A 144,179-nucleotide genomic window follows, 5' to 3' on the forward strand; every position below is an offset into this window, starting at 1 on the left:
CAGACAGACAGACAGACAGACAGACAGACAGACAGACAGAAACATGGGGACGTAGACAAAATGCCTTTCACAGGCTTGACGAGGGTCTATGCCCCTGTGATGTGTGGTGCGCGACACGGTGCAGTGGTGCGCGACGGTGATATTTGTAGTGTGCGACAAGGTGCGGTGGTTGGAGACAAGGAGCAGACGACAAGGAGAGCGCGCGCCGCTCTACCGCGCCGCGCCGAAAACGACGACGCCGAAGACCGTCCGGCTCGTGAACACGCGGCGCAAGAAAAGAAATGAAAAGAAAAAAAGCCAATCCAATCACAGAGGGACACGGAGCCTCGAGCAGCCAATGAGAAGTTGACGAATGGACCAGGGCAGCAGAAAAAGGAGCCGCGCTGGCAGTAGGGGGAGGAGTTCCAGAAGCGACACCAGGACAAGGTTGGCCATCGGATCGGGAGCTGAAGACGGCCGTCGGGTTCCGGACCCGAGCCACCAGGACTTCACCCGGCCGGGGCCTCCTGCCAACCCGTTCCTGGGAGTCGCCACTCTTACCGATCGTGAACAGCTGTCCGAGGCCGGCAAGCGACTGTGCCCGCGGGCAGGACTAGAGCTGTCGGGCTACGGGCCCGAGCTCCACGACCAGCTACCCGGCCAGGACGCCGCCGCCGTCAACCCCTGCTGCCAAGCCGCCTGCCTTCCCGGGCATCGCCACCCTGCCCGATTGTCAACTGCTGCTGCCCGAGGCCGGTGAGCGTCTGCGCCCGTGGGCAGAACGAGAGCTGTCGGGCTACGGGCCCGAGCTCTACGACCAGCTGCCCGGCCAGGACGCCGCCGCCGTCAACCCGTGCTGCCGAGCCGCCTGTCTTCTTCCACCGAGCCAGAGCTGCCACGCTCTGGTAGCTTGTACTACGGTCCGACACAACGACGTTTGGTGAGACCAACAACGCTTTTCTCGTCGTCTCGTCTCCGCTTCGCCGCATCGAGACTATAGCACGCGCACACGCCCGCTTCCTGCCCGAACTTCCCCGATATCATTAAGCGTTCTAGCCACATGTGTGTTCTATTATGAGTTCTTTTTCAGTGTTTATTTTATGGTTTTTTCTCGTTCTTGTTACATTAAACGTTTTGTGTGTGCGTTCCACAAACGGCTTTGTCCTCGATTGGGTTCTGGGAGGCTTCGCCTCATAGAACCGTCAAATATTAGACAAAAGAACCTGCTCATCACAAATTGGCGTCCGCTGGACAGGACAAAGCCGTTTGTTTTCTTTTTTGTTGTTGTTAGTTTAAGAGCGTAACACCATGGCTAGCCCACGAGAGTTATTGGCTTTAGCGGAGCGCATGGGGCTTGAAGGGGCGGAGTTAAAAGCGTGGTACGACGAGCAGGAGGCGCGAGCGCGAGAAGAGCGGGCTGCAGAACGCGAAGCGAAAAAGCAGCAGACTGAATTGGAAGAGAGAACTCTGCAGTTGCGGCTGAAAGTTGCGGAAGCTGAGGGCAATCGCGGAGAGGCAAGTCAGCGGCAGTTGGAAGCGGAAGAAAGAATGCTTCAGTTGCGCCTTAGAATGGCTGAAACGGATGCGGCCAGAGAGACAAGGACGGTGGACCAAGGGCCTGGATGGAGTCCACCATTGAGCATAAATCCTCACAGTTTAATACCAGGATTCAACGAAACCCGGGACGACTTGGATGCCTATTTAAAGAGGTTCGAGAGTGTCGCCACCGGACAAGAATGGCCTAGAGAGAAGTGGGCCACGGCTTTAAGTTTATGCTTGAGCGGAGAAGCCCTAAAGGTTTTTGGACGTCTGTCGCCCGAAGATTCCCTCAACTATGATAAAGCCAAGTTGGCGCTGCTCCAGCGTTTTCGTTTTACGGCGGAAGGCTACCGGGAAAAGTTCCGACAGAGTAAGCCCCAAGATGGCGAAACTGGGAAGCAGTACGCGACTAGGCTATTGAGCTTCTTTGATCGATGGGTTGAAATGTCCAAGACCGAAAAAGAGTATTTGGCAGTTCACAACCTACTGGTGGCGGAGCAGTTTTTAAATAACTGTCATCACCGATTAGCGCTTTTCTTGCGTGAGAAGAGCTATAGTAAGCTCGATGACATGGCGGAGGCTGCCGACAATTTCTTAGAGGCTCAAAGACAGCCCAACTTGCTTTTGTTCCGTGAGAGAACAGAAAGCATTAACCCTCCGGAGAAAAGCGGAAGTTCATCCGAGAGAGCTTCAATAAGATGTTTCGTATGTGGCAAATTGGGTCATAGGCCATCAGAATGCCGATCTAAGCCTAGGCAACCTTATTGTGGGTATTGCCGTAGGCCCGGCCATGATATAAAAGCCTGCACAAAGAAAGATGGCCCAGTGAACAAGACGTCTTGCTTGTTGTCGCCGAAGGGGCACCCGGCTGAAGGTGCTAACAAGCCGGGCGATAAAGAAGAGGAGGACGTTGCTGGCTCGGTGAGAACTCACCCAAAGGCCGGAAAGCACAGGATGCCAGTGCTACAGGGCATAATTTTCGGCCAGAATGCTTCAGTCCTGCGAGATACAGGGAGCAATACCCTGGTAGTACGTCGTTCCCTCGTACCGGACGAAGCTCTTACAGGTACCACTGCTACGCTGTTCTTAGCAGATGGCAGCAACATCACGGTTCCCGAGGCAAAGGTCGAAATTCATTCTCCTTATTTTTCGGGTACATCGATCGTCAAATGTATGACAGCGCCGCTGTATGACATTATCGTCGGAAATGTACCAGGAGCTCGGGAAGTTCATGACCCAGATGAAACGTGGAAGGAGAGGTTGATGGGAAAGTCCACCGATCACTGTATAGCCGGTGGAAAACGAACCAAGGGAGTAGACGATTCCCCGGGTTCTCTGCTGGTCGGCATCAGGAGCCAAGAACAACGGCCAAACTTATTCAAAATCGATATCAGCACCTTGAGGATGAATCGAAAGGATCTCGGCACAGCCCAAAAGGAGGACAAGACCTTAGAGTCTTGCTGGAACAAAGTAGGTCAACCCTTCCACGGGAAAAGGTCGACTTCCTACTCATTCGAAGTTGAAAAGGGAGTGCTATATCGTTATTACCGGCCGCCCTCAGGCAAAGTCACCCAACAGGTGGTAGTGCCGCAAAGACTACGTAGCCAAGTGCTCACTTTAGCGCACGAGAGTATCATGTCGGGGCACCAAGGAATGAAGAGAACGACCGATCGCGTTCTAGAATCATTCTATTGGCCGGGAGTCCAAGAGGCCGTCAGAAGATACGTACGCTCCTGCGACACATGCCAGCGGACGTACCCTAAGAGCAAGGTGGGCAAGGCACCTCTTGGGCGGATGCCTTTAATCGACACACCATTTGAAAGAGTAGCCGTGGACATTATCGGACCCTTAAAGCCCGTATCAACGAAGGGTAACCGATATATACTGACTCTGGTGGATTTCGCCACCCGTTATCCAGACGCAATACCTCTGCCGTCGATCGATTCAGCTACGGTGGCCGAGGGATTGATAGAGATGTTTTCTCGCATTGGGTTTCCGCACCAGATACTGTGCGATCAGGCCTCGTGCTTCACATCAGATTTAATGAAGGAGGTGAATGACTTGCTGGCTATCAAACATCTTAGTTAGACGCCTTACCACCCCATCTGTAACGGGCTTGTGGAGAGGTTTAATGGCACACTGAAACAAATGTTACGCAAACTAAGCCAAGAGGAACCAAAATCATGGGATCGGTTACTAGCACCCCTCCTATTTGCGTATCGGGAAGTGCCTCAAGCCAGCATGGGATTTTCTCCTTTCGAGTTGATATACGGTCGACACGTCCGAGGCCCGCTCAGTCTACTTAAGGAGTTGTGGACCGGAGACCACCTTTGCGAAGAGGTCAAGACAACATATGGGTATGTCTTGGACCTTAGAGATCGCCTGGAAAAGACATTACGGTTGGCGCAAGAGAACCTGTCGCGAGCTAAAACGAGCCAAAAGAAATACTACGACCGGGGGAGCAGGACTCGTCATCTGAAAGTTGGAGACCATGCCCTTATCCTGCTTCCCACGACGGATAACAAACTACTGATGCATTGGAAGGGGCCTTTCCTGGTCACAGGAAAGAAAGGCAACTTTGACTACTGGCTGGACATGGGACATACCACCAAGCTGTTCCACATCAACATGCTCAAACGCTATGAAGAGCGCCAACCAGAAATGTCCCCACAGTCCGCATCATTTGTCGTAGTGGAGGAGGAGGAGGAGACGGACACGCCTGTACCCGTCTTCAAAGCCAATGAAGGCTGTGGTACAGAAGCGATAAAGGTGGGCGATGAGCTCATGGAAAGCCACCGTGAGGAGCTACGCGGACTTCTAGCCCACCACAAAGACGTCTTTTCCGAAATGCCCGGAAAAACTAACTTATTGGAGTGTCGTCTTCAATTAACAACCTCTGAACCTATCAACACTCCGCAATATCCACTACCCTTCGCAATGAAGGAAGTGGTCGAGAAGGAAGTGCAAGATATGCTGCAGCTCGGGGTGATTGAACGGTCCGACTCACCGTATAACTCGCCCTTGGTGCTGATAAAGAAACCCGACGCCTCTTGATCTTGCAGTTACTCAAGCAAGTTAGTATCATCGCAGTACCATGCTATTAGTCTTTAATGTCACATTTTTTTTGTTGTGCTTTGTCTGAATCAGTGTTATTATTTTTTCCTTTATGTGTAAATGTGTTTGCTACGTGAACTATGCCATAAATAGTGCAAACTCGTGAACGGACAATAACTGTGGTGTTCCGAGCATACGGGAAATGTGTCCCGCACTAAGCGGCAGTTTTCCCTCAGAAAACTTTATAAAAAAGGGGCTTATGTGATGTGTGGTGCGCGACACGGTGCAGTGGTGCGCGACGGTGGTGCGCGACGGTGATATTTGTAGTGTGCGACAAGGTGCGGTGGTTGGAGACAAGGAGCAGACGACAAGGAGAGCGCGCGCCGCTCTACCGCGCCGCGCCGAAAACGACGACGCCGAAGACCGTCCGGCTCGTGAACACGCGGCGCAAGAAAAGAAATGAAAAGAAAAAAAGCCAATCCAATCACAGAGGGACACGGAGCCTCGAGCAGCCAATGAGAAGTTGACGAATGGACCAGGGCAGCAGAAAAAGGAGCTGCGCTGGCAGTAGGGGGAGGAGTTCCAGAAGCGACACCAGGACAAGGTTGGCCATCGGATCGGGAGCTGAAGACGGCCGTCGGGTTCCAGACCCGAGCCACCAGGACTTCACCCGGCCGGGGCCTCCTGCCAACCCGTTCCTGGGAGTCGCCACTCTTACCGATCGTGAACAGCTGTCCGAGGCCGGCAAGCGACTGTGCCCGTGGGCAGGACGAGAGCTGTCGGGCTACGGGCCCGAGCTCCACGACCAGCTGCCCGGCCAGGACGCCGCCGCCGTCAACCCCTGCTGCCAAGCCGCCTGCCTTCTCGGGCATCGCCACCCTGCCCGATTGTCAACTGCTGCTGCCCGAGGCCGGTGAGCGTCTGCGCCCGTGGGCAGAACGGGAGCTGTCGGGCTACGAGCCCGAGTGCCACGACCAGCTGCCCAGCCAGAACGCCACCGCCGTCTTCCCGTGCTGCCGAGCCGCCTGCCTTCTCCCTCCGAGCCAGAGCTGCCACGCTCTGACAGCCTGTACTACGGTCCGACACAACGACGTTTGGTGAGACCAACAACGCTTTTCTCGTCGTCTCGTCTCCGCTTCGCCGCATCGAGACTATAGCACGCGCACACGCCCGCTTCCTGCCCGAACTTCCCCGATATCATTAAGCGTTCTAGCCACATGTGTGTTCTATTATGAGTTCTTTTTCAGTGTTTATTTTATGGTTTTTTCTCGTTCTTGTTACATTAAACGTTTTGTGTGTGCGTTCCACAAACGGCTTTGTCCTCGATTGGGTTCTGGGAGGCTTCGCCTCATAGAACCGTCAAATATTAGACAAAAGAACCTGCTCATCACAGCCCCCTACAAAAAACTTGACGTATACGAACATACGTATAGCCACAAAGTGGCAATTCATACAGCAGCAGCAGCAACAAAGAACAAACATTAAAAAAAAGCTTCTTACAACTTGTTCTCTAAGGTTGATTGTACATGCAAAAGCAAACAAAAATCACTCTCCTATAGGGCAAAGTCATCGCACGAGTTTAATAGAGAGGGTAGTCCATAACAATTCATTTTCGACCATAATTCGCACGTATTTTTGGTATAAACCAATCTCCAGCTGCTCGCGAGTCTTATGGGTACGTTTTATGTTTTAACTTGGATAGCTTAAAAAGAAAGGCATTTTGCTTAATCCTAAATTTATATCTTTCATGCAGCACCTTATTGTAAAATTCTGTTAATTACGTTAAGTGGTTCAAAAATAGGTTTGGAGGCAGACTCGAACGCAGCATTTAAATAATGCGTACAACAACTTTTTGGATTGTGCATAGTGTTTTAGTGTACGAAAAAGAAGTCGTGCGCCCTACCAGAAAACAATAGCTAATGACAGAGTAAAACAATGAATAACATAATAGTTTTTTGAAACACTGAGGAAATAAACTTCGGAATTTTGAGAGGATCCCTACCGTTCTTGAAATTTTTACTACAACAGAATCAACACGATCATTCCACTGTAGGTGTTCCTCAATGAGAACACCTGTTAACTCGGGGTACAGTTTCGATAAAGTCAGATCATACTTTATGAACACTAGTATGAGATTCAATAACCTTATTCCGCCGTCTAAAGATCACAGATATTGTTTTATTAGTAACGATAGGGAGCGAATTACCAAGGAACCATTGGTATAACAAGCGTAAACAATAATCAGCTTGGTTTCGAATGTGCGACATGCATGTTCCTCTAAAAAAATAGGCTAGTATCTTGTGCATATACAGGGTGTCCCAGCTAAAGGTAACCAATGTTTAGAAACGACGGAGTGTGCTAGCAGGCTCAAACCAGCGCATTGGTCTGAGTCTGCGGTATTTTTTACATTTTCCAAACTCAACTAATTGGTATAAATTGGTTAGGTTTTAAATACTCGCTTTACCAAGAACGCATCACTACGAAAGTTGTAGATCACATTTAAAAATGGCTGACTGAAGTGTTTGCAACTAATACCATTGATGGAGCTTCTTAATTGCCTTTAAAGAAAGCCCGCGAAATAGAAAAACAAGCGCGTGATAGCGCCACCATAGAGAAATACATTCAACAAGAGGGGGCCCTCGGCGAAAACTGGAAACAGGAAGTACGTCACGCTAGTATTAATGCCGCCCGTTAGCTGCCGCGAGTCATCGGAATGAAATTAACAGACATTGTTTTTTTTTATTCTTTGCCGCGAAAACTTAAAAGGTTTGCGTACAAATGAACTTATACTTTGCGACTTATTTTTCTTGCGTCGCCTAGCGACAGGCCATGACGCTTCAGATGCATGCGTCATGCGCCAGACACACCACCGAAGCGAGCGAGGATGGCTGCGCGTGTGAGCGCTCGGCTGGCTGTTCGGCGACCCGTTTCTCTCCTTTTCTTTAATGTAGCCTGGTTTCTTGGGCTCCCGGCCTATTCTTGCGTTCCTTCTGCACCTCGACATGGCACCACTGCACTATTGGACTACAGCAAGGTGAGAAATTTTGTTTCAGTTTCCGACGCAACTTGGCTTACGGCATGGGACCGAGACTTCTCTCGCAGCGAAAAACTACTCGGCCGTCCTGACGCAGTTAATTTGAGTTAATGAATCGCACTGGAACATGGTTCCGACGCTTTCTATGGGCCCCAACATTATTTATTTATTTCACCCTCAGGGCCAAGTGGCATTACAGAGGGGAGTGGGTTGTTATACAAAAAATAGTTGAACAAAAAGCAGTCAGTACAGTTAATTCATACAAATGAAGCTCGTAATTATACAATGTTAGCTAATGCATCATGGAACATGTGATTATCATTAATAGTAACAATGTCAACGGGAAGTCCGTTCCACTCCTTTGAGTTCAAGGTCTTAGTGTTTGTTAAGTTTGTTCTTTGTCCTTGAAGTCAATGAAAGTCTCTTCAAGGTGATTATCGACATTGATGAAGCAGGAGGCAGGTAGGAGGTAACAAAACTTCAAGATATATTGCAACGAAAATATTTACACAGTCAAATGCAGAGTTAGCAAAAGAGCACTGATGCAAAACGCACAACTAAACAGCGCCTTACTCTTCTACTTTTTTTAAGTTAGAGCCTAGGACAACTGCCACTACATACGACCAACCGAGTCTCACTGTTCTACCACCGAGTGGTTACGGCCCAGACTAGCGTTGCATCGTACGAAGTCTTACTGATCTATCAGGTTTAGTGATTACAGCCTAGACTGAGGAACAAGCACCTCGTCTCGATTGTTATAGGTGAAAGAGACAAAGAATCCACAGAATCACAAACCATGGAAATCACCATACTGGTTCCTGCCTCGCGCCTCTCTTAAGCGACCTCATTCTCCCTCATTACGATATAGGGATTCTGCGCACTCGCTTGGAATAAGGATCAGTGGTTGCGAAAGTATTTAGGTATGCAGATGATTATTAGGTGTTTTTACAAGGTGACAATGAATACTCGGTTTCTGCCACGTCTGCGGTTTGCTCGGTTTTCCGCTAGTGCCTCCAACCTCTTACTTTGACAAGTGAAGAGCCTATAAACGGACCCATTAGGTTTTTAGACCTCACGCTTCGTTTCTTAAAGAGTCATGTGTTTGGTGCTACGAGCCGTGAGGAAAGAAGGTCATTCTACCATTGTAATCAGTGCAGTCTATAATGGTTAAGTAAGGCAACGTTAACCTTTTTTTTAAAGGCGCTCTTCTAAAATCCTCCCATCACTTTGAGCACAGAAGCTTCAAAAACCGAGTTTTGTGCCTATCCACCGCTGGCTATCCCTTGCAACTGCTGACGGCTTCGGCTGACAGCATGTTAAGAAAACTCGATCATTGTCCGGATTGGGCTGCCCAACCGATCAGAGGCAAAATAGTGGTTTTCATTCCGTAATTTCCCCAAGCTCGCTACAATCCGAAGAAAATTGGGAAACGTCTTGGGCGTTGACGTCGTTTTCTCCGCCCCTCTGAAACTGCCTGATTTGTGCGCGAAAGTAAAAAATTTGCACAGAAGCGCAATGAATGCAATAAAGAACACCGACAACAGTTTGCTTCATGCATAGGAAGATTGGCTGACCGTATGCCTTTATCCTGCGAGAAGTAATACATTGGACTGACGGGCAGATGCCTCAATGATCGCTTACGGAAGCATTGTAACAATGCTGGACATCTGGCAACGACCGGTCAACTAGCCGCACACTGCATGTATGCGCTGTGGCTGTCAACTCTTGAATGGTTGCTTGCTGGGAGGAGGAGGAAAGAAAGAGAAGGCAGGGATGTTAACCAGAAATGCGTCTGGTTGGCTACCCTACTCTGGCGGACAGGAAAGAGGGAATAGACAGATGAGATAGAGAGAGGAGGGGATGGGGAGGAAAGACACGGTGAGGTCGCGCACGCACGTGGAGGGCCTGATCAATTCAAAGGCGTTCACATAGGCCAGTCGTCCTCAAGAAAGACAGCAGTGTCTTCACAGCTTTGTGGGCCGACGAGTGATGGGGATCGTCTTCAAGGAGCACCTGCACGGACAACGGTCGATATTCAACTTGTCGCAATGCGTTCGATAATGTTTGTCTTTCCGACTGAAATCTATCCCAGTGACACAATAAATGCTTGCTGGGCATTGCAACTTATGTAACCGTGTAAAAAGAATTAAGGAAGGGACGACGATAGAGACATAGTGAAAAGAGCGGTGTTTTCATTCGGTCTCTATCGTCGTCCCTTCCTAATTTTTTTGGCGCTGTTACATAACTTGTAAACTATTGATTGATAGGTCAGATGTGATATCCAGAAACACGGATGAAGTGATTACGGAGATTGTCGAGGCAATCTAAATGATTAGAAGCAATAATTCTGTAAACTGCGCGTCTGTTTCACTGTCGAAAAAAGAAATTGTGTTCCTGTCATGGATGATTATGCCGAAAAGTAATGTATGTTGCGACGGTAGCTGTGTTCCCCTGTTTATTTTCCTGTGATACTATGGTATATATATACTAACCGTGCGCAATAAATAATCACTTGTTAGTATGTATCACTGTGTCTCCATTTCCTTCTGTCGTCCTGTATGATTTTTGACGTTTTACCTCGAGTTACTCAGAACTTTGTTTCCGTGGCGCTTCACTTACCATGGTCACAATATATTTAAGGCCGCAGTCAGTGTATCTAAATGCGGAACGATGTTTTCTTCTGCTGGCCTCCCTGTCTGCGCGCTTTGGTTCCTCACATCTTCGCGGTGCCCAGCTGCCCGAAACTTGTTGAATAAAGCAAAAGCATACATCAAGCCACCACCAGCATACGATTTTGTTATCATTAACTGCAGCTGGGATGGCCATAGGTCGATGTGTCGTGATGTGCGTAAAAGGCTGCTGGTCATCGCCTGTGCTTACTTACAATGCAGTGAGAACGCACAAAGTTATCTTCAGAAAAGCCAGAAAAATTAGCGCGGACCGGCTTCGAGGTCTAATTTGCGGAGTTCCTTATGAACTCATTTCAACGCCAGAGCATAATACTCGGGAGACATGCCTTTGACAACGGCATCGCGATGGTACACCGCGATTGGATCCGTTGGCCGGATCACTACGGCGCTGTGATGTGTGGTGCGCGACGGTGATATTTGTGGTGTGCGACAAGGTGCGGTGCATTCAAACAAGAAGCAGGCGACAAGTAGTGCGCGCGCCGAGGCGAATTCCATGCTGATGGAAAACGACGACGCCGAAGACAGTCCGGCGCGTGAACATGCGGCGCAAGAAACAAAACAAAGAAAAAGGCATCCAATCGCAAAAGACCACGGAGCTTCAAGCAGCCAGTGAATGAATGACAAATCGGCCAGAGCGGCAGAAAGCGAGCCGCGCTGGCAGTAGGAGGGAAGAGTTCCAGAAGCGGCACCAGGACAAGGTCGGCCACCGGATCGGGGTTGAAGACGGCCGTCGGGTTCCGGACCCGAGCCACCAGGACTTCACCCGGCCGGGGCCTCCTGCCAACCCATTCCTGGGCGTTGCTACTCCATCCGTTCGGGAACTGCTGCCCGAGGCCAGCGAGCGTCTACGCCCGTGGGCAGAACGAGAGCTGTCGGGCTACGGTCCCGAGCTCCACGACCAGCTGCCCGGCCAGAACGCCACCGCCGTCTGCCCGTGCTGCCGAGCCGCCTGTCTTCTCCCTCCGAGCCAGAGCTGCCACGCTCTGGCAGCCTGTACGACGGTCCGATACAGCGACCTTTTGGTGAGACCAACACCGCTTCTCTCGTCGTCTCGTCTCCGCTGCTCCGCGTCGAGACTATAGTGCGCACACACACCTGCTTCCTGCCCGAACTTGCTGCCCGAACGTTTTGTGCCGTGATAGTCGTTTTAGGTGTTTGTTTTTATGGGTTAATTTTCGTTTTAGTTTTATTAAAAGTTTGTGTGTTTTTCAACAAACGGCTTTGTCCTCGATTGGGTTCTGGGAGGCTCCGCCTCAGAGAATCGCCAGAAAATATTAGACAAAAGAACCTGCTCATCACAGGCGCACGCACGGCCCCGCAGCCCGGCGTGTTTGTGCGCTGAAGTCGAGAAATGTAAACAAGAGAGAAGAATCTGCCCTAACAAGATGGCGGAGTAATGCCAACTTCCGGCGTAACGAACGCTTCACAAAGAGCGACGTCGGGGCCTCTCCTCAGTTTTTTCCTTCCTCTATGAACGGTTATAATCTGTGGCTAACCGTCATCCTCGCCGTTGTTACCCTATACCATCTCTGCAATGCTCATTTGTGATGTCTGTACCGATCCGGCAGAAAAAGGTGGGTGAAGTGAAAAGGTGCAAATACTTAAACTCGGTACTAGAAAGGAGATACCTTTCGAGTGGAATTGTAGGTTTCACTTTCCGGAGTGTGATATAGATATATAAAATTTCTCCATGCATCCGTGAACATCTGGCAATGTACCCTTTTCTGTTGCTGTCTGTGATGCAGCGCCAAGTTCTTGGTGGGCTTCACGACAACGTTTAATACGAGACAAAGTTCGGTTTCACGATATTAAGAATAAATAATCGAAGTGGCCTATAAACTATGTTCAATAAAGTCTTGTAGGGATACGGAAACGCTAACGAAGCCAACACTTAGGTTCCGCCGTTTCATCCTTTCTTTTAAATTTAAAACAAATCAATGAATGATGATAATAGTGAGAGGGAGAAGCCCCATTGATTACAATGCTTAGCAGTATATTTCAAGCCCTTGAGGCTGATTGGGTTTTATATGCTGTGGCCCTCTATCGCCTTCATTTCTCTATAACCCATGCCCATACAAGGTAGCCAGCCGGTTTTACAGTATCTAAACACCCTGTCTTTCCCGCTATTTTTCCCCTCCGCCTCCGTGCGCATCTTTTCCAGTCATCTTCATTAATGCAATGAGGACCGCAGCTAAGCCTCGTATCAATTAAAGTCTACCTTGTGCCAGTTCTAAAACTATCCATCACTGTATGCCCCGACTTGTGCGCGCTCATTGTTGCGCACTCCTTAGACGGATGACAGGCCATATACCCTTTTATTGCTTCTACAAGTGCGCGAGTTATACTGCAGTCGTTTTCATAATGACGTTTTCATTTGGAAAAACCCACGCAGTACAGAAACGGTGCGCTTAAAAAAAAGTTGTAAAAAATGCCACAGGAAGCAAGCACCCGACTTTTTTTCCCCCTCTATGCACTCGGGCGCAAAGGCGCATTGTAAGAACGCTCATTGCTTCGTCTTAAGCAGCTGTTTTGGGCCACAGTTCCCGCGGAACAAAAAGGACGTCTCTCTACAAGCAATTAACGGGGGAAGCTCGTTAGTTCCGAGGTGCATAATACGCTTGCACGGTAGCTATCCTCTTTCGCGTTCTCTCCGACGCTCGCAAGAGCTTCCCTCACCAAGATCCGTATTTAGGTCGGCCAATTAAGGTCCGGCTTTTTTGACAAGAAAGCTCCACAAAGGCTGTGCTTTCCCGCCGGTTGCGTTCAAACCTTGCGAAAGTCTTCAGAAGAGCGGCGACGACCGCAGCCAAGAAATAAGAATAAAACAAAACCGTGCGTCTCTCAGTCGGCGAGCTCAAACAGTGTCTCTCGTTTCACGGACGCAACGTCGAGCTGAAAGACGCCACCCACGCCTTCGGGACGTGAGTGGAGAAGCGACGTCGTATCGGGCGTTCGCTCGTCCTTAGCGCCATTAATTAAGCGTGATTCACTCCAGGCACGTATAGGTAAGCTCGCGCTCGAACAAACGACGGCCGCCGCCACGCGGTGCCACGGCGCGCGTCACTTCGGCCCACGCAAGACGGTGGTGTGCAGTAGGAAGCGAGCATAACGTCTTTTCACTCTTAGAGCTCGCCTTTCTGTGTCACTCGGTAAGAAATACCTGCGTATCTGTGCCGCTAAAACTAATATAGGTGAAGTGATTCTCAAAATTAAGGATCGAAAGCAACTGCCAGCGGCAATTTGGTCTTTCTTGGACCATCAACCCTTCCGGAGTGCTATTCTCTCGAAAATTGAGCTGTGCTGTAGATACCATTTTAATTCTTCCGCCGAGCATGTTGCTGAGTATTTTCACATCTGTTAGGCACTTCTTTGTATTACACGTGTCAATAATCCCTCACCACAACAAAGGCTGCCGCTATCGGAATTGTCGAACACGGCTAGGATCTCGGACTGATTTATTTATTCATGGGTTTCAACACTCGAAAGCCACACTGGGCTTTAGAGACGTTGTAGAGGAGTTTTCTCGGTTAATTTTTGGTCACGTCGTTTCCTTAACGTACATATTAATGTAGGTACACAAGCATATTTCATTTCACCCCCATTGAAATGTGGCCACCTCTGGCAGGAATTTAACCCGCCGACCTGGAACTCAGCATCAAAACACTATATAGCCGCTGAGCTACCGCGGTGGGTGACCGCAGACTCGGCTATGCGTTTCCGCGTTAGCGCAGCCTTCTGCGTTTCCCCGCGAACATTCCTGAAACGTCAGTGCTAGTAATGCGCGCGAACGTACAGTACGCGAGGTGCCGGGATTCACAACGTGCCTTACCACCAAAACCCTCCCCCTCGCCATCCGCATCCCTGCGTCCGCAGTTCTTGTCTTGGCGCGTTGTTGATTGGTGTCTGAAGTGGGGTCGCCCCGTGCCAAGGCTGTGCCGACCTTGTTCCGCCTTTTTTACTGCCCAGACTGAGCGTGCTTCGGAGTTGGTGCTCTCTGGTTGTCCGGCCGTGCACAGGCTGCATGAAGGAGGCGCATAGTCTTGTCGGCTACTGCGGGGCACGTCAGCTCGCGTGTCGGCGGTATTACACGACACCCGAAGGCCAAGTGGTGTCCGTACGCAAGAAGCATCCTTACCGTGGCCTTGTGCGTGAGGGCATCGGAAAGACGACAAGAACACTGTGGTCTGAGCATTTGTTTTAGCAAACAATAAGTCCTGAACCTCGTCAAATTTGTTTGTTAAGCTTCTAGTGTTCATGTGAAGCATTGAAAGGAGTGTTTGCAAAAACTGCAACTATGAACAAATTCCGGAAATATCGCCAGGGCGATCTAATTTGTATACATATTCATATTAAAACAAAGGTTTGACATGCGTTACGAACGAATCAAGGAAAATATGTGATCCTGGTGATGTCATCACCCGTCTCAATTCTCACTGCGTGGGCACCGCTATACTTGGGCACAAGAAGCTTGCCTTCACTGGACAACACAAATGTATGGCTCAGTTCCTTAGCCTTAGTTGTTCACTGCCACATCAGCTTTTTGTCAAATTTTCATAAAACATCCGTAAGATTGTTTCTGCCTCAGCACGGTTTTCCTTTTACAGCCAAGTGTTCCTTGCGCGTGAAACGAAACGTACAAGAATGAGTAGTATCTTCCCATCTCTTGCAGGCAACCGGTGAATAGCTCCAATATCGCCTTCAGATAGTTTAGGCAAGTCAATTTCTTCAGCAAAAGCGTTAATCTTGCGAAGCAGTTCTTCATTCTTGGTACAAAGAATGCCATAAATTCCGAGATTTTAACAGCGTCCGCGTTGTTCCAACTCATAAATATTTATCTGCAGGTTCTTTACTAGGCCGATTAACTTTGGTGCCTTAATCTCATCAATCCACTTCCTTAACGACACCAGTTCTTGTCGTGAAGGAAACGCTGAGTGATATCACTGAATAATGAGTCATATGAGCTTCGACTACAGCTTCTGGATGGTGGAGCAAATTTGAAAGTCCATGATTTATTTAAATATTACTACAAATAACACAACGCGTCGGAAGAGCAATGATGCATTCATAACCAAATCTGTTAAAAGTTAGAATAAGTAATACTATTCGGAGATAATTTGTCACTGAAACGTTCAAGTCACCCAAAATTATGACATTTTTGTTTACTTTTGCTAATGTACCCGGTACATCATGAAGCGCAGAACCAAATTCCGGTACTGGTGGTGAAGGCCAGCGATAAATGCAACCAAATATAATATTTATCGGTGTTGAAAGAGGAAGAATCAACTCGGTGCACCAAGTTTCGCAGTTGGACACTTTCAATTCAAGGTCACGTCTACGTGCGCACGCAATATTAGACAGAACAAAAGCAACGACACCACCATAAATACCAGACAGTCTCTGCGACTATTCCGAAAGGAAATAGGAAAGACATTAAAGTTTTTGTCATCCTCATAAAACTATGTTTACGATACACTAATGATAGAAACAGGTTCGTTACCTGTTCAGAACAGATTTTCAAAGTCACCTTGGTGTTTGCGCAAACTTTGTGAGTTAAAATGAATGATCGACAGGTAGAAACTAGATAATAAACTATTTAGTAGACTGGCTGGTATGTAGGAACACATCTTTAATAATGCAGTACGAGCGATTAATTCATTTTTAAGAGATCTGCCACTCTCCTGGTGACATGACTGTCGGTAAATTTTCTTACTTTAATTTGTCAATTGTTTGTAAATACAAACACCCATTTCTTTCCTTTTTTGAGTACCAGCGAATTCAGAACAGGGCTTTGTTGTCCTAATGAGATGGTCATTTGCAAACACCTTGGTGTTACGTGCAGCACCTCAATCATTTAGCTCAACCTTTGCCTTTCTCGCTTTGGCCGCAAATTCTGCTTTTTTCTGCGAGTAAAATCATTCTACAAGAGCCTTCTGGTCGTTTGACTGAGTAGGAACAACATCCACATCTGCGGGCACTATCGGGCAACTGATTGCCTTTCATGCATCATTGTCTCATATAGTCTTCTTCTTGGATACACAGAATACCCTTGATCTTGATGTTGTTAATTCCACCGTACTGCTCGAGCTCTGCTGCCACTTTACTAGTTAGCTTGTTGTTCCGTGAATACAGAGCGCTGTTCACTGGCACCAGTGCAGTGTTCTCTCTACGAAATGTCTAGGGGAGATTATTAGGAAAGTCAACACTGGGCAAAGAACTGTCCATTTGCTTTTTCATGTTAATGACATCAACACCTGAAGCATGTACTATCAACATAAATTTACGCAAGATGTCATCAGTGATTGGATCTGATATTTTGAGCACTTTCGTTTCAAATTTTTTTCTCAAAAATTTCAGCATTCGTCGGCATGGTACACAGGCATGATTAAGGCACTGTTAACAAATTAAAACCAAGATTTGCATACAACACTCTATGGCAGTCATTGCGGCAAGGGAAACGAGAACAGCTTTAGTGTTGTAGAAAATAACTTATCTACAAATACAGGATTAAGCGTCGATCAGAGAGGGTTTTTCCGCCGCAACCGCTGTCACTAAGTGATGCCGATGCTGCGATGGTTCTTGTTTAAATCCGCCTTTTGGGCAATTAGCGCAGGGGCAGTAGAAGTAGAACTGCAATCGCCCATCAGTACACGTGTTATGCAAAAGCACATGGTGACTCTGCCTAAATGCAGAAGCATCTATTCAGCGGTAGCTTGACATGCCGATGAAAACGAAGTCAAGAAGCGACGGCCAACACTGATCTGCAAATACAGGAAGCGTCGATCAGAGAGGGTCTTTGCAGCCACACCCACTGCCAGAACGTGAGCCCAACTATTTTTAAAGAACTCATTAGGTCTTGTCTTGGAAGGTAGGGACGCCCAAGAGAAATACATGCAGTGCTGCTTTCGTCGAAAACAGCATACACCGAGAATATGAAGCTATCCATCAGCAGCCCCGCCAAATTGAAAGAGCGACAAAAGTGTTTCGAATGCCGCAGAGGCGTTTGGCAAAACCAGCGGGGCCTATACTTAAAGTGATAAAAGCCTGTAGGAAATTTCTCTACTGTCAAAAAATAATGAAAGCTAAAGAAAATAATGCAGCGGTGAGCACAATTCTCATCTTATCTCCCTACAAGTCCACTTTGTTTGCAGAAGCCTGACAGAAATCTCGCTCACCTGGAAATGTAGAAATGAAACACTAAACAAAACAAAGTTCAAAGCACCCATTAGGTGCATAAGCTTAGTAAAATTGTTATGCCATCCATACAGGATCGCACCAAAGGGTGCGACGTGTATGCATGCGACGTGTATGCGACGTGTGCTTGGTATGCATGTTGTGGGGGCGCTGTATGAATTCAGTGAGAAGCTGCAGTGAGTGTGCCCATGAGCCTGCTTGGGGCTCCACGTGGACTTAGGTGCATCATTTGTGACGCAGTAAATTGTGGTATCTTTAGGAGTGGTCTCCATTCGCCCACTCGTGTTATTACGTCCGGGCAAAATGAAGGTCGCCGCAAAACAAGACTTCATTGGCTTCTGAAAAATAATTTTTATTTAATACTTACACCAACTGCAGCGGCATAATTTTTGCTCACAAAGAAGATAAGCACCGAAGAAAAAAAGCCTGATTTACTTTTATTTATGAGAACTAACATAAACAAAATTTAGCATCAATTAAAAAATGTCTGTCTCATTCTACCCCGCATTACCCTAATATAGTCAGTGTCGACAAAATGATGTATGCATACAGTGTGTTTGTGTGCGTGATTTTTTTTTGTTTATTTACTGCGAGCAATTCCTTACGATCCTGCAAAATGAACTGGGATTACGTTACTGAGATAAATTACCTAGCTGGACGGGTATAATTTGCTGAGAAAACTAGAGCAATTAAAGAACTAATTAAACCTAATAAATATTCAATTTAATTAAGACGGAAGTGCAAACTGCGTCACAACACAGAGATAAACAAGCGCAGAGGCTCCACTATTACATCAATTAACTTCTTAAGTATAAGTTTACAGCACACGTTTATATTTGAATGTTGAAGGAAGTTGGCATAAAATTTCTCTCTAAATTAGCCATAAATCACTCGTTCAATTCACCACGTTAGGCACGCGGGATCACGATGGAGGCGCGTCTCACGGTCCAGCCCTCTCTTGAGGTAGAAGGGTGGCCTAAGTAGAAGCTGCCCTCGCGCTTGCTTCTTTCGGCGAGGTGAATCCGATTGTCGTGTAGCTGAGCACGATGTGCCTGTCTCGACTTCTGGCCGCGACGTCCTTATTCCGATGGGGTCGCAACGCGATTGCACGCGTGTGGCGGTCTTTCTGTGTACATTAAGAAATCCCCAGGTGGCCAGAATTAGATGCCACTACAGCGTCCCTTTACCTCCCGTGTTACTTTAGGACGTTAATGTTTATCGAAAAAAAATCAGCTTTCGCAAAACATCAAAATTTATACCTTTTAAAGCGTCTGTAACCTATTGCGTTCGCTTTGATTGTACTCGACTGAGATTTCGTTGTTGACAGATTGGTTGTTGACGTTGTTGTCATCGCCGTCGTCTTTGTTGTTGTCCGCTGAACTCGTGGGTCATGGAGAGTAGTTCTGTTCGATGTACATTTGTCGTGTTTTCTTTTGTACCATTTGTTCTTGTGATTTCAGCTGATTTGTTGGATAAGTGTAGCTATATGGGCTCGTTAGCAGGTCATGTTCAAATTTGTTGTAGTGAGGGTGCAAGGACATTGACATAGAATGCAGACGAGACAACGCAGAAGGCCACCGTCACCAACGTTGTTGGATGTTGGCACAGTGTGTTGACGCGTGTGCCTTCTATATGCCCGCGTCGTTGTGCCTGCGCTACAACAAACTAGAAAATAATTTCGTGGGACTATTTTTCGGTGTATTTCTCAAAACAATAAACACGTGTAATTGCGACCTCGTACTCGACGTTTTTGTTGTATGCGTGTATTTTTACTTGTGTATCTGCGAGTGTGTGTGCCCCTTAATATTTTTTCCAGGCTTACCTCAATAACACCTACATTTACGTCATTTCAATATGCTGACTCAAGAAGGCTAATAGGAGTGCACATGGGACATTCTAATACTCCGCAATACGCCAGTTCGCGTCATATGCGCTTTCACTCTCGAAATGTAACTATATAGTGGGCGCGAGGTCAACAGGGAATGCTACATCCATAGATTGTTAGAGGGAAGGGCAAAGCTTACTTACTGCACTCGCTTCCATTTACTTTGTATTGTGCTACGTGTAATATATTGTAACTCATTCACGTATGTACGGTCGTACTCGTATGAGTTACAGCGCGCGACTTCTTTGCCACATGCTCGCGCACTGCAGATCATACAGAACGCAATATTAATTACGAACTTGCTAAACTTTCTAATGGTAACTGTAGCACTTGAATTGCACTGTTGGTAGTATGAATAAACAAATAACTAACTAAATAAAGAAATATCTATACATTTATTGTGGTTTTAAAGTCTCGAAACTGCAGAGTGAGTTATGAAAAACGACACAGTGGTCTCCGCACTCATTTTTCCCATCTGACGTTCGTTGACATCCATCGCACACACAGAATTCGACCATGTTTTGAAATCTGTTTCTATTGGAAGGTGGCCGCTGCGGCCGGAATTTGGCCTCGAATGAATGAGCTACAGGCACGACGTCAGGTCAGCCGAAGATTCCTAAATAGGCAACTCAAGACTTTTTATACGGTGAATATTATAAAACGTGTGATCATTTATTCGCTCCTAAATGAATTTTGTGAGCATCCCTTTCCGAATGGTTGTTGAGTCGTGCCAGCAAGCACGTTTGCTTTTCTGTTGCGTTTATATTGCACCCATTTCAATATCATTGATTTGTCCTAATAACCATCGATTCTAAAATAAGTGCATTGCTTTCATGAAACGATGCATTACCTCACGGGTGGCCCTTACCGGAGTGTCAGCTGTTTAGCTATTTTTTACTATTATTCACCGCAAATTTATTTACATTTCTTCGGTCATTTCTAAAGCCACAGGGTTCGGACAGGCTAACACCGCCATAATGTGCCACTGGGTGAATCGTGTGACTAGCTAACCAAAGGCGCTCAATTGTCACTGCGCTATTTGCACACGCTGTGTATGAATAATCACGGGACAGTGTTCTACAGTTCTCCTTCTCTGAGATTCTGATCTGGCTTGGAATAGCACTTATAACGACTTTCTCTACGCGAAATGTTCACTAGTAATGTAAAAGCTAAAATTACGTACGTTGCAAACGTTCTGGCCTATTTTCATACAGTTAAGCTCAACGTCCACTCTATTCAATTCCTATCGGTTTTCTCTCATATACTGAAGGTGTTGTAACCAAATACTGTAATCGGAAGACCAAATGGTTTTACATGAAAGGTACGTGCGACGAATATAGGTAGCTTTTTGGAGTTTTCGACGTAAGTGTGCTTGCAAGAGCTCTAAAATGAGATAACTGCAGCCATCGTGTATATATTCAACGTGGAATATGCTAAAATCGCGTTCATTTCACGTTTTCTGGCATCGCGTTCTGAAAACGTGAAATAGAGCTGAAATATTGTTCCAGGTGCAATACACTAAATTTCTTGAAAGCACTAGCGTCCATGCTACCAAAGCAATAGAAAATTGGGAAGGTGGTTCCAATTTCGAAATCCGATGACAGAAGTTCACCCCTTCATTACCCACCCGTTTTTCTTACGTGTACTCATAGCAAACTATTACAACATGTTATAACCTCTAAGAAAAAAACGGCGAAAATGGGGTATGGAAGTTGGTTCTTATCGGGAGTAACTGACCTGGCACAAGCATTCGTCGTTTTGGGGTGTAACTTCGAGGGGATTAGCTGTTATTCCCCATGCGTTTACTCCTTCAAGGACCAACTTTGCTCTTTTTCGATGCTCCTCAGAGAAGCAACGTTCATATTTTTCGATGTTCATCAAAGCAACAATTAACGACAATAGCCAGTTATACGATCGTAAAAATGATCGAGATTAAATAGAAAAAAATGTCCCCTAGAGTTGGAGGATTCGAACTCACGTCTTCACGGTTGTGAGTCAGGAACTCTCACCACTACGCCACGGCAAATCTTTATTTTTAATTCGTTGTATTTATTACAGTAACATGTAAGACCATAAATTATTCACCAGTTGTGTATACAGTCAAAGAATGGCTGGCACAATGACAGTCACACACAGAAGAGGCACACTCACATCCACTGTTCATGCTTCAGGTGGAAATGCAGGTTCCACTTAAGAAGGGTGGTAAGGATAAGCACTTCATCAAAACCGAGCACCAGTCCAGTTGACTATCACATTCATCATAAACATGTTTTAGGTGCACAGCCATCTGAGTGAAATGCAGCAATGTGGATATAATTGTTTTGGCGTTGCGGTCCATCATTCGTGCTTTCCACAAACTGTGCATTCCCACGGGAAAAAACATTTCAAAGGGCCCATTATCATCACAGGTCGGCAGCAGGTATCCCATCGTATTATGGTTGATTTTGCAGTCTTTCGTTAGAGTTCGTTGGAGGACATCCCAATATACGATGGCATCTTTGCAACTAATGAAACAGCTGTCTCTGGCGCATCGAAAAAGACAATGTTTAACTAAACACATAAATATACACTTTTGCTGAAGCTGTGCTTTCACCGGTAAGGTTTCACGTTGAAGTTTATAAGATAATGATTTGCAGCAAGGGGATATGTCCATTTGGCGAACTTGCTTGAGTACATCGTACTCTGGCCTGCCAATGTATGTTGATCGGTAAAAAGAAGCCGGAAATGGCATGAACAGTAAATCTTGTGATAACGTTGTAAACGACACGGAGTACATGTAGTCCGTGGAAAACTGAACTGTCAGGAAATGAACCGCACTGTAAACTTCATGCAAGAACCCCCCCGCGCCAACTATAAACGCGAAGTAAAATTTCAAGAAAGTAAATCAGGCACAGCATTAAAAAGTGTGACCTGCATGAACGACTAGATTGTAGCTTGCGAAGTATCGCAAAAAAAGAAGCAACGAGACACTATTTGCCGCGCCTAAGGATGCACTAAACCAGAGCCGCCTACACTAAGTGGCTTAGAAATATTGTCGCGCCTCATGGGTTCAAAAGTCAAAGACCATACGAAAGTTGACAAAAATTTGGTGTAAACGTTGGATGTAATGCTTGGAACAATGAATAACTTGCAATACGTAGTAAATTTTTGTCGCCAAAAGCTTATTGCAGGCTTCATCTCTTTGAAAATACAGAGTTGGTGGGGAATAAATGTCTGAGCGTTGCTTTACGGGGCCTATGTTTTACTGGAGAGCAATATAAACGGGTTGGGAGAGATGGCAATTAATAACTAAGCGAGTAGAACAACGGTTGTACGAAAGCCTAACGCCTTTCTGCGCAATGGAGCCTAAATTGGTGTGTTCCAGAAGAGAAAATAAATAGGAATGAGTGGCACGATCAAAAGCTTTAGCAAGGTCTGCCTGTATGCTCACTGGAACCATAACAGTATTGAAGAAGCGTACGGCCGATGTGTATGCTTGTTTGAATGGATCTTTACCGAATGCCGCACGTCTGATGGGAACCAATGAGAACTGACATCGCAAATCGGGATCTATTAGATAAAGCTTTCTCTAAAATTTCATAATCAACGTTTGACAATGTGATTTGTCTAAAGCTTCTAAAGAACAGAGTTTTTTCTAGTCAGAACGTTTCTGTAATCAGAACTATGCGTAAAACGATTGCAGAAGGGCATCCACCTCTAAACTTATAATCCACATATCCGATAATATCGGACGCATAATTCCTTTATTAGCTTGTAAAGCTCACTTCAAAGTCCATCAAGGCCGGGTGTTGTCAATAAGGGCCGCTGATCAATCTTAAATCGTAAGGGTCCTACTGATGAATGTGCACTGATCATCCTGCAAAGGTTTTACAAAAGAAACAAAACTATCGAAGACTTCAGCATGGTGGCCGTCGGGGGATGGGGGGCACTAAACAACACATTGTAGCAACTTTGAAACTGTGAGGTTGAGTTTACTCGCGTCTGTTGTGGACCGATTAAAGTTGTTTCCCTCACTCACTCACTCACTGTGAGATTATGTCATTTGTATTTTTTACAAGGCCACCATTGGAGCATATTTGTGGAATTACTTTGGAAATAGCCTGACGTGATTCATAAAGTAAAGTTTGACGTGTCGGTTGCCGAACACGCCTGTTTCGAGATTGAACTCACGCACCTCTGTAGCAAACTGCATGATACTTTAGTAACTCACGTTTTATATTTTTATGTCATTGATGTAAGTTGACATTTCGCATTACATCTCGTAAAGACTACATAGGCTCTTAAGAAGTGTATTTTCTTCATTCTTTCTATAAAATCATTTTACCATTCCAATTTCATTCGCCAGTAAGCGAACATCTTGCTTAAAGAGCTCTCAAGCACCAAGTCAAGGCAAATCTCCAGAAAAATGATATGTTGGGGCCTTACGCACGCAAATATTAAATTACGAATTATTTACGAGCTTTTCGTTGTTTCCAGAGTGCCCACTGCAGTCGTAAATTAGTTACCGATTTCTCATCAATCTTTACGATAACCATACAATGGTCAGGGAACGAAAATGCTACGCCACGATAGCTCGGCTGAAGGGATACTATACAGGTCGAATGTTAGGCAGCTCAACGGAGCTGCACAAATACAAAAGAAAGACTCGGCACTTTCTGAATGCTATGATGGGACAGCCTGGCATTGCGTGTGCTTGCAACCAACTGCAAGAACAAACCTGCCCGATTATTCTTAAGATGGTTTAACTTGACACACATATTACGTGATGTATGTGTTGCGCGAACGGGCAATAGAACGGGAGAATAACTTCTGTTTAATCTGGGAGCGGAAGCAACTTATCTACCATTGACAGAGAACTTCTGCCAGTCCATCAATAACTTTCGTGTTTAATGTGTATCATTCACTTAGAGTGTCCCCAGGGAGTGTATGGCTAAGTCAAAGTTCACTTTTTAATTTTCACTTAATTTTCTCACGAAGAAGCAAAGTGCTGTTTTGCATGTAGATCAATAGACAGAGCCAAAATTTCAAATTATTTACCTTTTATGGATTCATACAGCCAAAACCGTTTCCGCCAATTAACTCAACAATATGGGGTAAACAGCGAAGTGCATGGCGAGTAATTCTGGCCGTTAATCCTCCCGTTGCTCTATTTCTGACCCCGCACTAAACACTAACCCACCTTAATTTGTACACGGCAGGCACACTCCTGCAGTTAGTCTCTTGTGAGACGAAAGCGCCCTTTTTAGTACTAACTGTCCAGTTACTCTCGTTCTCACTGCCAGTTTTCTTAAGTGCGCATTCACAAATCTGGTTACATTTTCAGAGTCCAACTCCTCTTTCCTTTGGCACAGCGCGAATTTCTAAAAACCTGCTAAACTCAACTTCACTGATAAGTTGCATCCACTCGCGGCGGAACTGCCCGATTCCGATACCATTAACCTACACGTCCATCCCATAACACTATCGCTTGTCACGAAGAACACCACCACCACCACCGCATAACGCCCTCAGGCGAGAGGAAGCCGTGAGGTGGTGGAAACTACAAACACATATCCACACTTGAGTCTGTAGCTCGCAATACACCCTACACTCTATTCTTAAAATTCCCACACACCAATGAATGTTCAGCCGTCTACCACATGGTATGGGTATGCGCAAGCACACTGGAGTTTGCACTCGTAACGCACCCTGTTATGCGCTGCCAGCTGCCACTCCGATTTGAGCGCTGCGAGCTCCGACTCGACGAACTAGCTTGAACTGGTCAACCGAGCGATGAGGGCAGCTAAGGCCACTGCACTCCTGGACTGAAGGCACAACCCACTGCACAGCGGAAGAGTTACCTACGCTTGCTTCGCTCGCGGGCTGCTCTGCATAAATTTATGCTCTCTCTCTTTCTTTCTCTCAGTTGACTCAATTTCTAGACCAATCATCCTGCGCTGACTGTGATTTATTGGATTTTAGTAAATCATTTGACAAGGTATGCGACGAATTACTTCTTTGTAAAGTAAGCTTGCAAAATGTCAACCCTAACGTTTTGAAATGTTGAACAGTTCCTTACCAATCTCTTCCACTTCGTTCTCTTTAACGGTCATAACTCTCGACTGAAAGAAGTTCAATGAGATGTACCAGAATGATTTGTTCTAGAAGCCCTTGTTGTTTCTCATTTATAATAAGAAGCCTACTTCTGCCATATATCCTCTAACAAACCAATGCTCTCAGAAGATTAGGTTATCTTCCAAGAATATGTTTCTTGGAACCTATTTTTCCAGGATCTATTCTTCCAGTACCTATTCTTCCAAGAATAGGTACTGCAGGGCCACCGCTGTGTCGTCTGCACCGAAGCAGTTAGGGACCTACAGGAAGTTTTGCTTCACACGCTCTGGAACCCAAAAGTGCAGCACTGGCATCACCGCTCAGGTGTTCGCGCCAATTTCTTCGCTCACGCAATAAAACCAGCAGCAGAACGCCGAGACTTGCATGCAATAACAGAACAACTCGTGGTGGCCATGACGTACGAGGTGGTATCTAAAAGTTTTGAGACTGGCTCTGCAAGACGACAATGCATCCTGTCACACATCACTTCCCACACGCGAGTTCCTCGCCGGAAACATCGTGGTTTCCACCCTGTACTCAAGAGATTTGGCTGTCACTTATTTTGCAACTTTCACAAAATAAAACACAAATCAAATGTTGCCATTTTGCCACGATGTCCTTAGTAAAGGTTGAATCGCAGAAGGGTGCTCGACTCCTACAGGAAATAAGACGTCCAAATTATAGGAAATAAGACATTCGCAAATTCACAGTATAAACGATGGGAACGCAGTATTGCTGCTCCAGGGGACTGTTTCCAAGATCCGAGCGTTCTAATGCACATAAATAAATTACTTTCTTTAAAACAGAGCAAGTCCGGAAACTTTTTGATACCAATTCGTATTTTCAGTTCCTACAATCGATTGCTGTGCTTCCAGCACAGAAAAGCATGGACTTAAATATTGGCTTCTGTTACTCAGAGGAAGCCGGTTACGCGGCACGACGATTTGATTTCTTCACCAGCTAATGTTGCTAGACTGCTTTATGGTTCAACTGCGATATAAAAAAATGGAGTACAAACTTTCTACCGCATTGAATGCACACAAACTTTGCAAAATTTATGTTAGGCGCGAACGGGGGTTTTACATACAATGCAGAGTTCAGGGTCTAAAAAATGGTGTCGGGACCCTTTTAAAATTAATGCTCTGAAAGACACTCATGCGCTCCTAAGCTTCAATATGCATCGGCAATATGGGATCCTAATCACATTAACCTAATTACCTCATTATCTCCCTTGAACTGGTACAAAATAATTCTGTTCATTACATTCTTTCAAGCTAATATCAAACCGCGAGTAAACTCACATTAAAAGCTCATCGAGTATTGACCCCACTAACGATCTGTCGCAAACTTGCCCACATTTAGCTGTGTCATAAAATTTCTCATAATACCGCACATCATGCCCACTTCATACTGCGGCCGAAGTACATTACAAGCCGCGATAATCAGCGAAATAAGATAGGAAATTACTCAAGTTACACAAAGGGTTTATCTCCTTCGTCCCCAGCGCTAACCAGGAAGAGAACTCACTTCTCCCAAGTGCCTAAGAGATAACCAATAACAAGCAATGTATCAGGTTACTATGTACAGTCAGGAGTATTATGTGTGTACCACAACTGCCTATATAGTTTCTATTTTGCTTTTTATGGCATAGCTTTGTAAGCACTCCGGTCCTTCATTTTGTGTGTATCTTTCGCAAAGTAAGTAAATTGAAACAATGAATTATATTGAAATTAAATATCACCCTGAGGGTATTTCAAGTAAATAAATAAATAAATAAATAAACATATTAGGCGCTATGGTGTACTTTCTCAAGTTTGCGGCATTCAGTTAGCCGATGTGGTAAAGTGTATGTGATACGTTACAGCATAAGGTCTGCGGCCATTTAATGCTTACTTTTCGTTCAAGTAAAGGGTATACGGCTTCATAATTTGTTCAAATTACCAGTCTAGATTAAAAGGCTGTTTTATACCAATGAATTACTAGAAAATAAGGTGGATTGCTGCACGCCAAATTTATAGTATTTTTTTTTTCACTCCTGGCATGCACTCAGAACGAGGTCAAAACCTACGTCAGAACCGTGCTGCGGAAAACATGTTACTGCTTTCAGCTGTAACACCTCGATAGGATAATCGCAGGTTTCACTTTCTCACTCCCATCCATGCGTACAACGCATCAAAGCTGGTCGTCGTGCCTCCCTCGGGCAATTTGCGTACTTAGCCACCCTCCTGGGACACAACTCGCACAGCGGGTTGCCGAAACAGTCTGACCTTTCGATCCGGAAGAGAGCCTTCTCAGAAGCTGGCGCGACGACCAAGGCGCCTACGCAGAGTATATACGCACCTTAGCGTTCGACTTTCGGCGAAACTCGTACCACCAACGGAGCTAAAGGGGCAACGCTTGCAAAGCTAGCTATCCGGTATAATGTTGACCCCTCCCCACCGCTTCGCTTTCGTGACGGGCGTCATCATTCACCCCGGACGCGCATTGTGAAACCGCTATCTGTCCAAGATTCTCCACCTCTGGCATACGTAAGCAGCAGGATTCATCCGGGGCATAAACAACGGACTTTGACGTAGCGGCAAGGCGCATAACGAAGCGAGTGTTCTGTGGCAGTGCTGAATGAGAGAAAAAAAAAAAACTCGCTTCGGCGGTGGTCCTAGTAACGGATGCGGGCGCGGCCTCCCGTTGCGCCCACGGCGTTGACGTGATGACCTGCCTCCACGCGTGCGTGAGGCGACCAGTGCCATTCGGCGATCGCGGTGAACGACGCAAGCTGCGGATGCGAAGCCCGATTCTGCGCGATCCCTCGCTAGCGAGCGTATACGTCTACGTGTCGCAATGCCTTCGTCAGCCACCGGGATCTCAGGAGCGAGGAGTGTCTTTCCATCCAATTAAGTTGCCATCACGACGGGATCGCCAACTGAAGCAAACAACGGCAGATAGCATCGCCGGTTCGGCGCGTGGGAGTGTTTGCGCTGACGAGAGAAAAAAAAAACGGTGCAACGGCGGGGCAAGCGAAATGGCAGCAGTGACCCAGCGGATGATCTTCCGTTCCCCACTTCGCCCGTCTCACACGAAACAGGCCTGTTAGTGGCGGGAAAGAGACTAGCGGAGAATGCGGTACAGCACGGTTTCACGAGATCTGGTGACTTTGAAATAGCAGCAATACGAAATAGTGTAGCAGCGTCAGCAGGTGACTTTGTTCTGCCAGAATTATTTTCCCATGGTGAATGTCCGTTGCGGCAGTAGTTAAAGACCCTTACAGTTTCTATCCACTTACATCACTTGTCTGAACGCGTGTTATGGTATGTCGCGATAGTTTTCGCGTGTATCCCAATATTTCTGTGCGCTGTAAGGGTTCGTAATCGTGAATGGTACGACTACTCCAGTGTAGGTACGGCAAACAAAGAGCACGTCGCTTGTATACCTGCACGTTAGACAGACGCAGACTCCAACATACAGCGCCCAACTAAAACACGGTAATAAAATAGATTATCAGCTTTGATGCAGCATCCCCGGCATCTTCCGTTACCGATTCGTAGTAATGCGTACAGGTGCCACCGCGGTCGCAACACTCAAGGCGTTTATTACACTCGCGTCGATGATACCCTTTCTTCACGACACTTTGCAAGGAATCAAATATTTCAGTTTGACTAATGTTATTGTACGTTAGAAATTTGATAACGCATGGCTATTTCAGAGCTATTCCGACACATTCGTGGCTGCCAGACGACTGCAACTGCTACGCAAGCGAAAGCTCTGTGCAATGAGAGCAACGTTGAATACGAATAAAATGGCACATCGTCAAAAACATTTATCTAGCTACCGCTGGGCGTTTACAGGCCAAAAACCGCCGTCAACATTCACCTACCGCTCCGCCAATGCCTTCAATCTCTTTCCTGTTGCGTTTTATAAAAATATAAATACGCGAAAACCTTACATAGGTTTTCGCATATTTTCCTTGATCACATGCAGCTACGAAGAAACTAGCCCAAATATGACCGTAATCGCTCATGTATAGGGCTCTATATGGTACATGAAGCAATTTTCTGGCTGCTCAGCATTAACATTTTGGTAAAACAGCAATTTCATGCTTCTGTATTATTGACGAGACGCGGTTCAATGTCAGAGCATAAAAATTGAGTGAGAGAGGCCAGGTGGATGAGTTGGTAATTGCGGGGTGTAGTCGGGGTGTGCGCATCCAGTATTAACAAGAAGTTTTTGTCCACTTCACAAACTTCTCTTATTGCATGCGGTGGGCTCAGTACATGTACTGCAGTGCACAGGTCATCATCATCAACCTATATTTATGTCCACTACAGGTAGAAGGCCTCTCCCTGCGATCTCCAATTACCCCTGTCTTGTGCTAGCTGATTCCAGCTTGCGCCTGCAAATTTCCTAACTTCATCACCCCACCTAGTTTTCTGCCGCCCTCGACTGCGCTTCCCTTCTCTTGGTATCCATTCTGTAAATCTACTGGTCCATCAGCTATCCATCCTACACATTACATGGCCTGTCCAGCTCCATTATTTCCTTTTAATGTCAATTAGAATATCGGCTGTCCCCGTTTGCTCTCTGATCAACACTGCTTTCTTACTGTCTCTTAACGTTAGGCCTAACATTTTGTACAGTGTACAGGTAAGTCGCTCTAAAGGGACAATCTAGCGAAGTTAATTCTTGATTGAATTGCTGCCAGGATTGGTTGTCTATACGAATCGCAATTTATCAAGTACTTTATTTTGAGAAATTATTGCGAGTTTAACAACAATTCGTAATCTTGCATATGAACCTAAACGGTTACACCATTTTATTCTAAGTGTCAACTGGCATTCTTCAACAGATTGTGCAATTTGACGGAAGTAGTGCGCCCCTTAATCTATTCCTAACTTAGAAACTTTCTGTGCACGGTCATCAAATTGCCCATGAATCGAAAGTAGCAGTACTTGCTTTTCACAAACATCTCACCTGCTGACATAATTTTACTGCTTTCAGGGGAGGTCGTGATTGAATTTGCCCTCACAATTGACTTCTGCATAAGTACTTTTTTTTCTATCGGCTATGTTTTTGTCTAACGCTTTGCGGGTAATTTTTGTTGTGGTTAGCCGCAGAACGTTTTATTTGAGCAGTTAAGTGCATAATTCGCATTCACACTGAATTACTACCACTGCGTAATCTTCAACGCCACAAGAAAACAACATTTCTATGTACACGCGTGGCAGAGTCCAAGTGATTTTTCTCTGACTTGGGAATGCGAGTCGTCATCGTTAGGGCCGTCCTGTGCTCAACCAGCTTCGCAGGGGTTCGGCACGGAGTTACGGTGGCGAACACCGGGAACCATTAACAGTAATACACATTTTAATAACATGTCCGCATCGCGAAATGCTTAACAAAAATACTTCCGAGTATTGTATAAGTAAAACACTCCAATTCACCCGATGTTGCTGTTAGAGATGGTGCGCTGGTATCTCTGACTGACGTGACAAGTTTCCTTGACGAAACAGGCTTTTTAAGCAAGCTCTAATTACTACAGTGTATGCTCCATTTACGAAGGAAATTTTATCACCCTGTGTCTGGCGCAGCATAGCCGTAGCCGCTTTTGCGCCAATAAAGCCAATTTATTACTAGTTAACTACAAGCCAACAATAAAGCCAACTAGTTAACTAACAAATGATGGATACTGTACGATCGCACGCACCGTGGTTGCTCAGTGGCTATGGTGTTCGGCTGCTGAGCAGGAGGTAGCGGGATTGAATCCCGACCACGGCGGCTGCATTTCGATGGCGCGAAATGCGAAAACACCCGTGTACTTAGATTAGGTGCACGTTAAAAAACCCCAGGAAGTCCAAATTTCCGGAGTCCCCCACTACGGCGTGCCTCACAATCAGATCGTGGTTTTGGCACGTAAAACCCCATAATTTAATTTTTTGATTAACTGTACGATCGCGTTTTTCAACATATATGCTAGACAACTTTATCGTCTTTTTTTTCGTTTCTCTGTTTCAGAAACCATAGAATTAAAGAAATTAGAAGGTAAAAATATCGTAGTTGTTGCCAAAAGTGTTGCCAAAATGTACGACGAAAAGTGACCTTGAATAAAATCTTTGTCAATGAGGTGGTAGTTTGTGCGAGCTGGTGCTGCATTTTGAATGCAGTTGCGTCAACGCGATACAGAAAGGGACACGGCCACATGCAATGAACTTCCAACTAATGTTTAATACACGTGCGCGCACAATAGTATACTACAAAGATGTGGGTGAAAAAAAAACACATACGCAGATCCAATGCAGTGTTGGAATCTAAATGAGGCGAAAGTCGTTGAAGTTAGTGAGGCAGCAGCAGTAGCGGATGACATGAGTGAGGGGTCGTCACCTTTAGCTGTTATTTGCGTCACAAAGACGAAGGCAGTGTTCGATACTCATCGAGGCAAGAACGTTCGTGAGAGGTGAACGCACAGAAAAGTGCGACATAAGTCTAAAAAAACGTAAGGCTTCCTACCTACTGCTGTAGTGGCATGTGCATTCTGGGGGATTCAGCAAGAATGGGTCCACGTAACTAGTGGCTCACACCCAGTTGCACATACAAAGTGCCGATGTTATCTCCTCGGGAACATACGCAGTGGTGCACATGCGCAATGCCCCAATTTGTTTATCCTGCCAAGTAGTTGCCAACAGCAACTTTTCTATTAGTGTACCAGTGGTTTTACTAGTGGTGCTACTTCTCTGCTCGGCAAGATGGCAGCTATCGCAGTGACCCAAGTTGTTTATATTTATTAATATATCTCCGCAAGTATATTAAGCCAAGAAACAACGACAAACGCCAAACCGTAAAGAAGAAGCAAAGAAAGTACTACTTTGGAAATAATCTCCCCTTGGGATTTCACTTGGAGTGAAGAGCAAGGACCACAAAACAGAGGAGTTTAACTAAAACACAAGAGTGCAGGATGCTGCATGCACAATCGAACAAGTCGAAGAAGCTCAAAGTAAGTGCAAGAAAAGAAAAAAAAAGGAACAGAAAAGAGGCAAATGGAACGCCAATGCACTTCTCCGCAAATTTCGGAAATTAATATGCCGAAACTGGCATCATATTCAGAATTCGTTCCAAGTGGATCCGCATTGCGATCTCCCCGACTAGAATTTGTAAATTTTGATATGGGCCGTAAGGCAATTAGTTAAAACCTTAATAAGCGAGTTTTATTAATTAGTCAATTATGCATTTCAATTTTTTGTTCACGTAATGGCTGCCTCTTCGAGTAGACCACATTATGAATTGTAATTGTGCTATAGTCCACGGGCAACCTTTAAAAATTTTTTACAGTGTTCGCTGAACCACCATGTATATATTGTAAAGGAGAGAACAGAGACAACACCTGTTGTGGTTGTTGTTGTTGTTGTTGCCTCAAAACATGGCTCGTACCCACGAGGGGGATTGGCCACACTGGATAAAATAAAACACCTGTTCACTGGACCGACTGTTCTATTCTCTGCCTCGTCGTCTTCCCTCTCTGCCCGCGCGCGCTGTCCGAGCGCGCATGGCCCAGTGCGTCTTTCCCTTCCTTACACTCGGCCACGCTGCGGAAGATAGCTCCGGTGGTTGTGAAGGCGCGCTGGTGATGGAAATCCATAATCGACAAGACTTCGGAATGGGATTCGTCATCGTTAGGGCCGTCCTGTGCTCAACCAGCTTCTTTGGGGGTCGGCACTGATTTACGGTAGCCTGAGTGTTGCGCTCGGGTCGCATGTCTGGCCGATGATTATCTAGTCGAATTTGGTAAAACATGGCAGGTGGTCTCGGACACTGAAAAGCCGCCTGTCTCGCTAAACGGGGACGGCTGCCCTGGTCGCGGTCACTTGTAGTGCGTCGGGTTGGTGTACCAGCTGTCGGAGGCAATGACAGGGCGACTTTCCATGCCGGTGCGCGACGCGACTTGCGCTTGCGCAGGGTTGCGGCTGCCGGTCGAAGGCACTCCGAGGTGCTCGACCTGGCAAGTCTCGGCAGAAAGTCGCGTGCAACCGAACTGTCCTTGTCAGAAGCCGTGCCATCGGAAGGACATACCTGGCCTGCGATGTGCGTCGCAAAAGTAGGAGTTGCGCGTCGTTTAAGGCTCAAAACAGTTGTCTCTGCACCGAAAACGGTGGTATCTTGCGCGTCTGGTCTCTTGTGAGTCTCTTGCTGTTTCTCTTGGTATCCGAATTCAGCCAATGGCTGTTTTGAAGTCATGAGATGTGGTTCTTTTGTGGAGCTTGGAGATTGTGTCGCCAGCTGCACTGTATGGGATGTCATCTAAGGCTCTGGTAGTGCTGGTGCGGCGCAGAATGCCGAAGCAGAGCCCACGACCCATGGCGAGAAAAGTAGCTCGCAACCGGGGTATATAAACAGCGGGGCAGGTCGCGAGCCTGCTGGCCAAAACGTTGGGTGCAGCTGCAGCGGCAAGATGGTGCTGTTCCCGAGCTTCGTGGGGCACCTCGGCTGGTGTAGACGGTCATGCCAAAGGAGAAGCGGTGGTCGCCATGGGCTTCCCACCGTTTCCCACCGCCCGGCGGCGACACCCGGTGAGGCGGTGTTCACGGTGGGGCAGCTTGCGCACCTCTCTGTCCAGGCGTTGCTGGGCACCACTGCCGTGTCAAGGTGGTGTTCCTCGGGAGCTCCGGCCGCAGAGTAGTGCTGACCGGAGTCGTTGCAGGCCTGAGTAAGCCGGCCGAAAGCATCTATGAGAGCTGCGCTCCATGCAGGCCAGGACCGCTGCTTGATGCCTTCGTAGTTGTCCCGTGCCTTCGCGGCCCTGCAAAGTCGTTTCACTGCAGCCAGCCATATTTTGCGGTCTGGCCAGGCATGACGGTGACCCACGGCATTGATATTGCGAACCCAAAGAATGGCGCCGTCTCGAAAGCCGCGAAACGCCGGTATTTCCACGACAGCCGGCTGCTGGAAGTCGCAGCGCTTCATCTCCGCCAGGCTGCCTGTCCAGCTGCCCGAGGAACCAGGGGTGGTGTCAACGGACAGTGCGGTCGTTGTGGTAGTCACGGCAGGCAATTCTACTACCAAAGAAACATCGACGGCATACCTTGGTGGCTTGGAGGTTGAAGTAGCACTTGGGTGGATATACTCGCCGAGGGAAGCGTGGAAGGTGTTCCCAGGCAAACGTGGCCAACCACTTTTGATTCGATCCACTTGAAAGCGGCGACTCGAAAAGTGCGGCCAGCAAGAGCTAACTAAATATGCGTATACACACCCCAACCAGTAGTACGAACCACTCGTCGAGGGCGCTTTGGGTATGAAGCATATTCCGGAGCAGGACACAAAGCGAAGTAAAAGTCGGCGCGGCATCAGGCTTGAGACGTAGTCTTGGTGGAAGATCATCAGGCTGCTCTAAGCTCAGCGCGCCTCGAAATGAAGCGAGCAAATCTGGCTGCTCTTCTAAGTTCGATCCAAATGGTCGCGAAGCTTGGGGCGAAAAGCGGTTCAGAACGAAATGTCACCGACATCAGCAAGGGTGGTTATGGGAGCAGCCATTGAAGCGCGACTATGTTTGGAGGGAACAAACATCGCGAAAGAAAAAAAGCGCTTTTTAATTAAAGCGACTACACAGTTAAATTCATTCAACGAAAATAAAATCCCTGATCAATTTTATATACGCATGGCGAGAGAATCACAACTTAATTTTACTTGATCATTAGCAATAAATACCTTTTTTCAGCGGCCGCCGTAAGAGCATCCACCGAATAGCGGCGGGCATTGACGCCGCTATCACTTGCAATGCAATGCAGCTCTTGAATTTGCCAGAAAGGGGCACTCGTAAAGTTCACCTTTTACAATACGCCCCCCTCACATGTTGTGTTGCTTTGCATGTAGACGTTTGTCTGAATTTGGTGACGCGTGCCGTTTCATTGTTAATTAACTCATTGTTCATAGCTCATTGTTCATTAACATTGTTCATTAGTAGCTAGAAACGCCCATCACGTCGAATGGCGGGCATTTGAATATACAGCTGTAACGACAGGACCCCGAAAACAAATTTCGCGCCTTTGAGAACAAAACGATGTCACTTATGTTTTTAACGGATATGGCGTCACATTATTATTTTTTCCGCCGGAAGTGTTTCCTCCTCACACAGATGGCGCTAAGCTCCATGAACTGCCGGTGAACCGCCATGCATGTTTTGAACGTATGGGCTTCTATGGAAGCTTCGCTACCAGGTGTACTTACCTTGGCTCTTCAACGGGGTCCATTCTAAGCATCCAGTAGCGCACACGAACTGGGACCACTTCTGCCGCATATCGACGCCGATGGTAGCGAACGAGCATGCCTATTGGGAGCAGCATGTAGACTCCCTAAGCATGCCTGGCGAGCTGTCGATCGCTGGAAACGGTATAGGTCTATCTCGCTGGCCGTCGGATCCGGGGCCGACGGCCCTTGATGCGTCCGCAGCTCGTAATAAAGCACCTATATTAGTCAACATAATTGCGTCTGCACATTTGCGACGCTCACAACTGACAGTTAGTTTCGGCGTTGGTAGCGATAAGAAAACACATTAGCAAGGTGACCCGCTTCGTAGAGACGATTGCTGCGGTGGCTGTGCTGACCGCTTGCGGAGCCAAAATCGCGCCAACGATTTACTATATCGCACAACGTTTTATAATATGTTCACTTTCGAGGTCACTTTACTCTAAGAGTTATCTCGTGTCAGAAACAAATCAAGTCGATTTTTGTGCAGCCGTCAGTGGCGAAAGAGGCCAGTGTCTCGACCAGGTAGGAAAAAAAAAAGCAGCGGGACGATCAGAGGGGCCAGAAACTTGCTTGCCCGCCCCACCCTGACGGCAGCGCACACTCGTGACGTAGCGTTTTCTCGTTTGTTTACAATCCCAGTTTGGTGTCAATGTCGCGAAGTGCTGCGCTTTGCGGTTGGTTGCGCGCACGTACTTTCATATTGATTTTAAATATGCTCTAAGCTATATTCGCCGCTGATATATTGTAGACGATGTGTGCGTGTCCATCGAAATCGATATCGCAAGTTATCACGACTTCAAATTTTTGTGTCAGTACTCCTTTAAAGCGAAGCTTTCTTATTCCTTCGAGTTTTGCGCTGCTGCTGCTGCTTACTTGCACTCGTGGAGTGGGTTGGAGGCAGGAGCGTGGGAGAGAGGGTAGCGACCAGATAAACTCGTTTGCACCTTTGCACCGTGTCCAATGTGCACAATGCCCTCTTGAGCACCCCTGGGCGTCGTCACAATACCCTCTTGACGGCTGTCATTATCCGTGAACCCCCTCAGACGCATTGCAAAAACTGCAGCGCTTAACTTTCTACTAACGTACGACCGTCCAGAGGAGAGGTACATGGAATGGTAGAGAAGAGCGGGGGGGGGGGGGGGGGGGCGCAGAGAATGGGTAGAACCAACACAGCCACGAAACACGTGGCACTCTTCGCTCGCATACATGGGGTGAGGGCGGGAGATGGAAAACGCGACGTGAAAAGGCGGGGAAACGCTACTACTAGCGTGCCTCGATGCGCGCGCCGCGAGGCACCCTACTACACGACAGCGGCTGCAGACGAACTGAATACGTTTAAGTTCAAGGCACAGTACCGGTACGTTTCTGCTATTTCTGAAAAATAAACACTATGCAAATTTGTCAAGCGGACAACTGATGCATGGTGTGCAGACTCAAAGCCGCATTAAAGCACCGGCTAAATACAAAAAAGCTCGTGTACATAGGTTTTGGTGCTCGTCAAAGAATAAGAGGAGGTAAAAATTAATCCATAGTCTGACACTACGGCGTTCCTCATAATCCGATTGTGGTTTTGGCACATGCAGTCCCATAATTCAAGTAAACTTTAACGCTTCTGCCCCGCTGCGATGTGCCTTGTGAAGGAATTGCAGTAGTAACCTTCTGGGAGGTTATGAACAATGGCGCACAGCAACGCCTCAAGCAAACACGCTTCGTAGTGTGTTCTGTGTACTATGAAGAAAAACAGCAGTGGTGCACGCAAGGTAACATTCACCATCAACTCACCACTCTCGTATTGCATTGAACGCTGAAAAAATGAAACATTCGTTGGAGGACAGCATTGCCGCTAATTATCGTCAATCGGAGCAAACAACAGAGAAAGCTTCGCTTACGTCGATTCGATCCACATAATTTATTCCTCTACAGAACAATACCAAAGCAAGGCGCAGGGGTAAATAGGCTCCATTGCACGCTTTCGAAGACGAGAATCGCGGAACAAGAGCGAAGTCACAGCATGCGACACACTTAAAGAAAATCTCTCAATGCCCAGTGGGGCGTTGCGCTGCTAAGTTCGAGGTGATCATTTTAATCCAGGCTGTGATAGCCACATTTCAATTCGGGCGAAATGGAAGAGCGCTCGCATAATATGTATTTGGTGCATGTTAGCGAAACCAAGGTGGTCAAAGTTATTCTCCATGCCGGGGCAACGGTCTTGCCGTTGGTTCATTAGCTTAATTATTATTTAATTCTGGACTTTCTTAGTCTCACAGGCAACACTCGGACTAATTCCACGGGGGGGGGGGGGGGGAAGGCTCAGAACGATTTTGACCACCTTGGGTTTATAAAGTGCACCTGCAGCATTCTGCAGGAGAGCATTTGCATTTCCACTTGGCGATGATGTTGCAGTTGCGAATGTGAATTGAAACCACGGCTTCGTGCTTGGGGTTGATTAACTTTTTTTGCGCACCAATGGGCGCAGGAGAAGAAAGTGCAATCGCTCAGAAGTTCATAAATTCGTTGCCGACTAGCCCGAGGCGCTACTTGTTTAGTAGTACTTTTTCTAAAAAAAAAAAAAAAAGTTGTGGTCTATTGCAAGACATTGAAGAGCGAAAAATGGAGAAAACTGTTCGCTTGTCAAGATTATATTGTAATTCCCATGCCCCTTTCCCCCACCTCCCTCCTACTCTCCCCGGATGGATGGCATATTTCACGACTCTTCAATCAATTTTCTCCACCTTGCACTGAAGTTGTTTATCTATTCTACAACATAAAGTGGAAGAAACTTCAATGAAATGGTGCAAAGCTTAATCCGCTAGGTGCGGTGCACATCTGCCCATCTAAGATAGGCGCGTACGCACTGGAAGTTGCGAGCTGTGCGCCGACATATAAACTTCCGGCACGGGGGCTGAAACTAGTTGGTTTTAGCTTTGAGAGTGTGTACGTACAACTCTTTTGTGTTTACCAATTAGAAAACAATGTAGTATCTTTAAAATTGATAAATGAAATACAAAGAAGTAAGATAATGAAAGTCGTAATACACATTCCTCAAACTGAAATGGTTACGCAGAGGGTGATCTAGCAGCAACGTGCTACGAGCAATGAATGGCCCACTTCGTGCGCCGTTTCGAGTCGCGTTTCCTTTCGTCACCCGTGTACGCACTCAGAGCCCCGTAAGCTGACGTGCACGCGTAACTAGACGCCCATCCCGTACTTCGTGTGGCCAGGCCTTTATACCACAGTGACACGTTCGCTTACAAGGACTATTGAAATCCTCGAGCTCGTGCGACGGAACCAATTACGCAAACACATTGCCAATAGTCTTTGGTTTCCATGATCGTTGAAAGCGAGCGCGTCACTGCGATATTATTCAATCATTATCGTGTGTCGGTAACTCCGCGTTCCCAGTCGTAGTTAGCATGCACCTAGCAAGTCACAAAATTAAATACGCAGCAGAATATTTGCGAAAATATTGCTAAACGAGTCCAGGTGGACACGCGCGTACAAGCTCTTGTACAAGCGGTGGTTGTAAGCAGCACAGATCCGAACATGAACAAGGGCAGCCTCGTTCACACGGTTTGTCTCAAGCTATCAACGTGGCTCGTTCGCCCACTTCCCGCGCCATATGCGCCATACGCCGGTGGCTCCCCTGGGGCGCCTTGGCCTGCCAAAAATAAACATGATTACTCTCTGCCTATGTTTCGCATATATAATGCGGAGACAGCCTGTGAAACAAGGAAGATTATAGAAAATTGTAAAAAAAAAGGCAAAGAGGTCCGCGTGGCATACAGTGCTACAATGACCTGACACACGCTGAGAGTGACACACTTAAAAAAAAAAACGCAGGACAATAACGCGCAATGGAGAATCCTCGAACAAGCTCGGAAAGGATCACTAGGCCGAAGGCAACTAGCGTGGACACGCTTGCAAGAAATACCGAGTGTCGCTCGTGAGCGGGGTCACTGCCCGGTGGGAACAATAGGTGATGTGGGGACCATTCTATAGGGGTGTTTCGGATGTCTGTAACACGAAGTATAGATGATGGCACGCGCCATGCGTATAACCACGAACGAAACCGGAATCTGAGAGTACGCCCCCAACTGCAATGACGTAAAGCACAATTGCCAGGCCACATTCCGGAACCGCGTTTACGTACGAGTCCAGCGTGGGAGTCCTTGCGGAAACTGCACTGACCAAGGCGCGCGTTACTGTGCTCGTCGCAAGAGACTCTTCCGGTGCTCAGACGAGGTTCGGGAGACGCGAGTTGGCCTTATTGTCTCCGTATTGTCGGCCTGAGATCTCAAGTACCCTTCCCCCACCCCGAGAACTGTTATTTGCCATCCCACGTCGATCTCTGCCACCTGATCTGTCTGCGCTCCCCCTCCCCCGCCCCCTCTCTCGCTTCTCTTTACCCCAAACGCACCGCGACCTCTGAATGGGGTTCATGCATGCTTACAGAGTGACTTCGAGACCCTTGATATCCCAGGTATATAGCCTCTTAGGGTAACGAGCGCTGAGGAGACATGATGGTTTGCTGGAAAGGGGAAGAGAAAAATATGTTCACTGGTGACGTTAGGTAGAATGTGCCCACTGCAATTTGAGCAAGAGTGAGGAGTAAGAGTCCTGTTTTTGTTTCTTCTGAGGACGCAAATTACAAATACAATAGCGTTTTTGAATATAGTGAACTCAAATTAAGGGGATACTATTGGCCGGGTCAACAAAAGAACGAAAACAGAGGGTAGGGTTCCGCGTACAGACAACAGTTCCAGTACCGCATTTCTAAAACATACTGTTCTTATAAAGCAAAGAAAGTCGCCACAAGGGTTAGGAGCAGTATATAGAAAATAATACGATACTAGGTGTCCGCATAAGTCCTTGGCGCGAAACAATGTACATGTATGCCTTGAAACAATGAACTGTGTAAGAATTGCGTTGGGTGAGAAATATTAAGGCCATCGTGATCAACTTAATTTGCTCAGATTCGTTGAGTGAAGAGGAACACTCCCAGAGATCTCGATTTTATCATTTCCTGCGTGAGCTGGCTGCAAGCTACGCCCAAAAAAATTTACTCTTCACGCAGTCATTCACAAACGGCAACTGTGTTTCTTTTCCCTTGATTCTCTTTCTGTTACTCTGATGGAGCAGCGATCGTTTGATTGCGCTATTATGTGGCCTGCTGAACTGCACTTCATTTTACAGCGAGGATTTTAGCCTCCAGTTTGTCGGTCTATTTCATGGCGTGCTTACCCCCCCCCCCCCCCCCCAAAAAAAAAAAAAAGAACGGCAGGTGGAAAGGAGGTTTGTGTTTGAGTTTCCGCGTAACAGAATAATGGTTTTTTTTTTCGCATATGCGAATTACAATCCGCTGCCAGCATGTCGGTAGGTTGTGTGTAGGTCGTACTCTACGTATTTTATGACGCAGTTTACTTTTAAACATTAACTTAGTTGAATAACGCACTTGGGCTGGGCAGACGGCCTAGAAAAATGAGGATGCGTGCGGCAATTTCCCTACACGCGCATGCGTGCGTGACGTACGTGGCTTGCGGTGGTAGTGATTCCGTAGCGTGGTCTCACGTGAGCTGGGGCGGCGGTACTTGTCTAACATCCGCAACAGCTTTGCTGTACATCGACTTTCACTCTGTGGAATGGAGGCAGATTTTCTTTTTTCAACTTCAGTTTACTCTGGCACGTATACAACATGATAGCGAGATGTACCGAAAGGAGGCGAGCGCCGTATGCCTCCTGACAAAGGTCAACATTCCGTCTAGTGCATTGGACTGTTCGCGGTTAAACAACAAAGGAATATAAAAAAAACGCTGCTTTAGTATATACAGGAGGTTACTATTTCAAATAAATACTAAAACTAGGCAATAAATCTATAACAGAAAAAGAGTTAAATGATTAGCAGAAATTAGTTGAGGTGATCAGACTTCAGACGAGTAAGATATATTGTTTATCTTTTTTTAATTTCCCTCCGCGCAAAATACATAGAATTTGGTTTGTAGAATCCATAATTGTAATTTTCAGCGCTCTGCAAGACATTCACAGTACTGCGCTGTATGCAGTACTGTATGGAGTAATGCGCTGTACATAGTACTACGTTCTGTATAGATGGTGGCTCAGGACGCATTATAAGTCGGCCGGGTGGCGGCCTGGGCGGCCAACTTCATAAATAATTCAATTAATACACTAAAAAAAACTGCGAGCATTTATAAAAAAGAGCGCGTTGTTCTCCACAGTAGACGCAATAGTCAGCTGTCCCTTTTTTAATTGCTATTCTTGTTTGTCCTATTAGCCCCAGACGTTCACTCTCCTATATATTTTGAAGGAACAAACTGAATTGGCATTTTTTTCTAGATACCTTAAATACCCGGTACAATTCTGCAGTGTCCACAGTAAGGAAATATTATTGTGGACAGCCTCTGCGAAGTGGCAACGCCATTCTAGGTAAAATTCGCATTATTTTTTTAAACTAGCACAGCCTGCCTGCAGCGATCAAAAGTAATGTTTTGTTATACTTCTTGTGCGCATTTGCGCATACAGCGCAATGAGACATCACTAAGACAGAAAGTGCGCCTATTCTTCGGTGGCTTCCCTGCACAACAAGGCATCGAACTTTACCCAGCCTTCCATTGTCCGGATGCTCAACTCACTGGCGACGTCGCAGGCTATGAACGTAGCGCGTACCTTTTACGTAACGTCGAATGGAAGTCCACGTTCGCCCTTCACGGACAGATCATCGCGCACGGGAAAGAAAACGTCCGAAGCGAACCACCCAAAACTACAAAAAGAAGGCTCGCCGCAACGCCTAAACACCAGCACCCTCCATGCCGCTTGTCGGATATGCAAGTTGAGGCGATAGAAAAGCAAAACAAACAACTTATAAGAGGAAAACATCACAGAGACAAGAACGAGTCGCGCGCAGAACGAGTGCAACGTCGGCCGCTGAAACAGGGAGGAATAAGAAGAGGAGGTCGAGTGGCCTTGCCCCCTTCCCTCACTTTCCTCCCCGCCGATCTCGTCTTCCTCTCTCACGACGGTAGTTCTCCGTTACAGCGACCTCCCTCGCTTTTCCCCCGCACCTTCCGAAGCCGCCGTCGTCTTCGCGTATCGCCCCGCGCAGCGCGCCATTCAAAGCCTGGCCGGCGGGCATCGCCGACGCGTCTTCTGTAAACGCGCCCCTCCGACGCTTCTCCTACCTTTACCCGCCCAAAACCAGAACCAGCAGAGTGGCGTTGCTCGACGTATCGGCCAGAAGGGCAGTACACGCTCACGCATAGCGCAGTCTCGTCCTCCGTTCTTCGTAAAGAGTAGTCACCTTCGTTCCGCATACCACGCAGCGCACTCCGTCGAAGAAGGCATCGCAGTCACCGGCAGTCGCCTTATTCGATTCGACCCCAACCCCGTGACCCGGAAAAGCCCGATTCAAGAAGAAGACATCGAAACTTCTTTCTTTCTTCGGCAAGGTGGACGTACAATTAGGTTGCCGTGGATAGCGCGGGAAATATCGGAGGGCTACGTCGACTCGGCATCGGCGGACGACGCTGCCGCAACATTTGCATAAGTGCAGCGCGGTGCCATAAGTGCTCGTGGAGGGAGTGAGGTGTGTACTGCAAGACCCCATCACCGACTTGGTCACTCACGTCGAGGTTCTTCTTCGAACTCCTACCAGCCTGATATAGACACTTTGCCACGGGTGCTCAGTAAGATCCACGAACAGGCATCCTTTTAACAGGTGAGAAAGAAATGACGTCTTGTATAGGATTTAGCTTCTAGCTAGCTACGTTTGCGCGGCGCCTGTAGAATCTTTGTATATATTTTAATTTTTTTTTGTCATTGAAGCTGTGCGATAGCTCTTAGCACCGCTGTGGGGATCTAGTTGAGAGATCTAGAAGTTGTCTACATGTTGTTGCTGTACATAACACTACCTTTCCGTTTCTATGTAGCGTTGTTGAGTTTTCCAATATAATGCCGAAAATCGCAGCATTGAGCAAGGAACCGATCGTAAAAATGGAACGTTAAGCAATATGTCTGCTTAATTAAGGTCATTAAATTAAGGTCATTTTCGTGTCTTGGTGCCGCATATATTTGCTTTTTGACATAAAAATCCACATATCTGGTCAGCATTATTTACCAATAGTTAACAACATGCCTAGAGAGGTGTAATACAGTACTGTAATAGGAAAGTATGAGAAAACTTTACGTCAGTGGGTTCTGTCCCGAATCCCTGAAGTGAAACCAAAACTGGACTATGTAATGTATATGTGTATATGGTACACTTACAAGGCTATTCCAAGGTGCTAGAGAAGAGGTGCAGCCACTGCAGTGCGCCAGAGAGCAGCAGTTCGCAGAAACATTAGTCTTCCCGTTGCATCTAAACTGGAATCACAAGTTTTTAGCATATTTAATTCCGTAATTGGGCTTGTAGACATTGACAGGAATAACACGAACCCCACAAAATTCTGCAGAGGAGCGCCGAGTTGCACTGTGTTAAACACGGGATTTGAAAAGAATGGCGCCGATCGACGTAATGTCAGTTAATTCAAAAGTTATACATTCAGGAGATTTTCGTGTTCATACCGGAATCTGATCACGAGGCATGCCGTAGTGCACGGCTCCGGACTAATTGTGACTACGTGTAGCTAATTAACGTACACCAAATGCACGGTACACGAGCGTTTCTGCATTCCGCCCCCATCGAAATGCGGCCACCGCCGCCAAGATTGAACCCGAGAGCTCGAGCATAGCGACCCAACGCCCTGTAGTCACTGGGCTTCGGCGGCTGGTCAAGGTCTCGGTCGTATGACCATGTTTTCAATTGTTATTGGTGCTCTACTTTATCCGCTTTCAACCAACCGTGGTGACTTGTGGGGTTGTACTGCCGAGCCCGAGAATGCTGATTTGACTCACGGCTGCAGGGGCCGCAATCCAATGGAGGCAGAACACTCGAAGCACCAAGTATGACCAGCGTTGACTGCATGCTCAAGAACTGCACGATCCGAAATGAAGCCCTAACTTGATATTAAGGAACGCATTTCTAGATGGTTGATACCGCTCAATAAAAATCATTTTCCACGTCCTGCTATACAGGTGGCTCGCGTGTAGAGAAGAGCATTTAGATGCGAAACCTTCACTGGCTGTTAGCGGGGCCGTTGGTTTGCAGAGTAATTAAAGAAAAAAAATGGACACAAAAGCATGACTTCTGAGAAAAAGCATCGAACAAGACAGGTACCAACAAAGAGCTAGTCACAAGAACCGCTGCTGTCTGTGTCTCCGAATCATTGCCAGCGTTAGTCGTGTTCAGCGCTCTTTTGTAGAGTAACGCTGTGCTAACTTTCCTAGGCCTTGAGATAAATAAAACTCAGTTTCCCTCTTTGCAAATCTTTGCGAAGAGGATTAGCACTGACTTACGTGAGGTGTAGCTCAAATGGGCCACGCATGACCACAGATAAGACAAAGAGACGGCGCCGTGCCTTCGTCTGATCTGGCCTCTTACGTGCGATACCTTACCATAACGTGCGCCGCTCTTTATGGTGCAATGTACCCTTGACACGGCGTCTACTGTCGCGCGGCGCCCAACAGTACGTGGGCAGTGCTTCCCCTTTGTTGTGACGCTTGGCTGGGATGTTCGTGCCGAGAATACTTCCTCCTGCGTCAACTGTGCACTTCGGGCGGGATTAGTGCATTTATGTGTCCCAATTGCGACATTAATGTGACCCTAATGCCGTTCAGGGGCCGAATGCACAAATCATTTCATTCGTAAGAGCTGCTTTACAGCGAAACTGTATGTGGCTAGCCGACTCATCCGTCTGTCGCCTGTACGCCGAGAACTATCATCATCAGCAATGGCTCGAGCGTCGTCGTCTTCTTGCGCAGCTGGCTCCGTTGCCGCTAATCATTTCACTTCCCTTCTGTCGTCGTAATGCGGAGGCCATGTTTACGGGGGTATGAGCCATTGCTTAAGGGGGTCTGAGCCATTCATTGTCTTACGTGAAGGACAGATTTATTTTGAAGCATTTTTATTTTGATGAATACCAAGCGGCAATGCGACAGCGGCGGACTGCGGGCTTACCGTCAGTGACGTCGTTTTCCCCGTTGCAACTGAACATGTGTGTAACCTCATTAAGAAACCGGAAGATATAACCAATATTTGAGAAAGACTAATGTACCGTCGACATTAACCCAGTGATAAAAACCGTGGCCTCACGTTTCAGCTTCGCTGGTTAACCATCTATACGGAGTGCTTGGGCGCTGATTTTTTTTTTCATTCGCTACCTGCCTTCGCTAATAATATGTCCAGCATCAGCATTCGCTGGAACTTTCTCTTGCGAGCAATTGTCGTCTAAGCGCTTTTTTGTGTATACCGACTTTTTTTATTACCTACGGCCTTGTGTATTAGGTACCTGCTCAAAGGTTAGAGCAGGTGCTAGTAGCAGCATCGTCGAACTACAAAGTCTGTCTTTCACCTGTCCAATCTGCTATATGTTCATGTGAAGCGAAGTACTTTTATTTTACTCTAAATAGGCATTTGTACATCACCAGTGAACCAAGTTGGAAATGCACCACGAGTCCATATTGTGTAATGTTTAAACTTTTTTTCTTCCTTCGGATTCCCCCATCTCTTAATATCTGTCTCGCGAAATAGCCAACACTGGCCACAGCTGAGGCGAGGTTTCTTACTGGCTAATGGGAAAGGATGATAGAATGGAAAAGCTAAATAACCTTTACAAAGTGTGCTCCTTGCTTGGTCGATCTTCATCGACCACGAACCTGAATCAATTTCTGCGGACCGTTGAAATCAAGTAATTTGATTCACCGTTCGCGCATTGGCCGGTTGTGCAAGTGCCCGTATTTATAAAAAGCTCTTACGCTATGATTGTTCACAACAGAAAATTCTAAACAATTCCCATGCTGGATATATTAATAGTGAAGGTGACGAGGCAATAGCAAAGGGTCCTTACGTAAAACACTTATGTGCAGCTAAAATGCAAAGAACACACGTGACTTACGCAGGTCACGGTATTGGTCCCAGCATTTCAGTTGTTGTCCTCCACTTTCCTTCACCTTATTCTTGATCTGAAGGCAAGTGACGAATTGCTGCGTCTCTAGAATCCTCCGCTTTCTGTAGCATACATGTTCTAAACTACGGTCACCTCGTTGTAGTTCTTAATTGTGATCCGTGAACCCAAACTCTGTGACGTCGATAGCTGCTCGTAACAGGATGGTTGATACGGTACATGGTAGGGAGATTGAGCGGTTCACAAAGCACGCTGTGCCATACTGAACTTTGGATGCGAAGCACCGCCTTTTTGTTGTCTGCAGCTGCTGTTCTGAACCAGTTTCTAAGCGCTGTTGTGCCTGGCGGTCCCTCGGGAGAAAGGGTGCTTCACCGGCAGGCGTACAGATGTGGAGTGCTGTTCACGCTTCGTCGTTTTCTTGAGGCCAGGGAGCTGGCGACTAAATCAGCGCCATCTGAGACTAATGGACAAGCCATTATGTTTCGTTCTATGGCTGTTCGACTGCCTACAGCTGACGCGCCAGACGAGTTCTGGGACCCCTGGCTGCAATGGGTCATCGCCCTCGCGCGTCGATAAACGGCAGTTCACTTCTAGACAACAGCCGCAGCCGTCCCTAGAAGCGCTAACTATACCGCGACGGCCACTCTCCTGACCCTGACAACCTGACCATCATGGAGAGGCCATTAATTCTAGCAAGGGGTCAACGTCGAGAACTTCTGTGGGAACGGCGTTGACATTTGGTTCCCAACTTCCACCCACCTGGTTCGTATAAGGGGACGATCGCTCAACACTGGAGCCGGAGTCGAGCGGAACGGTTCGATTTCATGGGCGAGATTTTTCAAACGGTTCGACGATTTTGATTGGCCGTGAACAACCACAGTGAATTTCCTCGACTAGTGAAAGGGGGAAATGAGCGGCCTAAAACGCGGAGCTTGAGTGTTGTGGGGGACGCTCGGACATGCAAAAACTTTAGCATTTAGTTCGCTACAAGAAATATGGAGCCGGTTTTCTGAATCATGGTAATTTCTATATAAAACCCTTATCATTTTTTGCACACCTCTCTGGACTTCTCCTTCTCCCGGCACTTGGCACGGCACCAGCCATGCAACATTCGTGGCCGCTCGGACCCCCGAAATCACAACAGTGGTTTAACTTCGCGGTGTAACCTGTCTCTAAAAGCTCACTTTAATTGTGAATATTAAGACAGAGAATCACAGGAAAGTGGACACATCCAGTGGTCTAAGTGCTAGAACAAGGTATTTCGCTGGAGCAAAAGTTTCGACAAAGTCCACTTGCATTAATTTGCCCCCTGGTGAAGTCAAGTCCCCTTGTCAAAGTGTTGCTTCAGCAAGATGCCTTCTTCGAACATGTGATCATGCGCCTTACGTCATCTGACCATGCCTGAGCAAGGGATCATGCCAATTCTATTCTACTTCCCTCAACCTCAGTGACGCATTCAGAAAGCACCATTATTTTGGTTGGCATTGCACCTTCTGCCGATACCGATCATGATGACATGCTGACAAACCTCAAAGCAAATTGAGAGGGCCGTGGCCATATGTCTACCCTAGGAGTCTTTGTCCGGCTGACAAAGCTCTAGCCATTTTGCAAGTATCACAGCGCCATCTTTCAGGTTTCTGGTCTGAGAGCTTTGTCGGTTTGTCCCGCTAGCACTCACTGGTACATTTCCAAAATACTTCACTATGGCGCTTCTATGCGGTAGGAGTGCATAAATTCTCGCCTTTTTGCACCGCCCTCATGCGGCAGCATGGCGTGCGCGGAGCGCCACAGTCAACAGCGTGTTCCCCCGCGGGTGTTGGGGCACTATTTTCTCAGCTCATTTCTTTCTCCACTTCGCACGAAGATTGGTTCACGGGCATTAATTTACGTGGCGCGCTGGCCGCATTTGGTTTTCCCCGTGTCACCTTGCAACGTAGACGTGCACTTAGCTCGCACTTAAGTGCGCACACGACAATGAAACTAACTGTGCCATTCTATTCTCTGGCGGTGCTTATATTACTTCAGCTGCTGAAGAGAAGGAAAGAGGCTTGTGTACGGCCAAAACACGTTGTGTTTTCACGCTGGCAGATCATAAGAGCGCCTTCTTTTTTAATGGTTCATTTCATTTCATTTGTTTCCTCCTCAAAGTACAAAATACATTACAATGGTAGAGGCGGTGAAATGAACAAACGAAAAAAAATCTAGACGACTTACAAAGAGACAAAATACTGTTGCAATAATGCATTAACTGAGATGCAAAATGCTGAAGCACGCAAAAACGCAATTGAATATATAGAAAGATTGCATATTGTGGGCTAGCTGGTTATAAAATCGCACCTTTCATCCTCGAAGTGCATACAGTTTCTGATACTTGCTAAGAGTCCAGAAGAGTAGCTGTAATCTTTGGAAATTTGGAAAGAAAAAGAAAAACAACGTTTAGGCATGCAAATTTCACACTGGACTGCACTAAGCAGTTTGAAACGAAGGCTTCGTGAAATTTTGCTCGAGTGACTGACATCTGTTCATAGATGCAGTGTGGAGAGCACATACCTCCGTGAAGCAAATTTTACTCATACCTTGCCCCAGAAACCCTATGCGTAGCAAGGGAACAAATGGAACTATCTGGTCCTGCACAACACGCTCAACTGTTGCGTAATACTGTTGAGACGTAATAAAGAATAAATAGATTCTGGGGTATTAGGTGCCCAAACCAGGACGAGACACGTACCAATGGGGAACTCCGTATTAATTTCAGAGTGCGCCTACGTGCGCCTAGGTACGTTAAGTGCGCCTAAGCCTATGTAAGGAGACGCACTTCGCCCGCGTCGAAATGCAACCGCCGCTGTGGGAATGCAACCCGGGTCCTCGGACTCAGTAGTGCAACACCGTATCTACTAAGCTACCCCGGCGGGTTTTATTGCGATAGCAATTATATGGACACTCCAAAGCAGATTTCTGCCGTCGCCGTCATCGTCGCCGTCGCCGTGAGGTTCCGTATGACGTCAATGGAGATGAAATCGTCGCCGCGCGCCGAACGCTGTACGTGCGAGTGAAAGGATGCGAGGGACGCGCGCTTTCACGGAGAGTGAACGCACGGTGGAGAACAAACGCGCGTTCTGCGCCGTGCTTCCTTAAGGGCTGCAGAAGTAGGCGTCTCTTTTCTCCTTTAGAATCACCATATATGTAGAGCAAACGCGCCTTCTTCCGACGCGCGAAAGGCCGTGGGGGAATGGAGGCGGGAATGGAGGAGGGAAGGGAGGCGACGTTTATCTGCGGCACCAAGTGCCTATTTATATCAGAGGCTCCGGCAACAGTCACCAACGCCGCACGCATTTTGTGCGAACGCGGGCAAAACGCCGACGGCGTCGACAACAGTTCTGCGTGATTCCGGTGCTGCTGCATGTCCAAGTTTATATAGCTGATAAAGCTACTATAATTACTCCGTATAGCTCTCTACAAATTCGCTATCGCAATTGATGCTTCGCCTTTCAGGTGAAACTGCGACATGTTGCTTTTTCATAAGTATATAGATACGGTTGGCCAGCTTGTTTTCATTTGGGGAAACTAGTTTCAGAAGTACTCGGACTAGGGACATATAGCCCGTCAGGCGATGATGATGCTATGATCTTGTGGAGTAAGAAGGGACTAAGAATGAGGGGCAAAAAAATCACCCGAATATATGTCGTTGACACGGGAAGCTTTCTGGGATGTTTACTGAAATGTTTTCCCATCTCATTCTTCAATTCTTTTTATGTAGCTCAACAGTCCTAGCATAGTGCACGCTTGGGTCACACATTGCTCTCTTCACTTCTTTCTACACATTCGGCTGCTTCTGTCGCCCACCTCTTTGCGCACTTCATTGTAGGCGACGTCTACAATTTTCTGTTTCTGACTTCATAACTTCTGGCTTCTTGTGCCTTATTTCTTTTTTTGTTCTGCTTGTCGACTAGGACGCTTACCCATGGAAGGTGCCTATTGTGGATGACTGGCCAAAAATATTTGTGTACCCAGTGGAACGTGGCAGTTGCAAATACCCGAATTATTTGGGCATTTACCGAGTGGCACATGACCAGTGACCCTAGTAGTTGGATACTTGGTAATACAGCAGCAGCCAGCAGCTGCTACAGTAAAGTGAATAGGCCAAGAAGGCTTCGCCCTGAAAGTGTGGTGAATTTGAGTAATACAATCCTGAAACTGTCTGAGGAAAGAAAAAGATGATTTGACTGAGATTTGACCTAAAGCAACATGATGTATACTCTGCAATGGTAAAGGGCTAAAGGCTGGTGGTGGCCGCACACTATACTACAAAGCGGAAAGAAGACAAAATGCAAGAGAGAACTTAATGAGTCATTTTCTTGATGAAGCGAGCTACATTAGGTTTGTTAAGTATTATGGTTATGAGCGCTCACTCGACGGTTTCGCCGGAACCCAGGCTTTTGTTTCGGGCCTGTCCTAGACACCTGGTCTGTAATTAGCGCACAGGCGGACCTTGCATAGTCAACTGGTACTAGTAATTTCGTAACTGCATAGCTTTAGCGCTAAATGCTTATCAGCATTGCTGCGAATTTCAGGTGAAAAGCGTTTTTCAGCCAAGGCGGAACGGTCGCTCGCACATGTAGACAGTATATATGGCGGAATAGCCTTTCGAACAAAAGACTGCGGTTGTTATTCAGGTGATATACTCAACATGTATACGCACGTGTCTGTGCTGTTTGCTGCTGGTGAAAAGGGTGACGTAACAAAAGAAACTGACATAGTTGATAAAAGTGGATGCCATTGTTTCGATCCTTCATAGCCAGCTGAAACTTCAGTCGACAGATTTTCCAGGAAATTGTGCACAAGGGGGCATACAAGGCTCAAAATGTACTTTCAATGAATTCTTTATATTGAAGTGGTCTGCCAGAGGTCACTATCGGTAACTTTCGACACATGTGATATCTCAACACGACTCCTCCATTTAAAAGGTGATATCACTCTAACCAAGCCGTTTTCTATGAGCTTCGTTTGAAATATTTGTCACTTAGCCCTGAAAAGCCAAGCTCTTCGGCAATAAAGTTTTAGTCGTTTGAGGTGATCTTTTAATCTTTGTCGTCTACTTCGCATGTGGCACTGCGGTAGATTTTGAATGAAAATTATCAAACAGCCTAAATATTTCACCTCCAACTAAGGCCTAGAAATACCGCCGAGGCACAGAAACCATTACTGGGCTTGGACACTACTGCGATGCTGTGAATCAGGAACCCCATTCACAAAAAAAGCTCTTGAATTGTTCGCTAGAGAAAATTTCAACCAATAGTGATGCTTGACATGATATTAACTAAGGCGGCCAGCGAATGGCCAAGAGAACTTACCAACAAAACTTTCACTGAACTGGGGCCTCGAAGAGCGTAAGTTTGTATACATAGCTGGAGTGTTTTATGAGCAACCCCTTAGAAAGCAGAGGCGCGGCTGGTGCCGCGAACCTGGCTTTGCCTTTTGCATTTATTTTAGGCATTTAGGGTCTGCTGTTTTCGCTAACGAATCGCGTAATCCTAAAGCACCGAATCTCCTCCCAAAGTAGTTTATTCTTAGTGTGTGACGAGAGCTATCCGCATAGTTTCACACCACCGATCCACCAGCCGTCTTTTACTACTCTCCACTACCGGATTCATTCCCCATTGCGCTACTTCCTTTAGAGTGTAAGGCTTTGCGCAAAGTAACTACGTGCTTGTTCACCTCTAGATGTACACTGGGACATGATAACCAATTATTCGTACTGTAACTTAAGACTGAGAGCATTTGTGTTCAGTTTTTTTCTTGTGTCCGTCTCTCGGAATGGGTCCGAATGCTTAAATGGTGTATTTGCTATTTCTATAAGGTGCGCATTAGTAACGGGCATTAGTAGTCTTTCAGTTGGCGTCATTCATTTCTCATCGTTCCATCATCGTCCCGGCGTCGTTGTCATACAGGCCGTCATGTTCATGACGGTCATGGTCATACAGGCCGTCATGGTCATGACCGACCCTGGCAAGCGAGTGTCATAGCAAAGTAGGCCGATCATATGTTCTTCCATAAAGTTGAAAAATATCGACCGAATAAGAAAAAAAAAAGATTGGGACAGCACTTGGCACCACTACCTCTGTCAGCATGCGATAGCATACTAAAAATGTGACGACTCGACAGCTGCACACGGGCGAGTCACGGGCGACATTGCACACTCTCATTTATCCAAAGGAAGTTTCTATACTTCGCTCATTCTCTAATTGCATTCTGAGGCACCCTGGTGCCAGCTAGCGTGCTAGTGTGATAAAGTGGCGCCGTTGAGAGGCGTCACCGTGCAGAGAAGCTCTCCACAAATGCCATGTTGCTGTCTTCTCATTCAGCAACCACAGTGAATACATAAACCTGTTACCTCGGATTATGAAAGAGATGAAGCAGTAGTCGTTGCAAATGGCACTTATGTCAAAGGAATCGCCATAATAATCTAGTCCACTGCTTAAGTGCTTTAGGTTGAGCCTTCTAAACAATCATTGTCAATACGTACGCTACATAACCTACAAAGCTCACTGTAGTGGCAAGCCTGCGAGTTTTTGCTAGTTGTCGAAACAATTTCGATATCGCTAATATTTCAATCCAAAATCAGGTGCTGGAACTGCTCGCAAAATAATTTCCACTACCCTGCCTTTATCACTCCGAATAACATGAGACTGCTCCGCTGCCGTTGTTCCAAACAAAGAAAACTATAACCTGCTATAAGCCCCGTCACCACAAGAGCATGGAACTACCACAAACGAGACTTTAACTCAGCAGAAGCAGCTAAGCTTACAAAGTCAGCGACATGGCAACACAGAGATGTGAAGTAAAGACATTTATTTATAGTAACACTTGGTGCGCACCGCCGACAAAATCAGCGAATTGAATTCCTAGTGCACTACCGAGGCAACAGAGGCCTATCCGAGGCAAATAGCACCTAGGAACGTGACAGCGTCAATCCACTTGCTTCACTACAAAGCTACATACTGTCTTCATGAGTTTTCTTCCTTTTGTTTTCAAAGGTCTTCAATTGCTATGGGTGGTCCTAAGCAGCCGGCGGGTGCATCACCCATCATCAGTCTTCTCTTCATCATCACAGCTTGCACTGGTCAGAACTTGAATGCTGTAGGTAAGGTGCAAAAAATCAGTTGACTACCGTACGTTGTTTAGAATTTTTGGACGGTTTTCTTTTTTTTGTGTGTGGCTGTCCCGAACAGCTATTGGATCACAACTGTTGTCAATCGTGAGGTGCCTTTCAAGAGCAGGACACTATCGAAAACAAGCAGACACCCGAATCCCCACTGCTTATTTAAACTAAGAAGATATTGTTGTGTTAGGCACAGTAAGCAATAAAAAAGTTATCAGAAAGCAAAGTGCCAGCGTTAAAGCGTGCCATACGCCTTTCTTTCTCAATGTGCTCAGTTCTCCCTTTGTTGGCCATATATTAGCGGAAGGCAATTTGCGATCTCCCAGCTCCCGTGTAGGCACTGCTGATCTGTCTGACTTAGTTTAAAGTGAGCTTGCTGAAATAATTGTTACTTAAGTACATTCGTAGCTGCTTGTGCCTATGCGAATGTCATTAAATCGTCATAGAGAAAAAAACACAAAGGTCACGGCCAATCACATAGCTGAAAGCTTATTTTCGCAAATCCACTGCTGACACGGGCAGTCTGCTCTGCAGAACCTAACGTAGTCCTAATAAGAATCATTATCGCCCTGCAGCCGAACGTTTCTATTTCTTACAGCCGATAAATTCTACTTTTGATGACTAGGACACATAGAACACTCCACATCAAAAATATAGACGACACAACAAGAGTTGGCGGACACATAGAGCAGCCTTGAAACTGTCTGTGTGTACAGTAATATTGGCTAGAGAAGACGTTCTTAATACCTGACTCTATTTAATCTTTCGACTATCAAATGTATTCATTAGAAGTGATGAAGATCCTGAGCGGTTTATATTTCAGTGGTGGACAACAGGCTCCAATAGCTCCTGCAACCAGTTATATCTATTAGAATGTACGGAGCAGTGTCACAAATTTAATGAAATCGACGCACAGTTATGCAACATTTTATGGCAAGAACCTTTAACTGTCAAAGTCGAGTGGGTAAACGCCAACTCTATCGAAATTCTGGACCCCGCATAAAGCCTTCTTTAGGATAGTGTACATAAAGAATAGCCTCCTACAAAACTACGTTTGAAATACGAGTGCAAGCATAACGAAAAGCTCGACAAAAATTGCTGTTTTCCAATACCAGACTTGCAAAAAAGTGCCGCCGTTAGTGCACGCCGGATGTACCACATGACTGAACACGCTACACTTCGGCATTACCTCTGAGATAATTGGGCGCCCGCGGCTGCCCGCGCGGCACTGAATGATTTCGGAGGCGACGTACAAGGACTCACGTCATAGCTCCTGACCACTAGATGTACGTGTCGTCTGCTTAGGTACTCCTCAGTGTCTGATAATATAAAAATATACAATTACCAAGCTTGCCGCTTTGCCAAGATCGCTTCAGCTGGATGTACTACTCATTCATAACCAACATAGCAAAAGTGAAATTTCGGTGCGGTTGGCTTTTAATGCAATGCATCAAAACATAAAAGGTACAGACCTAAACTGGTGTGAAAATTTTTTATTTCGAATTGCATGAAGTACTAGCAAACCTACGCCCACGCTTCATGCTTGATTTACATACCAGGTGGATACCACCCCCTTCCCCCCCCCCCCCCACCTGTATTTTGTTCGCGTATTTAATCTTACACCCGTTTTTATCCTTTTTTTTCAGAAACCAATGGAGTGTTCTTTTCAGGTAAGCGTGCATGAGACAACGTGTTGCATCCGAAGTAGCTGGGTGATGCTTTATTCGGAGCACTTCAATGTCCCATAATAAACTGTTATTTTTTGTAGATACGGAGCACACCGTGGTAGGTGGATTAGAAAATTTCAAATGTCCGGTGCAGTTACAAACATCCAAATTTCATAAAGGTTCTGTTTTGAACCATGCTATCAATATACGCCATAAAAGCAATAAAAATATGCGTCTGTGCCTTGACTGCACGCAAATAGCCTACAAAGGTCAATTGGCTTCTGCCACTCTTAGCCTTGGCACTCATTGCGGCACCAATTGAATTTGCGTTGGAATCTGTTATAAATTCATTGTCACACTCAAGATCTTGAACTCAATAGAACAAATTACAAAAAAAACTTTTCATGATTCTTGACGTTACTGACTGGATATCCTGTTAATAAGCAGGGTTTCCATTGCACAGAAAACAAAATAGCGCGTCGTGTTGTTTTTATGCACTATAATTTCAGTTATTGAATTGCGCCAATCAGTATATTATGGCTTTGTTGTGATGTGATCAATCCGCATAACGAAACACTTTTTCTTTGTTGCAGGACTCCCTAGAGCTCCGTCAGAGATCAGTAAGTGAACCAAATCAAATACTCGCTTTGTGACCCTTTTTCCCTTGCGTGCACGTATTTTGTGAAGGCACCTTTAAGCGCTTCTGGTAGCTGCTGTCCTGTAAGAAGGCCCTGCACAGACTTTGGTAAGAAATGTGGTTCTCTATTTAAGCCTGCCTCGAACTGCCCACCTGTGTCTTTTTCATTTTGTCATTGCAGATAAACTTGATCAAACTGACTGCGATGGATCCAGTCACATTTTACACAACATTGTACGTGGAATATTATTGTAGTAGTAGCCGTACGAATATGGCATTTCGCACATGCAATATGACATGCGAGATGCCCTTAGGGGGTAAAGTATTTTCGATGAATTCCAACAGCAGTCACCGCTTGCTCCACCAGCCTTGCAAGCTTCAGCTAGGCAGTACTGCTTCCCAGTGGTCCAGGGCTAGGCTGTTTAGTTGGGGGCATTGTGACAGCAGTTGCTGCAACAGCAGTTAAGTGCTCCAAATTGTGTTTACCTTGTCCGTCTGTCCATTCCGTTACGCTGGCGACAACCGCTGTCAGCGTAACGTCAGCGTTGATCCACGGATTTATTGATACATGGATAAAAAAATAGAGAGGGAACGAAAAGGCCTTAAACCTACCAGAAAAACACACGCAAGGTGAAGTCGTAAGACAATAGGAAAATAAAGTGGCCTACATTGCTGTGCACAGTGTGTTGATTAGGCCACTCTCCAAGAGAAAATTGCGCACAGGTTTGAAAGCCAACCTCTGTTTGCTTGGGCACAAACAGGACCAAAGCACTTTCATCTCAGAAAAAAACAAGGACATCTATCTTAAATCTCTGAGAAGACAGCGAATGCTCAGCTAGCATAACTTGCTGCTATATATTTTGTTGGGCTATGTGCACTCATTGAATCTCGAAGAGCTGACAGGCCCTTACTAATGTGCGACATTATGTATTCCTTTGGAAGAGTGCATAGAAATCGTAGTTAAAGCTACTGCTTTCCTACTTGGTTTCTCTATACGGCATAGACAGCTTATGATTCCGGATGATTGATTGACTGCGCAGTGAGTACGGGGGGGGGGGGGGGGAGAAATATACGTACAACCCTCTTTAACAATCAATATCTTCGCAATGGCTATCGAAATTGCCACAGTTGAGAAATGCGGATTAATTTTTATTGCACTCATTTGGTACCGTGTATTGAAATCGATACTTAAGTTGTTTTACGTTTGCCCTTCACAATGTCGTTGCTAACGCTGATGCCACGCAGGAATGATCCCGCCAAAACATTGCTGTGGCGTCACCTATACCTTAACTTGTGCTGCATGTTTTAGTGGTACTATATAATTCAATCGTAGCTTCGTGCAGCCTACAACTGCATACATTAGCCTCAATGTTATTCAGTTCCGCATGCTTAAATTAACAGCCCTGAATTCATCTTGAGAAGGTTCGCATGTATACGTGCGCGTAGGCCGCGCACATTGCTGCATACACAGTATAGTTCTATGCATTGGTTTGAGCTTTCCGGACCTCTCACAGACAGGCGACGCGGATAACAACGGCACCATTTGTATTCCAGTCGCAGACATCCGACCACGCGTTACATACCAGCGTTTCCGGGGCGCAGCGTAGATTCATCACACTCCAGAATTAACCGGCTGCTAGACAACCCATTACGGATCGACACTCTCGGAGCAACTCCCGGCTCGGCAATAGCGCTTACGCACAAACCTCCGCGCATAAATTTCTGTTACAGCGCCGACCTCGCTGTTGCAACAACCCAGCGAACATCCCGCAATAAACAGATGTGCCGCATGTATCTACACATATAAAAGACAGCGCGCAAACGTGTTGCAAAGTTGCTCGCTTCCCACCTTGACCTTGCGCGTCGCTCCCGTAAACACGACAGCGCCGAAAAGCATGTCGCGCACGCTTGAGACGCAAATGGTATCTTGAAGGAGAGAAGTTTCGGAGAAGGGCGTGAGCGCTCAGGTTCATAAAAGTCTATGTGCGCTGTGTTCGGCGACAGCGCACTTGTCTCGAGTATCGGACACGTGTTTCGGTTACGGATGCACAAGCTACTTTTTGTGCAGCTAAGAGATTGGCTCTTTTACTGACGGATGTCGATATGTGGATGTACAGCGACGGCCAGGGTGTTACATAGCTGGACTTAATTTTTGGCCGGCTTATGCGCGGCATATCTCTGTGAATGTAGTTCTAATAACTAGCAAGATGCGGTTGTCGTCTACAGGAGCACTACAACTTCAATCATATGCGAAAATACCTTGTCCGAGTTGCAGCTAACAGTTTACGGTCATGTCAACACCATTCGTCAGTCTCTTTTCTTTGAAGAGCATCGATGCGGCTTTTCCAGATGGAATTGCTTGGTGTTGAAGTGGCACCAATACTTCCCCAATGCATCAATCGGTCTTCATACTCGGCTTTATTTGCATGCACAAACAGTTAACGCGATATTCGCGAAATATCTGTAGCGTCCAAGCAGAGTGGCGAAATTTCGAGGGCTTTTGAATGGCCATAAAAAAGCGCGTTTGTATATCTTCTGAATGAAAAATTTTAATATCTCGGGAAAGATAGAAAACGCAGTATACGAACAACCAATGATGCTTCTGTGCCTCAGATAGGTACTCCGAAGTAGTGGAGCAAATTGATTCATATATCTTACTAAATAACGTAAATCTGGAAAATCTCATGTATATAACCTTGTTACGTGGGCACTGTTGCTGAATGCGGCACTACGTATAGGTAAAATTCAGAACTAGGCGAGGTGGTTTCGACGCATAATTGCAAATGGCGTAAACACACGGGGCAATGAATAAGGCCGGGAACTGATATGCGCATTTGTGTGTCTGGTCTTTTTAACTATCCCGTTTCTTTTTTAGTGTTTGTTTAATTTTTCTTGAGCTATGTGCAATTACGTACGTCTAACACCGGCCGTCATTATGCTGACCTTTCTTTACTGCGCGCAAGCTTGCTCGTGTGAGTCCCTAGTATGTCAAAAAATCCTGGACCCGTATTCCCAAAAAGCTCTTACGCAAGAGTTTTTCGTAAGAACAAATTTCACGCAATCGCTATGCTGGACATATTATTAGGGAAGGCTGCCGGAAAACGGCAAAGAACACTTACGAAGAAAAAGCTTTGTGAATTCGATCCCTGATTTGTAAAGCGATGATTTTCTTGGAAAACCGTCTTGTGCTTGTTTCTACAAGGACGTTAAATTATTCATTCAACTTATGCCATAAAATGAAACCGTTGTTATAAATTAGAAAGCTTTTGCTGTCAATCAGTAAATGCCTGGGTCCTTTATTAGACTGTATCATCATCATCATCAGCCTACATTTATATCCACTACTGAACGAAAGCCTCTCCCTGCGATCTACAATTACCTCTGTCTTGCGCTAGCTGATTCCAACTTGCGCCTGCGAATTTCCTAACTTCATCACTCCACCTAGTTTTCTGCCGTCCTCGACTGCGCTTCCCTTCTCTTGGTATCCATTCTGCAACTCTAATGGTCCACCGGGTATCCATCCTACGCATTACATGGCCTGCTCAGCTGCACTTTTTCCGCTTAATGTCAACTAGAATATCGGCTATCTCCGTTTGTTCTCTGATCGACACCGCTCTCTTCCTGTCTCTTAACGTTAGACCTAACATTTTTCATTCCATCGCTCGTTGTGCGTTCCTTAACTTGTTCTCGAGCTTCATTGTTAACCTCCAAGTTTCTGCCCCATAAATTAGCACCGGTAGAATGCAATGATTGTACACTTTTCTTTTCAACGACAGGGGTAATCTCCCATTCAGGATTTGGTAATGCCTGCCGTATGCAGTCCAGCCCAATTTTATTCTTCTATGAATTTCTTTCTCATGATCACCCCTGTGAGTAATTGGCCTAGATAAACGCACTCCTTTACAGACTCTAGAGGCTGACTGGCGATCCTGAATTCTTCTTCCCTTGCCAGAGATTGAACATTATATTTGTTTTCTGCATATTAATCTTCAACCCCACTCTTACACTTTCTCAGTTAAGGTCCTCAATCATTTGCTGTAATTCGTCCCCATTGTTGCTGAATGGGACAATGTCATCTGCAAACCGAAGGTTGCAGATATATTCTTCGTTGATTCTCACTCCCAAGCCTTCCCAGTCTAAGAGCTTGAATTCTTCTAAGCATGCCGTGAATAGCAATGCAGAGAGTTGTGTCTCCTTGCCTGACCCCTTTCTCGATAGGTATCTTTCTACTTTTCTTGTGGAAAACCAAAATTTCTGTGCAATCCTTGGAGATATTTGCATGTAAGCACTTATGCCTCCTGTACTCCTTGATTACGCAATGCCTCTATGACTGCAGGTATCTCTACTGAATCAAATGCTTTTTCATAATTTATGAAAGCCATATAGAGAGCTTGATTGTGCTCCGCAGATTTCTCTATTACCTGGTTGATGACATGGATATGATCCATTGTAGAATATCTCTTCCTGAAGCCAGCTTGTTCTCTTGGTTGGCTGGAGTCAAGTGTTGCCCTGATTCTATTTGAAATTACCTTGGTGAATATTTTATGCGATACTGAGAGCAAGCTAATGGGTCAATAATTCTTCAATTCTTTAACGTTTCCCTTCTTGTGGATGAGTATAATGTTGGCGTTCTTAAAGCTTTCTGGTACACTTGAGGTCATAAGGGATTGCGTATCAAGAGCCGCAAGCTTTTCAAGTATATCTCCTCCATTCTTGATTAAATCGACTGTTATTCCATCTTCTCCAGCAGCTCTTCCCCTGGTCATGTCTGTCAAGGCCCTTCTAACTTCATCGCTAGTTATAGAAGGGGCCTCTGTATCCTGTTCATGACTACTTCGAATGAAAGTAGCTTGGCTGCTCTGGGAACAGTACAGGTCAGTATAAATTTCTTCCGCTGCTTTTACTATGTCATCGAAATTGCTGATGATATTACCCTGCTTATCTTTCAGTGCATACATTTTGCCTTGTCATATGCCTAGTTTTCTTCTCACTGATTTCATGCTGCGTCCATTTATTACTGCTTCCTCAATCTTTTCCACGTTATAATTTCGGATATCCCTTACTTTCTTCTTGTTGATCAGTTTCGACAGTTCAGCGAATTTTATCTGACCTCTCGAGTTTTACACTTGCATGTTTTGCCGTTTCTTTATTAGGTCCTTTGTTCCTTGGGAGAGCTTACATACAGGTTGCCTTGGTGCCTTGCCTCCCACTTCAACTGCTGCTTCTGAGACCAGCCTAGTTACGGTTTCATTCATTACCTCTATGTTGTATTTATCTTCCTGTTCTAAAGCTGCATATTTGTTTGCGAGCACCAGCCCGAATTGGTCTGCTTTTGTCCTTACTGCATACAGGATGGCCTGTTTCTTCTTGAGTAATTTTATTCTTTCTCTCTTCAAATTGAGATAAATCCTAGACCTCACTAACCTATGGTCGCTGCCATTTTCCTTACCTAACACTTCTACATCCTGCACTATGCTGGGATCGGCAGAGAGTATGAAATCAATTTAATTCCTTGTTTTTCCATTAGCGCTTTTCCAGGTCCACTTCCTGTTGCCGCGCTTCCTGAAGAAGGTATTCATTATTCGGAGCCTATTCCTTTCCGCGAATTCTACCAACATCTCTTCTCTAGTGTTCCTAGGATCGATGCCATAGTTGCCAATTGCTTGCTCACCAGGCTGCTTTTTTCCCACTTTTGCATTGAAGTCGCCCACGACTACATTATACTGAGTTTGCACCTTTCTCATTGCTAATTGAACATCTTCATAAAACTGTTCTATTCCTTCATTATCGTGACTGGAGGTTGGGGCGTAGGCTTGTACAACCTTCATTCTGTATCTCCTATTCAGCTTTATTACGACTACTGCTACCCTCTAAATAATGCTGTAGAATTCATCAATGTTGCCCGCTATGTCCTTATGGACTAGAAATCCTACTCCGAATTCTCTCTTATCTGGTAGACCTCTGTAGCAGAGGGCGTGGCCATTTGTCAGCACTGTATAAGCCTCACCAGTTCTTCTCACCTCACTAAGGCCAATAATATCCCAGGAAATAGCTGATAATTCTTCAAATAGCCCTGATAAGCTAGCCTCACTCGATAGGGAGCGCGTGTTGAACGTTGCCAGGTTCAGTTTCCATTGGCGGCCTGTATATAGGAGTCAATATGAAAAGCCGCGCAAATAACTCTCGTCGGGTCTGCCAGAACAAAAAAAGTTAAGCATATGTCGGATTCAAAGAACGGCTCCTTGATGTCTTCATCGCCCTGAGCTTCAACAACGCCGTGAAGGTACAGCATTTACTTGCATATTGTCACGGTGTTTCATAATTTACGCTGTATATTTCATACACCCTAGCGGTGTCCTGAGATGCTAGAACGGGCTGGAAATATCACTGGTGCGCAGAGACGACCATGGCCGCACTAATTCTTCTATGTTACTTTGCACAGGAAAAGTACGCAAGCGCATTCTTGCGTCGTTATCTTCACGTGCGCCTCCGATCTTAAGACATATAATTATGTATAGTCAGCAGCCCGCGAAATTTCAACTTTATAACTTGTGCACTCCTCGGATATAGTGCAGAAAATACGGTACTTATTCCGTCCGTACCCTTGACATTCTGACGCCGCGGTCGGCGTATGTACATTGTTGTGCCGCCACTGAACAATGGTACACAGGCTGTCATAATGAGTCTTACGTATTTCGACTGCTTGGTTTAAATTTCATGGTATGGATCACGCAATAGTAGTGTAAGTAGTATAGAAGCGGGATAACCTCCAGTTGTTGTGCAACTCCCAGTTGCGGAACTAAGAGCAGCAGGATCATTGTTAGTAGTACTTGTAGTAGTAGTAGTAGTAGTAGTAGTAGTAGTAGTAGTAGTAGTAGTAGTAGTAGTAGTAGTAGTAGTAGTAGTAGTAGTAGTAGCAGTAGTAGTAGTAGTTGTAGTTACAGTAGTAGTACAGCTGTCACAACAGCAACTACAGCTACTACAACCATTAGTCATACAGGACGGTTAGAATTATCCGTAATCGGAAGGTGGCGGCGGTCGCATTGTTCCAAGAACGACGTTTAAGAACACTATGACTCTAAAAAGAATTCCGAAATGAAATCGCTGTCAAAGTAACTGAATCTCTGATCTCAAGGCAATTACTTTAAATATAAAAATTGCAAGGTGAGATGAAATATATTTAAAAAAATAAAGTCAGGAGGCGTGTTATTGAGCACACGAGGTTACAGTCTCCCAAAATGCTTCCATACCGCAAAGCTCGGTGAGTAATACTTGCCTAACGCCGCATTATATAACGTGTTATGTCTCTCGCATGTCATAGCCGAAGCTGCCACGTGCTCTGTGCGAAGCAGTAACGGTAATTCTTGAGTTTTTCCATATGGATTCCTTCATATAAATCTCCAATATCCCCGCTCATCAGGGCTTGAAAGTAAAGTTATCAAAACATGCTAAAGAGAAATTATGAATGCTTTCGCACACCGTTAACTGCCTACTTCTTACTCTCATGGCACGGACCTGAGTTGTACGTATACGAAATACACTGAAATGATTCGGTGTCCCGTGTACAGGTAACCGTAACAGTACCTTGTTCTCTTGAGGCATGACAGGTAAACAGCATCCGCTTACGCTAAATAAAAATTTAGTTTCTGATGCATTCTCTCTCTGCAACCCCCCCCCCCTCACAGCTCGTAAGCAAAAGGTCCATGCTGCTACCAATAGTTTACCCATGTTATTAATCAACATAGAATCGTTGCTTTATTTATTGACGAGGCGGCGTTCAACCGGACCCCATGAAGTCTTGCGGCCGACGTGCTCGGTGGTCGACGTAGGTGAGTCCCAGTTTTAAAAAGCTTTACTGTAGGCGCTTAAGAGCGGTACTTCTCCCAAGGTGATCTCCTACACATTAACTACTCGTGCTGCCAGCCATGCGGGCCGTCGAGCTGGCCGTCCACTTTGAATTGCACCTTGCTCTCGAAGAAGCCCGGTGCGGCCGCAGGGCGATGAAACTCGCCACACGACTGGACGCGGCGACCTCCAGCCACATCACGACGCCGGCGATTACGTTGGCACAGGCTTCGGTCGCGCGAGATCTCGCAAACAGGAAGCGAGAGATGCGTCCGGCGCATTGTGTTGTCGGGGCGCGTTTCACAACTTGGGGCTACTCCCGTCGGCGCTATCTTTGTTCGGGCTGGCGAGGAGATGCCGGTCATACCGGAACCTGCACGGTGGTTCTGAACTTCTGGTACCCGCCTTTTCTTTTCTTTGGTGCCATTTGCCCAAGCTCTGTAGCTTATTATTCTTGTTACTTTCGTCCACGCTTTGAATCTCATAGCTTTATCGGATGCTGCCTGAATAGAAGAAGGTCACTTCCACGATTCACACTAGGTATCTTGATTAGATTGGGAGAGTTACTGCAACTTTTGTGAGAGTACATGAATATAGTTCCGCACAAAGGACAACATCAGTGCAAGACCTCAATTATCCAGCGGCCAAGTCTACCGCGAGGCTGCGCGCGCGCACTGACCCTGCCAGACAGAGTAAGGAGTGACTTGAGCTGTAGCCCTTTAACGCATATTGAATGTTTCCTTCCCTCTCTGCCGAGGGTGACATAATAGAGCGCAGACAAAATGTGTCCTTCGGGATTGAAACCGGCAAGTATGGTTCCATATCCAGGCGTAAGGGTAGGTAAAGAAGTAGAAAGTCCTCGGATATTGCTGTGAGTAGTTAATGGCAAATCGCTCTCGAGCCGTTCAGTGTGGTGCCTTTAAAACGCAAGCACAATGGTAGAATATCAATACACCGAATCTTCATGAGACAGAGAGAGAAGTAAAGGCAGTGAGGTTCTAGATTAAATTTGATATCTTAGGGTTTCCCAACGTACAAGCAGGGCACGCTACTTCCGTCGGCGCTATCATTGTTGGGGCTGGTGAAGAGATTCCGGTCGTAGCGGAACCTGCATAAGTGGTTCTCAACTTTTCATATCCACCTTTTTTATTGGTGCCGTTTGACCAAGCTGTACAGGCTATTCTTATTGCTACAGCACATTTTTTGTTTTATTTTCATGTATTTTATGTGTTTTATTCACTCCAACTCCTTATTTGTTCCCAAAAATGCCTGAAATGTTGTGCCATCGAAGAAGAACACTCGATGCAATGTGCGTGAAACACCGCTTTATTGAGAACACCACAAATGAAACTCAGCTGAGAGATCGCAATATAGCCGGTTTGCCGTTGTGCGTTGTTTCGACCTCATAAGCAGCCACATTACGCTCGGGAACATAACGCAGCAGGACTACTACTGCTCAGCAACATTTCGCCGCAACACTAAACTCAACGATATCACTCAGCGACAAGTAATGCTCTCACATTTACGTATCGTAAAAACTGCTTAGGTAAACCCACAGTTTTTCGTTTTATTTCATTTAGTTTTACGGAATATAACTCTTTATTTGTTCCAAGATACCTTCCACTGTTTTCTTCCGAGGCTTCTCGTAACGATGACAAGATTTCGACTATGGGCACTTTTCTATGCACCTTAACAGGGCACATATTTCTTACGCTTCTTAGGATGTGGTAGTGGGCCGAGTAGTGGCGGAGCAGATAGATTCAACCGAATTATCTTGAATTTGTTACGTATGACTTGGTTATCACAGTTGGCCTTCCACTGTCTCTCGTTGTACCTTAATTTCTCATTGTTTAAAACTATATTGACCTAAAGGCAAGCTCACTCTCCCCTATAATTACTAGACAATGTAGCAAATTTTTTTCGCTGTTTTCTTGGTACACAGTGATTCCTGGCCTTCAGTGGTAGTTTGTTTTTCGCATTTTGGCCAACGGCACAATTATTAATACATAAAAACACAATCCACATCGGTAACATGTGTCAGTACGTAGTCACTCAACTCAACGTCAACATCAGTTCCGTTATCTATAATATCGCGTTGTGCTACTGTGTTCAAGCTCATGTACCGTTACTGTTGCGTGTGCATATACCGAAAAATGACGAAACTTTTTTTTTTCGCAACGCGTCCATTTACCATTCAGTTTGTTCCCACACTATTATTAGGCATCTTGAACGTCTCCCATTTCTTTCGAACATGACAATACTATGTTTTTTAGGACAAGGGTTTTCTTTTAAAAAGGATCCGTTGCATTCTTATCAGAAGTGAAGTGAAAATGTTTGAACCTGAATACGCAGTGATTATTCAATATAGCTCATTACAAGCCGTTTAGCCGCACACTAACATGACATGAATATTTTCCTTGAGGCATTACGCCTTAGATATTCTGCAAAGTAGCATCTACAAATAACTGCTACTTCCGTATTAACTCGTTCAGTACAACTGGTATATTTGCCACTGGGCAACAGCGACTCATTCACCGGCCTGCCACCACTCAGGCTAAGCGTTTTATTCACAAAGCTGCGTTCTTGCGCTTTTGAAAGTTTTCGTGCCATCCTGTAGGCAGCGTTAAATAACCTAAAGTGATATTTATATGCATGAAAGCTTTGTTTTTTTCTCCCCTATTACAGATGCGATCACAGCAAAAGGGGGCGACATTTTAGGAAACACACTCGGAAGAGGACTGCTGGATAAATTCAGTAAGAACATTATTTTGTGTTAATTTCTTTCCCAAAATTATGCAATACCACATTTTGTGCGTTGCTTCGTCCATTGCTATACAGGGCGGTGCAAAAAGATAAGCTCTGTATTGCTGTTGTTGCTATGATTACACTACACAGCAGCGTCCCAAACACGAGCGCGACAGTATTAAGCGTGCCAAAAAAAAGGTCAATTATTGGCTCACGCGTGCTTGTGAACCTTTGGTCAGTGAACACTGCACTTATCCTGAATTCTTACTCATCGTAATTTATTGTACCTACCTTTTACTTTTTTCTCTTTGTCCGTACATTTCGAACTGGCAGTTAGAGGGTTTGGTAGCACAGTGATGTTCACCTGTGATAGCGCGTATACATTTAGCCATCTTTACAGCTTTTGAGTAATTGAATTTCAGGTCTTGAAAGTCCCGGTAGAGTATGTCTATGTTTTGCCGCAGTAAGAATTAGTTGGTTTTATTGCTCTATACAGTTATTTATTTTGTTGATTCGACACTAAGTATATCCGTCTTCTCTTTCAGCTACCCCAAATCCACTGAAATGTAAGTAATAAAGATTTTTCGGGGGGAGCGTTCGTAGGAATTGCAGCCCAGATTTCTGAGTTTTGCAAAGCACTTTATTTCAAGGCAATTGATGTAGCAATGTCTTGTGAACGGCTAGTTATACGGTGACTAGCAGAAGCAAAAAGTAAGTTACTAGCTCTAAATTGCTTACACGAATAAAGTTTTGCATTTGCCGCGTGGATTCTATGACACAACTCATAGAAATTACAACTGCTCCTAAAGTTAATGCAGAATGTAAAATAGGCGGTTAAGTTATTCATAATCGACGTTGCTCTCACTATTTCCATTGATCAAGACTTTAAGACACAGCACATCTTTCGGCTAATTTAATGAATTCTGTAATTGATTGCATCTCCCAATGAAAGGTTATTATTCATTTACCTAATTAATTTATTTATTAGTACTTGTGTTAGTACTGCATTCCCCTCTGCAGATTTCAGCAGGGTGTATCGCCAAATTACGATACCATAGTAAGCAAGATTTGCGAAAACAATCAAACAATACAATTTGCAAGCAAGCATGATACATGACAAAACGTGTAAAGTAGTTAACCTAAACTAATATACTAACGCGATTAGTGTCGGCGCCATCACTAAATTGTTATATAATTTATTATTATAGCGCAATGATAGCAACGTCACGTCACAGTCACTGTACACTGCATTCACGCAAGTTTACATATTTGTGTTTTTTACGTTCACTAATGTGCATATCTTATGGGAAATGTATTGTGAGACTTGTACATAGCGTCACCTATAGCTCGTACAGTCACTTATAAGTTGCGGAAATGAGTCAGTCAATAGGAATATTTCATACTGCAAATGGTCAGATGGGACCATTGTGTGCGCGTACTAGATTGTTGGAAGCAACTATTAGGATACTGCTTGTGCAATTACTGTGCCTAAACAACTTCGCAGTGAACATTTTGGAAACTCAAGTTGAGTTTATCGCCATGTTTCGGAGCAAAAAACTTCAGTACCTATTCTTGTTAATGTGCTTATGTAAAGAGAACACCGAAAAGCTTTTATCAGCATCAAGTAACAAGTAGATTAAATGGTTACGACAACATTAATCAAAAAAGAGATATAGCCATTCAAATTTTCTCAGAAAGCACTGACTATAGGCACGTTCCTATGCCGAAACTCTGAATACCGCAAAGCAACTTCAATAAAATTTTGATAGCATGGTACCGCGATCTGTTTAGGTGGCTGGAAACATTGCAGTGCAATTTTTCTTAGTGACTAAAACCTGTTAAATTTATCTGGTGTGAACAAGTATTCTACACTGCGCATTGTAATTGCCATTGGAGTGCCATTAAATACACATTCATTAAATGTCGTGTGCTACTGTAACTACCTACCGCATCAAAGAGGTTTTGCAGTGCTTGACTGGTAACGTGAATTCGTCGACACAAAAAAAAGAGCGACAGCGCATTCTGAATTGTTCGCTTCATTTTAAAGCATATCTTCCTTAAACATATTTCAGGTAGCAAGGAATAAATTTCTGAAACTAATTCTTCATCAACTTTTACATCGACAATCAAGAAGTGTGCTGTTTTATACGACGGGACCATGTGATCTTCTGCGCCAACGCGTAACAAATTTCTTCTTTTTTTCTGGCAGCTGGGTCAACGCCGTTCGACTTCCGATTTAGTAAGTCGCTCCTTGAGAGCAAGTTTTTTAATGTTTTGTGTGTTTTGGGATACATTGACCACCGTGTTTCTGATAAATTATTCTTAGTGATCAGCGGAAGCGCACGCTGTCGTAGCAGCTGTTTCACGGCTGATCGTTGGTATAGTGAACGTATAATAAATGTCATCAACGGGATCGATACGATATTGCGGTGTCAATTCGATACAAGCTTTAACTCAAACAAAAAAATATGAGGCTGTGTGGTTTCAAAAAATTTCCTTGCATATAAACAAAGTGTAGCCAATCTGTTTATTGGAACTTCTGAACTATTTAAAAGTAAACGCAGCACATTGTGGTATTATACACTGGGCTGCAACTACATGGGAATAGGCTCGCAGTAGAACGTCGACACGTGCATTACCTGCTTGAAGTATACGAAGAAGCAGCGCCTAAAATTAGAGCATTCCTGCAACGGTACACTAGGAAAAAAGTAAAATGCACAAATATTACCACATCACGTGAGTAGCTTGTGAGGGCCACAAGAACGATTAGGTGATGCTTGCTGAGTGATTACGAATGCCCGCTGCAGCAGTCTAACCTAATGACTCCAAAGAACGCATACGTTCAATGCATCATTACGCACTGGGAAAATTTTGGCGCGGCTGTCGCTTATTCAGGCCCGAATCTCTCTCGAAAGGTATCCCAAGAGCGTACTCGACATAGACTGATGTCTGTACGTCCAAGCAGGCTCAGCTGGGTGCCGAACTCGCTTTCGTGCCCAAATTTTGGCCTTCCTCCAGAAGGAAGAAACGCATAATTGTAAGCAGTACATCATCGCGAACTCGCTTCTCCGCGCGGTTCTAGGAATGAGCACCACTAAGTCGTGCCAAATTACCCAATGCACAATCGATGCTCCTTCCATGACTGTTATACCTCGCGACCACGGACCTGCGGGTGGCGGAGGCTGCGTTCGCCGTGGTATAGTCGCCAATACTCGAACTCTTACTTATCATTCTGTGCTGTTCTTTACGTCGACTGATAAGCCACTGGTTTCTTTAATCGCGAAAAAAGGAAGCAGCGTGCCCAGTACTACAAAGTGCATCAGATGCAGCATTACGCGTTAACCTTTTACGAAACGTGGAGCGGGAGAACATGCGGCAGATTATGCCGCCTAAATATTTACTTCCCATTATTTCCAAACTGCAGACTTCCTCGCCGCTTGGATTTATACCAAAATTCACGAATTTCAGGGTTCAACATTCAGGTACTGCACAATTGGTGATACGGGACATCATAGTAGAGGTCTTTCAGTTAGTTTTGAACTCTTGGTGTTCTTTAACGTGCATACAGTGCATGGTACGGGAGCATTTTTGCATCACGCCGCCACCGAAATGCGGCCGCCGCAACCGGGCAGGTTTGCAATTAAAAAAGAAAATACAGGAAATCAAGTTCATATCTCTTAAAAGCCGAAACACGTATACAAAGCAAAACCAGAAAAACTAGTAGATATATGCCTTTAAAAAAGCATTTTAAACAACTTACTCATTATTACCTGCTTTTGCATATACCTTTTGGCAAGGTTAGTGAAATGATAGACCAACAACAAAGGGTGTGAAAAAGTCCCTTTATTAGTACATGTGCTTAAACGCATTTTCACTGCCCACTGATGAAACGCCACAATCGGCATGCTGTTGCGCTTTGCAGGCGATTTTACGATCATTATTAATCGCCTCGAGATTCGCTACAACACTTATCAAACTTTTTCGCGCAGCGGTATTCACAAAATGTTCTGTGCTTCCTCCTACAAACGCAATGAATGCGGCCGGTAGGGTTATCTTTTTCCATGCCTCACGTAGCACACACTTCCTTTTCTTCCGAATCTATTTCGCTAAAGCTTTTACGTAAACCCGCAGCGCAGCTTAGTTGAGGCACCTGCACCTGCTGCACAGTGTCGAGCTATTGAAAAACTAATCATTAGGCTTGCTATTAGCTATTTCTTACAGCGACATTATTAGCATTCATTTTCAAAAAAATTACGGCAGAACTCACTTCTCGATGACTGCCGACGGTAATGCGAGCAGCGATGAAGCAATGTAGCGACAGACCGTATTCCTGAAGTCACGTTTATTACGACGTGTAGTGGTAATGTGAAAATTTAGTTGGTCCGCCTATATGCAACATACGACGATATCGTGCCACTTTGCTATGGCACTCGCTTGCGAAGGTCACCCATGAACGAGGAGTCATGACGACGACTGTATGAAGCCAACGCAGTGATGATGGAATGATAAACACGGAATGATATCGATGGAACGAAAAAGGCTTATAACGACGACAGCATGACAAGGGCATCATAATCACTATTGAATGACGACAGTGTGGTTAGAATACAATGACGAAGAAAGATTGACGTCGATGGAACGACGAAGGCCGTATGACGACGTCGGCGTGACGATAATAGTATGACGTTACCGCAGTGATGACAATGATAAAACGACAGCGTGACGACGACTGCATGACGAAGATGGCAGGATGAGTGCCCGATGACAAAGCTGGAATGGCGGCGATGCAACGACCACTAAGGCATCATTATCATGAACCCATACCTATTGGCCCAAGCTATTAGACAATTTAGGCAACTAGGTGGGGGCAGAAGACGTGTCGACGACGGCATGACGAGAGTAAGATCACGAAGCTGGAATAATAACCACATTGGAACTACCCCAACGGCATCACAAGGACGAGCACGTACTTAGTGACCCAAGCAGGCAGACAACTTGGGCCACTGGGCCGGCTTAAGAGGATAGATAGATAGAATAGATAATGATAGATAGATAGATAGATAGATAGATAGATAGATAGATAGATAGATAGATACACTTTCATGCTTAAACATCGATTCTCTAAGTATCTTGGGCAGGGCTGGGCTAAGATACTTTGCAATTGTATCATGATACGGTACGAGACACTCGAGCAACAAGTATTTGAGATACAGATGCAAGATACTACCGCAATTATTGTACCTGACACGATAATTTCCATTTGTATCTTAAGATACTTCGATGCATTCGCAAATTTCTTATTATAGATCTATGTAATGTAGCAGCAAACGCATATGCTCAAAAATGTTTGCTTGAAAATTTCTTCAACTCCAACCAACCTGACTTACTTCACTTCAATGAAATGTCTGTTAGTATCTCAAAATTTTGGTTTTTCTTGCTCAAAGTATAATATTTTCATTCCGAAACAATTTATTGGGGTTGCTTTAGCTGCTTAACATAAACGGTCTTTATACTCTGCGCTGTCAGCGGTTTTTGCTTGACGCTTTTGTAAGTGATGCGAGTCGCTGCTCTGCCTGCCGACCAGCTAGCGGGTGGCTATGAGCAAGTGTCACGGCACCGACGCAACTAAAAACAAGAAATCAAGAAAACGTAGGGTCGGCTGCGCGTAGACGTTCGCGCGCTCGTTTTTGTCGAGACGGCGTGAGCGCCACCACTTGACCCTGCTCCACCAATAAGGACGCGTCGACCTCATTGCCTGCAATCACTATACATAACGTGATTTTGTCCTAAGTTCGTATAGAGTGCTGAACATTAAAAAAGAGACAATATAAAGTGCTGATATAATCGTCAAAGCATGGGACGTTTGTTGTCTATCCATTTTTCTCCCGAATATTGACGCGCGTGTCACTGAACAACATATAAAATCGCGGACAGACTCGAGCCGTGAATCAAATTCGATGACGGAAGACAGTGCTCGCCGATATCGTTGTGGTTTGAGTGTTGCTCGTTTTTGCTGGTACAATTTGGTCCGGACAGTAAAGTGCTAGATGCTCAACTAACAGTTACTAAGGTATGATTCCTCAATATCCCCACTAGAACGCGACAGTATGCTAAACGTTGGAATATATATCTTGGTTTTATTCTTTTACCCTGCAGATTCCGCAAAACCGGACAACCGTTTTGGTAAGTAGCTATCTATGTTACCGCCTTTTGGCATCCAGTGTGTTAAAGTCATTGCTCAAGAATTCATTTCAATGTTCAGTCATGCTTCCAGCGTCCGGCCCAAGAACACCATCAAATTTTGGTAAGTGCTTAATAAATTGTATTGCAGTTTTTTTTTCTTTTTTTTCTTTTCTTTCTCGTTTTTCATGACGGCATGAATCTCTGCCTTCAAGAAGTTTAGCTACTCGTTTGGTCGATTTAGCTATCTCATTACATTCGCTGTGCTGCTTACCTCTTTTGCGTTACATATGCTCAAGTTTCGGTGTCGTTTCTTATCAAGCAACCTTGATATTCCTCGGAATACAGGAATACAGGGAATACGTTGTTTTATCAAAAACAAAACCGAAACCTTTAGCATCGGTTCAACACACCTTTCGTCAGTGAAATCGCACGTCCTCGGGCCTCGTGTCTAATTGATTCACAGTATTCCTCACAGCTAACTTTCACTTCGCAAAAATCAGCAAACTTATTCAAACATTCATTCCCAACTAACGTGTCGGAAATACTTCTCTTTTTCAGTGACAAGGCCGACGTTCTTTACTGGCACCCGTAAGTCAATAATTTATCTACATAGATGGTCGTACGTTTTATTGAATTTAAGTTGCAAACCGAGCGGTATGTACAGCCAGATTGGCTGAAGAAGTACGTTTTTTTTGCAAAAATGGATACGGCTACATCATCCGCATATTTCTAAATTTGTTGACCACCTGCAAGATGCACGCTATCTTTAGGAAGCTAACAAAGGTTATCGAGCAGGATGTATGCCTTGAACGAAAAAACGATAATTAAGTCAAACGTTGACCTTTGTAGCTGTAGCCCAAGAGGACCTTACGATTGTACATTTTCTTGAAGAATGTATCCTTCGCAGGAAAATTTCTGAGGCCAATGCGTTCGCATGTGGACTGGACATAAAGCTTTGCAGAGACATTGTGCTCCCTACCTGTTATCTGCCGTCTGTGTGCAGTGCACTAAAAATGCTAAAAGTCTTAATTCCCTGTGATCTTTATGTCGGCTCAGTGCGGTGATCACAGCATCGTCACACGGTATATGTGCGTGCGAGTGTGTGTGTGTGTGTGTGTGCTTGTGCGTCTTACGTGAGTGCCAGTAATCATTGCACAAAACAAAGTGCCACTTTACCCGAGTGTCACCTCTATGTTAACAAAAGCATGCTCATAGCAAACAAATCCACTTGAATGCTGTCGATAACCTGGAAGAGTGCTTGTAGCAAAACGATATATGTGGATAACAAATTCGCACCGCTACAGTGAACCTTTTGTATAAAAAGAGCGCAAATTTTGGGCGCGGCGCCTGCAAGTGTGCATTTCAAAGTTATGCCTCGAAAACAGAATCGCTGCTGAAAAGAATTACTTGTAAAACATGCATGCGTCAAGAATTTATCTTTGGATCCATGCACCGAGATATATTACCATGCATGGCCACCGCGTGCTGGAGGCATTATTTGAAATATCGAAATCGGGAGGTTCGTTTGTGGCGTCAATATCATAACCTGTAGTACACCCTGTTATTACGTGATTGCTATAAGTGATGATTCACAGCAGGCAAAATTCTTAACTAGCGGATCTCTTATTATGTACAGTGCACGTCAAATAGAAAATTAGGGCGAGATTTCATGAACTACTTCTGACTGCTTCTTAGTCGACTGAACGGGCTCCATCATTATTTCGAATACCTGAGGTGTTAAAGTACAGCGCCGCTTTTTAGATGCTCCGGATGCAATAAATGAGTTACTATTAAATCATCAATAGACAAAGAATAGTTTCCCCCACAAAATTGTTATAAATCATGAATATTTTCAAGAGTCTGCTAAAATATTCTCAGAACTGACGCCAGGGAATCCCACCATTGTAGAGCTGGGGAAAGTGCTAGCGTGAGCTCGAAAACAAACAGCCTTTAACGCTCATATTACCGCCCCACAATGAAGCCATATAATTGTTGCGTCAGAGACTCACGACGTCAGAACAATAGAATCGAGGACCAGCTGCGAAGTGCACAGTTTTTGTAAGGCAGAAAGGAAGCTCAGAAGACAGCTGACGCCATGACCATAGGAAAGTTTAATAGCTCCTAATAACTGCGTGTGTTCTGTCATCAGCCTAAAGCGTTGAGGTAATCGTCGCATTGACTAACGATGACAAAGCTCGCAGTATTGAGCCTATAGCTTGCTTTCTTTGTGACACGACCCCTTGGAGGCGTGCTCCTGTGCTCAGAACTTGACACAAAATTGACAAAAAGGGAATTCAGGAAAGTTGTGCTTAAATGTATAAAAATAAACTGACGCTCGGAGGAGGAGGAGGACACAGCTTTATTTTGTTAATTTGGCTTAATGAGGGGTGGGTACGGAGAGCACGCGACAGAAGTAAGTACAGAGGGGCCCACTCTTAAAGGTAACACGGGAGTGCAGTGCATGTCTGGATTTTCCTCTCTCGCAAGAGCACAATAAAATTTCATCACACAACTTGTAGTTGGTGGATCTTATTCCTTTCGAAGCACCTGTGTAGTCCTCAGACATGCTTCCTCAGCCACTTGCAGCTAGGGTGCCAGCAATTTGAAAGGCGCATATCTGAGTGTTCCATTTGACCATGGACCGCACTGTACATAAACAAATTGACACAGCCCTTTGACAGTCTACGTACTTTTTTCGTAAACTCCTTAGGGACTTATCACATCTTTCTGCTTAAACTGTGCAGATGGCCCAGAGACAAATACGACTGAGCTTGTTTGATTTCCCCCATTTGTGGTAGATCCACGCCCAAAGTGGTCAATTCAATAATATCTGTAGAATCTTAAACGCGTGAGGCTATATGTTCCTAGTGTAGCTATAGACATTTCTACACGTTAAATAAAAACGACTACACTCTGTCTTTGCACTTCCTAAATAATTTTTGTAAGAGGGGCCCGTAAGCGTTGCTAATCGTCTGAGATTGGGCAGCGTGCAGACGCGAGTGATTCGGGAGCACATCGCACTGCATATAAGTTGAACTGTATACACGCGCTCCCTGAGGTAACTTGCAGCTCTTGGTCAGTGCTTGATAACGCTCTTTGAGAAGCTTTAGGGTGACGTTTGGAAATGTCGCTTGAAGATCTGGTGCGAGTCTCCGGGCACTGAAGGTGTGTCAATCATGCCGACGAAGCGGCGTCAGAAAAAAAAAGGCGACTTGAGAATTGGATGTTGCGGATGAATGCATCGTCTCTTCCTTTTCCTGAAGAATGCTAACGGCAGAAATTTTCTGGTGTTTCGTTCTGTGAGATGCCTCGAAGGCGTATGGACCTTTCCAGAAATTCACGCGCGCCCACTGCGGCGGGCGCAATGCACTGTGGGAAGCCGGACCACCGCTGGTGTGTCGTCGGCTCGCCTTGTTTGCAGCTCGCGGGCGTGCAGGCGGTCGAGTGCAGTAATATGGCAGGAAGACCGCTTTTTGTGACTGCTTCAAACTTTGCGGACAGAAGAGGCGTACCAAAGCAACATGGATAACAGCCAGCAGGCGTTGTACGTTCATTGATGATATAATATTAAGTAACGATGTGTACTAGATAAAGTGCTTTTTGAATAGGAAGCTTTTGGTGGCTGCGAGGGCATTTGGTCCACTATACGCTTCGTTTATTGTGCTTCCTGGTGTGGGTATAATCTTCTCATTAGTTTTATTGCAAACGTACGGATGAGCAGATAGATTGTGGCCCGGCAACACGTTGTACCGTCACGAGAAAAAGTTTGTGGACCAAAGGTGCCACGATTTCATTTTATTTTTCTTCGCAGCCTGGATTCCGGCTGAAATCAAAATCGAACGCCTACGTGCACGTGTTTTACCAATACAGCGTATTAATCCTATTCGAGGCCGCGAAGCTGCGCTTGAATATATTTAAATGTTTTGCTGATGCCGTGGTCTCCAAACTATTACTCGCGGCTGTACAAGGCGCGCGCTAAACTGAAATGCGTTTCGCACGTCACACTGCGACTGTGAAAAGCGCACCAAAGGCTGTGAGGCCAACTGTGTTGTGCACATCGAGCAGCTAATACGGCTTTCTGGAATGGTGCGTCCTAACTACTTATCACGCGTGACGCTGCCAGTAGTAGAAGAACCCATCAACATATGCGTAGGTTGGACGTAATGCGACGGCCGGTATGGAACGCGTAATGAAGGCATAATCGCAAACATGCGGTGATAATATATGGCGCTGCGTTTCTTGCATTTCGCTCGAAGCAACGTAAAACAAGCTTTTTCTGTAATGCCCCTTTCCAAACCGCGAAGAGAAATTGTTTACAAGAAAACAGGAAAGAACATATTGAGCAACGCTGTGACCCCTACTTGCGAGGCGTCATTCGCCGGCTGACTTCTGAGACACCTTCCCCTTCTCTGCGTACGTTTGTGCGGCGGGATGGCGTCTTGTACCGGTACAACATACACCTTGACGGTCCTGAACAGCTCTTGGTTATTCCTGCACACATGCGTCAAACTGTCCTTACACAGCTACATGACACTCCTACCGCGGGTCACCTCGGAGTCTCTAGGACGTATGACCGTGTTTGACATGGTTTCTTTGGCCCGGAATTTACCGTTCCGTCTGCCGTTACGTCGCTTCCTGTGAACAATGCCAGCGTCACAAGAGAACCGCAGTACTCCCAGCTGGCCGCCTTCAACCCCTTGACGTACCATCGGAGCCATTCTTTAGGGTTGGTCTTCACCTTCTTGGCCCTTTCCTGCTCTCTGTCTGCGGAAATGAGCGAATAGCAGTCGCTACTGACTGCATGACCCGGTACGCGATCACTCGGGCGCTTCCAACCAGCTGCGCAACCGACGTTGCCGATTTCCTGCTCGAAGACGTTATACTTCACCACGGCGCTCCTCGACAGCTCCTCACAGGCCGGGGCCGCTATTTCATATCGAAGGTTGTCCAGGACCTCACTCCTGCGCTACAAAACACAAGTTGACAACGGCGTACCACCCTCAGACCAACGGCCTCACAGAGCGTCTTAATAGAACTATCAAAGACGTGCTTGCTATGTATGTTTCCGCCGACCATCATGACTGGGATGCCGCTCTGCCCGTCGTAACATTTGCCTGTAATTCCTCCCGACATGACTCTGCGGGTTTTTTTCGTTTTATTTGTTGTATGGAAGAAATACCACGCTGCCATTTGACACCCTGCTTCCCGCCGTTCTTGACTCGTCGTCAAAATAGGCCCCTGACGCGATCTTCCGAGCTGTCGAGGCCCGCCAGATTACACTCCTGCGCCTTACCGCTTCGCAGGAAAAGCAACGACGCTTCTATTATGCCCGCCACCACGATGCCCACTTCAACCCTGGTGATAGGGTCCTTCTTTGGACACCGTCACGGCAAGTTGGCCTTTGCGAACAGTTGAGTTTGCCTTACTCTCGACGTACCGGGTCTTGCGCCACGTGACCATGGCCCTTGAAATCATGGCCCTCGATTCCACCTTGTCTCGACCATCCACCGATGTCGTCCACGTCACACGCCTTAAGCGATACCTCTTGGGCGTACTCGCAAGCACCGGGACGGCGCCTTCACCGCCGGGGGTCATGTTACTAAGCAATGCTCGAGACAACGCTGAGGACAGTACAGAAGACGAGGACGCTGTCTGATGTCGCGCGGACTGGTGTTGCATCTTGTATGCCTTGTATGCCAATGGGCGCTTTGTAAGTATTCTGTAAATATAATTTAAACCACTCTTTCCCCGCAACAATAGGTTAGTGTGCGGTTTTACGTGCGAAAACCACCATATATGACTATGAGGCGCACCGCGTTGAAGGGCTCGGGAAATTTCACCCACCTTGGGTTCTGTAACGTGCACCGACATCGCGCGGTACATGGCCTCTAGCGTTCGAAATGTGCCATCGAAATGCGGACGCTGCGGCCCGGGTCGAACCCGCATCTTGTGGGGCCAGTAGCCGAGCTACATAGCACCACCATCGGCGGCAACACATGCTTTTATATATATATATATATATATATATATATATATTGTAATGAAGAAAAAGACGCACCTAGGCGTGGGCGCTCGGACTGCGGGTGCGCATAGAGAGAGGAAGACGACGAGGCAGAGAATAGAACAGCCGGACCAGGAACGGGTGCTGTCTCTGTGTCTCTGTTCATCAAAATGGCGCAGTCTACAATGAACCCGCCTTAAGGCGTTTCCACCTTAAGTGTTCCTCGCACGGTTCCTCGGCGTGCCGGGTTCCTACTTCCCAAGAACGCCGTCCACGCTTCCTTCGGTATGGAGCCCGCCACTCTACCACCGTCGCAATACCCACTGCACCGTCCGGGGATGGCGTCGAAGCCTCCTCGGTGGCTCTCGGACAGGGATATACCGATGCCCTCGTCCACGCCATCGCCGAGCTGACACAACAGCTCCAGAGTATGACGACCGCCTTCGTATCCGTCAGCGGTTGCGTCCTGCCTGGGAACGCCGTCCACGCTTCCCTGCAGCCGGCGTTCGTGGACATACCGACGTTTTGCGGCTTTCAAGACGACGTCATCCTTTGGGTTCGAAACATCAATGCCCTGGGTGATCGTCATGCCTGGCCAGACCACACAAGATGGCTGGTTGCCGCGAAACGACTCTGCGGTGCCGCCAAAGCATGGGACAACTACGCAGGCATTAAACTTGGGTCGTGGCCTGAATGGAGTGCAGCTCTGATCGCTGATTTCGGCCCCCTCACGTATGCCTGCGTCGAGCCCGGCCAGCAGTGTTCTACGGCCGGATCTCCTCAGGAGCACCACTTTGACGCACCAGTCGTGCCCAGTAACGCCTCGCCAGGGAGGCCCGCAGGCTGCCCCGCCGCAGAAGCCGGCTCCCCGAGTGTCGTCGCGGGCCCCATCGCAGATGGTGGGAAGCGCACGGCGACTACCGCTCCCTCCCCGAGTCACACCGAGCGGCAGATCCCAAACCAGCATCATTGGCTCCACCACAACCTCTGAGCACGCAGAAAGTCACCGCTGCTACTTTCACGCGGCAGTCTACGCCGGCTGAGCTGCTGCGACGAAAACCGTGCATAGCTCGGAATCCGCAGCATATTGCTGCTGTAGCTGCACCCGGGAAGGTTTTGGCAGATTGCTCCGCCACCTGCCCCGCTGTAGACCCAGAACGAGAGCCATTTCCACCACCATGGCTCCTCGAATCTGCGGCGGCTTCCGACACCGTACCATCGCTTTCAGTGACCAAGACCACTTTCGGTCCAAAGCATACAGTGAAACGGCTCTCAACCACTTCAACGTAGGGGCGCATGGAGGCGCCGACGGTACCACTCCGAGAGCCCGACCAGTCCATGGATTATGGCAGGACATGCTTCCTGACTCGTCGGAGCCACATGTCTGCATGTCTACGCAGCCGATGGCCGAGTTGGGGGGCATTATCATCAAAGACCTGCCCGTACGCGATAGGCGCACAAGACGCGCGGGACCGCGGACGAGACGCACGAAAGACCAGTCGCGCATTGGTCGCGATTTTTCTTCGGTCGCGGCTGATTCGAGCGCAACAGCGGGCGTCGATCAGTTTGCGGCAGCGTTGCGAGGGGGCACGCCACGGCTGAGCAGAGTGGCTGCTCATCGTGCAGGATCTCTAGCCCTACGTGCCCAACTGCGACAGGATGGTCGTCGACGAGACGTATGACCAGAGCGCAACAGTCAGTGCCGACCCCCCGAGGAGCTGATTGCGCGCTGGACGGTCTCAACAATGACTGCTTCCGACGATGACTATGCAGCGATTTTCCAGCATTCACAGCCGCCAGAGCTGCCTTCAGCAGCGTGGCCGAGTGTAAGGAAGAAAAAGACGCACCTAGGTGCGGGCGCTCGGACTGCGGGCGCGCACAGAGAGAGGAAAACGACGAGGCAGAGAATAGAACAGCCGGACCAGGAACGGGTGCTGTCTCTGTTCATCACAATATATATATATATATATATATATATATATATATATATATATATATATATATAATGCAAGAAACGCAGTGGCAATATATAATAGCCGCATGTTTGCGATGACGCCTTCATTAAGCGATCCGTACCCACCGTCACATTACGTCCAACCTACGCATGTGTTGATGGGTGCCTCTACTGCATGCGGCGTCGCGCATGAAAATAAGTTAAGACGCACCATTCGAGACAGCCGTATTAGTTGCTCGATGTGCACAATGCAGTCGGCCTCAAACCCCTCGGTGCGCTTTTCCCAGTGGCAGTGTGACGTGCAAAACACGGTTCTGTTTAGCGCGCGCCAACACCTTATCTATACAACGTTTTGCCTGGCCACAAAGTATCTGCGCATCCGTACGTTTGCAATAAAATGAATGAGAATACCCACACCAGGAAGCACGACAAACGAAGCGTATCAAACCAAATGATCACAGCACGCAAATGCACTCGCAGCCGCCTGAAGTTTCCTATTTAACGAGCACTTTATCTAGCACATATCTCTGCATAATATCATATTATAAATGAACGTACAACACTTACTACCTGCTGGTTGTTATCCATGTTGCTTTGGCACGCCTCTTCTGTCAGCAAAGTTTGAAGTAAAGGCACAAAAAAACGCTGTTCCTGCAAAATTACTCCACTCGACCGCCCGCACGCCCGCGAGCTGCAAACGAGGCGAGCCGACGACACGCCAGCGGCGCTCTGGCTTCCCACGGTGCCTTGCGTCGATCCGCTAGGGTAAAAGCGCGGCGCTGCGATTTCTGGAAAGGTCCATTGTGTGTAGAGTGCGTGTACTTAGCCGCTGGTAGCCGGCGAGTCATAGTTAAATTGTAGGGTTTCACGTCCCGGAACTGCAGTGTTTTCATCGTGACGCCGTTATAAGGATCCGAGTTAACGTTGACCACACAGGGTTCGTTAACGTGTCTCTAAGTACAAGAGCGTTCTTGCATGTTTTACATCATTAAAATGCGACCGCCGCGTCCGGGAACCAAAACCACTACCTCGTACTCAGAAAGTCAACGTCATAGCCACTGAGTGACTGCGGCATGTAGCGATTCATAGCACACTAAATTTGCACCAGAGTGCGAAGTTGGGCTAGCTGCGGCTGAGCATTGACATTATAACGGACAACGGTGGTTGCGAGAAAACCGAAAGATGGGCAACCTGCGCAAAGCCTCTGCCATCTATTTCATTTTATTTTATTTCAGTTTAGCGCTTTCGCTGGCGACAGGGCCGGATAGAGTTCCAGGGCGCAGCTGATAGACAGCACAGTAGAGAATACATTTACCAATAAGCAGGTGCTTGTTTTCTCCGCCCTCAAATAACAAATCTTTGCATAACGAACGCATCGCAAAATTTTGTGGAAATTCATAGCAAGCAAGTTTATGTATATCGAATTACTTGTTATATCAAACTATTCTTAGCACATGTGCGTTTGATATAACACGGTTAAACTGCAAAATCAATTGATACCGGCTTATTTACTTCAGCTCACGCCTATATCATGCCTCTGTTTCAGCTCCGCGGCCGACGGCGGCACCTCGAGTGCTCGTACCCACAGGTAAGTGACCGAGCGAATATTTTGTTTCAACTATTGTTTTCTTGCGGATGGGCTTTCTCGTCACATTTTCATCTTTGTTTCGACATTTAGAAAGCCTTCCATTCTGCTTGAGTTACTTTCAACAAAGGCTTGGTAGTTATCATTCCCAGCATACTCGGAAATATTTAAAGATGTGTTTTGGAGACCGCAGTGTCCACGGCAAACGCTCTTTACTGGGCATGTGACGTTTGAAAACATTGTGGAACAATTAAAAAATGAATTACCTGACTAAACCTCACCAATTAGGCTCCTTTTATTTACGATCCTGCCGCGTTATTTGATGGCAATAATCTTCGAGAACTGGAGCTGATAAAAACAGAAAGATTTTGTCTTAAAGAAAGCATTCCTTAATTTATGCTATTTAGATGAGCTTTTAGCGCATCTGCCTTTAAACTATAAGTTGTGAGCATGACGATAAAGTGTATCTGCGAAACGATAAGATCAAAGAAGCAGAGTCGACAACATTATGACTTTAAGCAGCCTGTTATCTATCATCTAGTTTCCAGTCATTTCCTCGATACTTGGGAGTAATACATTTGTACTGAAGAAGAACGAGCAGTATGCGCTGCTTCGAGAAAGACGACGACGACGAGTTGGTCGAAGCCGTGTGCCTGTGTTGCCTGAGCTGTGTAACCTCTCGCTGCAGTGCTCTACGCTCTAATTATTTAAACTAGAGTGCATCTCTACACATGTAACAGATATCAGCCACAGGCACAAGTGATAGCAATTACACCAACAACTCGTTCAGCGCCTCATCTTCTGGTATTTTATTCATATACATCACTGGTTACAATTTGGAACATTGCCACTAGGGGCTTACAGAAATAATCACTGTTTATTTAGGTACACTAATAGCTAGAAAAAACAGCGTTATTTATTCTATGTGTTGGCTTGTATTTAGGCGTACTTGAACTTTAATTATCGCCTCTGTCCTTCTCTATAACAATATCATCGACAGCCAACGCTGTTATCTTCAGTTTAGCCCTGCCGCACGCCGAACGAGTCTCCAATAGCTAAATTATTAATTCACTTCGTTGCTTCTGGTTCCAATTCTTGCTCCGATCAGTTCCAGGGCTCGCGCCACCGCCACCGCCGCCACCACCGCGGCCACCAGCACCATTCCGGCCTCCGACGTTCGCACCAACCACACCTCAGCCAGTAACGCAAAGGCCGACGAACTTCAGACCGGTGACGCAGCGGACGACGACCCTGAGACCTGTAACATTAAGACCTACTACTCAGCGGCCTACGACTGAGAAGTTTACAACTCAGAGGCCTACGACGCAAAGGCCTACGACACAAAGGCCCACGACGCAAAGGCCTACGACACAAAGACCTACGACACAAAGGCCTACGACACAGAGGCCTACGACACAGAGGCCTACGACACAGAGGCCCACGACAGAGAGGCCGACGACACCAAGACCCACGACATTGCGGTTAACGACACCAAGGCAGACGACTCCGAGACCGACGGTGCCGATCCCGACGACGCCGAGGCCCACAACACGAAGGCCGACGACACAGAGACCCGCGGCGCAGAGGCCTACAGTGCCGAGGCCTGCGCCATCCTTGAGACCTACGATTCGGCAGGAGCTTCCACCTACTCCAAGGCTTGCTTTCCGGCCGGGCAGTACGTACAAGTGAACTTCTATCGCTGTTAACAAAGGCATAGCGCGGTGCCCGAGAGTTCATCTGCAAAACAGCTGCAGTTCCCATGTCTAGCACAGCTAACGGACGCATCGAAGCGGGAAGTCGAATTCTTACATAAGGCGCACTGAGCGCTCTCGGTAAGATCCGCGTCTCCTTGCATGCACTGAATTTGTAAATTGCATATTTAAATTGAAATTTTGTTTTCGTGCAAGTAGCAACGTTGAAGGGTAGCTTATCAGCGCTTTGCGGACCAGTAAGAAATCACTGCCTCTTAATGACAGCGCTTTACTACGTAACGTCAAATATCGAAGCTCACCTAAAGCAGTGTGATGAAATTTTATTTCGTATTGATGGTATTTTTCGGTGGAAGAAGGGAAAACAATATTCGTCTTGCGAGAGAGCAAAGTAAAACTAGCAGCCTTAGCATATACTATATGCTGTCGTGATGTTTTCATTACTTACAAATCTGGAGACTGACGTGGCACATCAATCACCAAAGAACCTAACCAAAGTAATGCTATATTCGTGTTTCTCAGCTTCGCAGAACACACTTTCCAGTGGGAGACAACCGACACCATTTTTCCCCATCATCACGTCTCCACCATCCCAACGTGAGTTGTTATTGCTTTACGATATGAGCTTCGCTTGTGCTTCACAGCTCTTGTATACAACTGAACTCTGCGAAAGAAGCCACTAGGCGATTTCGTGCGTGTGCAATTACTGTGAGAAAACGTTAGATGAAAGCTTAGTTCAAAGGAACACATTTGAACACGTCTAACAAGCCATTTCTGTTGTATTGTAACTGGCTTCTTGTGCAAATAATAGCTGTTATGTGGGCGAGGAATGGGTCAAACGTACGTCACCATCTATTAATCTACTTTACTCGCCTATCGGCAGGCACAAGCGCGACCACCACTTATTTCATTCTGCGTAGTTAGTTCTAAATTACAGACAATTCGTATTTGTCAGTTCACCTGTTTGACCGAGTGATAAATGCACACGTTCACTCATTTAAATGTTGTTTAGTGGTCAGAAATCGGTAACTTATTTTCCTACTTAAACCCAGAAAAATAAGAAGATAATACTTAAGGGTGTGCAGGTAAAGCATCGCTCTTTCGCAGATTCTAACACAAGAAAGGGAAAGGGGGCGTCAATGGCACGCCATTTGAGAACACCATTCTTAATGATATAGGCAGTGACGCATCCGCACTAAAAGTAACAAAATTACTTTTCTTTCAGGTCCGCCAAGTCCAGTTGTTACAACGCGGCAACCAACTCCATTTTTCCCTATAAACCCTACACCACCTCCGCAGGGTAAGCCCCTTTATTATGATATCTTATGGTCTTTAAGTCAGTTAGTCGGCAAGGTAGCGGTCGCTATGTACAAAGTGGGGACGTTACTGGTTAATGTGGAGTAACAACTTGTAACAACTGTAATACCCTCGGTTGCGAGGGCCTTTAGGGGTATTTTGTATAAATAAACAACCATAGGAGCCCACGTGACACTCTATGTTAGGGTTTAAAGTAAGGTCCGCCAGTTTTTCATTCCTTTCATTCATTCTAAGCAGAGAGGTGGTAGGATGTTGCAAAAATCTTGCCGTACTAAGCCGAGAATAAAAGAAACTAACTATTCCGATTGATTATAAGCACATATCAGTGTGACGCTTCACCATCACTTAAATCGTTTGACTGCTACTTAGCAAAACTCACGACTGACTTTATTGACGTCCAGAAACCGAGCGAATACTGCGCCCCGTATACTAGATTTTTGAAAGCAAAGCTTTCTTGGACTCTTTCTCCTCCCTCGCCCCTTTTTTTACGGGTTCTCGCTGATGGCTGATTGGCACTGGCTGCTGTCTTGCACGATTGGCTGGTACCGGACATAGCACTAACTAGCACAAGCAAACTGAATGTGGCTTGAGGAGGCAGCTGATGCACGTAAGCGCGGAGAATTGCAGCAAAAGCACACCATTGCCATAACGTCGTCGTCATCATGCCATCGCCATCATTCGAGCGTCGCCATCCCGTCGTTTTTCATGCCATCATCGTAACGCTGTCGCCGTCGCTCAAACTTCGTCATGCCATTGTCGTAATGCCATTGTAGTCCTTACATCGTAGTCTTAGTCGTTCCATCGTCCTCGTATTGTAGTATACTGTTTCAGTGTCGTCGTACCATTGTTGCCATGCTGCTGTCATCAATTCCATCGTCGTCATTCTGTCGTTATCGTGCGTGGGGTGCGTAAGGTAGAGAGCCACATCTTTTTGTTTTAAAGTGGTCGTTCCCGGTGAAAATCTGTTCAATTTGGACGTTTGTTCTGCTATGACGGTGTGACGACGGCGATGACTAGAAGATGGCGGCGTGATGGCGCCGATTTGACAGCGCGTTTGCCGACGCAAGGAGGACGGCGACATGGCAATGGAAGAATAATCACAATGGCGTGAAGGCGACGAAATGAGGAATGACGACAACGGCAGAGCGGCGACGGAATGTTGGCGTTGCATCACCTGTGCATCACCTGCCGCCTCGGTTCGCAGTATATCCGGTGCTTATTTGTCCTATGTGCGGTGCTTGTTCGCACTATGTTCGGTAACGGCTCGTGGAGGAAGCCAGAACCCGAAAAGTATGCAGGGGGTCGGGGCGGAAATGGGAGAGAAAGCTTCGCCTTCAAAAAAAAAAAAAAACAAACACAATTGAAGCAGCACGTACACTGATCAAACACTTCTGATTTGTGCGCACAGTAAGCATCCTCAGTAAATATTGGGTTGAGAGAGAGAGAGAGAAATTTATGTACGGAAAGGCAGAGAGGCTGGCTTGAGCTATAAGTTGCTTTGGCCTGCTACTCTACGAAGGGAGGATGAGGAAAAGTGCTGCGTATATACAAGTTCATCTATATTGCGGCATCTCGAAAGTCGTGCGTCCAGCCCAGTGGCTTCAAAAGGACCTCAAAATACACTCGTCCGATAGCGACGTTTGCAATGGAATTGACCAGTGTCTGTAGTTTTTGCGCGTACACAGGACATACGCAAAGTATATGGCCAAGTGTTTCTGGTATCTGACACTATTCACAATTTCGGCTAGCATCAATGCAACCTATCATATGTATATAACGCTTGGTAAATGCGAATTCCTAGTTATATTTATGCACTCCCTTGTGTTGTCGATCCGGTTGGGTCCAGTGCTCCAACGTACGGTTGCGTATTACCCAACGAAGTAGGGCGTTTGCGTATGTTCGTGAGAACGGAATGCGTAGTTGTGAAGCATTATTCAAAGCAGTTTTCGCTTCACCGTCTGCCTGTTTGTTCCCTATCACGCCACAGTGTGAAGGTATCCACTCAGAAGGTGATATTATGGCCATTTCTATTTGCATGATGAAGATGCTCTGTAATTTCTATAGCCATTGAGCGGCCCGCTGCGCGCTAGCGCGCGCCCTAAAGGACCCTAATAAAGTTCTTCATCCATCCACCCATCCATCCATTGAATAGTACGGGCTGGGTCTGACAATGCAGTCAATAGTTTGAAGAGCTCACTTGGAATCGCAGAATATCGTACATGCTCCTCGGAGAGAAATAGAAGTGCCACTTTTTACAATATATTGTAGGATCATTGTATGTTTTATTAGGCCTGACGTTATTGCATTCTGTGCATGACTGCTATAACATCTTCCACGTTTTCTTCTGCGTCCTGACTTAAATGTGCTTACGTGACAGGACTATGTGTCGCCAGCATCTCCTAAATGTTATGTTATAAAACATGGATTTCACAACATATTCACCTCAAATGTGATGTCTGATGCATGTGGAACTGCATCAAAACGGTTTAACAATACTCTTGCCGCCAGAATTCGCAAAAATTGGCACTAATTTGATACGAGTCATTGTGTCGGGCCACATGACGAACAGCCATGATGAAGTGCATTCCGTCTACCACGAAATCACTTAAAAATCCAGGATGCAGTGTGAACATGGCGGCACACCATACATGATGGTTCTTTAACTGCGTGGTTATGCAAATAAGAGAACGTTTTTTTATGAAATGTTAATATTAAGTATTAGTTGCCTGTTAATTTGTCCACGTACACAGAGAAACGCTACTTATGCCATTAAAAGCGACATTTAAACTAAAAATGGGTTTTCCCGCTCATGGCATACCAGTCAGTGACAAAAAGAGACTTTATAAGCTTTTACGTCCCTGAGTTGTCTTCAGGTCTCAGTAGGTTATGCTTCAAAAATGAGAGTTTCTTTTTTTTGGAAATTATCGCTGACACTTCCCTATCGCCGCCTTTCATTCAACGTGATTCACGTGTACCTTCATTTGCAGTCGCCGAAAGGTCTTTTAATGCCATCAACACTGCTGGCCCCTCCGTTCCAGTTCCTTCGACGACGAGGAGACGTATTTTTGGTAAGTCCCTTAAGGAAACATTTATATTGTTGTGCTGCGTAGATTTACATTGCCGTGTTGATAAGGATAACTTCACCTACATTATGTGCATGTTTTGTAACGGGTGAGTGGTCGTAAGAAAATTTTAAATGTCTGTCCGGTACAAGATTCATTGTCACTTACGGCGGGACTGAAAGTCAACGTACAGGAAAGAAGTAAGCGCAATGCGCTGTCTCGAGACAGAATTTTACTTGGCGACACAAAAAGGACATAATTACACGCATGTGCCCACTTACAGGTTTTAAAAAACTGCTACTGGTTTCAGGCTATACGTCTTATGCAAGTATTCTTGTACTCTTCTCCTCTGCAAGAATGTTTACATAACACGCCTAGCCTTAGACTAGGGGCAGCTTTTTGGAACGTTCAATTCGGCGCATCTTCAAATCAAATTCAGTTGAGAGTCACCACTGTGTTTACTTTGTTTCTGTCCATTTTCTTCCTGTTGTGCTGCAGCTAATATTTAATCGACATGCTAGCCCGACTTTCAGTTTCAACATTGCATAGCCTCTGTAAGTAAATTTCTGCGCTATTTCTAGCATCAGTTAAATTGTCGGGAGCGTGGAAGATGTACGAAAATCCTATCACTATTTTTGTCAGGCAATGCACTCTCGTGCGAATAGGAACGTAAGCCTGGGTTTTCTAGGATTATACGTACCAAAAACCACCACATGATAATGAGGCACGCCGTAGTGCGGGACTCGGCATTAACTTCCTCGGTTTCTTCAAGATGCACTCAATGCACGGTACACGGGTGAGTATGAAATTTCAATAGATAGTTTTAATTTCAATTTATAGTAGTAAATTCTCTCTCATATGGGCTGGAGAAGCCCACTTATGCTTGAGAAGCCCACGCCCGAGTTGGAAATTGTAAGAGCGTTACGAACTCAACCATTTTTTGGAAATATCAACTTGTGCGACTCTAATACAAGGGAAATGCCCCGGGTTAGAAAGAGAACAGCCTAAATCATTCGATGTGAAGGCGGTATAGGACCGTTATTGTTTTATCAATGATTAGAACTGCTGTAAAAGCGCGCTATAAAGTTCATACCCTTCATAGAGCACTGCACGGGCTCGGGCCTACCCGAAAACCCGGCCCAGCCGGGTAAATACCTGTCATGGCGACCTCGGGCTGGGCCTCAAGCTTCGGGCTAGGCATCACGCTTCAGGCCGGGTCGGGGTTTGAGGCAGCGGGCTCGGGTCTGGTGGAGCTTGTTCCTTGGTAGACTCTTAATCTGGTTCCACGTAGGTTGCGTATACATATATGTTCCAGATATTTCATCACGAACAAGCATGGCTTTTATGTCGGATAAGCCACTCGGAGAACCTTTATCTGGAACACCGGTTTTGTTTTTCTTGCAGCTGCTTGATTTTTTGTGTAACGAGCGAGAATTAAGTGAATTAGCCGCTCGTTCTAGCTACCTTTTTTTTCGTCTGACTTCGAAAATGTTCTAGTAAAGCATCTATATCAGTTTTTGGTGATTTTATTTGCATTCATTAATGTTTCATATTCCAAACGTTATTTTACAATTGCAGTAATATATGTAATATAATAAATATTCATTCTTTGTTCAAGCAAGAGCATTGACAGCCTTCCAAAGTGCGGGAACGTTCGGGGAAGCTGGTGGCGCTCAAAGAAACGAAAGGTCTCAAATAGCTCAGATTCACTGGAGAAACATTTTTTCCCAGGGCTCTTTCATGGCTCACAATTCTCATTTGACGCGGCCTGAACACGCAGAGCTTGCTTCTATGCGTGGCCGCATTAACTAATGTGTTAGTCTTATTCGACTATTAGCTGCGAGCTCCGTGGGACTGCCGGAACAGTGCTCAAATTTGCAGGAACTACAGATCCATTAAAACAAGGCGTGTGCTGCAGTCTCCTAGGCAGATCTGTGTTGAACGAGACAGTTACGGTTTTCGTGGCAGGGGATGACCCCTTACCTTTGACCATAATCACCCAATCGGGAGGCCCCGAGTAGCTCAGTGGCGTCGCTGTCACCGAACTGCTCCGAAACGAATGCCAAAAAATAGCTCGAAATCTGTTCGTTCGTCTCCTGCAAGCCCTGCCCGCGTACCGTGATGGCCACCTTTTAGTTGTACAACCACGTATGGAAGGAGAAGGGGCGGGGGGGGGGGGGGGGGGGCTGGGGCTACACTTTGTGCAGACATTTACTCAAGGGAGCGGCGAGGCCCCCCCTTTCACCCCACATGAAAGCTATTTACCCGTTTTCGCAATCGAACGGGACATACAAGTACACAAGCAATGCTGCGCTCGTTTATCTCCCGCAAGAGATACACTCCTGTTTGCGTGCAAAGACACAAATTTCTCCAACATATTCTCATGGACAGGCATAAAAATGATCGCTTTAGTCGTCGCTCCAAGTGCGGCAATAGTGTCTAGTGTTAGTTTCGCGGATTTTTTTCCTTCCTATGCAAGCAGGGAAATTCCGTTTAAGATCCACGCAGAGTGACCGAGTGAGTTCGGAGCGAATTGAAAAGTGGTATGTGTGCTCGGTCGGCACACACAAATACAGGGCAAATTATTCTTTTAGTTCTGTAGAGGATCGCTACAGGTTAGCCTCGCACATTTCCTGTATCGACAATCTGTGAACCTCCCTCGAGCGCCGTTTCGCCAACCACCGCACACCGGACCACAATACCATACAGGGCTTGCAGTATGTCCTACCAAGGACCGTTGCCAAGGGTAACGTTAAATGTACGCAGCTGGCCTTTGAATTTCACGTCTAAGGCATGAGAATGACACCTTTCCTTGTGCTAAAGGGTAGTGCTAGATCTGGAAGGCAAAATGGCAGGCCATGCAAGAAGAGTACACACGCTACGCGACGGACGCTCTAGATGAATGTGCCAGAGCGACCTTCTCCAGAAAGTTCACACACTCCTCAAATTATTGACAACGGTGGACAGTGAAGACTGTAAGGACAGATTTGCGGAACATGACAGTTCAAGAGTCGCTTAATCGGCTGCATCTCGTGTCCATTCACCGAGTGTCAGTGAGCGTCGACGATCTACGTTTATGGAGAAGTCCCGGCGTACGAAATTCGCGGTGCTAATCAAGTATTCCAAGTCGGGAGAAAACGACATATTTTAAGAGGAGAAGTAACTCTATTAAAGGCAGAAGAATTGTTATGGTAATACTTAATTAGACTCACGTATGTACGAGACGGCTTGGCGTAGTATAATCGTCATGCCGTCTTCTCATTGAATAATCTCGTGTGCTCCCTGAATCAGGAAGAGTATACACTGTGGCAACGCTGAATAAATTACGTTATGTATAATGGAGCTTGCACCCTGATGTTTGGATCTGGTTGTGTCCTGTTGCTGTAATTTTCACCAACGTGTTGGTCAATTCACGTTTGTCTAGTGCGTTAAAAACGAAGCTATTAATAGAGACACGGACAACAGCTTCCCATAGCTATTTATAGAATGTTTGATGCATCTTCACAAATAATATTGCCTATATATAATCAGGTAAACGTAATTTATGTCATACTATATAAAAGCGCATCTAACATACAAGAAAAGGCAAGGATCAAGCGTTTGTTGTTGACTATACTGAATTTAGCGTTTCATTATGAGGTGTACAGAAAATTATGCCACCCAGAACACACAGTTTGAATTATTTCAGTGTTAGAGGCATGAGTGAGTGAGTGAGTGAGTGAGTGAGTGAGTGAGTGAGTGAATGCCGCGCGACTGGTCACTCGAGGCACTTTTCGTGTATTCGCAGGCTTCTTTCACGCTCGGAAATGCAATTTCATGTAGCACGTATCGAGCAACAGAAAGCTGTATCGGGAGTTTTTCATGGTGCTCTACAACTTTCTCATTCACACTTTTCATGTAATTTTAATACCTGAGAAATTGATTAATTATTTAGACGAATTATCTAATGAGGCGGGATGCAAAAATTTGAATATCTCCAAGCCACGAGAAACAACATTAACTTGGTTCTGTTCAGCTATGTAGCATTTGCGTATTTTTGGCCTAAGTTTGGCCTAAGTTAACTGAAACACCCTGTAGAAGTTCGACTGCACCTGCGACAAAGACAATAAATTTGGCTTTCATTCTCTGATTCTTTTGCTATGGCAGCATGCTACTGAAGTGAGGAGTCCTACAGATCATTCTGCCTGCTACAAAATCTGCGCCAAAACGCTCTAGACGATTGACACCGTGGTATTTCCAGAAAAATAAGTATAGGAAGCCGTAGTTTAATAAACGCTCCTAGTAATGCCCGGTAATCTTTCTCCACCTTGAGGCCTTGTTGTAAAATAAATTACTCGATTACGAAATATCGATTATTGCTATTAGAAACACCTTGCTCTCGACGCCACGTTCGGGCCTCGGTCGGGCCTGACTTGCGCACGGGCCAGGTCGAGTCAATAGGTGAAATTATTTTCCGTGCTCAGCCTGACCCTGGTCTCGCTTTGAGTCACGGGACCGGGCTCGGACTGGGCAGGTAAAGATTTATAGTTGCCGGGCCAGGGCCGGGAATCACGGTTCATGCAGTGTTCTAAATGTTCACATCTTTGACTACTATGAACACAAAGAATATTGGAAGCTTAAGAGGGAAGACTAACGATACAAAATGCAAGTGCAAAGCGACAAAATTATCAGGTATAGAACAATGGCTGTAAGTATACTTGAGTGACGAGACACAAAGTATCACCCCTCTATCGGATGGGTAAAAATGGCTAGCTTCGCGACGTACTAATACTTCCGTTGGCCATGTTTTCAGAAAGTAGTGTTTCCACAAATTAATTGCTTGGAATGCCTGAAACCGTCAGGGCCACGATGAGAACCACGGTATTGGTAAACGTCCTATTAAATATGACTACGGGGTCTTTCAGCCTGCACCGAAAGCTGGGTAAACGAGCGTTTTTGAATTCCGCTTCGATAGGAATGGGGAAGCCGTGGCCGAAAAGTGAACTCGCGACCTGGTGATAAGCAGCAGGCTGTCATAAATGAGCCACTGCAGTACGCGTTTCTACAGCAGAGCTTAAGCGCGCTCGAAACGGGGTCCATCGTTTCAGTAGTACGAATAAATTCAAGAGGACGTGCCCCTGAGCTGAGGAAAACTGGAAAGGCTAAACAATGTTATGGCTCATCGGCCACTTGGTTGCTGTGAACCCTTCTTGGTTCAATGTGTCCGCGCTTACGGTGTCGAAGAAGATCGGTTGCGCTTTGTCGCGATGTGTGTTACATAAATTTTGTCTTTTTTGTCTTTTTCGAACGCCTCCTGTGTTGTTTGCTGACTGCCGTTTCTCCAAGTGCGCAAGGGCGCATTGTCGCAACCGCTCGCTTGACCTAGACGGCACAACCAGGACGATCGCGTAGATGTCTGCCGCGTCGTACAGCCTCTCTCGTGCAACTCGCCACAGCAGGCGGTGGTGATATCGGTGCGCGGCTTGCGACGCTAACCGCCGGTTGCAGCGAGATCATCCTGCTTTCGCAAGGCTGTTGAGAAATTCCCCCGCGGCAGGCCAGCCTAAGGCCCCCTACTTTTAATATTCATTCTTCGGCGCGGTTAACACGCGCTGGGCCACATCCTCTCTGTCTTGTGTGATTATCTACGCAAGCGGACGCTAGGACACACGGAAACGAGGATATTGGCATTCGCGTTGCGCAATCCGAGTGCCGGGGACGCTTTCTTACGCCATTGCGCGTTGTAGCCATTCTTCGGCGGCGAGTAACGCAGGGCAGTCAATGTGCGCGCGTGAATTTCTGCCACTCAAAACGGTCCTATTTTAAAATTTTCGGGCTGCTCAAGATCTTTGACGAAGAACGACGGACAGTGCGTAGACTGCAGGATTAGCGACTATTAGCCAATAAGTTACACCGACATATGGATTCCTAATAAAACTAAATTATTGTCCAGATGAGTGTTACAATAGCCATCAATCAAAAACAAGATTGCTAAAGCGCGATATACGGTGACCTGTATGTAGCAATGCAGAAATCAAACTGCACAATGCAAATTTCGTTTGATCATATTTTGTACATCTATGTTTCGTAGCTGGACATTAGGTATGTCATATGGTAAAGTCAAGTTCAACTAACATTTTTCGTGGCTTTCCCACTCATTTTTGTGTAAATTGGTTCGAGTATGTTTAGATCTGTAGTGCAGTTCATATGAACCACATATGCTGTGGCCACAAAATTGTTGTTGCAAAATGTGATCTGTGGAAACGGATACTTATAACGGAAGCGTTTATTCTCGCATGTCTTTCTGTCCACATTACTTTCTTTACAGTAAGTTGCAAAGACGCTGCAAAGAGTCATCATTACGGATGCTTTGATGATGATGCTTTCGTATAGGGTATATCGGGATACATGCATATTGCGGCATATCACTGCTTATTATGTTGTACGTGATGTCGCCTGTTCGTGAGCGTTATGTAAGCTTAGGTAATGTTCGAGGAATTTGTCGCTGGAAACAACTTTCCTTAATCAAAGCTTCAATGTGCGAGAGATTGCCCAGCATACAACTTTCGACTCCCGGCCAGTTATTGTTCGCCACACAAGCCAACACTGCTTGCGCCACTGTCGCCTATTTCGTTATAAATGGTGCACATATTCTGTACCTGCCGACGGCACATTGTATAGGCGTCGGATGTTTAAGTTTTCTTGCTCCCCAATTTCATATTCTGCCCGGCGCCCTGTTCACCTAGTTTCTTGGAGCGTTCTCAGTACACCTTGACTCAGACGACGTCAAATAACACATCACTGCTCAGTGCCCTAAGTGCAGTACCCTTATCTGAGCGCTGACGTCATACGTCACACTGCTTCACTGCACCGACGTACACAGTACAAATGAATCGATGTTTCGAAAGCATATAGTTGACTGAAGGTCCGCGTGCCTTACCAAATCCGTGATAACATACTTGGTAACGTCGGAAGCCAGTCATTCATATTGAAATCGCCTTGTTACGCTCAAGCCTCTCTGCCAGATATGGCACCATGTCAAGAATATGTGGAGTAATACTTATGATTTGCTCCATAAAAGAGCCCCTCAAACCTATGCTGACCCTTTCCTGTTGAACGAACAGTCGATGTACTCTCTACCGAGGACTTTGCGAATGTATTCTTAGTCAAAAGATCAAGTGGAACACCATTCGCGTCCTATTCTATCAGCGTGATATACGTATTCAACTTAAATGTATTACTAGCCACATGACTCCTTAATCTATCGAAAAACTACTTTGATTAGCCTTGTAGCGTATTCAAACTACGTCTGGGTGACAGGAAGTATGCATTCACTACCGATTATGACCTGGGCTGCGTCGGTTCTGAGGCCTGGTAAAGACAGGGCAGATCTGACTTCTTCTGGAGTGGTTTTCCCAACTTCGTTAGCGATAGCAAGAACTGATAGAGTTTTAGGCGACGTGAAACTCAATTTATTGCCCATGGCCGATTCCACTCATGCCCCTGCATGTTTATTCTAAGCCTCCATATGTTATGCGCGAAATAACATAGAACAAACTACCGCGAACCCGCACTGTATTTTGTTTCAAATGCTTACCTTGGGAACGTGTTCTTTCTTCTTTCTGGGTTTTTACGTGCCAAAACCAGTTCTGATTATGAGGCATGCTGTAGTGGAGGGCTCCGGATTAATTTTGACCACCTGGGGTTCTTTAACGTGCATTACAACGCAAGCACACGGGCCTTTTTGCATTTCACTTCCATCTAATTGCGGCCGCCTTGGCCGGGATTCGATCCCGCGACCTCGTGCTGAGCAGCGCAACGCTTTAGCTATCTGGGCCACTGCGGCGGGTAGGGAACGTGTTGCCAAAATTGTTTAGCGAGCAAGCCGAGACTGTTCATATAATACTCTGTTTGGGATGACCATTTGTCTGCCATGTATGACCGCCTCATATCGTTAGCCTTGTGCTCCATGCCAAATTGGCGTATATGGGCTTCTATTTCCAGATATATCACCTTTCTGGTGGTTTCCTTATATATGTTCTCATTAAACATCAATACAATAAAACGCAACACTGTCTTCTTTCTTTTTCTTTTTTTGTATATGAGGCTCACGATAGACGCATGCATTTTAACATATGATTGCACTCTGCTTTTCACGTGTTTCAGTGCCAGCTAGTGCTCTGAACTCCGGCACGCTACCAACCACAAGTAAGTTGTGTTCAATTTTCTTTTCCCGGCTTAGAAATGCAGTCACTTGCATTTTTATTGTAACAATGAAAATTATTTCTCAATGATTGCTGTCTTGTTTTTTTTTAAGAATGATAAGATTGCTTCTCATTCTGACGGAAATGAGTATGCTTGTAACCCACTAACACGGAATTATATTCTTAATTTGGCTCTGAAAGCGGTAGAAGAATGACACATGGCGTCCCCCGACTGTGAAAGCGTGTAACCCAGCCGTGTACAGTCACTAAACTAAAGCAGGGAGAGTTACGTTGCTTTGACACAATATTGTATTGACATGAATTGTATTTTACGCACTTCTGCTAACTTTTCCTTGCGTGAGGGAGTAACCTGTTTCTTGTTTCGTGCTAGCGCTTGTTGTAAAGTGGCGCCGCCTTCTGCAAACAAGCGGAGTCTAAATGAGCGGAGTAGTGCGATATTGCATGGCCTCCGAGATTACCATCACGTCTAGCAATCGATGTTGGCGGCGTCCCTAGACAGTTTTAAGAATAGCTTACGTAGATCGAAAAATTGCGTTTTAAACGTGTCTACTCGTGTTCCATAGAAACCAGTATACACGTTTAGACAATTCCAATGGTGGGCTTTCTATTGCACTACAAAATAGAAAGTCCATTAAAATAGTAAGTCCCTTTAATCGCCGACCTACAGCGAACATAAACCAGTCTCTGGGCGGCACTTCTGCGTTGATGAGGTACACGTACAAGGATAGTATTTCGTTTTTATGGACGAACCAGGCCAACGAAGATGCCAGGTGTTTGATCGGAAGATGTGTAAAAAGTGTAGGAACATTCATCCTATGGGGATTGGCGATGGTAATGGGTTAAGCATTCATTCGCACGGCAGGTTTGTAATTAGTGATTACACGTGATGAATTCTAGTCATGGTGAAATTAACTAGACAGAAACAGGGTTATGTTGTATATTGTATTATACAATATTTATTTTTTCTATGTGTATCAGTTCCTTTCTATATACACTTCTTAAATAGAATAATGCACATTTTAATATCACCATCAGCAGCAACCAATATTTATGGCCACTGCAGGACAAAAGCCTCTTCCTTGCGATCTCCAATTACCCCGGTCTTGCGCTAGCTGATTTCGACTTGCGCCTGCAAATTTCCTAACTTCATCACCCCACCTAGTTTTTTGCCATCCTCGACGGCGCTTGCATTGTCTTGGTACCCATTCTGTAACTCTAATGGTCCACCGGTTATCCATGCTGCGCATTACATGGCCTGCCCAGCTCCATCTTTTTTCTCTTAATATCAGTTAGAATATCTGCTATCCCAGTTTGCTTTCTGATCCACACCACTCTCTTCCCGTCTCTTAACTTTAGGCCTAATATTTGTCATTCCATCGCTTTTTGTGCGGTCCTTAACTTGTTCTCGAGCGTCTTTGTTAACCTCCAAGTTTCTGCCCCAAATGTTAGTACCGGTAGAATGCAATGATTGTACACTTTTATTTTCAACGACAGTGGTAAGCTCCCAGTCAGGATTTGGCAATGCCTGCCGTATGCACTCCAAGCTAGTTTTAAATGCGAAGCATTTCTTGGCGAACATTTGCTACTTTGGCAGTATCTATCTATATATCTATTTATCTATCTAGCCGCCTACGTCTTTGTTCTCTCATGGTCGTTTCATTAACTTGGTATGTACCAAAATTGGCATACTATGAAAAGAGTATATGACGAACATAAATGATATGTTATGACATGACACGCGTATCATGTAGATCATGAAACAGCCGGCTGCGCCTTGGTGCTCTCATGGTCGTTTCGTTAACATGATAGGTACCAAAATTGGCATAGTATGAGAGCAGTGTATGACGAACATAAGTGATAGGTTATGTCATAAATGTCATGATATGCGTGTCATGTTGGTCATGACAATGACCCAGCGAAAAAAATTAACACTCAGAATCCACTGAAATGGGTTCGGACGTGGGTACTAAGTGAAGGAAACATTAAAGGGTGCTGGTAGAAGTCATAGTCATGAGCATGATTTAACAAAAATGACAATGACTCAGCGTAAAAAGATCAACACTCAAAAACTGCTGGATTGGGTTTGGACGTGGGTACTAAGTGAAGGAAACACTAAAGGATGATGGTAGAATCCATAGTCATGACCATGACTCAACAAAAATGGCAATGACTCCGCGAAAAAGATTAACACTCAAATCCCAAAGAAATGGGTTCGGATGTGGTACTAAGTGAAGCAAAAGGCTAAAGGTTGATGGTCGAAGTCGTAGTCATGAGCGTGACTAAGGCTTTTGACTTAAGGTCTCTTAGGCGTAGCTCAAGGGACTCCAGAGGAGTCATGACATGCGTGTCATGTAGGTGATGAAACAGGCGCCTACGTCTTTGTGCTCTCATGGTCGTTTCGTCAACTTGGTAGGCTCCCCGCACACTGCTTCGCATAACATCGATTGCCACAGGGCGTGGGATCTAGCGGCTTTTATTTTCGCGTAAATTTCCTTCTCATGATCAGCGTCCACTGTGAGTTATTGACCAAGATAAACGTCCTCCTTTACAGACTCTAACTGGCGACCCTGCAATGAACATTTTAATATATATAGATGATATATAGTACCTGTGCGTCTGTCCAGTTCAGGGTGAAATGTCCACCGGTTGGCAGCGCTAGTAGACATCAGCGACAGATGTACTGCTGTCTGTCGCTGATGGCGACGAGCAGAGGGCGATGGATGGAGAAGTATGACGCGTACGTGCGAGGTCTAAAGTGTCTAATTCCGCTAGACAACGATGTGATCGTCAACACCGCCAGTCCTTGCCGTGGGTACCGCTAAACGCCTCCCTGATGGTAAAAAAAGTTGTCGCAGTTTCACCTGAAAGGCGAAGCATCAATTGCGATAGCAAATTTGTAGAGAGCTATACGGCGTAATGATAATAGCTTTATCAGCTGTATAAACTTGGACATGCAGCAGCACCGACCACACGCAGAACTTGTCGACGCCGTCGGCGTCTTGCCCGCGTTCGCACAAAATGCGTGCGGCGTTGGTTACTGTTGCCGGAGCCTCTGATATAAATAGGCACTTGGTGCCGCAGCTAAACGTCACCTCCCTCCCCTCCCCCTCCCCCCACGGCCTTTCGCGCGTCGGAAGAAGGTGCGTTTGCTCTACATATATGGTGATTGTAAAGGAGGAAAGAGACGCCTACTTCTGCAGCCCTTCAGGGAGCATTTTGGCGCTGAGCCGTGCTCCCTCAAGGGCTGCAGAAGATAGCGCCAACCTTTCCCTTTCCCTCAAGAACCACTTATCAGGGAGCACGGCGCAGAGCGCGCGTTTGTTCTCCGCCGTGGGTTCACTCCCCGTGAAAGCGCGCGTCCCTCGCGCCCTTTCACTCGCACATGGAGCGTTCGGTGGCGCGCGGTGACGATTTCATCTCCATTGACGTCATACGGAACCTCACGGTGACGGCAACGGCGACGGCAACGGCGACGGCGACGCCGACGGCAGAAATCTGCTTTGGAGTTTCCATATAATTGCTATCGCAATAAAAAAAAAGGCGTACAGCGCGAAAGGACAACGGCTGATAGACGACAAACAGTGCGCTGTATTTGGCGTCTCTATCAGTCCGTGTCCATTCGCGCTGTAAGTCGTTTTTTTTACCATGAATTACCGACTAGCCCTAGCAACCACCCTCAGCCTCTGTCATGTATTCCGGGAACCACGCTTTTTGGGGCTTCAGGCGAGGACCCATGTTGGCGTTAAAATGGTTAGAGACATAGATAGATAGATAATCTTGGAAAGTCCATGAAGTACCCATGAAGAGCCCTAATCACATTAAAATGCGGCAGCACCTATCTCACGGTTAACGTCGACGTTAGTGCGGTTAGCATTGAAGAAATGCATCGACAAACCATATTGAAACCGCCGAGACGCATCATAAAGAAGGCGTGTATTCAGCCGAGCTGCTCTGTCGCGCTCCCTACCTGTCACATTACGCTAACTATAGAGCCGCTGCAGCGATGTCCCCGCGACACATAACCTGCGGCTCATAGCCTATAGTGCCCAAGTTTGTGTCAAATATGTTCGTTGAAGAGCTACACATATCCAATTGCACTTAGCTAGTGAACCAAGTCGGCGTAAAATACGTTCATTAAAGAGCGGCACGCACCTTGCGGCACATATCTTGTGGCACATAACCAGTGACCTAAATTGTTGTAAAGTAGTTCATTGAAGAGTGTCACATTCTGTTGCAGATAACAGTGGACCAAATTGATGTCAAAGAGGTTAATTATCATAGATGGCGCCACTGCGTACCCAGTAGCGGAGCGCACTGCGGAAAACTTCCTAAATTCAGAGTTTTTCTTTAAGTTGTTTTTGCTGAAATACAGGTGAAGGCAAGCACATCGGTATAATTTAGTCTTCGAGCCTCTGCGCCGTCCGCTGTCACATGTACAGCTCCGACATTTTCCGCAGGAAATATAACGTTCATTTACCCATGCCCCGAGGCAGCGCTTTCCTGTTTGTGCCTATAGGATCGCCTTAAACGGAGTGCATGTTGAAATTTTAGATTGATTGCGCTGCTTTTACGTACTTCAATGGCGTAATTCCGCATCCACGTATCATTGTTTTTCTTTTCTTCCAGCCACATTACGACCACCCACTCGTCTCGGTAAGTAGAGAGTCAACATTTTATTCCGTATTTAACGCAGCTGTGCGGTAATCTTGACGGTGTTGTATACCTTTCCTAAAACTGACGATTTTTTGGCGACACTTAAAGCGCTTATTCAAGTCAATCAGTTTTTATTCACCAAATTACACCACCTAAGGCATTACGTGAAGCATCACACACATAAGGCTACTTAATCGTTGTATTTAAGCAAAGCTTCTTATTTATACCATATAGTTATAAGTTTTGCGTTAGTATATATGGAGTAGCCTAGTGACAGCGTTGTTTTCTTTATGTCAGGAACTGTAAGGCCTTGCCTTGAGCGAAGTTCCGTGTTTTTTAGAGGACCCTGCTATAGTTGTTAGAAAGAAAATGCGAGGTACCAGTGCTTTGGATGAAATGGTTTTCACCAGTATCCTAGATTTGGGACTAACCCAAGTAGCCACCTAACTACAGTGCAAGGTCTCTAAAAAATTTGAGAGAGACACTTAAGACTGCTTACGTGTGGGAACTGCGAAACCATTATGCCGTTTGTGGATCTCGGAACGTCATGGACACGGTCATTTTATACGCTCATGCCATGGCACTACCTCCTCCCCATTGGCTGCATCCATCACGTGCCCAATGACGCACGCATGCATTAGGCCACACCTTGAGTCAGCCAGATGGCTCTGACGTGACATGCGCAATGAGGCACGCACTAGGCGCACCTTTTGTCAGCCAGAACCATGAAGCCGCTGGGGCGTCGGGGAAGCGGGCTCGTCTCGCACCCCGGAGCTCCAGGTTCGATTCCCACCCAGATTCAAATGTACCAAATTTTCTTTTCAAAGCCATTAATTTACTTTGTTTACAGGAACCTCCCTGCGAAATTTGACGTCAATCCGAGCATTTCTTGGCGTGTTTTAATGAAGCATGAAATCCTTTAGCTCCCGTTTTGGCGACCTTCAAATGACCTTGAGCCAAAAGGAAGAGCCGTTATCCGGGAACTCAAACGAGAACATCCGCGCATCGTTGCGAGAACAAAACGAGATGATCCGGGCAACCAGTCAAAAGATTGCAAAATGCGGTCTCTGACCCCAACGCTTTGTACGGGACCATATTACATAAGCTAGATACTTCCTAAACAAGTTACAAAAAATATTGCTTCTGATTTCGTCCTAATGTTTATTCACAATATCACTCAAGCTCTAACTTCTAGTACGCTGAAGTTTTATTTGTCATTTCCAAAAGCGACGTTCAAAAGGCAGGTAGAGAGGTTACCTGTGCTCTTGAACGTCAGCGGTCCGTGAGTCGTGAGCGGTCCGCGACAAGAAGAAAAATTAGGGACAGACACCTGAGCGCGCTGCAATGTTGGAAGAAGAAACGCGGTTGAAGGTGGCGGTACCATAGGCAGCAAAAGACGCCATATGGGAGTCATTTCATACTTCCGATTTTAGATGCAGCAGTTAGTTTCAACAAATATTCCAATATGTAACGCTTCTAACTGCATTCCTAACTTATTTTGCAGCAACGCTCAACTTTGGAACGGCGTTCTGTGAGTAATCGTGTCATGTTAAATGCCGTCTAACTGTTATGCATGTCTAAATGCGTTTGGTGTCTGTGCATGCGTGCGTGTGTGCTTGTGTCTGTGCGTGTGTCTAACTATGTGCATACGTACGTGTGTGTTTGTGTCTGCATGCGATCACCAGCTACAATTTCTCATTTTTGATTTTGAAGAACGCATTCATCTAGCCTATGCAACTGAGTTTGCAAGTAACATTCTCCATCAAATTTAGCCGCCTGAAAGAAATATACGACCACAAAATTTTCACGGCGATTGCTTACACTGTCTTATTCAACGGATGCGCTGTGCGTTTATTTAACGGAGACTTCAGCAAACCCTGCCTACGGTGACAACCGTTGGGCGTTTGCTTATGTTCACGGCTAACTGCTCGCGAAGAAGATATACTTTATTGACAAATGTTGCGTTAAATGTGCACTGGAATGAACAAAGCATAACATACACTTTTAAGAGATCGGGATCAAGAAAGAACAGAACCTTCTGTCACTACATTTTGTGTGTTGTCGTCACGACCATGCCTCGAAGGTAGATGAAGTACACTGCCGCACGAATTTGTTGAAATACCCGTTTCTCCCGCCTATCATTTCCTCGTGTAAGAATCTGCCGAGCCCGATTACTGATGGTGATTTGGCGGGCATGCTACGTTCGTTGCTTCCCGAATACAACGTGGATCTTCAGTTATTTTTCTTCTGTTTCTTTACTGTGTTTGTGTTCCTTGGCTTTAGCCTTGTTTCCTTTTTTGTCAATTCCCATAAGTACAATGATCCCTCCTGCAATAGTGTCATTCTGAAATTTTAAGATATTGGGCATAATAAATAAATAAATAAATAAATAAATAAATAAATAAATAAATAAATAAATACAATAGCCACTGGACTAATGCAACCTTTTAAGCATTTTCACATACTCATACTGACCATTTGTTTTCAGCGACGTTCCGACCAGCGACACGACCGAGTGAGTTAGCTTTACTTTTTGTTTCGTGCACAAGCCTCAGCATGTCTTTTTTTAAAAATGCGCCATAACCAGGCGCTATTATAGGATGCCCCTAGCCCTCTACATTATATGTTGCTTAGTGCATAGAGATGCAGAAAATGTATGGCTCTCTGTCTAGGCATTCTTCCCTCTGTCGTGTGTTTTCCTGTACTCGTTTAGGCATTTCTATAACATACTGGCTTGTAAGAATTACATTATGTATTTATCGAAACAGTAAGCAGTGCTCTCCTCCAAGTATTTCTTTGCAACACTTCCTGTCTCTTGCAAGCTTGAAGACCTTTTTCTAGTAATGTTGTAGCGAGAGTTCCTGCAGTGTCCTGTGCTGCGAGACCCTTTCACCCCGTAATTTTAGATATTTAAAGTGAATGCAGAGTTGTTATTTAAGCTCTACTTCTCTCAGAGTACCGCTTCATCAAGCAACAGCTTCTTGAGTGATTAAGAAGGAACATATAAAAAAGCGCCTAATGGTATCAACGCATTTCAAGTTATTTGGACACTCAGGATGCATGTTTCCTCGGCGTAGTCCCTACACCAACACAATTTGACCTATAGATAGAACAATATGAGCATTCGCTGATGCCAAGAATCAGAAAATCAACATTACTGATGGTGTTATGGGTGAATTACATAAGGATCTATCAAGCTTTCCTTTTTATTTAGCTGCTGTACTGCAGTGACTGCGATTAAAATTTCTAAAAATATAACCTGTGTTGGTTTATAGCAGCTTGCAAACGAGGCCCTTTTACCAGTGAGCTGTGCTGCTGATATTTTTGAGTAGTGTTATACTTCCTGTCGTTCTCGAATCTGATGTTCAGTTTCACGTCTTACAAAGCATTATTCTTGACTTTTCCACAAATTCACATTTATGTTTTTCAGCCACGCCAGCTCCGACCGGTACCGGATTCTGTAAGTACAATTGATGGGCAAACATTTCGGCCACGGACACTGCACACACACGTGCGTTTGTCGAATTCCTCAGTAGAATGAAATTTGTTTAGAAGTATGCAATGCCAAAAAAGAGGCCATTGAATATTTGCATTAGCCGAGTTAAATTTCGTTAAGGGTAGAATTTCGCTATAACTTCGCACACGCAGAAAACGTATTCCTGTCTTGCAAACATGAGTTAGCCAAGTGCAAGAATTTGCCGTTGTAAGCTTGCAGCAGAATGACGTATAGTTACTCTGATGCACATTGGAACTACCATCATGTTCCCCCGTGCACTCCCCCCCCTCCCCCTGTCCCGCACCCTTTACATAGCAGTTGCATTGGGAATAAACATCGAAAATTCTTTCACACGGAAACATAGGTGAAGGGATCAACACCAATGGGGTTCGATTCAAACGCAGAAACGCATAAAGCTACCAGGTGATAAATAGACGTGTCCAGATGCCCCGCACTATCTTAGTATTTTCCAAGTATAATTCGCCAAAATGACGCATCACAGCTCTTACAGCTAAGCAAAACCAGTTTGGCAGTAACCGGAGGCACAGAAAGCGATTACCATCAAAGAATTTACACCTTTAAAAGAAAAAAGGGTAGAAATCTGTCTATAACTCACACCCTTACACTCGAAAAGGGTGTGAGGAGGGGAGTTACAGACAGATTTAAACTCTTTTTTTCGCTTTTAAGGGTGTATATTATCTTACACTGAGGTGGCGATTTCGGGACACCAACCACGTGCCCCCCTCCTCCCCCAAATTATTGCCTACAATGATACTTGTCATAACCGGACATGCGACACCACCACCCTACCCTGGTTAAGTGCGATGCTGAACGTTATTATCACAGTAATTTTGCCCCTTTTCTGCCAGGGGAAGGCTGCAGACCTGTTTTAATTAAAATGTTTCATTCAAATAGCATATATAGTACTCGTATTATTACAATGTTTTACGGCGCGGCAATCTCAATATTTGCGATCGAAACTTTTTGGCTGTACGGATGCGCATTGCTAAATTACCGACACATGATTTTGCATACACCCACGCCATCAGCACAAGGCGCTGTAAAAGCAAGTACCAGAAGAAAAAAAAAAAGTCACACATAGGTTACGGTCAAGCAGTCAGCGAAGCGAACAGTATTAGCCAATCGTTACTTTGTCATTCAGTCATCTCTAATGTGTGACTGGTGACACTGCCATTTTTGGCGCCAACTTGCCAAATTGCAGCATTCTGCGACCAAAGGCAGTGCGTGAAGATGTGCCGTGAGCGCTTCGGCGAAAGGCTGAACTCTTCCACTTGCCTGGCGAACGCATGCAAGTGCGAGGTTACCCAGAGTAAGTCCAAGTTATTATTGAAAATGCATTGTTTAGTGTCTGCTATATAAGGAAGGATAGTTCGGCTATTCATTACTTGTATACTGATGTTGTTCAATGCTATTCTCGTTGCTACCTAATCCTTCGCGTGTTCACTATCGCGCCACACTAAACTTAATCCGAATGAACAGATGAACCATCGACTAGAACCATTAACTATTTTTAATGGGCAGTTGTTTTTAGTTTTCCGGCCTACAACTTCTGCCTCAAAATTTCTAATTATTTCCTTCGTTCATGTGCTTGTGCACCACCCAAAATATGAATATCAATATTCCTGCAATATTCAATATAAATGTATAATTTCTTTGTACTCCTTTCTTTGGACTAATTCCCTTTATCCTCCCCTCACGCAATACTCTTTCGGGAGCCTGTGAGGTAACTGAATAAAAAAAAGCTTGCCCAGCTTCCAGTTCCTCCGCTAATAGAAAATTCCTGGGGACCGGCTTCTTTTGCAGCGTGCAGCCCATCACTCTGCCTTCAGATGTGCCGCAAGAACAATCCCGGCCAAGAGATCCTCTCCGCTGGATGTCAGGGGGAAAACTGCAGATGCGCCTTTAACCAGCGTGAGTTATGACATTTGCGAGCGCTGTGTCACGTTCCGTACGGCAACGTGCTTGTTCGTGATATATTAGCCCTCCGTAACATTTCACCCCTTCGTGACCTTTAGTATGTGGTCTACACCCCAAATACAGAGACCAGGTAGCCTTCACCTGAAATAATGTGGACGCTTTTACCAGCGTGCTAATTACACTCTTATGAAATGTTCGAATTCAAACGTGTGATTTAACGCTTGCATTTTTGTGGTCATGATGCGATCATGCTCCGCCACCGGCTCGAAACTTCCCTTTCAGCAGTGGTGGGAGAAGGCCTTCTTCGTCATGCATGAAGCAGCAGGCTCATCCCGCCATATCCATTCAGCTGCCGCGGAAGTTCCGAAGCACACTAGGCCGTCCCCAAAGCACCACTTAGGCCATTATAACATCGGAATGTTGAGGTGGCGCGACACAGACTACAGGGGTACGAGCACAAATGCTCAAATGGTCAAACACTCAATCAAACTCTCGAGGTGACACGCTGACTCAAGTGATGCAAACGCATTTCAAGAGGCCAAGTGCATCTCATATTAGGCAGGGTTGCAAATGTATGCGAGAGTATTCAGCTGCAAATATTTCTCATAGACAATGGCAGAGAATAAATCCTTAAAAAAACAATGAATATCTGTGAAAAGCTACAGCGAATTAATCGATGAAGGTGCGTTGAATAATTGTCGTCATCATCACCAGATTTAACTACACTGCATGACGAACGGTGTCTCCAAGTATTTCGAGCTCTCTGCGCACAGCGGCAGCATTACGTACACTCCGCGTGCGTCCACTTCCTAATGTAATTGCAAAAATCTGTAAGTTGGCTTTCCTGCAAGGATATATTCTAACCGAAAACTCTTGTTCACAGAGTGCTTTTCTCCCCTAGACATTCCAGCGAGGGCGCACCAGCATCAAAAGGGCTTTTCAAAAAAATTCTGTAGGAATGTCCATCCTCATTGTAAGCTCCACGGTGTACAGAGAGAAAGGGGGAAACGAAATAAAGGAAATGCAGGGATGAGTGTTGAATGAAAATGGTAGTTCGTTCTGGTAGCCCATGGTCGAGGTTAATTGGTTGGACAATATACTTGTTCGCGCATGCGAAATAACATTTTTGAAAAGAGTCCATTATCGAAGTAACTGGTGCTCTGGAATAATAACTGCACATATACCAAGCATGCTTTCTAAACCTTACTGTTGCCACACCAACACAAAAACATTTGCGATCAGCTGTACATATTTGAACAAGGAAACCAACACCAGTCGTGGACCAACACCAATAACTTAGTTTCCAAGAAGTGCTTGCTCCGCTGCCGAAAGTAGCTCATCATCTTACTTTGCGCTTGGCGGTTTACGTGTTGCATGCTCTATTGCAACGCTACACTATCGACAAGCTTACGCCTGTTTGCAGCCAACTCACGCTAGCGTGTGAGGCACTGGAGCAAAGCTGCCTCGCTTTCGCCATGCAGCTAATTCGGTGCTGTTCGCCGGAACGTCGAGAAATGCCATGCACCATTTAACTCCGCGTTCCTGATGAATCATGATGCATTTTGCAATTTTTACAGGCATGTAAACGTAGCTGCCGACTCATATATTACTAAACGTAAAGAAAAAAAAGGCTCCACGAGATTGTTACATTCGCGTGTTCGCCTGGTATAAAGCGTCAATCCTCTTATTACGATGTAATGAAATTTTAAATAAAGAGAAGTCAAAGCAGGAAAGAACTCTAAAGAGCGTCTCAGTTTAACACCCTCGCGCTTTCTATACGGCGATGCGAGGGCACTGAGCACAAATACACAGCTTTCGCAAATTCCTCGACTGCAGAGTCATTACTTTGACTTTACAAAAAAAAAACTAGTGCACCATTCATGGGCAAGAACTGCGACACCACTGACGCCACTGCAATGCTGAGGCGAAAGGAGTACTCTTCTTTCACGGCCGACTGGACGTGGCTGCCGTCACGTGACTAGAGCCTGGCGACGTCCTTCAGCGAATCCGACAAATCCTCTGAGCACAATATCTAAGGCAGCCTATGTATCGAGCGGATCGAACCAGGCGCACACACTTAAAGCGCAATCTTCGCAAAAGCTGCACATAGGGCCATCTGGAGCCCTCAAAAATGAGCAGCAGAAGATGCCACATAACACAGGACATAGCACAGGACTTCAGCCAAACTACACATTTAGGATAGCAATGTGATTATGCCTAATGGCACACTTCCAAAGGGAAGAAAGGAGAAAGGAAAGAGATAGCAAACTGTCTATGCACTTTGATGTGCGATTTTAAGCTCCACGTTGGTCGTCATAGAGATTACCATAATTTTCAGCAGCAAACAATTAAAACAAAATAATTGGAACGTTGACCACCTTAAGCAACGTCGATCCAGGGTACAGATACGTACTTCTTTTTTTTTTTGCACATTTGTTCGGCCGCGATGCGCCAATCCTGTTATGACGATGTATTGAGATTTTAGTGTCAGTAGCAAAGCTAGCGTACGTAATTGTAAACGAATGACATTCTGACAGTATTTGCCTGAGTTGCCACCTTGTCTATCGCAGCGTGCGAGCCGGGCGAGTGTCGTCGTCGATGCCTCCTGGCGCATGGTGACAAGCTCATCTCGGCCGACTGTGCTGTCAGGAACGCTTGCCAGTGCGTCCACAGTTAGGATGGCACATCTGGCACTGACGGGGGACCAGTGTCTAAATCTCCACTTCAAATGACATCATAAAGGTACACGGAGAGCGTACCTGTCGCAGCCGACAAGACTGTTTTACAGCGACAATGCCTACACTGTCAAGACAAGATTGCCTTCACCATCGTATCACGACAATGTGAACAGTGGAGTGCAATCAGAAGTCGTTTGAAGTGAACTGAGAACGCGAATTATTAGGCTCATTTTCATTTATTGAGGTGTGTTAACCACGAAACCGGCGCTCCGGAAAGACGTCTCCACATTCAAGAAAAAATTCTTGCAGACGTTTTAACCTAATCTCACTCGTGCTTAAGATGCTCCAAGAGCGTAAAATAATGTATTCTGGATTTCCGATGACATGTCCAAAGCTGTGGATCAGAGCAATGATCTATGGTGACCTTAGAAATGTGATAATGTTCAGTGATCGCAGCCAACGACATCCATCACGCTTTGTAAGGTCGAAGGTGTGCCTCTAAACATTATTGAAAACAAGGACGGGATTGTGCAACCTGCATTCGCCACCGGCGGCCACATCGAGACTTCATGCCATGCTGTTTGGCAGCGTTCATTCAATCGTACCTTTCAGCATCAACACAACAAAAATTTCTGCTCTTATTCTACTTGCATTACGTCAAATCTCCTCAGCCACTTCAAGCCATGTGATACTTCCATCAAACAAAAGCGCGTGGTTCGTCAGAATTACTGTCAAGCTCACACATTTTATAGCGAGTAATTTTCATTTGTTTTACGTTTTGAAAATGGCAGACTTCATCAAAGTTTGCAGAAGTCCGAGCTGTTTTCCACGTTGTTTTATGTTCGAATAAAAACAAGAGTTCTTACTTGCAAGTGTTAAATTTCTTGCTTTTCACAAGTGAACGTGCACACGTTCGCTGCGTCAGCGAATTCCAGTCGCTGCGTTTACTTTTGTTTTGTAGAGGCGTCGCGTGTCACTGTAAAAAGAAAATGGTTCATTAGATGATCCAATATATAAATATATATATACAGGGTGTTTCAGCGACCACTTTCAAAAATTCTTAAAGGTTGCCTGAGGCAGATAGCACAAATATAGTTCATGAGCTGGTCAACTCGAAGAGGTGGACATTACGTGCACAAGCAAATGAAATGCATAATCGATTAATTAACAAAAATTCACTCATTAAGTTTTTGAATAATTACCTGACGGCCCATATTGCAATTTACAAATTGTAGCCGTAGAGTTCGCAAGGCGGATCCACTTGGAACGAATTCTCGGGATAACACCAGTTTCGAGATATTAATTCCCGAAACTTTGCGGAGAAATGCATTGGCGTTCCGGTTAGTTCTTAACAAAAGTCGCTTTATGCCTTTGAAGCACAAATTTAACTGGAACGCCAATGCATTTCTCCGCAAAGTTCGGGAATTAAATATCCGCAACTGGTGCATCCCGAGAATAATTCCAAGTGGATCCGCCTTGCGAACTCCATATATATATATATATATATATATATTTATATATATATATATATATATATGTGTGTGTGTGTGTGTGTGTGTGTGTGTGTGTGTGTGTGTGTGTGGGTCCAGCGCATTGTGGAATTCAATGTAGGTGAAGCTTTCTGTGTTGTTCGCGTAGATTTGCGATAATTGGCGGTGGTGTTTACGTGAAATGTTAAAGGGACCCTGAAACGATTTTGTACAAACGTACTTAGTCGTTAGAGTAGGTCCTTCTGATCATTAATTGACGCTTCTGAGCGCTCCAAGTAAAGCGAGTAATTTATTATAAGGTTTTAAAAATGTACGTCACTACCGATTGCAGCACGCCAAGCGGCTGAGTTTTGTGCCCAGATGACGCGATTTGCCCCAGAATACGTCATTGGGCCAGCTATCCGATTGGCTGCCCAGGGCGCGTCATCGATAATTTTTCCAAGATTATAGTGAACAAATGTTGTTCGTAATAGTTTAGCTGTTAGTTAATTTGTTTCTATAAAAAGACATTAACGAAAAGAGAATGCAGAAGGACATGCATAGCTACACAAAAATCACTTCCGGCCCACAGCAAGTGTCGTGTGCTTGTGTTACACAGTGATCCGTGTTGACGAGAGCTGCGCGGTCAGTGTTGGTCTTGTTCTTTCTTTTCGAGAACACCACGGTTCGCCCTTGTTGCGTTGTGGGCTACAAACGTAGCGATCGGTGACATGTCAAGCTGCGACATCTTGCACCGCTGCGACATCATGCCCCGCTGAAAAGCAGCAGACAAGCGGAGTGGCTGCAGCGCATCGGACTTACGGTATCCAAACCAATCCAAACGGCGCCAGCATCTACGCGTTTGCGGCCGTCGCTTCACGTCGAAGGTTTGCCACAAATAGAGTTTAGCGTGTCCGGTATTCAAGTAAACGCAAAGCGCAAGTGTGCTGGCCGCTTTACCACGTTTTGCGTGATGAACGGAGGTTCAAACATGAACTGCTTGCATGGCTGCAGCCACCTGGCGGCACAAAGCTCAACCAAACACACAGCTAATATAGCAGTAACCAAGTTTTTTGTTTTTTTTTCACTTTGCTGCTGGCTCAAATTTTTGGCAGGAGCGTAATCTTGAACACGTTGTCATGTTTAAAATGTTTTACACTTGGTTACAGGAATATTAGCTCTGTTTTTGGCTGGTTAAGCTCTGCACGACCAGATGGCTGGACCGCGCATGCCGATCAGGCCGCTCACGTACGTCTACGAAGCTCCTTCATCACAGGGGCTTTAGTTTAGTTTAGGCATGTAGGGGCTTTAGTTTACGGATCTGGATATCCGTCAGAACACCCAGCCCGCCTGTGGTTACCGGAATACCGGACACGCTCGGCGCTGCGACAGAACGCTCGCAACGCACGCTGCTTGATCGCCCTCGCTGGGGATCGACGGCCAGGCGGCTAGCGGAGAGGTTGAAGAGCCTTCGCGCGCTGGCTCCAAGACAACCGGAAGTAGATGACAACCCGTCACAACATGACGTAGAGCCAGTGAAGGCGGAGCTTAGCCCCGATCACTCGGTGAACGAGTTGAGGAGGAAATGCATGGCTAGGGAGGAGGGTAACTTGTAATCGTCCGTAGCTCTCTTAATATGAGACGCTTCACTTACATTCTGACGCGAACGTTATAAAAATTAAATTAAATTATGGGGTTTTACGTGCCAAAACCAGCTCTGATTATGAGGCACGCCATAGTGGGGGACACCGGAAATTTAGACCACCTGGGGTTCTTTAACGTGCACCTAAATCTAAGTACACGGGTGTTTTCGCATTTCGCCCCCATCGAAATGCGGCCGCCGTGGCCGGGATTCGATCCCGCGACCTCGTGCTCAGCAGCCCAACACCATAGCCACTGAGCAACCAGGGCGGGTAACGTTATACTGTAGCTGCACCCTACGCGTCTACAAAATATGTCCGAACCGTTTCAGGGACCCTTGAAAGTTCATCAGCGTTTAGTGCAATAAGTAAAATAGTGAGTCGTTGTTAAACGTTACCTTCTGGGCACTTGTAGTGTTTTTGTAGCGTTAGCTACACTGGCCTAGCCAAGCCCGTTTCGCGCGGCAAATCAAGAGCCGTGCTGCGCATGCGCAAGGATCAGGGATGTCACACGGCTTGCGAACCGGAGCCACCGGAGCCGGCACCTCTCGCGCACTCCGCCGCCGCCGCGCGCGACTCACCGCCGCCGGTCTGCGCATTCCTGATGAGTGACGTCGTAGCCGTGGTATAGACGCACTGGCGCCGGCGCGCGCTCGCTGTGCAGTCGCCGTCTGACACTGCGCTGGAGCCGCTGCGCTTCTGACTGGCGTTTGCCAGTGTGGTATAGCCATGGAGAAGGAGAGCGCAAATGCTGCTCAACAGCGCAGAAGAACGGAGAAGCTTGACTCATAAGAATAATATCTTATCTTAGGAATAATCTTAAGAATAAGTTAAGAATAATCAGCTGAACCTTTGCTAACGCTACGTATATCCTGGCATAGCCGAGCTAAGCCACTGCAACTTTTTTTACGTTGTACAAATCCCACAGAAAGACATGTTGGCTTAAGGCTTTGATGTGCTTCATTGTTAATAGCCGGCGATAAGGTTAGCAGTGTCATTGCCACACACGACGCATCGTATCGTGGCCGTGGCGGAAGTGTTATATTTAACTAAATAAGGGAGCTTCACGTGCGAAACCCACAATCTGATCACGAGACACCCAATAGCGGGGAACTCCGGATCCATTCACCTGTGATTCTTTAACGTCCGCCTAAATAGAAATGCACGAGCATTCTTACATTCCGCCGCCATCGAAATGCGGCTGTCGAGGTCACGACCTTTACCAACGTCATAGCTACTGTGGCGTTGATTTGATCGGCGGCCGCTTCCGTAGCCTCATCTATTTCTGATGAACAAATTGCATCGCACTGCGTCTAGAAAAGCGAGCGGTTCTCGACGCTGACCATGTTTGTGACCCTGCGGCTTCTATACATCACCGATGACAGAGCGGACATCTCGAACGACAGGTGCGATACGTTGTCGTTGGAAATCAATACGCACTGCTCAGCATTGTCGTCTACCACGGCGTATCGACGCCTTGCACGTAGGTAGAGTGACGCGCAGATAATAATTTTCTGTGCGCTACGTCGCCACAATGCAGACAGTGAACTGTATTGTGGGGCCATCACATCCTAACAGGATATACGCATAAGCCATCGAAAGTCGACGCTTTGTTTTTGATAGTGGTGCTCAGTACATCACCGATGACAGTGCGTTGGGCGTGTTTTATTTCGGCGGTCAAGATTGTTGACGCCTCTCAATTCAGCACCGCGTCGCTGTTGCCGAAAAATATGTTGGGCGTGGCCCAACCGTGGTGGGTGCGGACACAAGAAATATACCTGTGTCACACGGGCCCATTTAGAAGGCCTTCCAGTCGACGGCCTTCGAAACGCCACAACTCCATCGGCTCAAAGGAGTTGTTACGCTGCTACACGGCACTTATGAAAGGCCGTTGAATGGTTAAGACGTTGCTCGCAAAATTGTGTTTCGCTGCGGATCTTTATTTTAGTTTTCATGTCACCAAAAGTTAAACAAGATTAAAACCACTTGAAAGCACTAATTTCTTTTACGTTTGTTTCTACATTAAAAAATGTCACAGTTTCGCCCTAAGGGCGAAGCAATGAATGCGATAGCAACACAGCAATGTCATACGAAGGTGAGCGGCTTTGGTAGCAATATGAATTGTAGTAAACATGAGCTGATTAAGTAAGCAGGTGTGCTGCGGCGTAAGTAGACCGACATGAAGAGAGACTCGATGACCACGAGAAGGCGCGTGTGAAACGGTGGTGTTGATGAGAAGCGCTTCCCGTGGGCAGCACGTGCGAAGGGACACACCTGTAGCGCTGCACTGCCGACCCGGGCAGCATTGCATGTGTAGCGTGCGTTGGAAAGTGTGGCCCGACTATTACTAACTGATTGAACAAGCGTGGTGTGAGCGCGCACAAACAAACATGAATAGATCACACTGAATGACTGCAGACAACGACTGTCAAAACGCTGGCAGCAAGCGCATACGCCGCAGCAGCGGGCGAAGGTACGTGCGGTCTATCGCTTCAACGGAAACTGAGCGGCGAATGCACGGTGCATAAAGGTCAGAGCCGTGTGGAGATAAGCGACAGGTGCGAGCGAGCGACGAGCGCGGTTGTTGGCAGAGTAGAAGTGCGCCCCCCCCCCCCCCCCCCCGCTCCCTCCGGCGCTGGCTTCCCGCTTCCTTGCTTGCGCGTGGGAGATTGGGTGCGTTCGCTCTCCGTGATAGCGCGCGTCCCCGCACGCTTCCGCTCGGGCATACGGCGCGCCGCGAAGATTTTATCTATAGGGAACCTCACGACGACGATGGCGACGACGACGGCGACAGCGACGCCGACGGCAGAAATCCGGTTGAAGTGTCCATATAATTGCTATCGCAATAAAATTCATAGTACATTGCCATGCATATATGTTTAGTATTTAAGTTGTTGAATAGCGAAAATGTGGCAACGTTTACGCCGCTGGATGCGGCTGCCATTTTCGTGTGCGTTTACATGTTTCAAACTTCTAAGTGCGCTGTGACGGCACTCTTGCTCTGCCGTTATGGCTGACAGAGAGACAGAGCCTCAAGATGACAAGGCTGCTATGATACTCTATATGGCTGCGATCATTCAGCTCGATGCTGGGATTGAACCGGCGAAAGCGGAAGCCGACGCCACCGAGCAAGAGCTGCTGATCGTCAACAATTTCATGATGACCATAGACTCGGTGACCGAACGAAGCGTGAACAGAGATAGATGGTTGTTCTCTCGCCTGACGAGGTGGTTTGAGGAGACTGTGCCATTGCTTAGTGAGAAGATTTTCAAGCGTGCATTCCGCGTAACGCCGCCGACTTTTTGCTACACCGTGGACGCCGTCAGACCACTGCTCGAGCGTCAGAACACGAACATGCGTGAAGCCATGGCGCTTGATAAACGTGTCGCGATTGGTTCATACCGGTTGTGTTCCTCAGCCGAAGACCGTAGTGTCGCCGGATTGTTCGCCGTGGGACGCGCAACCGTCAACGTGGCCTACAGAGTTGTGCGAGGCCATTATCCACAATATGGAGGCCGAGTGGATCAAGATGCGCACAGCTTCGAGGATAACCGAGCACATCCGCAAGTTCACGGCCACATCTGGGATCACTAGACCGGTGCCATTTCACCGTTTCTCCGCCCAAGGAGAGCGCCGCCGACTACAGGAACTATAAAGGATGGTAAGTCGTAGCTCTGACATGGTGTGCACTTTCAATACATCACCTACATCTTTCAAGTTTCTTTCAAGTTAGGTCATATTGTCACGAGCAATGGCGAAGAGAAAGGCGTTGTAGTGGGCCTGGGTCAGAGGCCCTCCTGTAGGACTGAAAACCTGCTGGAACCTGTGCGCTGTGCGCAGTCTTGCCTAGACAATTTTTGGAGTGCAGTTTTGTCTATTTTTAGAGCACGGTGAATGGGTAATTAGTTTAAAGCACGTAACATAGTGCGCCATCTGCGTTGTAATACGGAGAACTGTCAGGCGAGTTTTTGTACATGCTAAACACTGTTGTGTTTGTTCCGCCTACGATGACCCTGCAGGACAACTTTGTGGCTTGAACAATGATACTAGCAATCCGAATTAATGAGGTCTTTTTATGCAGGTACAGCATCATCCTCGTCGCACTGGTCGATCACAAATATAGGTTCCGTTAGATCAATGTGGGTTCTCCTGGCCGCTGCCACGATGCATATGTATACCACTGGTCAAGACTAGCAGACGCAGTCAAGGGCGCCCTGTTCCGCCGACCACTAGTAACAATCAGTGGTACAGCTGTGTCACACTTAATACTATGCTACCAAGCGTTTCCGCTCACTGTAAACCTGATCAAGCCATTCAGCCACAGGGCGCAGTTAAGCGACGAACAAAGGTTACTTAATTACAACCTTTCAAAGCTCGACGGACTGTGGAGAATGCCTTTGGTAGGCTCAAGGCAAGATTTCGCTTTATCTTGAAAAGGATGGAGTGCGACATCGACAATGCCCGCCTTGTCATTCGTGCCTGTTGTGCTCTCAACAATGTGTGCGAGCATTTTGGCGAAACTGTTGTGCTCCAGCACTGGTCGGGCGAGGTTCAAAGCAATGGCGGCGGCCTCCATCAGCCTGACCACAGCACAGACGTCGAGGAAGGGACAGGCTGTGATGTGAGAGCAGCTCTTGTCAGGCACTTCCACCGGAGCTGAGAATTTTATGCTGAAGCTTTGTGGATGTTCATGCTTTGTTAGGTCAATGAGTCCACTGTCGTCATCAAATACTTGTGCGCCTAGCAGAAGTTAATTTCTGCTAACCGCACAAGTATTTTTCTGCATTCAGAAGAGCGATTTAGCACACACATTGAAGAAAGTATTCTGTACAAAACCCAGAGGATGGGCGAAGTAAGAAATGAAAATATACAATCACAGCAAATTGCTACAATGAAAACCCGTACAGGTTCCTTGACCAAACGGGTTTCCTTTGTAACAATGTGTAGCGATTGGGTGGATGCTGCATTTTCCATTTCCTAATTACAGAAACTTTATTTGGAACCTCTTTCCAAATATTTCGTCATCGAATTAAAAAATTTTTCCTGCATTTGCATGAGTCTCTCTCTTTGTGCTAATACTCTCTCTGACGGCTGCCACCAGCTGCTCCCTCAGCAGTATATGCTCAGCCAATATCTGCTGCTTGAGGTCATCGCCCGTCTTCCTCTTCATTAGACCCCGGCTTGTAGTAGCCACACTAGCAGGGTTGGCACTGCTGATGGCAGTGCTGCAGGAGGCAGGGCTGGAGGAGGCCGGGCTGGGAGAGGCCAGGCTGGGAGAGGCCAGGCTGGGAGAGACCAGGCTGGGAGAGACCAGGCTGGGAGAGACCAGGCTGGGAGAGACCAGGCTGGGAGAGGCCGGGCTGCTGGAGGCCGTGCTGCACGTGGGCAGGGAGTTCAGTCCTGGGCTGTCCAGAGGTCTTATGGGCGCACTCTCCTCCCATTGCAGCCCATTCTCATTGTCGACGGCAGCAGTTTCGCTGCCGTTTACCATCTGCATGGTGACCTGCATAATGATTTAATGTTACTTGGATCTTTTATAACATCGGAATGTTTTGCAAGATGACAATTCATTATGGGTCTCAACACTGTGATGCAATCATGCGCACACCAATGCATAGACTACTGTAAGTGCTGTAGTTGCACAGGGAACGCCAACAAAACGGGAATGCACCTCGTCTCTGTTTTACGTGATTGCAATGACTGGGCACCAGTACACAGCTGTTATTTTTACGTGCTTATACTATCCCGAGGACTGTACACACACGGGAAAGTAGTACCTGCAACCACCAGTATAAGCCACAATTTAGGACAATGCTGCACATTCATCCTACAAAGTAGCATGTAATAGAGTGAGTTGTGCACATTCAGTTACGTCATCGAGCAAGAGAATGGCTTCACAGATAATTCTGCACGTACTGAAGGCTTTTCAAAAGTGCTATACATTTTTAACAGTCACTTTGCTCTCCTGAGCCCATGATAGGTCGTTGGCCAAGAGTGTCCCCCAAAAACTATGTATGCGCCAGAAATGTGTCCAAGGTATGGCGCCAGCACCAGTCTTCTGATTCTTCAGCCAAAACCTGAAATGTTATAAACGTGAAGGTTTGATTACCTATAAAGATGCATCTGCGGGCACAGATAAAAGATATACTGATGACATTCGCCTAACCGAGGGAAAAGTGGAACAGGAGCACCAGACAGTCTTATTACATTTTATTCGAACGCAACCTAATTGTTTTTTGAAATCCTCGTCACGTGACTATAACTTTCGCACAGTGTGCTGCGCTGTAATTGTCTGCATCGGACCCCTCAAGTCAATTACCTTGAGTTTAGACACTAACCAACTGCATCATGCACAAGCAATATGCTTGAAGTCATGCTCGTTGGAGGCCGAGTTTACAGCTGATTAAAAGTGTCATGGGGTGGCGGAACAAAAATTCCACGACAAATCAAATTCTGCAAATAACCACCTGTTCATTTTTTTCTCAATAAACACGTCTCTCTCACGGCCAAGCCCTGGTAAGACACAAATGGTTAATCGTAAGGTCATCGGACGAATTTATGAAAGCCACTTACCGATAAGTCTGCGCAAGACTTTCAATCTTCTGGTCAACTTGTAGGCGAGTTCTGTCAAAGCCCCCAGTGGCAGGGCCGCGGCGATGTCGTCATAAACGCCGCTGTTTCGCTTCTGACGCGTAGGTCCATAAGGTGGTCCTCCCACATATCTATGAGGCGCGCCGTAAATTTCGCGCTCTCTAGGCCTACAGCTGCCACGCCTGTGAAGGCGCGACTTCTTTTTTCTTCTGCGGCTAGGCGTGCTTCATTTCACACACACAAAAGAGTCACTCGCCAGAGAAAACACTTGTTCACTGTGAGGATGAGGAAAAAAAGTGGTACACAAATTATTACGTTATTGATAAAAAAAACTGCAAGATAAACTAAACACGCGGAAATGAAAAGCAAATAGGCAGGAAAGTACACAGGCCAAAAAAAAAGAATGCAGAGAGCGAAATGGCGGCGATATGGCGGCAGCTGGCAGCACATGGAGTAGAGAGAGAGTGTACTAGACAACATGGAGGAAGGAATGAACACAAGCACGTCGCTGTTGTCGAGAGTATGTGCAGTTCGCACATATGAAGTGGCAAAAATACTTTATCGAATAAATAATGACCCTCATATACAGTATTTTTAGTGCATTTTGATTGGATTTGTTCTTTCTAACCGTCAGTACGAGCACATTGTGAACGAGAGGGCATGTTCGCGCTGTTTCCGCTTCCGTTGCTCAAAGGCCATCGAAATATCGATAGAGTTGTCTCCGTTGACTCGATAGACTATTAACTCGGCGGCCTTCAAAACCGCCCGTGCTTGTGCTACCAACAAACCAAACGTTTGTTGGGCGCGGAATAGCGTGGCACTGAAAAAAAAGAAACAAAGGAAAAAGGAGAGGCGGAGCCGTGAGGTGTGCCTCACGCGATTCTTCGACACCGGCATGGGAGAACGCAAGGAAAGAATTTCGCTTGCGGAGGCAAAACGGGGCAAGTGGAGAGGGTTTCTGTCTTGGCAGTGGTGCTCGCCTCTGGAAATGATGGTTCGTGGCACTGTAATATTTCTATCTCTATCTATGAACTATTGGAAAATTCTTGTGGTAGAATGCTCCCTAGAGGCCGCTTAATAATGTCCAGCGTATCAACATAATTTGTTAGGTGGCCTGGTGAAGGGCCCTTTAACAGTAATTTGTACGTTTTTTTGCTAGGGGCACTAAACACGGCTGTATTTTTGATCCATACTAACCGACAAATATAGATAACATGTCATTTTTTACAAAATAAGCAGACCACTGTTTTTTATTGGACATCTGTTATTAAAGTCAGTGCTTTATTGCTTGAACAAAGGTTTTTAACACCTCACTGACATGTGATAAGCAGCAGCCCATAGGTATCGAGTCCAGTTCGTGCTGTTCACCGATTCAAATTGTACGGTGGTAATATTTGCGAACGGGGTGGTCGTTTCCTTTGAGCAGCATCACGCAGGTTCGTTTTAATTAGATAATAATATCAATTTCGCCAGTTAATGCGTCCAACATTCGACAGCCGCCACCAAGCGAACGAGTTTAAAGACGATGATTTTTATTGGGTACGGCGTTTCACTGGCATAACGGCTGCATGCACGACTTTCGCCGTTAGTGATCTACCCCATCTGGCCGTGTTGATCAAAAAAACATGTGCTAGCTAGCGCGAAAGTTCATCGCTGTACCCGAGCTCATTCTGCTGGGAGACTACCCACGAAACCCGGAGACTACCCACGAAAGCGGATTAACCTTTCAGCCTCTGGAAGTGTACATCAGTGAGTAAAAAAGTGGTGCTTTGTATTTTCAACATTGAATTTCTCTGCGAGGAGGATAAAACAGATTCCTGTAGTCATTTCTTAAAAGTGGAAAAGGATAATTATAAAGTTAATGCTCTTCAAGGGCAATTCAAAAGAGGCTCTTGTTATTTTGCCACGTTGCTAAAATTCCTAACATGGAGCACAGCATAAAAAATAATGTTTTGGTTGTGTCTGCATAAATGATACACTGCGATAAATTTACTGAACATTAGTGGCAAATGTACTTCTGGTGATACAGTTAGATTATTTGCATTTGAAACATAAGAAAATGACTGTGTTTATTACTAGTATCTAGCAGAAAAAAAACTGTCATCTAATCGAGGCTTCACTAAGCACAGCCCACACATACACCATTAAAAGACATGCACACGCAAAACAGCATTGTCTCTGTGTTTTTCTGTCTTGTTTTTGTGCACTGGTCTTAGTCATACATGAATCCCAAATTCACCCATACTTCCACGATAGTAATTGGGGCACTTTTCTCTTTCGACTCCAGCCTCCAAGACGTTGCTCATATTTGGACTCATCCCTTTGGACTCTATTGTCTCTGGATGTACCAGTAAACAGTGAATGTGTCGCCACTAGAAGTAACATCTAGGGCCAGAATCCTCAAAGGGTATGTTTCTGAACACTTCTACTAGAACCGTGATTTGTCCATTTATTCGACTGACTTTTCTTTTACCATTTTTTGAGTGCATGTTTGTCATGGCTTCATTATTTAACTTTTCGGGAAGACAAACAAAAGAGAGATTATTGGCCTGAAAAATGCCTACGCTAAGCCTTAATAAGCTCAACGGTCACCGTAATGACAACAGGTCCTCTTGAACTACATGCCTCAGCGTGAAATGTTTGCATGTTTTCCAGAGGGGTGCGAACCCTATCAGGAAAGCAGCAGTCTACTGTTTTGTATCGAACCGAGCGGGAATTATAAAATTTAACAAGCAAGTACTTGCTTTTAATGACCTTTTGTAACAATCGGAGAAGTAACGTGTTCAGCCCGAACTTCTTTCTTTTTTAGTCATTATAGCCATGCCGACCAGAACAATACAATGTAACATAGCTCCTACTTGCTAATGCACAAACTCTGTCATCTGCTCTTGGCAAATCAGCTTGTATTCTGTGCCGTTCTGTAAGGTCTGCGAGATCAATGATCTCGGTGTACTTTTTGATGCAACCTGACACTTTTCTGAGCACACTAAACGTGTTGCAATGCGAGGTATGCGCTCTCTTGGCTCTGTCTGCGGATTCTCGAGAGAATTCAAGTCTCCTACACCGTTCAGCAAGTTGTACACAACCATCTGTCTTCCTCAACTCCAACATGCGTCCGTCGTCTGGAAAGGCTCTTCCAGATCCAGCAGTGACATTATAGTTCGCACCCGCCGTGGTTGCTTAGTGGCTATGGTGTTAGGCTGCTGAGCACGAGGCCGCGGAATCGAATCCCGGCTACGGAGGATGCATTTCGATGGGGGCGAAATGCGAAAACACCCGTGTACTTCGATTTAGGTGCACGTTAAAGAACCTCAGGTGGTCCGAATTTCCGGAGTCCCCCACTACGGCGTGCCTCATAATCAGGTCGGGGTTTCGGCACGTAAAACCCCAGAATATTTTAATTATAGATCGGGTCCAGAAGAAGTTTCTAAGCATATATAATCACTGATTTGCAAACCTGGACATTAGACCTTGCACTAGCACTGTTGGATTGTTGTCATTGCCCATACTTCGCTACCGACGTAATCGCGCTGACCTTCTGTTACTCTTCGAACTCCTTCACGGTAACCTCACATGTCCCGAACTTCTCAGCTGTATCATGTTTCGTATTCCGTGCAAGATCACCAGGGGACATAGACATTTTCATGTTCCTGCCTGTCATCACGAACACTCAATTATCCACAGAATACAGAGTCATTATAAGGCTTACTTTGGTGATCTTGATATCTTTCATCACTCGTCATAGTTTATTTCCGTGCTTTGCCTTGTGTTATAATTTCATTCATTGTTCAAGTGCCGTTCTCCTCCTTTTTCTTTTGTATTTACTTTGCGCTTTGTTGTAGGTGCTCTCTTCTTTTCACATTATTCTTTCTTTTTATTTGCTTTTTAATGATATTCCCATGCAGTGTTCTTGTTTTTGGTTTTTAATGCATGCGTGCGCCAGCACTCAGACCTTGGGGTTGTTCCTGGGAACGTTAAATAAACATGATTGATTGATTGACTGATTGATTATATTTCGACAGTTTCTCCCCAGCTGTCACCTTGTCTAGTAGTAGCGTTTTTTTTTTTTTTTTCATTGCAGGGACCCCAAACGAAGCATGCTTTCTGACTTCGCCTTTCCCTTCTCCAGCGATCATCCCACGTACGCACGCTGCCAAGAGCGAAGAGTGGCTATAATATTATTCACCCGTTTCGTCAGGGCGTTGGCTTTACGCATTCTCTGTCTCCTCTCTCCACCTACGATGTCTCCCCTCTGCATGTGGTTAGAAAGGTAAGGGCTGCAGCGTCTGCAATGCTTTCGTGGAGGGCTCACGCGTAATAAGCGCCTTCCAGAGGGCATTGCGTCGCAGTTCCAGAGGGCCTTATTGCGTCGCCCCCGAAGTTTGCTGGAAAAGTCTCCTGCGTTCCTCGCACCCCGACGTCGGCGTGCAAGATGGCAGCTGCAGCAGTAGTCAGCACTAGAAAAGTCAAAGGTAGATGCAAAGAAAACTGGGTTTTACAAACCAGTTGAAGGATGTGTGTGTCATAGACACTGTGAAAGGTCGCGTTAAGCCCAAACCGCATGAGAGCGATGTCGTGCGCGACGGCGACGAGCGACGACTTTGAGCGACGAAACGGACCGTCGCGCGAACAGATCGCTCGGCCTTTTCGCTCATTCGCTCGGTTCTAGAAATCTAGAATTCGTCGCTCGTCGCCCGGAAGTGCTATGAGCGACTAGCCAATAGCGCGAAGCCGGAAATGGATATACATCACTCAAGCACTACCGATTGTCGCACGGAACGAGCAAACGACTAGATTTTGATACGTGCAAGGATACTAACGTAGTGCAAGACCTTTAGAAATAGTTATGCTGCTCTTTACACTAACGCACATCAACTTAAATTAATAAAGCAAGCGTCACGCCAGTTTCGGTGAGTATTTGCTGCCTTCATACCGGCAACACCGGGAGACGTCACTCAAATTCGTCGCTCGTCTCGTCGCTCGCATGCGGTACGACTTGTAGGCGATGAGCGACCGCGACAGCCATCTCCATCGCGTCGCTTGTCGCTGTCGCGCGCAAGATCGCGTGCATGCGGTTTATACTTTAGGGTGGCTACCCTAGTCGCGTTGCAAGAAAGATATTGCTGACTGTACATGAAAGATAAAACTGCTAATGACTAGAGTGACAAAAAAAACTCTGAATGACGGCGGACAAGCAATAAAAAAAAAATGCCACGTATAGTCTTTCACCGTGAACCACAAAAAACAATGTTCGGATTACCCGCATACTTTCTTCGTTGCTGCGAAAACTTTTGCCGTTGCTGGACTTGGAAAGTGCAGAATAGTTTATTTTGGAATACGAATAGATCATGCGTAATATTCGATTCGTGTTCGAAATTTAGAATACTCGCCGACCCCTCGTTTTATCGTTGAACAAATGAATTCTGGTGTTCTTCCACGCCAGAACCACGATTATGAGGCCCACTGTATTGGAGGACTTCAGAATAATATTGAACACCTTGCATGCTCTGACGTTCATCTATATCACGACCTTTGTACATTTCGCACCAACCGTAATGCGACCGCCGCGGCCAAGATCGAATCCACGACCTCGAGTTTACCGCACACCGCCATAACCGCTACAAGCCACCACGGCGTATTGTTTCAGCATTATTTTTATGTATTATGTATTTATTTGTATGTATTCATCAGTATTTGCCCATAGCTTTATTGTAGTGAGCGTTGTGTAATATTCATGCACTTATTGGCCTAACTGAGTTTAGTGCGACCTGCTTTACGCTTACTAACGTAACTATAGTGTTTCCTCTTCGGCATATTATAACCTATATTATGGTCAGCTACGCTTCTTGTTTGTTTAAGTTACCAATGTGACGTACTCTAACCACTGTTCTCAACGAAAAAGAAATCTAGATATCCGTAAGCGAGAATTTCAGTCTATATTTAGGTATATGTACATATCACGGCCTTGCTATGTCATATGCGGCATGTGCGGGTTATATTGCCACACCATTCTATCGCTAAAGTTGCTCGTGACTTGTCCTACATTCTTGACAATATTATTGCTCGGAATTTGTAGAATGACAGCTGGCAAACAAATGTCCTGAAACAAAACACCGACAACGAATGCCTTTTATTTTAAATCTTCTGAGGCAGAAATATTACAACTGCGAAACAATAACGGAAACCTGAAAATGACGTTTTTTAATTCTTTTTCCTTTTATGTTTCTTTCATTGCTTGGCTGTGCATACCACCGGGATCGGCGCACGCAAGAGGCCGCGTTTCTACCAGAAAGCTCCCCTTCGTGCACAGCGTTCGCCGCCGGCGTTTCCCGGTAAACATTAGGGAGTTTTAGTATAGCGGAAAACAGCAAACGCAAGGATTTAGCGTTAGCGTTGCGTGCTGAAAACTCCGCATGAGCAGTAAGTAAACGTAGCCACAACTCTTACACATGTACTGGTCTACAATCGGAACGCTCGCGTCTCCTACTGCAAGCCGGCCTGCGCTACAGTGTGACAACCAGCTATGACCGCTGGATACATGATAACAGATTCCACAAAACACTGCCTCAATTCATACACAACTCAGGCCTCACAGCACACATATAATACACATATACATATCAATAATTATGTCTTAACGGCAAGTCTTTACCGCAATAAAAAAAAGTGAACGAGCTGTTAAATCTTTAGGGAGCAATCAGCGCTACGCTTTGTAACGCTGTTTGCTTCGAAAACATGAATAAGAGAGATTCTTGTTGTTTTGGAACGAAATGTGGGGTAGATGCAGTGCAGTAACTGACTCAGGAGAGGACACTTCAACCACACTGCACTGTGGAATAGCAATGAAAAAGGGAACCAGAGTGATAGAAGACTGGCCCAGAAGTGCCGATGGGGGCAGGAATCGTGAAAGTACCTGTTACGAACCCGGCACGGCTAAGCGGGGGCGACGTAAACGCGTGGTCTAAAGTGATCCTGCCGTGCAGTTTCACTTGAATTCTGCCACACGGACCTGGCAGGGATGGCTGTTTCGCAAAATATAAATGATCATTCTAAAACGTGTAAGTTATATTTGCTATTGCAGCGTTCTGTTATTAAACAATATCAAAATTTTTAAAAATTCTTTAATTGTGTGAAATGAACAAAAACATTTTTCCTTGCCCTCACGGAGTTTTAGGCTCTCGCTTTCGTGTGAGACGCCGAGATGGCTGCTCAGCTCAGCAGGCTAAGCCCTCGTGCCTGTTCTGGTAAGCGTTGTGCGCATTGTCCTTGGCCTTGGCGACAATTTCCGCTTTCACTGGAAGACCGACCACGGGAAGCTTCGGAACCATCCGAATGTGCGGGGGGCAGGGAACGACTGAGGCAGACGAGGTTCGGTAGAACGACAAGATGGCTATATCAGGGAAAAGGAGGGCAGGGCGACAGGATGGACGGTGACGCCTTTCGTTTTGTCTGTGATTTACTTTCACGTCATCCACCGCCAGGGGAGGATTGGCGCTGATTGTAGGCCTTACGTATTTCTGACACGATTTGACCGGCCAATGGACGCATAAGAAACTTCCCTCTTCCCACTAGGTGATTTCGATGGGCGCTTTCTGCAGCTCCCAATTGAAGCGTAGTCACTTCAACTTCATTTATGCCTCCAAACTACGCCAGAAGGAGGGTGCACCACGCCCGTGTCTCGCAGTGCCGCGTGTGAATCAGGAAAATCAACGATTAATTTGGCACCCGTAATTTCAGTCCACAAGCTCATTTTCAAATTTGGAAACACGACCCTTGACTTTTACGACGATTTACTTCTGCTTTCCAACATAAAAAATGTTTCGCATTGTTTGTCATTGGAGATCGTTTAGTGTAACTAAATTATGAGTAATGGATTCCTTTTACAGTGATGCCCGCTAGGCGATAATTCATATGTAATGACGTTATTCGAGTAAATTATGTAGGCTAAAGAATATTTTTGAAGTAACGAAGAATTCACACACGGTTACGATTATGTGACGCGAATGTTTAGGCGTCAGCTGTGATGCTCGCTAGGCGTTTTCGCACCAGATCTCGAGCTCGCCGAATCGCTTGGGCTTTGAAGGTCCTGCTATCTTCATACAGTGCAAGGGATGTTTAACATTATTCTGGGGCGGTATTCTAGGGCGATCAATTTCGCGAGACTCAACGCCGAACTAGCCGAAGTATACGGCCGACAGCGCTGTGGGCATTGTGCTTGGCGCAGTGCTATAGAAATGAGGTCGGCCATATACGTGTGCGGTGCGAATCACGTGAAATCTTGCGAAGGTGAAACTACGTAGAAAATATTTGCAAGGGAATACAGCCTCTGGTTTAAACTATTACTCCTCTACGATGCTCGAGTGCTCGCCGGCTTTGTAGCATACACTGGCGCAGTCAGTGTGTCAATCAGTCGATGGCGCAGCCACCGTGCTGCGTTGCCGTGAACACCATCTGATAATGCGACGTGACGGCAAACGCCTGCGCCGTGACCGACCACGGAGAAAAAGGCAAGCGTGAGCGCCACGCGGCAAAGCTTCTACATACTGCGATAGCCATTGTAGGGTTTGGCCTCTAGTGATAATGATGATGATGGTGAGGACGTTTATTGGCGTTCTCTTTGATATGGGCGGCGACAATAGGAATCTAGGTTCCCGGATTTACCAGTTTTACTGCCTCTATCTCCATCTATAGTCTTTTGCCTATCTGCATGATTTCGATCTCTTGCATGTAAAACCTCTATCACTTTATTGTGCCGTTACTTACGCTTGCACAAACTCCGCTTCTATCAATATCTTCCCTGCTCTTATGCGAACCATTTTTGCCTCATTCTTGGCACTCTGCGTTTGGTAGGTTCCTGCCTCACCTCGCATTCAAAAAAAAAAAAAAAAATGCGCAGCGTCATGACTCAACGTCGCGAGAGTGATGAAACAGCCGAGCTGGTGGCTTCAACTTGGCTTTAACTTCCCGAGAGTCTCTTCGTACCGTTGCCCGACGCCGCCTCCCTCAACTCGAAACTCGGGGTCTTCGGATCTTGCCGTCGCTTAGCCTCGGCTTCCCTTGCTCGGAACTCTGGGCCGGCACGTCGTCGTTGGGCCAATGCGCGAGTAGCCTCCCGTCGTCTTTCCTGCCGCGCCGCTTCTTCTTCCAGAGACAGTTGCTTCTTCGTCCTCGCCATTACTCGTCGACGAAAGTTGGAATGTTCTGCGCCGGCAGTGCAAGCTTTTTACTACTCGGTAGACCCCCCTTGCTCGCTCTCCCCGGAAAGCGTCGCGCCACCGTCTTTCTCTCCTTGGCTCCGCCACCTTGCGCTCGGCGCGCGCTGTCCCTCTCTCATCCTCGCCACTCTCCGACCACCTGTGGCTGGCGCGCGCTTCGCAAAACTGATAACGCTCGGCACGGTCCAACCTCGGCCTAAAACAGCTCCGCTGTTAAAAAATACATGCGTGACCGATGTGGGAATCGCACCTCTGCCGTCAGCACAGCGACCAGGTACTCTGACCCTATACCACGATCGCACGCATGCTTTGCTCATTCAAAAACCTGCAGGATTTCGCAAACAATCGGTGCGCGTGCCCTGCGCCACTTTGTTCTCTGGTTACTTGTGACAACTTGCGATTGGAAGCGCCGTGCTAGAAACTGCATTATCTGCGGGACCGGTCCATCTTGCCCAGTACTTTCCTCGTAGCAGCTTACGCTATGTAGACACTGTGCGACGTTGTAGAGATTTCATGATCGCCAAGTTAATAAAGTTTTAACATTTCTTCTCCAAAGTACAGAAGACATCGTTATTTCACGTACACTGCAATAAATAGCCATATGTACGTATAGTGTATAACACGTAGTCGCTGATCCCGTCACAATCGGTTTCTCTCGCTTACGCTCGTCGACTGCTAGGTAGAAACAGACAATGGACATATCGTAGGCTGGGGTCAAACGTGGTTGTCGTGCTGATGCCCTCACGCACACGTACGCTCGCGACCCAAATTCAGAACTTCTAAATTTACAGGAACACGTTGGTCCACCTGGCATCGTCTTGCGGAACCCCAAACACAGCTGTCTATATAGCCAGGTACCTGCATAGTTTTCGCATAACATGGATTCTCACAGTGCGTGGGAGCTGCATAGTTTTTCCCGCCAATAATCTAAACGTCTCTTTTTTTATCTCGACTTCTGATCAGGTTATCCTCCATCTTCTATGAAGCCCGATGCTTCTGGAAGGTGACATACCCTACGATTTTCGCTAAGTCAATATCTTGGGATTCTATTGCAATATGCCGAGTCGTTTCCGGGCATTTCTGCAGCAAGCACATGCCTCATCTTACGGCGCATATTTGTCAGGTATGTTTTTGTCCACAGGAAACCAGCTCGGCCCTCAATATCAAGGCACGCCCTTTTGTTATCGTACAGATTATACCACCTGATTTCTTTCTTGTCGTATTTGCAAATTTACATGGTCTTTTTTGTTTCCATTCTTCGCATTAAATTTACCGTCTCTGCTTCACTCACTTTTTTTATGACACCTGGTGGTCTGTTTACACTTGCAACTACCTCGCTTTTGGTTTCCGCTTTCTTGACCTTTTCCTCCATTCCGTACCCACGCTTTTGAAGTAAACACCATCTGTTGGTGTTGGAGGGAACCGAGCTTGAGTCACGTGACCGAACTGTCCTTTCTCATTGGTGAAAGCATCGTGCGCTTCCACCAATAGATATGCCTACTGGCGCGCTGCCAAGGTCTGCGCTGCTCTCTCTCCATTTCTCTCTCTGCGGACGGCACTCACGCGAGATTTCGGAACGAGCTAGGAAAAGGTAACGCTTCAAAAACATACTGGACAGGAGTGGCGCGAAACCAAGTTCACGGCAAACATCGGCAGGACACTTCATGGACTTAAGGAGTGGCTTCCCAGCTAGCTAGAAGGCCTGCTGAGGCACCAGGTAGAAAAGCGGACATCAGCTACTTTACACTGGCTGTGTTCCAATACTCGCCGCAAACAGCAAAGTAGTTGGGTAAGCGGACAGCGCCCATCTTAAATCTCGTTCCAGTTTTGACGGAGCTGTCACGGAAGACAGTTTCGCGAAGTTAGAATCAAAGTGAAAAAGAATGCAGGCTGCACTGCCGGTCAAACGAGATGGCGGCTGAGCCGGAAGCTTGTAAACACGACAGAAACGTCGTCTGCGCACAACAAACAGTATACACACTTTCCTAGCGCCGAATGTGAGCTACGTTGTGCTTCATAGGTTCGCACATGGAAAGAGTTAGAATACACAGGTAAAATGTGCACTTCTTAGTTTTTCCTGTCTCCGCAAAGTGGTGCCACGTCGCAGAGACGCCACGGTCACCAACCGGTGAGCAGTCGAAATAAACAAGACAAGTTTATGGTATTGGTACAAAAAAAAAAAAAAAACACGGAGAAGGTTGATACGACCAGATCCACTAAAGGCATAGGCAGCGGCACAAGGTATTTGTTTTTCCAAACAAGAAAAAATACATTTAGGAGATGTATGCAAAATGCTAGAATTAAAACTATGCAGAGCATACCTGATGAACTGAAGCAGGCTAGGCGACTATTTTTCACCACCCGTCTGAAAGGGGATGCGAATAGATCATCACCATCATCATCCTCATCATCGTCAAAGACGTCTTCAAGACTGTTCCAGACGTGTTCTATTACTTGGGTTCAAGTGTCTCTTCAGCTGTCTACGCAAAATGTATCCTATGCAGGCCAGAACTGGAAGACACCATCTGTCGCGGCCAGGCACCAGCTGTCGTGGCTGAAAAGCGCAGCTCTTCGAGCCTGCGCGGCCATGGGAACCCCATCATGATAGTGCCTACCCCAAAACTTATATACGAAATAGTAACGCTGCCGCATCATTCCAGGTAATTTGAGGACCGATGAAATCCGGCTATGCCCATCTGCATAGCAATGGATAGCCGATTTCTTGTGCTCGACAATGAAAGTATGAAAACTATGGTACGAGGATCGTCCATTTTTTTAAACGTTTGCTCAAGCCACGTGAGGGGTCGATCGATGCTGATCGATGGGGTGATGGGGTGACCCTATCAAATAACATGACAGCATTCCCACAGTTCAAACAAAGCAAGCACAATCTTTTCCACTCGTACTGTACGGCTGTTCCGCTCCCATAAATAATGAGGTGTTCATACCTGTCTCCATTTTCGCAGCTATGAACAACCTGTAAAGCTTTTTCTATCACATCATATCACACGATGAAGGCTGTGGAACAGTCTAAGCTGGCCAATAGCAACTAGCTCGCTAACGCCCTGTTTAGGCCGCCATAAGCAGTTTGCTTAGCGCTGTATCTTTCGACACCATTGTGCTGATTCTTTTGGACATCCATAAGCATGATGACTATACATAGAATCCCTAGATGTGAGGTTAGTTATAAGTAACCAAGCCCAACCGTCTGCGAGTCCGTTTCTTGCGTGAGTGGACGAGGAATACTCTCTATGACAAATACATTTATCATATCGCGTTTCAATAGCCTTGCTTTATCCTATGTCCAAGGTAGTTTACCTAACGTGGAAGTGAATTGACTTTGGTAGCTGTCAATACGCTAAGCATTCGCTAATCCAGTTAAAATAAAAGTTTGCAGCACTTCAGATATCGACTGCGCGGAAGAAACGGCGATAGCCCTGGCAGCCCATACGGGCAAGCGAGAGGAAGATCACGTCACAGTCATCACGGACTCGCAAACAACATGCAGAAATTACCAAAAGGGCTACATTTCGAACAAGCCCTGAGCATCCTCGGAAAACTAGACAATCTTCAGAACTGCACATTGTATGGGCCCGGGACACGAGTCCCTGGCGGGTAATGAAGCGGCTAACGCTGCTGCCCGAGATCACATTCTCCGGGCTATCCCACCGGGTTCACGAGCACCGGCAAACCAACATGATAGCGTCCCGAAAAGGTGCTCCGATATCCTGAGTCATTACCGACTGGGCAGGAGGATCTACCCACCCCCGCATCCCAATCTAACAAGAGAAGAGGCAGTGATCTTCCGCAAACTACAGACCGGCAACATTCCCGCACGGCACCCTGCTACACGCCATGTATCCTATGAGCTATACTCACAAATGCGCCTTCTGCTCTGCGCCCAATGCCCTCTACCACATGGTATGGGAATGTCAACAAACCCATCGACACCACCAATCACCGGACCAACCGTCGAGCAGTGGGAGGCCAGCTGACAAGCCCGAGCCCTGAAGACCAGCATCGCCTGGTGAGCAGGGCCAAGATATCGGCTCAGGCCCACGGCATCCTGGACTAGGGACGCCGCCCACCTCGGACGATTTTAGCGTCTGCTCATTTAATTCCCTAAATAAAGTTTATTCCTCCTCCTTCCTCCTCCTTCTGGTTCATACAGAAATTATTTCTGTGAGCCGTGGCAAGTTCTCAATGAGTTTATGTACCGTGGTCAGTTAATTGAGGTTGTGACGTGTACTGGAAACGCTACAGCACGTGCTCATGGACTGCACTATAGTGCTTACTTCTCCTGGGGTGCGCGCTGTGCTAAAATTGATGTATACTGGAACCAGACGATGCAAAACGTTTAAAATTACGATTTCGAAAGTCATTGCTGGAAAGTATTAATCCTGTTAGGTCAGCATGTTCTAAAAAGGGATACATCAGAATACGTCATGGCTGATCGGGCTGCTGCAAAACCCACATGAAGGTTTGTATAGAGTTTATCCCGCAGGATTAGTAGTCGATGTCACCGTTCAAATCTCATGGCAGGATGGCTTTCTTTCCAGAGTCGATTGCTGTATTGTAGGGTACATTCGTTATGGCACAAGAATGAAGTATGCAGCTGAGTGCCTATGTAAAACAGTGTTGTTAAAGCAGTTTTACTATACGGTCCAGCGTAAACATATAACGGCGGAGCTGTTTTTCTCACTGTAATTTTGCTTAACAAGTACAAACGAGCAACGCTCTTAGTGGAATGCTACAGCCCCCGCTTTTCGTGGACGAATTTTGGAGTTTCATTTGTTAAATGCTGTTAGTTTCGTAGTGTTGGCGTTAAACGATAGAAGCAGGACATTTCATCACTTTCAATCGTAATGGGTATGCCGAACGTTATCGGCGCCTCTAGGTTGCTATAAGGATAAAAACACTCGCGTTTTTTTTTTTCAGTAACGACTAGCAGCACATGCTTGGAGCGCAATAAATAATAGAGACAGTCCTATGCATATTCGACTTACTAAACTGCCCGTGTGGCTGTTAACAAACTAAAATACCGTAAACAGCTACTTTGTGCATCGCATATCTATTAAAATCAGGGTGTAGAACCAAACCCGAACGCCAACCGGAATCATAGGCGGAACTCAACCCGAACCGATATTCTTTAAAACTTGCGTGAACGGCAGGAAACGGTTCCTGCATAATAGCATTACTGTTTGGGTGGATTACCGTTTCTGTGAAAGGCACTGCAGTATCACCGTTTCTGTTGAAGCTCCCAATTGGTCCTTACACGTGCTAGCTACTATTGCTAGATAAACCGCAATATTCACCCGCCACGACACATGGAAAGCAAGAAAAACGGTGTCCTTGAAAAGGGAAAGTAGGAAAATCAACTTGTTCAGCAACCCAGAATCATGTGACAGTAACCCTGTGGTCGCTAAAGACTTTGTGCCACGTGCACTTGCGTGGAAAAGATCGTCATCGTGTTTAGCACTAACTTTCCTTGTTGATGCTTAAGGAGCATCAATGTCTTCAACTGTTTTGCTTACAAAACCAGTTGAAAACTGAGAAACAAATTCACGCAGGAACTTCTCTGGAAGTTGTCTAAGTATGCGTAAGGATTGTGCCACTTGCTCATCTCCATGCAGCCCGTTGTGATTATCAATGTTCTGAAACTCGAGGCGATCAGTATAAACGCTTAGCAACCTTTATCGGCCATTATCAGCCTTATCAGACTACATACTAGCCTTATCAACCTTATCGGTCGGTAACAACCTTATCACAATCGATCCAATCGTTATCAACACTATCGGACATGATCTGACCCTTATAAACTTTCATCGGTGCTTATCAACCTTATCTGACTTGATCCGACCCTTATCAATCCTTACCGGTGTTTACCAACCTTATCGGAATTGCTGCGACAATTATAAGGCCCCATCACTATTTAGCATCTTATTCATTCTCGTCGAACCGTTATCAACCATGATGAGACCCATATAACCCCTCATCCCACCTTATCATCCTTATCAACTCGCTGATTGCTTATTTGTGTGTTGCGCGACGTGAAGCACGTGAGCGCTCAGAGATTGGTTGCACTGCGGTCGGTGAAGGAACGCTCCAACAGCAGGCACAGAGAGGGAAAGACTGTCAAAAAATACAGTGGCGTTCACACCGTACACGTGGGTTACGCGCAAGCGTATGGACGCCGCGAACGTGCACCGCGGCGTCGAAGCACCAACGGAAAGGGCGCGAGCGAGGTCGGGGACGCTATATTGATCTCGACGGTGCGACGGCTTGTGGTGGTGGCACCAGCTTAGCTGCACATCCACTTTCACAGGGTGGAATGGAGGCGGACATTTTTTTTTTATTACTTGACGGTCATCGCGAACCTGATGCGATCGTGCTGGATAACAGTGTACATGTATCCAGGGAAAACACGGGGAATGCGGGAGATGAAAATTGAAGAAGAACCGTACTTATATACTGTGCCGAGGAGAGCATACGTTGCCTTGAAAAGACAAGTACGCTTGTCGAAACGTTGGCTCCTGCTCTCACCTTGTTCTCGTGTTGCTCATAGTGTGCATGTATGAAATATTGTGAAGAAACCTTTTTATTGCCGAACACAATCCGCGAAACATTTAATTGATTTAATTTTTGAATAAATTGGAAATATCCGATGTTCGATTCAATATGCAACAGCCATTTTTCTCGCTTAGTTATATTCCATTCGACTCCAAAGCCTTGCTGTTTGAACATCCCAGCACATGGTCACTGTTCTGCCCGCACACAGTATGGATGGCAGTACAAGGAAACGCAGGAAAGAGCCAGCGCAGGGATGCACGCGATGAGGGCGCAGTCCGCGTGCCGCACGCTCTTGCGACGACACTGCTTAAATAGCCGTTCTGGTGTGTATGGCTGCTGTAGCTGTATAACAATAAAATCAATCGATATTTATGTGAAAACATTGATTTATGTCTCTCACGTTCCAGAGAGCTGATTTCTTCCACCTTCTGACTACTACTGCACATGCGTGATGCGGATAAGTCGATAGCACTGTGCTGCATTTCGCCAAAGTGCGACATAAGGGTTACTGTGACGAACCAGTTCGCGAACCGTTATAAATTTTCATTTCTCTTAACGGCAACTCAGCCGGAGCGAAAGCGGTGCGCGCTCAACCCAAACACGAACCATACCGACATTTATTTTTTTAGGTTCTCCATACTGATTATATTCATTGACCCTATATGGTCACGTTTACAGCAACGCAGCGATGGCATAGCGGCATCCGCATCTTTTTTCGCTCCATCTCGCTCAATCCAGCTTACGTACTACGCAAAATACTAACTTGAAGGGCGGAAAGAAAGATAGGACAGAGCACAGAGCTTCTTTTTTCTTTCTTGCGTAAAACTTTGATCTTCCGTATGAAGCAACGAGTTGTCAACCGAGTACTTCTAAGCCTGCGAGCATTTCCCTCCCGACTGTCTCCGTCTGCTGAGTGACGTCCACCGTGAAACTGCCCTCTGATCTGCCACATATAGAGAGCATGCACTAGAGTATTTGACATACTGTCTCTGAAATGGTGCAAGCGGTTATGTAGAATAACTTAAATTTTGAGGTTTCACATGCACAACCCACATACGATTATGAGGCACGCCGTAGTGGGGCAATCTGCAATTATTTTGACCACCAGGCGTCGAAATATTTTCCCCGCCAGCCCCATCGAAATGCGGCCACCGCGGCCGGGATTTGATCCCGCGTGCTCGGGCTTAGCAGCCCAAAGCCACAAAGGCACAACGACTGGTTGTTAAGTAGATGTTCTACTAGTTAGGCCCCACATTAATTTCTTCCTGCAAGCTCCACTGAGTCCCAGTCTTGGTCTTTTTGATATGCCACCAATAGAAATATGTTCGTAGTGCAAACATATGGGGAAGAAGAAGGAATAGTCGAGACAAAGTGTTAACTTAGAACCGTACATGGATTAAAAGGATAAGTGACTTAACAAACAAATGTAAACACAGAGTTACGATCATGAACCAATATTACCTGCAATTATTGCTTTTGTGTTATTAATGCAAATACCTGTAGATAAGTAGGTCACATATATATCTACATTTCAGGATTCTGCACTTGAGCCACAATGGCAAACACGCACTCCGGTCGATTAGCCAAGACTGGGCACACACCCAGCGGCACATGCGAAATGGCTAAACGAATGAAATTGAATAAATCCGCTGAATGTATGACGCGCTATTTCATTAAGAAGTCGGTGTGCCTTAGAAATACCTATGAGAGGAAATAATATGTTGAAGCTTTCTGTAGTTAGTTTTTTTAGTATTAACCGGAACTGAGGTGGACTTTCTGTATGGTACTATATTGTCGGCCAGGATACAGGGGTTATATGGCCCGCCGGTTGGTAGTAGGTGCATGTGACGCAAATATAGCCTTCATATCCGTGGATTATACGATGATTCGTAGATTCAGCCACAGCAACCACGTCAAAGCCGGGACGGTAGTTAAAGAAAGCCTCGCTTTGTAACAGCTAGTCAGCGTCGGGAATTGACGTCACGGGAAAGACGCGCCAAAATAGCCAAGATGAGTCGTCCGAAGCTCCAGGTTCAAACACTTCGTGACAAGGGAGTACAACCTCAGTCCTCAAATAGGTTTGGTAGCGGTTTTGTTCCCTTATGGCAGTGGTTTGAAACGGTATCGACAAGTCGGCCGAAACCGTGTCTTCAGGCTAAAGTCGTCTGAGGGTGTCAGTGTCATCTGCTGACTCGTCTGACCTCATTGGCGCCATCAGTGGATAGAAGTGTCACGGGGTACTTTTGAAGAATTTTACTCCACAGTTAAGAAACAAAAATAAGTTATGATGACGAGAACGCATTCCAGACGGGCATTGGAGACCTGCCGTTGCAGTGAAAATGGCGTGTTTGTGAAAGCTGCAAGCTAAACGGGCCCAGACATGTAGCCCGACATATACACGAACGCATTGCTCGACGAAAATGCCAACGCTTCAAAATTGCTGGTCCGTTCGACTGCAGTACATCTCAGGTATGAAGTTGTCATAACATCCTAGAGTGTTTTCCTCACGCACGCCATACAACCTCATTGGAACCTCAAAGAAAATTTTGGCATGTAGGATAATGGATACCTTTTGATCCTCATTTAGGCGTAACAATGCGGCCCCTATAGTCATTTCGGGCATAACAACTTTGAAAGACGGAATATTTATTGCGTGAATCGATATACAAAATTAACAAAAGAACTTTCACTGTACTTTATTTAATGAATAATTCAATCAACCATTTACGCGATCAATCAAACAATCAAGCAAGCAAGCTTGTGCCAATTAAAATACAAACAGGCACATAGAGGTTAGACCCCAGAACTCAAAGGTTGTTGAAGGCATCTTTGCAGTAAAAATACGTATGTGTCTTTCATGAGAAGCCTCTTATGCAAAAAAAAAATGCAAGGACTTTCATCGAACGTCTTATCTGAAACATAGAGCTTATTATTAATGAATGTGCAGAATGCGCACATGAAAGGTACTGATTTCTTCTTGCGTGTCAGAGACGTATTTTCCCGAACTCCAAAAATTATATGACGTTAAACCATTTAATTTCTAGGGGTAAGCTGTTCCAGACTCAGGTGACAATAAATTAATTTAATAACATATGTTGTGCGTAAATTGGCCTGATTAGGACTGGGACTGAAACAATGTGTTTGACACGCAAGAAATGCGAACGTTTCCTCATCGGCAAGGAAATCAGCGACTCGGCATCCGATGTCATTCAGCTCTGCTGCACCTCTGAGACACTCAAAATGCGCGGGGTAACGCCAAACTTCAGCCGGTTACCATGGTCGAGAGTGTGGATATGTACTCGTCATTTGGCCTGAAAGCACCGATACGGCAAACTATAATTTGTGATCGCTTAATCCCACTAATCGCAGCGTGAAAGTAAATAGTAATAAGTGGCAGCATGTGACGCCCATGGCTGCGTTGAGTGTATACAACGTCGCTGCCGCTGACACGAAAGGGCAAAAACTGGCCAGAAAAAGCAGCGGGGTTCGGTTCTGGCGTGCGTGCGGTTCTCGCGTGACGCACGTGTTTGTTTTCTCTTCCATCGGCGGCGCCTGACGCAGCACTCTCGTCAATCAAGCAACAGCCTCGCTAACCGAAAACCAGAACGAACGCGAGACCTTCCCCCGTCTCCCCATTTTCTTTTTGGCAGTCCATCCAACAATGCACGACGTATATTTAGAAGGCTGCAAGAGGAAGTAAGGAGGCAATGGTGTCTCATTGCATAACGGTATCAGTATTCTTTCAAAGCTGGACGCTTATGTTAAGGGGTCACTCATGCTGCAAGACCACAAACGGCCGGCAGTGTCACGCTCTCATCCCTGAGCAGCATCATCGTATGGCTAACTTTCATTTAATTTCATTTATTATCGTCTTTAAGGCCCGAATACATTGTACAATGTTCTTCAGTACTGCACGCAATAAACAAGATCTGCTAAAGAGTGGGCGTAACTTGTATTGCCACATCACGAAAATATCATGAAGTCAGGCTTCAAGGCATAACGCATAAGTATGCTGCTTGCGGTCAACATTATCCTCAGCTCATTGCTTGTATTGAAGAATGCGATGTTGGACACAATGCGGATACTATCACTAATTTCACGCTCGTGTCGCCATGGTTCTTAACGTATACTTGTTATTGTTTAAAAACGTGTTTCTTATTTTTTCTTCGCTGAAAATTGTTCATGTAGACGCTTTCTAGCTTCTAATATTCAAGATTTAATTTATTTATAGTACTTCTTTAAGTACAGCTGATAGGTTTCTTCATGATAATGCATGTAAATCGGATCTACATATGCACCTTCCTCGATCAGGGGTATTTTGTTGAAATAATAAATATAAATAGATACAAACCACCAGTACATTTTTTTTCACATCACTAAGTCTTTTTAGAAATGGCTCTTTTTGAATATAGAAGGTTCTCACACTCTCTATTAGCAAAATTTGTTAAAAGTCTTAAAAGAACTAGATCTTCGTCGACAAAAAGTTAACGCCGTAAGTCCATTCCTTCGTTGAAATCTGTAGACTGCACAAAAAATAGACTATGGACTTTCGAAATGTAGAAAACTTTTTTTTTTTGGGGGGGGGGGAGGAAGTCCTGTAAGACGAACTGGCCCAGTCAAGCGCCAGCGACGCCTCGGTTGTGTTCTCAAGCTTTAATTAGTACTACAGCTTTATAAAGAAGCAACAAAGTTGAGGGCGGAATTTCTTGAAAATTGCACACCACATATTCTTTTCTATTTTGTAAACCTTGTGGCGTACGCCACTCGAGATATAGTAAGGCACTCCTCCTTCAATGAAAAACTGAAACACGTTTATCGTTAGTAGGATGAGATACTGGGTTTTCTCAGCGCTCCACAGATCGCACAATAGAGTCTGAAAGACCGCTCACCGAGACTACTGCTAAGGATAAAAGTCTTCCGACCTCATTACCTTAAAGTGAGTTATGAAGGTACTGCCGCTTGTTGCGTCATTAAGGCTAAATGATATCCGTGGATGGCTAGCTTTGACTCTCTGCGTACTCACTCACTGGCACTAAGTCTCAACAGTGAAATACAAAAGGATGCTTAGAGAACAAGTGAAATTACGATTCACATTGATTGGTATACAGAGGGAGCGAGATATTTTTGTTGGCTTTCGAAGCCATGTGATGTTAGCACGCAAATTGTAGCTTGTTTCTTGTTTTTAGTATACTAAATGGCCGATACAGTGCAGATTTACGGCACTGCAGAGCGCCATTGCTTATCAGTATATTGGTCTTAGAAATGATCCCGTTAGATAACAGCGCACAAAGAAATGTCAAATTGGCCTAATCTACTTTACCTTTGACTAATGCATGTAACCGTTAAAGCTCGAGCACATATGATAATAAATCTACTGCACATGTAATGGGTGGTTATCATCAGTATTTTGCGTACCAAACTACAAAAGCAGCAGCGGATACTCGGTTCTCGCAATATTTTTTCAAGTGTCGCGGCATTTGCAAAACTGTCCTCCAACGGGAAGTGTTTCCTCAAAGAGATGTTACGCTTTTTAGCGGTTTCTGCGTAGGTTTCACTTAGTGACAGAAGTACTGCAGTACCTCTTAGTTTCAGAAAACTTTCAAAACACTGACATCTCGCCAATACGCTGTACCTTCCCTACACTACATATACTGAAAGCAAGACACGGAGAAAAATAAAACCCACACGACTAATTTTTCAGCACGTGCCACTCCAACGTTCGCGGTGCAACGGTAGATGCCAAAAAGCGCACCAGAGGTCGTCCAACAAACCGACGACCCAGCGCAAACACCGTGCATTGCTCCGTGGCAAACCACAGACACGAGACCGACGCACTCACCGCGTGAGCCACACAGATGACGCAGACGCGCGCTGCAGCGTCGATGCGACCACGCTAGGCCTCGCGTCGAAAGCACACGGGGCCGAGCAATTTTTCACGAAGCACACAGAAACGCCACGTCAAGCCAATTCCTCCGTTGGCTCAAAAGCGGGGGCCCCGATCGCGGCGTCGGCAGCGGTGGGCAAGACGCCGGTTTTCGGGCGGCCCGCGACACCATGTGACCGTGGCAGTCGGGCCGGAGCCCTAACCCAGATTGCGTCAGCCTCGCCGCCGTGCCCCACTCTCCCCCCTTTATTCGCTTCTTCCGCAGAACGCCGACGAAGCCTCAACCACCGCCAGCGGCGGCGACCTCCGGGCGCAAAATAGCTCGCGGCGCGTGGTTCACGCGAACGTTGCCCAACGCCCGCAGAGCGGCGAGGTTCGGCGTGAGGCAGAAACACAGTTCCGGATAGATCGAAAGACCAGCGCATTGGGTAGAATCGGTGTACACGAAGGCTGTAAATATTATGCGACGTGGATATAGCACGGCAACTAACCACAACAAATCTGCAATGCGAATGAATGAATAAACTTTATTGTACGAAGAGTGGTGTGGTTAATCTCGGGTGGAGCCCTCTTGTAGAACCCCCCTGGCCGCGGCGGCTCGCAGGGCCTGGTCCAGGGTCGCCATAAACGTATAGATGTAATTTCATGACAGAGGAACAGTCCACGGAATGAAACAAGAAACAGAGCACAGGAACACATGGCCCATCCTCAAATCTTGTTCTTCTATAAAAGAGAACGTTTATTGTACACGAAACTTGTACAAGAAGTCTTAAAAGAAAAAAAAAACTCACTGCTTTTCTACCATGAAGCCTTGCCTCGATGGCAAGGCTTAACGGCAGAAAAGCAGTGCGTTTTGACCCTTTCGCAGATACAACGCTGGTGTGGTTAGCGCTACACAGTTACAAAAAATCGCTTGAGGGAACTCTGATGCTGGAATCGTTGAGCTACCGTGGTAATGATGGCTAGTACATGTATTTGTCTACCGATCATTGTGTTTGTGGCTTCAAACCTTCGTGTGATGTTGTTTATTAGGCTTTATCTTACCGCCTTTTCGAACACTCAGTTTTCTTAACAAAGCAAGACCATAAGTATCTGCACACATGTGCAATCATGCCAAATGTTTTGCATTTATAATGCCATACCTTAGCCGCCGTGGTGGCGTACTGGCCGTGGCTTTGCGCTGCTAAGCCCGAGGGCGCGGGATGATAACCCGGTCGTGGCTTCTGCATTTCGATAGGGGGCGAAATGCAAAAACGCCCGTGTGCCGTGCATTCGGTGCATGTTGAGGAACACCAGGTGGTCTAAATTAATCCGGAGTCCCGCACTACAGCGTTCCTAAATTCCAGAATATGTACATATTTTTAAAGGCAACACATACTTGTGAAGCCGCAATGTCGTTCGCAACTAGAAGGACTAAGAAACGGAAAATCCTTGTACCGACCATGACTAGCATGCTCGCTGAACCACCACACTTAGAACTTTCCTATACACTTTAGCTCCCTATAGCAATTCTTGTAGGAAACTCTACGGTCAATGTTCTTACTGCGCTGGGTGTCAATTGCAAATTCAGTACATTTCAAACGCCATAATAACACTACGTACTTACTAGCATGCATTCTCAGCCGTGAGAATGGCAGGGACACTTGAATGAGTCACAGAATGGTTCCCATAGTTGAAAAGAAAGAAAGATGGAATCACTGCCCCCGGATAGTAAGCTCACTAGTTCACCTCCTAAATAAAGAGCATTAAAGTATGTAGAAGTAACAGAAAGTCATGAGCCCAACGAAACAAGAGGCAGTTTCGCCCGAAAGGCGAAGCGTTCATAGCGATAGCAAAATATTTCACAACTACACAATCTAACGTAGTTTTATCGGTCGGATAAATTTGAGTAAACATTCGATTACTAGTTAAATTGAACGCACGTGTTGTCACCCGTATCCTACAGTAGACGTGCAGCTAAATGTAAGCAACCAAGCTTTTTCTCGTTATTTTTTCTTTTTGCATTCTGGCCCTATCGAAATGTCGCCATCGCCGGGATCGAACCCACAACCACAAGCTGAGTAGGGCTACGCAATAACCGCCAGGCTACCGCAGCGGATGTATATATCGATTATACAAACTTACATCAACCGTAAGACATCATTGTAAAGGAGTCTAGCTCAAGTTTAAAATTGGCATATTGTTTAAATACAAACAAGATGAATAGACACCATAATGTATGTAATGAATTCATAAAAAAACAAGCAGTCATAAAAGGAAAATTTAGAGTTGCATACAGTTGTGGGTACTCGAAGTGACTGATTGAATGTACACTGACGCACGTCACAAATAGTTAGTAAAAGGCATTTTCAACAATTTTAGAATTCTGCGAATGAACAAGATAAGATCACTTAGCAGCTTGTCTCAGTATTCAATTATATTAGGGGAAAATATTTAGAAACATTATTGCAACATTGCTACGGCATTCCTTTTTAGCGTGGTCTTTTCTTACCGGAACGTAATTAGGTGATTGTAAATACAGGTATTTATCAAGTGTCGCTATTGCTCATCTTCTTTATTAATTTTATTCGCACAGTTATTTCCCACAGAAAATTGGCTTCCACCCAAGGTTACTGGCAATCTCCGTTTATAATGGTTAAGTTATATAATTCCTGGTTACAAATAGCGCAACATGTTTGCCTACCCTTTCTAATGTATCGACGAGAGCGCTCCTAAACGGTTCCAATGACGCCCCGGCGTATACGACTATTAGTCTTATATTTGTAAAAATATGTAATTTTCTTTATTATCTGTGGTACGCACTTGAATTTTTGCTGAAACAAATACAGCAAACGACAAACCTTACTCGCAGTTCTTTCCCGTGTGTGGTCCAATTAAATGTAGCGGTCAATGTGACGTCAATATACAGGGTGTTTTTTTTTAGCTGCAGCAAATGTTTAAAATTAGAAAAATGTAAATCTTGGTCACGTTATGTTTACCATTCGAGTGTACGTATTGGCGGCCTCTAGATACAGAGCAACTTCCGCACTTACGGGCGTAATTAGCGAAGTTACGCTAATTATTTTTCTAATTATCAACAATAGGTGGCTACAGCAAATGAGTACTTTGGGGCCCGTCCTCGACAGTACCTAGCCCAACGATCAAATTTTGAATAGCGGAGCTCATGTGGGAGCTGCGCGAACAATTAGTTCTCCTTGGTAGGCTGCTTGAAACTGAAACTGGTCGCAAAAAGAGCGTCTGTGCCGTCGATGTCGCCGCCCCCCAGCCTTTCGTCAC

General features: G+C 45.9%; 1 protein-coding gene across 3 annotated transcripts; it reads left to right on the top strand.

The window, feature by feature from the left end:
* Window positions 1–42,772: 42,772 nt before the first annotated feature.
* LOC119461631 (proteoglycan 4-like) lies at window positions 42,773–110,390 on the top strand. Of its 3 annotated transcripts, XM_037722993.2 has the most exons (23): window positions 42,773–43,418; window positions 53,736–53,842; window positions 55,507–55,530; window positions 56,121–56,147; window positions 66,695–66,763; window positions 67,300–67,320; window positions 68,964–68,993; window positions 72,911–72,937; window positions 73,017–73,058; window positions 73,496–73,525; window positions 82,439–82,480; window positions 83,586–84,152; window positions 84,709–84,783; window positions 85,412–85,486; window positions 88,491–88,571; window positions 96,711–96,752; window positions 101,396–101,422; window positions 102,927–102,953; window positions 103,911–103,937; window positions 104,853–104,882; window positions 106,141–106,248; window positions 106,743–106,850; window positions 109,427–110,390. In XM_037722993.2, exons 2-23 carry the CDS (start codon window positions 53,749–53,751, stop codon window positions 109,531–109,533), a joined length of 1,680 nt encoding a protein of 559 aa, XP_037578921.1. In that variant the 5' UTR covers window positions 42,773–43,418; window positions 53,736–53,748; the 3' UTR covers window positions 109,534–110,390. The 3 variants fall into 3 exon arrangements, with proteins under 3 accessions (XP_037578921.1, XP_037578922.1, XP_049527765.1); XM_037722994.2 differs by lacking the exon at window positions 42,773–43,418 and having other exon boundaries at window positions 53,708–53,842; window positions 73,029–73,058; XM_049671808.1 differs by lacking the exons at window positions 42,773–43,418; window positions 102,927–102,953 and having other exon boundaries at window positions 53,708–53,842.
* The last annotated feature ends 33,789 nt before the right edge of the window (window positions 110,391–144,179 follow it).

Source organism: Dermacentor silvarum, chromosome 8, assembly GCF_013339745.2.
Source record: "Dermacentor silvarum isolate Dsil-2018 chromosome 8, BIME_Dsil_1.4, whole genome shotgun sequence".
Lineage (NCBI taxonomy): Eukaryota > Metazoa > Arthropoda > Arachnida > Ixodida > Ixodidae > Dermacentor > Dermacentor silvarum.

What these genes read in the sequence shown, in the direction of transcription:
- LOC119461631 (XM_037722993.2), top strand. Translation starts at nt 53,749, where the DNA reads ATGGGTGGTCCTAAGCAGCCGGCGGGTGCATCACCCATCATCAGTCTT. An exon ending in AAAACCGGACAACCGTTTTG is followed by an intron (nt 72,938 to 73,016) that starts GTAAGTAGCTAT and finishes TTCAATGTTCAG; the next exon opens with TCATGCTTCCAGCGTCCGGC. An exon ending in CCGACCAGCGACACGACCGA is followed by an intron (nt 103,938 to 104,852) that starts GTGAGTTAGCTT and finishes TATGTTTTTCAG; the next exon opens with CCACGCCAGCTCCGACCGGT.